This window comes from Camarhynchus parvulus, chromosome 9, assembly GCF_901933205.1.
Source record: "Camarhynchus parvulus chromosome 9, STF_HiC, whole genome shotgun sequence".
NCBI classification, from domain to species: domain Eukaryota; kingdom Metazoa; phylum Chordata; class Aves; order Passeriformes; family Thraupidae; genus Camarhynchus; species Camarhynchus parvulus.
This window is the reverse complement of record NC_044579.1, coordinates 429,043-541,203: the sequence shown is the minus strand read 5'-3', so window position 1 is coordinate 541,203 and position 112,161 is coordinate 429,043. Positions and strand designations below refer to the sequence as shown.

The 112,161-nt window shown below is 52.2% G+C and overlaps 3 protein-coding genes across 11 annotated transcripts; all 3 read right to left on the bottom strand.

Annotated features, from left to right (window-relative positions):
* Positions 1 to 571: 571 nt before the first annotated feature.
* On the bottom strand, positions 572 to 66,318 carry MBNL1 (muscleblind like splicing regulator 1). 9 transcript variants are annotated; one of them, XM_030954191.1, is made up of 11 exons: positions 66,106 to 66,318; positions 46,992 to 47,897; positions 23,769 to 23,939; positions 21,525 to 21,725; positions 15,831 to 16,088; positions 14,898 to 14,951; positions 13,957 to 14,110; positions 8,439 to 8,474; positions 7,656 to 7,750; positions 4,638 to 4,712; positions 572 to 3,863 (listed from the first exon to the last, which is right to left on the bottom strand). In XM_030954191.1, the coding sequence occupies exons 2-10, from the start codon at positions 47,163 to 47,165 to the stop codon at positions 4,656 to 4,658; spliced, it is 1,200 nt and encodes a 399-aa protein (XP_030810051.1). In that variant the 5' UTR covers positions 47,166 to 47,897; positions 66,106 to 66,318; the 3' UTR covers positions 572 to 3,863; positions 4,638 to 4,655. The 9 variants fall into 9 exon arrangements, with proteins under 9 accessions (XP_030810051.1, XP_030810050.1, XP_030810049.1 ...); XM_030954190.1 differs by lacking the exon at positions 66,106 to 66,318 and adding an exon at positions 62,111 to 62,214; XM_030954189.1 differs by lacking the exon at positions 66,106 to 66,318 and adding an exon at positions 61,879 to 61,977.
* Positions 66,319 to 77,063: 10,745 nt separating this feature from the next.
* SUCNR1 (succinate receptor 1) lies at positions 77,064 to 79,492 on the bottom strand. Its single transcript, XM_030954701.1, has 2 exons — positions 79,356 to 79,492; positions 77,064 to 78,014 (listed from the first exon to the last, which is right to left on the bottom strand). Exons 1-2 carry the CDS (start codon positions 79,356 to 79,358, stop codon positions 77,064 to 77,066), a joined length of 954 nt encoding a protein of 317 aa, XP_030810561.1. The 5' UTR covers positions 79,359 to 79,492.
* Positions 79,493 to 81,300: 1,808 nt separating this feature from the next.
* On the bottom strand, positions 81,301 to 90,177 carry AADAC (arylacetamide deacetylase). The gene is given in 6 exon segments (XM_030954446.1): positions 81,301 to 83,463; positions 83,465 to 83,923; positions 84,987 to 85,158; positions 85,493 to 85,562; positions 85,818 to 86,040; positions 89,764 to 90,177. Coding segments are annotated over 6 exon segments (1,215 nt in total). The 5' UTR covers positions 89,902 to 90,177; the 3' UTR covers positions 81,301 to 83,310.
* Positions 90,178 to 112,161: the final 21,984 nt, after the last annotated feature.

The following is a 112,161-nucleotide window of genomic DNA, read 5'->3' as shown; positions in this document are numbered from 1 at the left end:
GTGGCAGCAGAGCTCCCTCTAATGTCAGCCGCTGCCCGGCTGCACCGCACTCCCTGCGGCCCCATTCCCTCACTCCCTTCCCAGTTCCCTTCATTCCCTGCTCCCCCTTTCCCTGCGCCTCCGGGTTTCTGCTCCCCACTCCTTGCCCCCCCATTTCCCCTCACTCCCTTCAGCCTGGATTCCCTGCACCCCCAGCTCCCTGTTCTGCAGTTCCCTGAGGATCCAGCTCCCTGTGCCCCCATTCCCCACTCCCCTCATCCCCTGCAGGGAGGGCCTGGGGGTCCCAGTGTGTCCCTGAACCTCAAAGGTGTTGCCACAGGACGGTAACGACAGCGGGGGCTGATCCAGAGATCCTGGTGCTTTGCATTTACCAGGATCTAACAGGAATATCCTCAACAGGTGGCATTTTAATACACATCCTGTGGATGGAACACGCTGGTGCAGAGAAGCCCCAGTACCAAATAAAATAAATTGTGGGCAGTCCCACAAGTGCTCAGACATGTTCGAGCCTACGTAGCGCAGTGGAGCCGCTTTTAACGTGGTAGAGGAAAAGATAATTAAGAAAGAGAACTTTTATTAGGGCAATTTCACTTTATTTTTTCCATACAGCAAGGTCAACTATAGCAGTAATAATAAAATAAGCATAAACCCAAATTGCAGCCCAGGACAGAGTACGTAACTGGAGCAACTACAAGCAAAGTAAGTCTGTGGTTACGTAAGAGCAAACCCAAGCGCGCCCGTCCTTCCAGCAGATGGCCCGGGGGCTGCAGAGCGCAGCTCGTTAATTCATTAATTACTGATTGGTGTCAGCTCCCAGCCCCACGCCTGCTCCCAGCTTTGGCACGCACAGCATGAGCGGCTCCTGCAAGGCTTCTGTGAAAAGGGAGAAATCTCCCAGGCTGTTCCTCGCCTGCCAGAAGAACAGGAGCACTACGAGAGAAAACAATCCCCTACCCTACAGCTACGGGTGCTGTTCCGTTTGCCTGTCCATGGTTGAACTCTGTGAATGTCAGTACTTGTTTTGAAGAATCTTTTTTTGTGAACAAGAAACCACTGAAATTGTCAGAAACTGGTTTGAATAGCATATATCTTTAATATATTTTGATACTTTAAACATGCAGTAGATTTTGAATAATGTACGGAATATCTGAGCCATGATTCCCTGGATGGGCTGAAGTACCTGCTTTTTTTTTTTTCTTTTTTTTCCTTTTTTTTTTTTCCTTTTTTTTTTGTTTCTTAATGATTTTCAGGCAGATTTGACCCAGTGGAGCTTCTGTCAGTCATGAGATCTCGGAAGGATGGCAGATCTTTCCAGCTGAAAAAATCCTGGCAAACTACAAGCTGTCCACATAAAGCAAAGCAACTTTTTGGAAGGGGGATGGAGTGCTAACTCTGTGCCACTTTTGCAAGCAATTTTGTTCAGCCTGTCATTTTATTTAGCCTTAACAAAACTCCTTGTAATTATAGACATTTTTATTCAAAATAAGATCTTACTATTATACAGGTTTCTCTCTTTTTTGACTATATACAGAAGTGCAAAAAGTCAACCTTCGCTCTCGACGTCCCAACTGCAGCATAATCAACCCTCAAGAGTTTGCACACACACACTAGAATTCTTGTTACGTAAACTTTGAGTATTTGGATTATCAACAAAAAGTCCCTTGATCTATTGATTATGCAGCTTATTTATAACAAGGCCTGATATTCAGGGATTTCAAAAATATTTAAACAATATTTTAACATTTGAAATGGATACAGTAGAAAATAAATTTTATTCTAATATCTAGGAACTAGATTTTTTTTTCTCATAATAACTAATTACAAACAAAATAAATCATCAAAATATTACTCAATTGTCTGCCAGGATTGTTGCCATAGCAACAACTTAACTTCTTACTTAGCAATGATTATATAATTATAAGATATCCATATAAAAGATCTTTGTTCTTTGAATGAAAACTAGACAAGAACTAACAATGACTGACATTCTTACATTGTCGTATTAGATCAGTAAAATAGAAATCATTTAGTTAACAATAATACGAATACTCATAAGACACTACATATAGATTCCAAACTGAGTATGTTATGAAGAAAACTACTTTTTTTTTTTGTATTTTGAAAAAGTCATCAGTAAACTCTAATAAAACAAAATTCTATGAACTGAAATGGTATCAACTGGTAATAGAAAATGAAAACGAGCTAATAAATGTAAGAAATAAAAACTACACTTTTAACAAGAAAAAAATAAGTAAATTCTCTATGGTAAGTCACTACAATAACATGTGAAGTCACCTATACTTTCTTAACACGATTGAAATTACATTGGTATGGGTTTTAACCCGTAATGTAATAATCTAAGGCTTTAATAGATGTACAGTACAATCAGGAAAATCAACACATCATTCTTATCTATAAAGCATCTCTCTCAAGCATAAAAACTCGCAGTAAACTCGGAGTATGGCGAGTTCTAGAACCGAACCCGCGCCTCTCCCTCCCTGCCCGCCCGGGGCCTGGCCCCAGGCAGCCCCTGGCTGAACAGAGCAAAAATATCCTTTACTGGCTGCAACATCCAAACCACAAAAAGGAATTCCTTTGGATGAATCCACTCTTAGAACTTGAATGCACATCTATTTGTTTGTTTTTATTTTGTAAAGGCTTTCTAAGGCTATAAGCAGTTAATCTGAACAAAAAAAAAATCACATATAAAACTCACCCGAGTATTAACCCACCCAATTTCTACACTAATTAACATCTCATTTGTCCTATTTTGGTTTGTCATGCATCTGCTGTCAGTGCTTCTGCGTCTTTGTTTAGAGTCGCCGCGGACGCGGGACTTGATGAATTAAAGTGAAACCCATCTCTGCAAAACATTTATAGTCCTTGTGACTCGAGACAGAGGCTATAAATAGAGCAAAAGAAGTTCCTCAAACATTTGTTACTGTGTCTCAGAAATGGCTTTTCCCTTTGCAGATCACCTTATACAGTAACTATGCATAAATATGACATACAACGCCTTGGGAGAGTTTAGAGATAATATTGTCCATAAGGGTTACGCACAGCTGGAGCATCTCTCTGGTGCTGCCCACTGGCTGTGAGGAGCAATTGGCCATTTCTGAGACAGCTTTGGTTTGAAACAGAATGGTGCCCTTTGACTGATCAGTACTCATCAAGTCAGTGAAAACGTGGTTCTGAAAATAACACTGCGGAAATAATACTCTGATGGATGTACAGTCTATGGCACTTCATGAGAATCCTTAACAACGTGGTACTTAAAGCCATTGATGTGCTTTAAAATATACACAGTTGTGGTTTTGCTTGGCACATTCATCTCTGTCAGATTCCTCTCTTCTCATTTCTTACAATCTATTACATTAAAAATATTACTCTTAAACAAAAAATTACTGTGCATGCACGCTCTCGTCTATAATGGCAATTTTAAATACAAGGTGCACCTTTGTTATTTGTAAACCTTGAAAGAAATAAACTTACTTTAAAAAATTATATCTTGGTCTACAGACGTACCAATACATAATAGATGTCTGGTTACAGCATCGTCGGTCTTTCCAGGCGGCGTGGGCGGGGAGCAGCCCCAGCAGCGCCCGGGCAGCGCGTGGGAAAGGCGGACGATGCTGCGGGCCTGGACAAGAAATCACCTCAGCACAAATACCAATTCAATGTACAAAGTAGATAGGCAACAGTGTGCAGTGGAGTCCCACGGTCTCGCTTCGTCTCGTTAACATGCAATGTGTGATGTCACTGCTGAGGGGTTCCCAGTGCTGCGGGACAGTATTTACATACACTATGGCTAATGAGCTCGGCCTCTTCCCACCCAAATCCGGCCTCTTCGCCGCCGATACCATCTGGGAAGGGAAGAGACAAAGTGTTCTCGGCACAGCCAGCACTCGGGCTCACACACACCTGCCCCAGCTCCACGCACGGGGGCTGTGTCCCTGCAGGGCAGCAGAAGCATCCCATCCCACTCGAGGCATTCCACCCACCCCAGCCCATGCCATCCACCCTCCCTGCAGTGCTCCAGCACTTTAACCATGTTTATGCTCAGCTGAAAGGAGCAGCCATGATTAAAAACCCACTGTGGCCAAAGAGTCAATCCTCACCCTCAGAAATAATTCCATTATGGCCAAGGAATTCAATAAAAACATGGCAGAAATGGAGCACAGGAGAGAGGAAGGTAACACAAAACAGGAGCCATCCTGGGACAGGATGGCTGCAGAGGGGGAATCTCACAACAACAGGAGAATTATGAATTTCCAAACCCAGGAAATGCTGGGGTTCCAAATTTTGAGATTTAAAAGCCATTCTTTCTGAAGAGAACCTGATGGAATCATCTTTCCCCCCTAGTCTGCCCTCAGCTCAGGTCAGCGCTGAGGCCACCACACACAGAACATAAATCTCTGTGAACCCTGATTGGGCTGGGTGGGTGTGTACAAACTAACACATGATGTGGCCACTGGGATCTCCCCTTGGAGAGGAATGGCCCCTCAGGGGGTCAGAGCCTCCGGCCCCAGAGCTTACTGGTTTTATTAGAAAGAAGTTAAAAACATTCTGTCCCTTACAGCAACAAATTGCACACATAAGAGAAAAAAAAATACAGCAACAACACATTGGGAACTTACTGTTTGATGACCAAATGTCTACATCTGTGTAACATACTTGTGGCTAGTCAGATGTTCGGCAGATATTATGGGTATCTACAGGTAAGAAATGTAAACAGTGAGTGACAGATGCAATGAGCCCACCCAGAGGCACAGCATTTGCTACAGAACATCAGTTTGGGAAAGGGAGGATCAGCTGTGAGTCGGTGGATTTTATATTGTAACTATAAGGTTAAAATCAACTGAAGTGCTACAATAGCAACTTATAACTGGAAAACACTGGGTTAAGTACTACATAAATAAGTATTACTGGTTGTTCAGGAAATAGGAGAAGTTAACATCTACGAGTCATGCAGTGCAGTAATTGAAAATAGCCCTTTTTGTTGGCCTACACAAAATTCTGTGCTTTCAGTGTGTCAGATGATGAATTCTACAGTGGCCTCGTTCCAGTGTGATTTTGTGAAGTGTTCACTGCTGTCACTGTCCTGGGGTCTGAATGCCAAGCCTACGATGCCCTGAGCTTGATGTTCATGGCTGGTGAAGATGCCCGGCTGAGAAGGGCTCTGCCCTTCCCGCAGCAGCCGCGGCACCGCGCGCAGCAGCCAGCACGCAAAGCCTCCCCAGCAGGGAAACAACCCCAAAGGGCTCGGCTGCACTAACAGGACTGAGCACGAGGCTCCCCTCACGGGCCCGTGTGCTCAGTGTGCCGTGTAACAAACCAGGATCATACGGAGCCAAGTGCCAGCAGTGCCACTGACAGGTGACACTGCGCCCCGGCCGCGGGTCACGGCAGCACCGCAGCGCCCAGGGGAGCAGACGTGCCCAGGCACAGGGAACTGCACTGGGGCCCAGGACACAACGTGGATTTGCACAATCCCAAATGGCTGTGGCACTTGGAAAGACCCTTTTTGCTGATGGGCACCAAGGCCGGCCTGCGAATCTGCCCAGTAAAGAGAATGGGGGTTTCTTCTCAGCTAACTCATTGGCAGGTCCTGCTGCTGTTTTTGCACCCGTGTGCCCTCTCCTCCCCTGGCAGCTCACACATCACAGCATTGCCAACTCCACAGAAATGGGCTTGGAGCAGAATGAAGCTTCTCATACCATGTTTTCCTGCTGCTGCAGGGCAGGCTGCGGCACCCGACTGGAGCAGCATCAGGGGCAGTGCTGTCGAACAGACCAAGGACCTTCCACACCAGCCCGGGCAGATGAAGGGCCACATCTTTATAAGCCTTTGGCATGCAGGCACACGGCATTGGGTGGCATTAAATATCTTCAGCATTGCTCACAGGGTATATACATATATGGGCATATATGTATATATGGAGGTTTGGCTGCAGAACTGCACTAAGGGTGTTATGAGGCTCTGGGGAGGAAAGGCATGAAATGACCAGATTCTACAGCAGAAGGTTTTCCCTGTGGTGTCCCTGGGAAGTGCATGGTTACTAACAGAGAGAGGATTTAAAAATAATGACTTTTTCTGTGGCTCATCTTGTTCTCACAACCCTCAGGACATGCACAGGATACAGAGACACCCTGAAAATAACTGTCTGGTGCAATAAACTACAATATTGAGAGACTTTGGGCATACAGGACGTTGCTTGCTGAGGTGGCACATATGCAGAGGTAGCCCCACCTATGAACTAGCTTTTCAAAACACAAATTTTTAGGCCAAGTTTAAAGCCCTGAGTGAGCTGTTCATTCAGCAAACATTTCTCAAGAGAAGAACGTGCTAGCTGCTGAGCAGACTAACCTGGGCTGGTTTTGGCATTCTACAATATCCAGGTCCCTTTGGAGGCTCAGGATGTGCATGCCTGGGTGTCACTGCAATGATGCCATTTGGGAATTGTATTTTTGAGAGATGAGGAAGCAGACAGGTTAACGAGGGATGTACAGCTGGGGCAGCACAAAATGGTAGTGCTCAACAGGTAAAGGTGCAAAGGCTCGAAGCCAAAGGCCCTGGGGCTCACTCTGCAGCTCCGGGTGTCCTGAGGAGCCACCTGCCCTGAGCCAGGAGCCAAGTGCATCAGGTAAGCCTGCCTTAACACTGACATTTACCTGCACAGGAGCACACCTGCACAACGCTGAGGAGAACCTGGAGCTCCCTTCTCTAAGGGGCACACACGTGATCCCACTGAGCTGGAACCAAGACCTGTGTATCAGACCAGGACTGACAGCTTCCTGCCACGGACAACTAACTGCCCAGCAAACCTCAAAAAATAATTAGCTTTTAGAAGAGGAACAGGAGGCTCTTTAAAACATTTTTATTGTTTCAGCCAGGTGTTGTACAGAAATCTGCTTTTCTGACAGCGTCCTGTGCTCAGGTGCAGCTCCAGCCGCTCCTCTGGCCCAGACTCATCTTTAGAGCTCTGGTTCTGGCTTTCCTGGCAGGACTTCTAATCACTTACATGGTAAAGCTTTACTCTCATGTTCCTGAAATACATCCAAACACGGCAATGACTGGGGTGCCTATTGAGAAATAAACCCAGACTCTAAGGGGTATTTTCTTATCTGAGCTCTGTTCAAAGCAATGGGCCATTCCAAGGAGAATCACAGGCTGCAACAAAGGCTTCAAGGAAGCCTTTCTGTGTGGCCCATGCTCACAGGGTTTTATTTTATGCTTGGAAGAGGAGAGAACATGTTTGGACTGCTAAGCTCAGACTGTAAGAACCTGCAACCCCTCTGCACAAAGACTCCCCTGGCTTTCCCTGAGTTCTGCACTGAAAGGAGCTGTTGGCTCCACAGAAATGGAAATAAATCATGGGTTTGTGTATTATCCCTTGCTCTTTGCATCCCTGAGAACAGAAATAAGCAGCGTGGCCTATAAATGTCAAGACTGAGTCAGAAACTCTATTGTCAATTATTTTTAGCATCAGAAATGGAACTGCAGCACCTTTGGAGCACAGCTAAGGGCTGATTAAGCTGTGCTGCAGCTCTCTGAGAGAATGTGTAGGCCAACAAGAGGTCAGATCCAAACCCCCATGCTCATTAAAGCACCGATTTCGAGTTGTCTGTAAGGAACAAAGCTGTAAATTAGCAAACCTGGTTGGCTGTGGCTGTTGCAGCGAAGGGAACACTTGTGGCAGATGTTGTTGCTGCAGACACAGTGGCTGGCGTAGCACCGTGCACCATGGGAACTTTCGGAAGGAAAATCAAATAAGCAAACGTACAGAAGAGTGTAGCAGTATGGGACCAGAGCGACACGTGGGAGGGTCATTGAGCATGGTTTACCACAGCAGAAAGCCCGAGACATCATTGCCAGCGCGTGACATGCAACCACAGTGCAAAGCAGGACAGCATTCCAGGAGGGAGGGGAGGGAGATGGAAGAGAAAAAAAAGGGGAAAATGCTTGTTACCATCAAATCAAGAAAATCGACACAAACAAGCTTAACCATTTCAATACGAAAAACAACAGGAGAGTTTTTTCAATGCCCCTACATTTACAAATTTTTGTCCTTTAGAAATTCAACCCAAATATTAACTGCTAACAGAAATTAATCTTGTAGAAGGACAGAATACAGCTACGTGGTTATGGTAAGATACAGTCTTTAGTTAACACAAGATAGGTTCTAAACACTGGAACTCATAGTCCAGTCAAAATCCACCAAGAAACAATGTGCAATTAAAAACTGCTGTACAAAATTAACATCTACGTGTCCATGTCAATTAAATAAAACAATCACATTTAATTGACAGGTGTTAGTGCAGGAGGCTCGGGGAGATGGACTGGCACGAGGGCTGTACATTAAATCTAGCAGTGGATTTTGAGGGTCTGTGAGCTGCACCACAGGTTTAAGATAATCAAGAAACAAAGCTGGCACCTACCAACACTTGTAGCGGGTGTCATGCACAATATTGAGCCTGCTCATCATGCATTGCAACAGGAAGGTGGATTTGGAAAGGGAAAAGAATTAAAACAACCCATCACACGTGTAATTAGAAATTTCATTGAACAAAGAAGAAAAATTGTTATTACGGGCACAGTGGCATGTAACTGTCAGCACAATCCAAACCACACAGTAGCACAGTGATCCGTTAGAACGAGGCCTCAGGGACAGGTGGAGCTGTGCTGGGACCCTGCTGGCCCCTGCACGGCCAGGAAAGCCTTCCTCAGCTTTAACTCACAGCTCCTGAAACCTGCCTGCCTTGGGACACAAGCCTTGTCATGGCCCTTTCCCTGCTCTCCTCAGATCAAAAGAGATGCTTCAAACTCACCCTGCCTGGTGCTGCGGTCCCCAGTGCAGGGACCAGGCACTGCTGTCCTTATTGGAGCCGTCAGATGCACAGTGGGACAGAGAGAGCCTCTCCTCTCCTCTCCTCTCCTCTCCTCTCCTCTCCTCTCCTCTCCTCTCCTCTCCTCTCCTCTCCTCTCCTCTCCTCTCCTCTCCTCTCCTCTCCTCTCCTCTCCTCTCCTCTCCTCTCCTCTCCTCTCCTCTCCTCTCCTCTCCTCTCCTCTCCTCTCCTCTCCTCTCCTCTCCCCTCCCTCCCCTTCCCCTCCCCTCCCTCCCTCCTCCCCTCCCTCCCCTCCCCTCCCTCCCCTCCCTCCCTCCCTCTCCTCTCCTCTCCTCTCCTCTCCTCTCCTCTCCTCTCCTCTCCTCTCCAGCAGTGGCTGAATGGTCCCTGTGCCTGAGCAGCTCCCAGTGACACCCCACAAGCCCTGCTCAGCCTTCTGTTCTACATTGTAGGATGTATTTTAAGCTGCTGGTGCCGGGGCTCACAGCCCCATCTCCCGTCAGGCCACACACCTGCAGAGTTCTGCCCTGCAACCAGAGCCAGAGCAGGAAGGTGTTTTTAGGATCATTCTGGCATCATTTTTAAGTATCACCAAGCTGGCAATTCTCATTAAATTACACAGCAAAATGCCTTCCACCAGACTGATCTCACAATCTTCTATTTCTGCTTCCAAGATGATAAACATATACTGATCTTCCAGAATATCCATTTTAATACATTATTTACTTTTTAATGTAACAAATAACATTTATTAATGCTGTTAATGATGAGCGACACAGCAGAAACAGAAATGAACTCTGAACTCTGGGAATGAGACTGCAGTGGGAATGGAAACACTTCCTAGCAGTCTGGCAGAGGCAGCCAGGCAAGGCTGCCTGTGTGACATCCCGGGCTGTCCTGGGGACGGGAAATGGCTCCGGCCGTGCCCAGCGCTGCAGCGGATGCACAGCCTCAGCAGCATTTCACTGTGCAGGGAAGAAGTCAGGCCAGTTCAGTTGCTGCTGGGGCCAAGGTTATCCTCTGTCCCTGCTCTATCTGTAAGGCAACAAAGGCAAGGGCATCATCCTGTTCCCCAATTACACCTCTGTGTCAAGGAAGAGACTGAGCACACTGACAAGGAAAGGGTAAAGGAAAGGCGCCTCTCCCGACCTCCCCTGGCACAAATCAGGGCTGAAGTCAAGGGGATCACCTGCAAGATTAAAAAATGGAGCAGAATTTGGCTAAAAAGTACAAACAGTAAGCAGAACTGCTTTTTTGGTCCCTCCTGTGGGCTCTCCGTGGCATTAATGGGGTTTCAGAGCAGAAGCTCTGAGCTGTGGCTCTGCAGAAGTGCCCCCTGCACACGGCTGTGCGCCCTGCAGTGGTCCATCACCCCATGCACAAGTAATAATAGTGCAGTACCCACTGCTACACATGGGCTGGCTGTTATACCCACTCTGAAACATCCCTGTAACACTTCTCAGTGAAAAGCTCCAAATTTCAGCCTGAATGATCATCATTAACATTATGACCAGTGCCCACAGTTTTGAAAGGGAATTAAAGCAAATGAACATGAGGCAGAAAGTGGAATGCTTGCTGGGGTGGCATAATTCCCAAATACAGATATTATGCTTTATGATCCTCTTACCAGTAATAAAAATAATTTTTGCTATGATCCTAATATTCAGCTTGACTTCAGAAGCTTTGACTTACTAATGAGAACACATGAATAATGAATGTTCACTTTCAATGTTCCCTGGCTGTTCAGCACAAGGCAGATTTTTAATTTGAGGATGTTCCAACTTAAATGACCACAACTGCATAACAAGATTATTTCTGCAACACAATAAAGCTATTTCTAGAAATATTCTAGGTTTACTCTTGTTTTAATTATTTTTTCTCTTTTCTCCCTTGTATTATTCCCCTCAGTCTATTTCTTCTGCCCAATCTACTAATGCCTAATTAAAAACAACACTCCAGACAGCACAAGCACTCCTGTGGAGGTGAGCAGTGGTGTGTGACCTTTCCCTCCCCAAAGTTTTGGGGAGGAGCAGCGGTTTTGCACAGGCCCAGCAGCCCCAGGGAGGAAAGTCCCTTAAGGAAAGCCTCTGGGCACTGAGTCCCAGGCAGGAGCAAGGGAGTCTCTGGTGCTGAAGCTGCAGTAATTGAACAACTACACAACGAGTTAACACAACGCAGAGGGAGCTGCAGCCTTTCCTCACTGGCTCTGGGGTTCAGCTGCCAGCTGCAATCCTGCCCCTTGCAGCTGCACCACCCAACTCCTGGGAGCATCCTGCCAACACGACCCCTTGCTCTGGAGGCTCTCGCTTCTCAAGGCCAGTCTGGTCACCCGGGGACACACCTGGGGCAGAGCAGCTGCACTCACACCCCGGGGAGAAGGGAGCTGAGGCACAGCACGGTCCCAGGCACCGGGCAGGATGTCACTCAGCTGCCCCAGGAGCACTGCAGCAGCCCCAGCTGCACTGCAGGACACGGAGCAGCTGAAGGTCTGAGGACCTGCAGCTCTGCACATTCACAGAGGGAGGGTCACCTACGTCTGCCAAGGTGTCCCCAGCTGGCAGCCAGGAACCAAACCCAGGCATGCAGAGCCTCCTGACTCGGCACACTAACTGCCCTTATCTCAAGAGCACAAATGTTCCTGGCTCTTTCTCGTCACACCCCTGAGCTCCCCCCTCAGCCTGGGGACAGCTTCCAGCAGCCATGGTTTCGGGGACACCTCAAGAGGCGAGCTGTGCACAGAGGGAGCTTTAGCTGAGAGAGGTGATGTGAATGTCTGAAGAACATTTAATCACTTCAGGTGTGCTGGAGTGCAGTGTCCACTCCCAGGCATGGATGTTCCCTGGATGTGCTTCACATCCCCGGCGCACAGGCAGCCAGAACAATGCCTTACAATTCAGAAGAGGTATCTGAGGTTTCCTGCAGTATCAGTGGGAGGACATGAGGAGTGAAGTGCCCTGCAGAGGGGAGGGTCCTGCCCAGGGCACACCCACCCTGTGTAGGTTCTGCAGGCGTCCTGCCCTCCAGCCCTCCTGCACACTCTGCCTGGAGCAACTAGGAACACAAACGAGCACTTACACCTTGGGTGTCTGAACCTGAAAAATGTCACTTTAATTCAGATGCCACTGAGCTGCCCTGGCCCTGCTCCGTGGCCGTGGAGCTGGGGGCACCCGCGCTCTGCGCTCTCCGCGGCTTCGCAGGGACAGATGGAGAAACTCTGTGTGTCCACGTGACTGTGCCCAAACAGGAACTGATCCCAGCTCGTCTGAAGCGGGAGAAACTAAAAAGGGCAAGGTGCCAAAGACATTTTTCAAACTTTTTGGAAAGTACTGGACTACTGGAAAGCTCAAAGTGCAGCTATCTGAAAAATATAAAGAGAGAATTCATAATAGCTCAGGCTAAAAACTCCCTTACTTTTATTGTGTAACATACACTAAACTCCAGTGGTCAGGAAAGGTCTAATGAAGCTCAAGAACCACTGCCAAGCTCCTGGAGGTTCCACTGTGGATGTGCTGGAGGAAGAGCTGAGGTAAGGTGTGTCAAGAGCCAGTGGGAAAGGCCCCAGTCTGTGATGAGGTGCAAATGGGGTCTGGCACACACAAACCACAACCCCAGCTCCTGAGTTCCAGGGGGAAGTACAAAGGCAGCTCCAGCATTTCCAGAAACCATCCAGCCCCTTGCTGCTTTCATGGAAGCCGGAAAATTGCAGTTTACAGACTCCACTGGTCATGCTGCACCAAAAGAGATCTGTGAATTGTTTAACATTCATAGGAAGGATTCTATCTGGATGGGGCTCTGAGCAACCTGGTCTATTGCTAGGTGTCCCCCCATGGCAGGGGGTCTGCAATGAGGTGGTCTTTAAGGCCCTTCCCAAACCATTCAGTGGTTCCATGAGTCTATGACTGCATATACATTTTTATATGGATTTTAATATGTGGGCTAGGGATCTGACCTGCAGCTTACCCAGCCCATCTTGCTACTGACTCCAGCAAGCTTTGCAACATTTCCTGATACATTTCAGTGGCTGCAATGCATTTTTGCATTATTAAAATGCACAGATCAAGAAACTGATTTTTGTGCCATTTAAAGTACACAAGTTGGTTGCATGCCAGATCATGACAGCATAATAAAGGGCACTGTACTGATCTCCTGGGAACATACTTGCCCAAGATGCCCAGGATAAAATCCTTTAAATTTTTGGGTAGAGACTGATTAGCTGTATTTCTTCCCCTTCCCGGTCCACATGAAGAAGGGCTGTCCTCACAGACTCTATCCCATTTTTGAGTACAGATCTATCAGCTCTGCACATTCCTGGAATGAGGGTGCTGCTTTAGTGTGGGTTCAGGTGTAACAAACTACCTCAGCTGTGTAACTAAGGGCAGAAGCTCCCAGGACATACTGGAGATCATTTCTCATGCAGTGCCATCAGCAGAACCAAAGCACATATTCCAGCTTTATGTCCCATCACTACTCCTCCAAAAGGATTTCTGCTTAGTCCATAGTACAGGCATCAATCTTCACCAATTACACCAGGACTCTTGGCTGAGAACAAGCACTTGGCTTACTCAGTCCAAGACCAGCCCTGAGCCATCAGTGATGGATGCCCAAACTGCGACTGCTTGTGTAGGTCTGTGTTTCTCCACCTGTGAGACTGCCTGTGCTGCCTGGGATCACTGCACCCCATTAAAACCTCATTAAAAAACCCCCTCGTGTGTGTGACTCAGAGCCACCACTGCCAAGGCCAAGGGGTCTTACAGGGAAACAAGCACAACAGCTGAGGGATGTGGAAGGAAGAGCAGTTAATCCAGGAAAAGAGGAAGGAGAGAGGAGATTTCAAATTCTGATTTGGGGTGAGAGAGCAGGATGCTGATTTTGTGTTAGACTGGAAAAGTCCCACCCAGCCTCTGTGAGGAGCAGAGAGAAGGCAGCGTGCCCACAGGCAGCCCCTCCTGCGCCCAGGGGCAGGGGCACTGCTGTGCCCTGCCTGGAGGGGCTGCCTGTGCCTGGCACAGCGGCCCCAGCACACACCGCGTTTGCACCAGCTGCCTCCTAGTGTGCTGCTCCAGAAATGCCCCCGCTCCCGCCCCTGAAAAGGCGCCAGCGATGCACTTACCTGGTGGGAGAAAGGCTGTATGCTGCTGTAACTGCATGTTGGCAAGAGCTTGCTGGTATTGGAAGATACCAGTGTTAAAGACTGCGGTGGCACCATTGGTTTTTTCAAGCGCAGGCCTCTTTGGTAAGGGGGGAAGTACAGCTTGAGGAATTCCCTGAATGGTGGATGGGTATAAAAATAAAGTCCAGTAACAAAAAAGAAAAAAACAAAAAAGGGAGGGGGTGGGTGGGGTATGGAGGAGGATGGGAGGGAAGGAGGGGGGGAGGGAGGGAGGAGAAAAGGAGAGAGAAAAAGGAAAAAAGAAAAATCAGTAGAAGGCAAAATAACCAGGCAGCACCATGTTTCTCCATGAGCAAGCAAGCGGCATAGCAGACTGAACTACCAAATAAAAGGCGAGGGAACAGCTTTCCAGGGAGCACTGTTTGCCTACCACTGCAGCGGCACAGGGACCGGCGGGACAGCCGCTGCGGGCACCGGCATCAGTGCCACGCCAGGGAAAGCTTCGGGTGGGCCAGGAGCGAGGCTCTCGGGGAAGCAGCACTGCTAGCTCCATGAGGATCACACGTAGAAGCCATGTTAATAGTCACCGTCTGGAGTGGATGGCAGGGCCGTGGTGACACCCCAGTCCCCAGGCCCCAGCGCTGCCCGGGCATGCAGAGCGCGCCGCATGCCGGCCCCGGCCGCCTCCGCGCCACCAAGCCATGCCAACGCCCCTGCGCCGGCACCCGGGAGGGACAGGGACAGGGACAGGGGAGGGACGGGAGGGGGCCGGCGGGGCGCGGGGGCGGCAGGGAGGGCACCCAGCCTGGCCTGGCCGCCCGCACGCCCTTTGCCGGGGACGCGGACAGGGAAACCGGGATGTTCCATTGCTACACATTAACCCCAAACTCGACTCTACGATACAGCTACATGCCAAGCTAAAAGGTGAAAGGTCATAGTACCAGGTCAAAGGTTGCCTCGAGGGGTCGCTTCAGTGATTTGACAGCCGACTGAGTCTTAATTAGCAGGCAGCGAGCACATGATGGCAATGGCCAGTGGGGTCAAGCGCATTAACATAAACAGCAAGCAGAGGTGCGTCATGGGGGCAGCAGTGCATTTGGGGAGGTGAGAAAAAACAAATAAAAACAAATCACCGGATGCCGTGTACAACGGTAACAAGACTAGGCATGCACGGGCCGACGGGCAGGGCAGCGGGGCGGCAGGGGGTGCCCGCACAGCCGGGCTCACGGCCACGCACAGCCCACCGCCTCGCCCCGCCGGCCCTGCCGCCCCCATTGTGCTCCGCTTCCCACACCCACGGGCTCAGCACAGGCGGGACCCCCTGCCACCACAGCCCCCCGGTGCTGCCCTCGCCTCGCCAGCACACCAGCTCCTCACGGGGCCCAGGCCTGGCTGCTACAGCTACGGGCCTGCACCGCACCGGGACAGCCACCGCCAGCCCTCAGGGACACGGGACAGGGACAGCAGCAACACGGTCAATCCACTCCAAACTGCACCTCTACAAACACGGACTTACAGAAACTAAACACGGATTTATCTGCCTGTGCAGCTGGACAGATACACATCTGCCCACACACACAGATGTACAGCCAACCAGAGACACAAGGAGCCCACACGCACAGACACGCACACGTGTATGCACGCACAGAGGTACACACAGCTACTCCAGACACCAGCAGGCAAAATTAGTCAAACACCTCAATGGTCTGGAACTACTTCACAGCAGATCTGGCACCACATGCTGAGAAAGCTCATTGCACCGGGTAGTCACCGGGGTCCCCAGGCACACGCACCCTCCTCAGCAAGGACAAACACACATCCACCATTGCCTCTCCTCAACGTACGGCTACGTCCACAAGTGCTCCCACACTCACCATGGCAGCTGCAGTCGCTGCTGCTTGGGCAGCTGCAGCTTGGTTAACCTGGTACTGGGCAGCCTTGATCTTGGCTTGCAGGTGTGCAGGAGGGTGAAAATATTTGCACTTTTCCCGGGAGCACCTCCCTTTGATGTAATCCATGCAGACGGTGACGGTGTTGTCGTTGGTGTCGATCATGGCGCTGTCGGCGGGGTGAGCGAACCGGCAGTCGTTCTCTCCCCGGTTGCAGTTCCCACGCTGGTACTCTCGACACACCTGTGACACCAGGAAAAGAAAGACACTTACTTTTGGTGATGGGTGCTGCAGGCACGGCTTGGAGCAGAGACAAGCTTTCTGAAAATCTGCCAGAGCACCACGAGGAAGGGGCCTGGCCCAGGCGGTGCACTGCAGGGGGATGGAGGGCTCAGGACCTGGCAGCAGAGACTGGCTTCTCCAGAGCCATTTCTGATGTCAAGGAGCATGAAACCCCACCATGATCAGAGCCAAGCACACAGTAGGTGTCACTCTGGCTCCCACTGAGCTGCCCAGGGGGCTGTTTCTGTCTCCTGAAATGTGCTGTGGCCGCTCTTGGGCACCACCCAAGCACCCCAAGGTGCTTGGTCATGCCCTGCTGTGACCTGGCTATGCTCCATGCACTCGTTAGGGTGAGTGAATGGTGTGTGGCCACCCCCAGGGAGCTCCACCGGGTGGGCACTCTGTGTCCATGTGGCCTCATGACCCAGGCACCTGCCAGGAGACACAAGCTGAGCCCACGGAGGTGGCACAGCCCCTGTGCTGCCCAGCCATCACCCTGGGGAAGTGGGGAATAGCAGCAGCCACTGCTCTCGCTGGCACACGCCAGCAGCCAGATGGAGCTGAGGGCTCAGACACTGCAGCTGCGTGGGTGACAGCCCCTGCAGTGTCCCCATGGGCTCCAGCCAGCCCTGAGCCCACACAGACACCCAGCCACCCCAGCACCACAGACACGGACTGCGTCACCAGTGTGACAAACACCGGCCCCCTCTGCACACGTCCGCCCCTGGGTCTGACACACTGACTGACAGACAGATGTGGGCTCCTGTCATGGTTAGTTCCTCCCCAAACTGCCAACAAAACACACTTTGCATTCTAGATTTCCAAAGGCCACAGGAAACAAAGGGACAAAAGCAACCGGGTCTGCATAAAAATAAAACCCTTTAGTAGATGGAATTTCCTGTTCAAGGTGGGTGCCTGTGAGCTTGGATCGTAAGTATTTTCTCAAGGACCTTGGCTTTGATCCCTGCAACAACCCAGATTTGGTGGTGGTTTGGTTTCCCTTCACACCAGTTCTCTGGCTGCTGTTTAACCTTGTGCCACTGCCACCTGCAAATCCTCCATGGGTACGAACTGACCCCCTGCAGGACCAGGACCAGGTCAGCTGTGAAAACATTTGTGCAGGGCCATTCCTGCACAATCCTGTTCATGGGCTTTTTCCACATGGTGACAGGCTCCAGGTGTGTATTGGCACCTGAGCCACGTGAGCCAGGCCCAGCCCCTCCATGGCCCCTGCCCATCCTGTGCCCTCTTGCTCAGGGCTCACAGAACAGATTCTGCAGCACACCAGAAACAGCTCAGGCAAATTCCTGGGCTGGAAAGGATCCACTGGCCTGCCAGGTAATCCTGCAGCCAGATCCCTTCCCTGGTCCAGTCCCCTGCAGTGACACATGCCAGCCAGCACAACAGTCCTGATCACCCAGAGCTGACCAGCTCCAAGAACTTCTAAGCTGCTTCTTTCTGGCAAAGCATGGCATGTAAGAACCAAGCAAGAAAGAGCAGACTGGCTGTGGTCATTCTTGACTTGGGAACACTTCCAATAGAAAATGATGGCATTCCAACAGAAACAGCTGTTTTTGATAAAGTGTTAGGCAATTCCTTTTTCTCTCACTTCCCTGTCCCTCTTGCTTCTTCTCTAGTTCACTGAAGAACCACACTTTGTTCAAGATATTTCCTGCAGGGCAGGAGTGTGAGGAAAGCTGTGGAAAAGCCTGAAGCCATGACATTTCCATCCCGAGATGCAGATTCCTTACAGGAGTGGCTGAAAGCACTGGACACCCAACACCTGCACGCTGTCAGTGTGAAATCCAGATGAAAGCCATCCCACTGCTAGTATCAGTCCCTGACCTCATTTCACCAAGACTCACATTAATTCAGGAGACACAGTGCTGCCCAACAGAGCTGTGGTGTCTGCCTGCATCCCTGAAAACCCCAGGTGTGCTTACTGGGAGCTTTCAGCCTGGGAACAGCCTGGGTCTGTATGCCAGAACGTGTGCTGACTTAATTCCTGCCAGAGTATATCACTCCTGAAAATAAATATTTAAAATTCTAAGCAGAACCAATCATACTCCAAGATTAGATGCTAACATCATTGTGGTTATTTTTCTCCAGGACAGTTCATTCCAAGGGAGAGTGAGTGGAGCCTTATAAAGCTCTGATCATGCCATAACAAATGGCAATGCCACAGCTGCAGCTCCCTGGAAGGGCAGGTAGACACTGCTGGCTCTTCTGGGAGGTAATAGCCAGGTCATGCAGAATCTCCAAAATCCATTCTGCATTTCTGTAGCCTATAAAGTACATTCAAATATTTTGCAGTTCATAAAAACTACATGCTTGTTTAGTGTTTGGATACTAAATTTGGATACTTCAGATCAGATGACCACTGTACTGGAAAGCATTTGCAAATTATGTTCTCACCTACATGTTTCACTGTTTAAACTGAATTTGCAGAAGGGAAAAACAGTATTGTGACCCTGAGAGTGCTACTCTAGCATCTCCCTCTCACGCAGAGGAGTTTGGCTCGGCAGTGCACCACTTCTCTGAACAGCAATATCAAGAGAATGCAGCATCCAGAGGGACAAATCCTGTCCACACTGATGTCCCAGATGACATCAGCTCCCTGTGCACAGCGGTCACAGCCTGTGGAGAGCACCAGGGCTGCCCTGGAGGGGCACACAAAAGGGTGCTCCTGCTTCCCTGGGTGCTTGGGGACAATGGGTACATCCTGCTTATGACCAGGATGCTTTTGAGCCCTCATGTCCCATGCTGACCATCCATGGGCACTGCAGGGCTGGAAGCACAATCAAACACAGCAGCTGATCTTGGCAGCACAACCCAAAGGGTTCCCACCATGGGCGTCCTCCTCTCCATACTCATTTCCAAATCCATTATGATTTATTTATGAATTTACCTAATTGCATTTTGGTTTTAATCCACCTCTGGCAGGTGTCCATCTTTAAACAGAGTCCTCAAGGGAAAATCATCCCTGGGTGATTCCAACCAGCCACCTGTGTGCCAGCTCAGAGCTCGGCACGGCTGCCTCCCTGCAACCTGAGCGTGCTTTGGGGAACGCTTCCCTCGGGAAAACATCTCTAAAAAGGGAAGTGATGTGATCCCACAGGAGGGTGACCTGTGGTGATGTGAGCTCTGGGAATAGTGACAGCAGCAGCGGGAAACGCTGGCTGCCAGATGACCGTCCACACTGCTCCCAGCTCGCCCCTTCTGAGCAGCAGCCTGTCCGCCAGGGATGCAGCTAAGGAAAAGGAACTCATTTCCCTCGGAAGGAGAGCTAAACCCTGTTAGTGCAGATGCACAGGCAGAAAGAACAGAGCTACAAATACAGCAGGCTGCATAAAACAGAGATTCTTCTTGCTCCTCCCAGCGTGCTCCCTGAGCTCAGTGAGCAGACCCACTGCCAGAAGGGAGACCAGCAGCAGCCATGCAGGAGGCAGCAGTCTTGAGCCCTCACCCTGCTGTGTGCAGCACACACCGGGGTGACAGCACACACCCGGGTGACAGCACACACCAGGGTGACAGCACACACCGGGGTGACAGCACACACCGGGGTGACAGCACACACCAGGGTGACAGCACACACCCGGGTGACAGCAGGGCAGCCTGGCTGCTCAGCTTCCCCCCTCGCTGCCTTTTAACCACAGCCAGAGCTGCCAAGCACCTGCTCTCAGGCTGTGCCCAGGGGTTGAGCTCCATGTTCTCAGGCTGTGCTCCCAGGCTGTGCTCTCAGGCTGAGCTCCATGTTCTCAGGCTGAGCTCTCAGGCTGTGCTCTATGCTCTCAGGCTGAGCTCCATGTTCTCAGGCTGTGCTCTATGCTCTCAGGCTGTGCTCTCAGGCTGTGTTCCCAGGCTGTGATCCACACTCTCAGGCTGTGCTCCCAGGCTGTGCTCTGATCCACACTCTCAGGCTGTGCTCCCAGGCTGTGCTCTATGCTCCCAGGCTGTGCTCCCAGGCTGTGCTCTATGCTCCCAGGCTGTGCTCTCAGGCTGTGCTCTCAGGCTGTGCTCCCAGGCTGTGCTCTATGCTCCCAGGCTGTGCTCTCAGGCTGTGCTCTCAGGACGTGCTCTCAGGCTGTGCTCCCAGGCTGTGCTCTATGCTCTCAGGCTGTGCTCCCAGGCTGTGCTCTATGCTCTCAGGCTGTGCTCCCAGGCTGTGCTCTCAGGCTGTGCTCCCAGGCTGTGCTCTATGCTCTCAGGCTGTGCTCTCAGGACGTGCTCTATGCTCTCAGGCTGTGCTCTCAGGCTGTGCTCTCAGGACGTGCTCTATGCTCTCAGGCTGTGCTCTCAGGCTGTGCTCTCAGGACGTGCTCTCAGGACGTGCTCTATGCTCTCAGGCTGTGCTCCCAGGCTGTGCTCTATGCTCTCAGGCTGTGCTCTCAGGACGTGCTCTATGCTCCCAGGCTGTGCTCTCAGGCTGTGCTCTATGCTCCCAGGCTGTGCTCCATGCTCCCAGGCTGTGCTCTATGCTCCCAGGCCGTGCTCTATGCTCTCAGGCTGTGCTCTCAGGATGTGCTCCATGCTCCCAGGCTGTGCTCTCAGGCTGTGCTCTCAGGCCGTGCTCTATGCTCTCAGGCTGTGCTCTCAGGACGTGCTCTATGCTCCCAGGCTGTGCTCTCAGGACGTGCTCTATGCTCTCAGGCTGTGCTCCCAGGCTGTGCTCTATGCTCTCAGGCTGTGCTCTCAGGACGTGCTCCATGCTCCCAGGCTGTGCTCCCAGGCTGTGCTCTCAGGCTGTGCTCTCAGGCCGTGCTCCATGCTCCCAGGCTGTGCTCCCAGGCTGTGCCCACGGGCTGTGCCCCAAGCTCACGGCAGCCTGCAGCCCGTCCCTGGCTCCCCGCCCACGCTGCCGCAGCACCGATAAGGTGCCGAAAACACTGTCAGGCCTTTCAGATAAGACAGATTCAGAGCGAGGGAGAGCAGCAGCTCGAGAGCACCGACACTTGTCAGGGTTGTAGCGGGCGTGATAAGCCAGGTGCGGGAGGCCAGCAGGGGAGCGTGGGCACCGTCTGCCCCGAGCCAGAGAGGCCGAGTCATCTGCACCCAGCAGCTGCAGCTCTGCACCTCTCCCTAGTGCTCAGGGGCTGTGCCCCCACCAAGCCAACGCTTCTGGGCACACACTAACGGCTTTGTGGCACCCTTGCTGCTGCCATGATCATTCCCGAATATTCCCATTTCCTTCTGCAAGCGAGGGTCAGAAGCAGAGTGGCAGCCTGAACTTATTGTACAATCACTCAGTCGCTCCTCGTTCTTACCGTAACAAAGATACCACATTACCAGCCCAAGTGAAACCTGCATTATTTGCTTTCACAAGGAAAGTATTTCCCACCTAGAAGACATAATAAATGATAGCACTTGTTTGAGTAAGTTACAGCAGCCAGCTCCTACCTCCAGCCTGTCTGTCCTCATCAGCTTCTGGGCAGCAGCGGCGGCAGCAGCAGGAACCGGCACGCCGGGGTTCCCTGTCACCAGCATCGGGGCCGTGGGCAGGATCTCAGCAGGGACCAGGCCTGGGGACACGGGCCCCAGGTAGGGGTTGAAGGCGGCTGACGCGTTGGTGGCTAAGCTCGGTGCAACGGAAAACATTGGCTGCAAGCGGAGACAGGGAAACAGACATTTAACATTTGCTGTGCAGCAGCTTGCCATGCTGTCACCAAAACAACTCTTCAGCATCCCCTGGAGCTGAACGAGGTGAGTTTCTGCTGCTAACTGGAAAGGAGCATTTGCTGTGTTTGTGGCTCATGGGGAACACCCGTGCAGTTGTTGCAATGAGCAAGAGCATGGGACAGGGATCCCCACCAGCCCCTGCTGCTTCTCCTGCTCCAGCTTCCCTGCACACTCACAGCACGTGGCAGCTCCTGGAGCAAGCTCACAGAGGATCCACACTCCAGCAATGCCATAATGAATGACAGACACGCTGTGGGGTCACAGAGAGTCTGGGGCTGCCAGGGGGACATGGGCACACCAGTACAACGCTGCCTCTTGGGGAAAAGGCATCTGAGAGGCCTGACAAAGCATCAACTACACTCGACTTCAGGCACAGGCAAAGCTTTTCTGACTCTGGTGCAGCTAGAGCAGGCCCAGGAACTCCTGAGGTTTCACAGCCACAGTCCTCCTGTTTTACAAACAGGCTGGCCATGCAGATAATCAGACACTCACTGCATCAGGGAGATGCTTTAGTTAGGCTAAAACATTAAACCAGTGGAAGAAAGAGCACATGCAAACATGATTTTATTTTGTTTGTTTGCAAGTTTTCAAAAGAGAGTCAAGTACCCTTGTGGGTGTGAAGATAATTGGGTGTAGAGCCCAAATAATGCTGTGAAAACCCAACACAGAGCTGCTACACTGCGGCAAGGATTAAATAACTCTCCTGCCCCCAAATGCAGTGTAACTGCCAAATAAAATTCAGCCAGGAGTGTTTGTCTTTCACTATCTAAATAAGGCAGTTACTCAAGGCATTTAGGTTCTTTTTCCCAACTAATTTTTAGAGGGAAAAACAACTACAGAGTTAACACAACTCTTTCTCTGTTTCATATCAATTTAAGGCAGACAGCAGAGAACAGCACATGTTTCTGTATTCCTGAGGAAATGACTGAATTGTTTGGAAGCAAGAGACATTGGAAATAATGAACAAAACCGTACAGGGATTACTGGAGAAAACAGAATTTTGTAAATTCTGAGAGTTGTGTAAATGGGTATAATTTCTGTAATGCTTATGATTCTTCATCCATGTGAATGAAAAACAACCTGGCAAATATTACAGGAAATTAAATATTACCCTTAAATACACTATTAATTAACTACACTTTTCATTACTGGGTTATCAGCTATGTAATAATGAACTTCAAAATAGAACCAGTCTGTTAGTGTGTAACTTAAGAGATGTTGGTGTTTGATTTCAGCCCCATACACTCAAACAGACACCTGTGTGCCCGCTGTACAGCAAATAAGACTACCCCATGTATTTTCTACTGAGCTTATTTTCTAGCAATATAAATACCCTGCAGCCTTTTGACCATTGCAGAATAACAGCATGTTATCAGAGCCAGCTGGCATTGCTCTGAAGCTCACAGAGACATTGGGATGTGCTGCACTAAGTGGGGACAGCCCCTGTCCTACAGCCCCATCAGCACATGGCCACTGCTGGGCCAGGGCACAGAGCCACCCCAGCTCTCTGCTGCTGGATGGGCTCATACTACTGATGCACTAGCCATGGTCAAGCTCAGCCTAACTCCCCCTAAACTAAAGCTCAATTCCAGCAAGCAATTCTCTGGGACAGTTCCCTTGAGTGAAGGGAAAACACCCAGTGAGCATCTTCTCAAAGCCAGGAGTTTCCTAGAGCACGTAATATTGCAAAGGAAACTAAAATCTCATGCAGATCACTTGCTTACCAAACTCTGAGAATAAAGTTGCAAAAGATAAATTAACCCAAGATTACTGAAATAATTAAAAATATTACTTCAGGCAAGGCAGAATTAAGCAACACAAAGACATACAGAGGGGCATTTCAGTGATTTCAGAGGGGATTTCAGTTGGTTCCTCTCCCATTCCCGACCCCGTGGGATTTCCCTGGTGTGGAAGCTGTGCTGCCTGCACTCAGCCCAGCTCCTGGGGACCCCCAGGGGCACGTACCACGGGCTGCAGCGGGGCTCCGGGCATCATGGCATTGGCCAGCTGCATCTGCTGGGCCAGCATGGCCATGTTCTTCTGCTGGATCAGGTTATTGCGGCCATTGATCTCCAGCTGCGTTTTTAAGTGTGGTGGTGGGTGAAGATATTTGCAGTTTTCCCTTGAACATCGACCCTGAAGAAGAGAATGGACACAGTAGGATTAGAAGCTGCATCTCTGCTCCTTATGCCATGGGCTAAAGCAAACACAAGCAGACACACTTACCAGATACCTGGAAAATGAGACCTTACATGAGCACAATGTAAAAGTCAGAGCAAATTACTGCCAGATGGGTAACATGGAACTACAACATGTGTGGCTGGAATCAGAGGAGCAGTTAACCAACCTGATTCTGAAATCCAGACTAAACTCAATGTCCTCATTTCAGTGCTGGGGTTTAGGCTGTTCCACAACTCTCTGGATGAGATCCAGAGCCCGGCAATACGTGTTGTACACCCCAACCACCTAATGTACTTCACACACTCAAATGCTTTAAGGCCATAAAAAATCATTCCTGTGATCTAATGCAATGTCCTCTGGTTCCCAGGAAACAAGGAGCTTCACTGCTTCCCCACTGAGACCAGCATTTCTATCCACCTAGGAGATGGTCTTTAAGGAAAGCTATTTGCTCAGAGTTAAACACTACCAGAATATACCACAGCCTCAGGTAAATTGTGCTTATGCTTCACTATCACCAGCTATTATCAAAACACTTACATCCTCCTTGTTTGCTTGTAGCTCTGGAGCTCAGGGCACCCTTAACCTTCAATCTCTTTTAATTTACAGATCTTAGCCAATTTCCCAGAAGAAATGCAGACGTGTCTGTCTGGGAGCAGGGTTTCCTGTCTCACTTTTATTGCACAGACCTTTACAAATGGCCCACAGAGCACCCAGGAGCTGGAAGCCACAGGCTGGGAACCAGCGGCACAGATCTCCCCAGAACGGGCAGCATTCATCCCCTGCCCCTGCAGCGAGCAGCTCCCAATTACCCTGTCACTGCATCCTGCCAACTGCATCAGCAGAGGGCAAGGCAGATTTTCATCTCTCTGAACCTTCTCTGAACCCTCCCAATCATTATGAAGGGAATATTATAAGTGAGTAAATTCAGAGGTGGCAGGGGATGCTGCAGTGTCCCGATGGGCCCCACCAGCGCAGTGGGGCATTAACCCAATCCTGCTGGACTAAAATTCAGCACAAATGCTCCTCAGCAGAGGCCCTCAAGGCCAGTGGGGCGAGGGGCAGAGGGCCAGCTGGGAGCCTGGGTGTCCCAGGCGCTCTCAGGTGGTGCTCTGCCCCAGCCCTGGGCTCAGCAGAGTCCGGCAGTGCCCGCTGAGCTCAGCTCAGCCCCTCTGACCAGCCGGACAGCACCGAGTCTGCTGCAGCTGCCACACAAACTCCTCACTCTTACTGGAACTGTGGCTGCAAGAACACATTTGCTCTGCTCTCCTTGCAGCAGTAAGTCTTTTAATCTCCACGCTGCCCTTCCATTTCTTTTTTTGGTGTTTAATACATAGATTTATTTCCTACTCTATAGTTCACTTTCATGGTCAGAAATGAAGAAATGCCATCCACTCCGGATGGGAGCAGGATGTGCCTGACCTTGCTGTGGTCAGCCTCCTGTGACACCTCATCAGGTGCAGCACAGGGCTCAGCACGGTCTGGTGATCAGGACTTGCATTGGGAGGACTTTTCACCTTGCCTTCAGGGGAGCAGGAACTTGTACCTGTCCCCAGGCACCTTCCCACAGGGCAGAAGCATCCCCAGCTACTCACCATGACTTTCCTCCCCAAAGCACAAGGCACTTTGGGCGAACACTTACAGAATTGTGGAAAATGTGGCAAACTCAGACAAAAGAAAATCACCAATCATGCCCTGGAAAAATCACTCCCAAATTCTACATTCAGAAAATCGAGGATATTCCTAGAAGACTTGGATCCTCTGACAGGTGTGTTGGATCATGACAGTACACCTGGGTTTTTCAGACCTGCACACAGGTGAAGAGGAGTGTGCCCATTTCTGTGTGTCACATCAGGCTCTTCCCCACACCACCAGTTTTCTGGGAAGCACAGCACAGCCTGTTTTTAACATCCCACACTGTATGTTAGGAATACAACTGCAACTTTTGCTCTATGATAATAATCTCCTTCCAGAAAACATCCTGGTTGTATATTTAGTAATAGAAAATCTTTCTTGGGATCCCCTTCTGAGACTGCAAGCTCCTTTACTGGCTGAGTCTGTGATTCTGCAATTTGAAGCGGCTATTCATGGTCAGACCTACAGTCCTCTATCATTTAACAGGCCACCTCCTAAAGACAAAAGACAAATCTCCTTGTGGCCAACAGAGACTCCAGTGAGTGCTGCACATCCCACCTGCCCTGCACGAACACGCACCAGCCCATCACTACGGAACAATTCTTAACGACTGACAGAATTTTCAGTACTGAATCACGGCTGGATGTTCTGAGGCTGCTGTGGCACCAATTGCTGCTGCTGGAGCTGTGGTGTTCCCTCAGCCAGGGGCTCTGCCCGGGGCTGCCTGGCCCGGGCTGGGGATGCCAAAGCTGCAGAACCAGCAGCCACAGCTCAACAGTGCAGCTGGAGCACAGGGAATGCCTCTGATCCAAAGCAAACACACAAACACCTCCCTCTGCCAGGGAGCACAGATCCCTGTGACCCGGCGCCTTTGAACCCCAGCAGGAGGATGGCTGCTACGTACCATCAACTATTGCCTGAAAATGGTAAAACTATTTATCCTGATGCCCAGGGGTTTTACAGGAAAACACTGAACTCCATCTAAGCTATGGTTTCCTTTTTAAAAATAAACTGCTTGCAGAAGCCTTGTGTTGAGGCTACCTGCCACATTCAGAGAAACCTTTTTAATATCTGTATTTTAATATTCAGGACCTGCGTGGCTGTCTAGGAGCAGCCACGAGTCAGTGACTGACACCTGTGAGGCCAGGCAGAGGCAGGGCTGCAATCACTGAGCCTCTACACAAGGCTGATGCACGGCCGGCTTGCAGACAAGCCCAACACCTGCTGGAGGGGTCACTGCACCCAGTGGGAGCACGGGTGCCTCTGCCCAGAGCTGGTCCCACACCATACCCAGATGCTGGTTCAGGGCCATACCCAGAGCTGGGGCAGTGCTCGCCCTCCAGACCCTGCAGCTCCCCCAGCTCACAGCCCAGCACGGGGGGCTGTGGGTCTGGACACTCCCAAACAACTCTCAGAGCAAGCAGAATGCCAGCTGGGGGCAAACACACAGCTCTGGGGCAAGGAGGTCAGGGCATCACCCCTGTGAAGCCCCCTCAGCTCCCCCAGGGCTGCTGCTTCGGAGCAGGGATACTGATGGCAGCACTCTGCAGACACTTTTTAAAGTGAATGCTTTCATGTGAAAACACACCAAAGTGACCACTTAATGACGTCTTTGTGTGTGATTCTTGTACATAAAAGCCTCAACCCCTCTAATGGATCATTTGGCTAGCACAGCTAATAGCACTCCTACGGGAGCTGTCCTACTGCCATGAAATACAACAGGATTTAGAAAAAGAAAGAAAAAAGCAAACAGAGCAAGCAGACTGCCAGCACACCAAACAGAAGGAAAGACACCAGCTCAGCAGCAAAACCCTCCCTGCTGCTCCTGCTGTCTGTGGGTGCCTCCTCTCCTCAGCCCCGAGGGAGCACAGAATGATCCCCAGTGCCACAACGGTGGCATGAGGATGGGGATAAGGGGACATTCACACCTGTGCCACTTTTCTTTGCACCCACAGCGATGTCAACTGAGCACCTGTCCAGCCCCAGCCACCCTGACCCGTGTAAGGTGGCTGCTGGGATAGACCCAAGTGACCTCAGTTGTCATTTCATAACAGCATTAGCAAATGCATCAACCACATATGGATGTACAAGTACTTACATAAATTCTTTAACTTTTATAAATTTTATTATATTTATGTATTTAGAAATGTATGTGTTTTTAACAGTTATATAAATATTCAATACAATATGTGGTTGATCTCGGTATTACTACAAATGTTTGTATACACCTATGTACGTATCAATCCATCAGTATTTATACTGACACTCCCAGGACACACAGACTCTGCAGCTCGGGGTTGAGCAACACTTCATTTCCTCCCAAGCCCCCCTCCACGTGCCCCCAGCCAGTGCTGTACCCCAGCACACGAGGGAATTGCGTTTTTCCAGGGGGTGCAGAAGCAGCAGCCTCCCCCAGCCCGAGGGGCTTTGTCCCCCAAGGGGCAGCCCGGGGCTCACAGCACCATGAGCCCTTCCCAGCGAGAGCCCCAGCTGCTCCTTGAACTTCCAGTGCTGCCCAATCCTTTCAGAGCAATCTCTGCTGATCATACGATGCTCACCCAGGCACACAGTGACCCACAGTTTAGAGGAGAATGAACATGACTTTGTGTCCGGACCAAGTACAACACACGGCAGATTTCATCTGTTCGTCAGCGCAGATTCCCGTGGTGCCCAGCTGCAAGTGGCCACAACAGTGGGATGCTGAGCAGGTACTGGGACTGCTGTCACCCAAGCCCTGCTCACAGCTGCAATCCCCTGACACTCACTCGACAGGCACAGAGCACTGCACAGAGCCTTCACCAGAAATGTGCCCGGAACAGACAAAGCAAACAAGCAGCAGCGCAGGGGTGAGGCCCCGTCACTGTGCCAATCCCTCTGCACACAGCTCTGGACTGAGCCCACCACGGGCACCTGCTGCACAGAGACCCCAGCTGGGCACCCTGACAGCTGGAAATCACTGCTGGATTCACTGCTGGGATCCAATCCTGAAATGCCAGCACATCCACATGTCTGGGGTTTTTATTGACAGAGTTTATATAAGAGTTATACCTTTCCCGATTTTCTTGTTGTCCTTTTAGTTGTATTTTTCCCTTATTTTTAGCAAGTACAGTACCTTGACATGCTGTTTTCAATACAATTTAAACATTATTAGAATACCTTTGTCAGGCAAATTTATTATTGACTGAAAAATAATTAATTCCCCAACATTAGTGGGGAAAGTAATTATTAAAATATTACTTTATTAAGGTGAAGTTAAACAATAAATTCTGACTGAAATTTGGGAAGTTTATTAAACTTCATTTCAAAACAGGTTTTGAGGTTACAACTGAGCACAGGTGAAACAAAGCACTCTGAGAGGAAAAGCTCTAAATGTGAAATTTCATAGCATCACAGAGTCACAGACTTGTCAGGGTTGAAAGTGACCTTAAAAATCACCCAGTTCCAATCCTCCTGCCATGGCAGGGACACCTCCCACTGTCCCAGGTGCTCCAAGCCCTGTCCAGCCTGGCCTTGGGCACTGCCAGGGATCCAGGGGCAGCCACAGCTGCTCTGGGCACCCTGTGCCAGGGTCACACCAGACTCACCACCCTCACACAGAAGAATTTCTGCTGAAAGAAGAAATTTGCCTAGACCTATCCTTATAGATAAATAAAACATTTTTTTCTGAAACCAAGGTCAGTCTCAAATGGGAACTGTTCTGGGGATCAATGCCAAAGCCTGGAAATATGATTTCAAATTAATCCCCTGAGCTCTGCTCCAAGATGTCACTTTTCTCAGAATGTGGAAAGCAGACAGTGAACCCTGCCCAGGTGGACAGCAGTGGCAAAGGTACAGGCACAGAGCAGGTTCATGGCACGGGGAGAGCAGGGGCTGCTGGCACCTGGAAAAGCCAACAGCTGCTGTCTCAGCACGAGGAACTTTCCCCCAGAGTGTACAAAGGATCCAGGTTTGAATGAGCAGCACGAGAAATGATCTCGACTCCCTTTCAGCAACGCCACACCAAAAGCTCCGCGGAGCCGGGCGCTCGGCTGGCTCTGTGAGGGCTGCTGGCACCTGACAAAACAAACCCAGCACGTTCCACTGCTGGGAAACCCAGGGGCTGCAGGGCATCCTGTGAAATCCCTGAAAGCAGCATGGAGAGGTGCCCTGATTTTCAGGAATGCAAACAGCTCCAGGTCCCTGACTGACACATGCAAGAGACATTTTGCAACACAATAAACTGCCTAAGAGGGAATCATACTGCTTGCTGACATCCAAACCTTTCTACTTAATTACCACACACCTCCAGGACTGCCAAAATAACCCAGAGTGGCTATGGAGTGGTGGGGAGAGCTGTCAGGGCTGGGACAGAGCTTCCTGGGCATTGCAGAGCCCTCAGCCTTTCAGAGCAGCAGGGACCCCTGTGTGGGTGCCATACCCACTGACAGGCTGCCTTCGGCAGCTGACACCAAGTTCTGCCTCTGGCCACCAAAAATTCAACACTTCTGGCTTTTCTGTACAGTTTGCTTACATGATAAACAAATTAAGGCCATTCAGTCTAATCAGTAACAAAACCAAAGAGAGGCCAACATAGCACACCTGGCACCCAGGACAGGCTGCTGGAGGAGGCAGGGTGCACGCCACCCTCAGGGCTCTGGAGTTCCAGAGCAGTCTAGTCTGATGTCCCTGCACCACTAAACACTAAGCTTGGAGATCAATTTCCACAGGGGGCTGAGGGACCATAAAGTGCATCAGAGCAGGTAAAAGGTGGACACTGAACCTCTTAGAGCAGCATGGGGTGACCCACAGGTTTGACAGCGAAGGTTCATGGCTGTCACCACCACAGTGCCACTGACTGGAGGTGTGTGGGGAACCAGCCAGTGCTGCCCTGCCTTGCAAACCCAAAGGATGAGAGAAGTTCACACAGGAATGGAAGGAAAACCACTCAGAGCTTCCAGTAACAGGGCACATCAGGCCAGTGGATGCCTCTTCCAGCCAGAATCCCACTGTGACTGAAAGCACAAACCCACAAATGCACTTGAGTAAGGCAGAAAGCACTGCCACTGTCCAACAAGAATTTTACGAACTAAACAAAGCTGAAGAATTTCTCTTTTGGGGAAAAAAAAAAAAAAAAAAAAAAAAAACCACCAAAACAAAACCAGGGAATCTTTAACAACTTCTAAGAAAAAATTCCACCTGTTTTCCACAAGAGGGAACTTTTGACAAGACATTGATTTCCTACAAAACACTGTTTAAAATCAGTCAGTGCAGCTTGCCAGGACCAGCAGCAGAAAGGAGACCCTTAATCAGCAATTCAGGAGGAATTCAAGAACCCAGCCACATTCCCCTATGAGGGCAACACACGAGCCTCGTGCCCAAAGGCACCCACAGACCAGCAGCAGCCCCCAGCACCATGGTGCCCACCCCAGGGCACTGCCACATCCCCCTGCCAAGGGCACTGCCACATCCCCCTGCCAAGGGCACTGCCACGTCCCACCCCAGGGCACTGCCACATCCCCCTGCCAATGGCACTGCCATGTCCCACTCCAGGGCACTGCCACATCCCCCTGCCAAGGGCACTGCCACGTCCCCCTGCCAAGGGCACTGCCACATCCCCCTGCCAAGGGCACTGCCACGCCCCACCCCAGGGCACTGCCACATCCCCCTGCCAATGGCACTGCCATGTCCCACTCCAGGGCACTGCCACATCCCCCTGCCAAGGGCACTGCCACGTCCCACCCCAGGGCACTGCCACATCCCCCTGCCAAGGGCACTGCCACGTCCCACCCCAGGGCACTGCCACGTCCTACCCCAGGGCACTGCCACATCCCCCCCCAGGGCACTGCCACGCCCACCCCAGGGCATGCCACGTCCTACCCCAGGGCACTGCCACATCCCCCCCAGGGCACTGCCACATCCCCCCCAGGGCACTGCCACGTCCCACCCCAGGGCACTGCCACATCCCACCCCAGGGCACTGCCACATCACCCCGAGCCACTGCCAAGTTCCCCCATCAAAGGGCACTGCTGCGTGCCCCTGCCAGGGACCACCACCTCCCACCCCACAGCACCCTCCTACCCCACACCTTTCCTCCTCCTTTCTGTTGGCTAGCAATTAAGTACCCCTGGTCACTTGGAATTTTTTTTTAATAGTTCATACTGTCTGGTTCGAAGTGAAAATCAAAGAACCACCATTAAAAGATAAAGATTAGGCTGACAGAAAACTAGCCTTGCATCTTTCCTTAAATGTGCAAGACAGACTGAACACAGCTCTTCTCCCTTTACTCTCCACCATATCATAATTATCACATAAGTAGAATTGTTAGCCTTGGCCTTTGTTTCTGCACGTGTCACAACCATAAAACCCATGGAGCCTAATGGGTACGTCACCCTGGAATTTGGCAATTGACAGAACTCAGCACGTGCAAAGTAAAACAATTAAAATTAGTACTTGTTGTGGTGTTAAAGTGCCATAAAAGAGTAAAACAAAAGAGAGATGCTCTTTCCCTGGCGTACCCAGCCCTGCTGTAGCGTCGGGGTCACGAGTGGTTTAATTCTACGTATGAGAAACTATTTTACATGCTGTGACATTTATGTGTCAGTTTTCACACCCAATCTCTGCCAGGCACTATTCATTTCCTACCAGCTCTGTCCCTATTTGCTTCCAGATAAAGTTTCCCTCCCCACCTGTTGCAATTCCATGTAATTAATTGTACCTGGGCACAAGCACCACCCGAGCCAGCAGCAGCTCCAGCAGGACCCGGCCATGTTGCTGGGGCCCTGAGGAGCTGGCACTGGGGTGTGCCCTGCTCTGTGACACAGCAGCAGTGCCTGGCAGCCAGCAGCCCCTCTCGGGACACGGACACCTCCCAGAGCCCACTGGCACCATCCCACCCTCCCAGCACCCAGGGAAGCTGCCCTAAATGCTCAGCATGTCTGAATAAGCCCTCGGCGGCAGCGCAAGGCAAGGCCCTGAGTCAGCTCTGCATGGCCACCCCTAACACACAAAAATAGCTTGTTTATTCCTCCTGAGGTATTATTTTTACACCAGGAGTACTGGGTGGCCATGGCTGTTTGCTGCTGCTGGTCCCAGGGAGGCACACGGTGGGGCCAGGTGCACGAGTGCTGCAGGGTGCTGGACTGGGGACATGCCCACCCTGCCTGACCCCCTGCCTCGGGGCAGAGGGGCTGGGACAGGCCCATGAGAGACACCTACAGCCACTGCCCCCTGCCAGCCGTGCCCAGCACGCAGGGAGAGGCACTGGCCAATGCCTCCAGGCTGCCCCCGGAGCTCCAGAGGGAAAACCCTCTCCTGAGCAGCTCCTTCGACTTCCCATCATCCAAAGGAAAGCCCTGCTAAATCCAAGTGTGCCCGTGGTTTCCAACGAGGCAGGAACAACTCCTCTGGACACAGGAACACACCCATAAGGCAGGGGTAGCTCAGGACAGCGCTGCAATGCTGCCCTGGCTGCACCCGTGCCAGGTGTGCTCACATCGTGAACCAAAGTGCAGCTCTCCCTCCACAGATCAAACAGTCCACAGTGCATTCCTGCAGCATCCAGGTAACATTCTCCTGGGGTTCACAGTTCTTTATAAATCCTGGCTTTAGTGGAAATAAGTCCAACAGAGTGAAAGTGAACATCCCTGAGGGCCACAAGTAACAAATTAAGAGGCAAGTGGGAGCAGGATGGAGCGGAGTGGGACAGCGGCAGAGGAAGCTGCTGGCAAGTAAATATTGCCCAACACGACAGCAGGATTGGGGAAAAACTGACAGAGTGGAATAACAGGAAGCTTAGTCACTTCTGGACAAAAAAAGCGAGCATGTGAGCGGGGCGGAGGGGAGCGGAACACCGGGATGGATGGGAGGGCCAGGACAGGAGCGGCGCTCCAGAGGCAGGGCAGGCACAGGATACCCTGCCCTGGCCAGGGGAGGCTGTCCTGGGTGCCCTGCTGCACCAAACCCTGCACACACACAGCAGGGTCCTGCACAGGCTCCCCCAGGGGAACTGTGACCCCGTTATCGCACATAGCCAGCTCCTCCTCAGCACAGAGAACACCCCAACTGCTCGGCTTGGAGTGGACAAGAAAGCACCACCAACAGCCCCCGGAGAACAGTGTGCTGGTGATGGAATTACCATGGGTCTGGTGGCTCTCAGGCCAGCTGGTATTCAATCATAGAGGCACTTTGCAGAAGCCTCAGGAGCGGGGAGGAAAGCTGAAAAGAAGATCAGATTTCCCTGATGGCAAGGAAAGTACCCATTACTGTTGAAATATGGTCTGCCCGTCACTGATGAGGGGATAACAGCACTGGGTAAAGGGACTAGAAAAACACAAACCTAAGATTTTACTACATCATCCAGAGAGGCAAGAGAAAAGACAAATTTGAGGTAATGAGAAGCTACATAAAGAAAGCCATCAAACCATGGCCAACTGATGACAAGCTTGAGTAACAGTTTTTTACTGCTTAGGCAAATGAGGGAAGAAAAAGATATAAATAACAAAGGGTACAGCAGAAGAGAAATAAAAAAACTTAAACTAACTTTATAGTTCAAAAATTCATACAGGGAGACTCAATCTAAGTAATTCAGACTTCAGGGACAAAAAAAAATGATACCAAAAAATGCTGATGTATTCAACATCAGAAGGCAAACAGAGAGTTAAAAGTCTTTAACAAAGAACAAATTGAAGCAAGCAAGAGTAGGAAAGGGAAAGTGTCGTGGGTAAACAAAGGCTGACACATCAGGTTTGTTTTACCTTGCAAGTGTGCGACAAGGCCCAGTAAAAGCTTCCTAACCAAATAAACACCCTAGCAGTCCCTGCGGGAACCACTGGGAGCAAGGGTAGGGCTGGAGGCCCCGCTGGGACCTCACATGCAGCACCACCTCCACTGCGCCTCTGGGACACACTTGTCACGTTTCTTTAAAAAAAACAAACCAAGCCCGGCTCTGAAGCATTAACAGCTCCCTGGAAAACCAAGCAGGAGCAGAGGACACCGGCCGGGCTGGGGGCAGGAAGCTCCGTGTCCCGCGGAAGCCAGCAGAGCAGCGGCACAGAGGAGCACGCAGGGCACGAGCACCGTGTGCTGAATTTCTCACCTGCGGCTCAGCCATCCCCACGATAACCAGGCAGTGCAGGCTCCGGCCTCCCTGCCCTCGGGTCAGTGTCCAGCCCCACCCCTGACATGCCCACGACATGATCCAATAATCATTAACGCTGCACATGGAATCATTAACGCTGCACATGGAAGCGCCAACCACAACTGGAAGTTTCAGCCCACACCAACGCTGAACCCCTTGCTCAGCTCTGTGCTGCACTGCTCAGGAGGGGAAGGCAGGACAGAGGGCTCAACAGGCCCTGTATCAGTCACAGGTTCTTTTCTCATACAGCTCAGGAATAATTTCCTGCACTAAGTGCTTTCCAGGCCTCTTAACACTGATATTGCAGATCAATATTTCACAAAGACGAAGCTGTCTGATGGGTGTGTGCACTCATTTAAGCATCTCTAACAGGCAGTGCTGCTGTAACTACACACTCTGCACCCCTGCTACCTTCTACCCCAGAGGTTTGGCCTTGCTCACTTTCCACATGAAACAAAATGACAGCAAAATGACAGAACAAAGACCTACTGTAAGGCAGTGTGCAAATAAAGACAGTATCTATCTGCTCTGTCCGCACCAGCGCAGTGCAAATACAATTACAGCTACCAGGAAACACTGCTTGCTCTCAGGAGCTCTCCAGCCTCCCTCTGTTAAAGCCTCTGCATAGGCTTTGCTTCTAAAAATGCAACTCATTGCTAGAACAAATACTCACACAAAGCAGGACCAGGTGAGAACCTCTGTGTGCTCAGAAATGCGGCTGCAGGGTGAATATTTGATGCAAAAGTCTTGAAAAGCTCAACTCTGTCAGTCACACACTGAGGAGAAAAACGCTCAGAAAAGCTTATGAAATAGGTGACAATGACACCAGAGGAGCAGAAAGCTGTTTTCAGGGTCTGTAAGGCCTCGCAGAGCTCGTGGGCATGCAGGAACACAGAGGTGCAGATCCACCTGCCCTTGCCGCGCTGTGAACAGAGCAGGTCAGTGCACACAGACTAGTGGCAAACACAGGTGGCAGGATTTATCTTGCTGAGGTTAAATAACCACAAAACATGCCGAGCACTGCTCTGTGCTCAGAATTCCCTTTGATAGTTTAGTTTCACAGGGGCACTGACACCTGCCCTGTCCTGCCCCAAAGCAGAGCTGTGCAGTGCTCTGCTCCTCCCAAGGGCAGCTCGGCTCCCAGGCCCATCCCAGCAGGAGGAAGACACAAAACCCCAGCCCAATGGCAAAAAGGAAAGAGGAGTAGTGTTGTTTTACAGATGCAGACTTTCTGTAGGAAGCAGCATTGTCAGGAGGAATTTCTTTACAGAAAGGGTGGTCAGGCATTGGCAGGGGCTGCCCAGGAGGTGACGGAGCCCCCAGCCCTGGAGGTGTCCAAGGAATGACTGCATGTGGCACTCAGCGCTCTGGGCCGGGTGACAAGGTGGCAATCAGGCACAGCTTGGACTCGATGATCCTGGAGGTGTTTTCCACCCTAAATGACTCTGTGGTTTCTGCTCCTGGCAGTCTGATGTCGTCGTAGGACATTTCGGCAGTGTCACTACCTTGGTGCACACACTGAGCTGCAGGAAATGCCACCTCTGCAGATACTGTGTGTGTGTGTGTGTGACCTGAAGACTCACACACTCTCACTTCAAGTGTTCAGCCACATAGCTGGTGGGAAATGAAAAACTTTCCATGTGTGGGAGCCAACTGAGCTGATGAAACAAACAGGAACATTCAGAGGCAGGACTGGCGTATCATGATCTCATTGCAGAAGCACTTTTTCCCCAAGTTCAGCATGTGTGAGGCAGAATCAAAGCTCCAGAGATGAGAGCATCAGCCTCGGGGCTGGGCTGCAGGGCTGCCTTACAGGTGCTTGCTCTTCAAAAACCTAAATTCTCTTTTAATATAGTTCACTTAGATCTGTGAGAGGAAACAACTTGTTTGTGAGTATTGAAAGGAAATAAAACAAATATTGAATTCCTCTCTTTTTCATGACCTTTTTTTACATGAGACTTGACTCACTCTAAAAGTAGTAAAACAGCAAAATAATGAAATAGAAAATGAGAATGTTCTACCCCACAACCTCCCTACAAAGACACAAGCTGACAGTGACAGCTTTGCCCACCATTACGCCCAAGAGCTCAGAATTCCAGCATTCCAGGGAGCTGGAGATGTGCTGTTCCCAGCAGCTGATCCTGCTCTTCCCTGGCACCACAGCCTCAGGGAATCCCTGCCTCTGCAGCTGCCAGGGCTCAGACAGCTTCTACACAACATCAAGGAGCAGAAGCTGAACCAAGTAATTTGTCAGGTCATCAAAACAGAACTTGAGCAGTCACTCAGAAACACTTAATTATTTGTGATTTAAACAGAACAGAGAAGAAAGAATGGAACAACTACAGATGGTGCTGGACAACTGACCCATGGCTGTACTCCAGACAATGATAAAATCCAGCAATGCTTTCCAAATTTTAAATATTAAATACAACTGTATTTTTGGCAACTACAATTTTAAGTTTTTTTAAGCATAAAGTAGCTTCTTAATTCACAAAAGGTCTTTGCAGTTTCTGAATGCTCCTTTTTGCGTACAAACCCAAAGTCAACACACAAAACACACAGCCTGAAAAAAACCTGGAATCATCATATACACACAGACATACATTATATATAAAATACAATGAGCACACACACATACACAGACAGTCTACGGTGTGTGTGTAGCCCAGAGCAGAACAGTTGACAAGTATAACAAATAACTTCAACCTCCCAGTGTTGCTACTTTTTCAGCGCCTAATTCCTTAGGTATCTAAAATTACCAGAAACATCTAAACCATAAATATGTGACAAATGCCGTGTAGAAATATTTTACATTGTTACAAACATTAACAGTGTCTTCAGCCAATGGACTAAACATGGACAGGAGACCTTGCTTCCCTTCTGATTTTCAGCACTGAACTTAATGAAGCCAAGTGCTAAAGGATTCCAACAAGGCAAAACAGAGGTGTGCTTTCCTCCACAGTTAAAAAAAAAATCCATCAGCAAGTGTTATTTTTCTCTTCAGATATATTTAATCATGCCAGTAACCACGTTTGGAACTAGGTGCAAAAGACCTGTTGCAAAAAGCTGGCAGAACCTGGGAACAAACACATTTTGTCAAGGAATCTTGGAGCCTGCCTGCACACTACATCCTCCGATATCTCCTGATCTCCCTGGCTTGTGCTTTGCTCTCGCTTCCCCATCCCCTCCCATCTGCTCACAGAGCTCAGAGCCCTCTCTCCTGTGTTATCTGCCAGGTGCTATAACAGCATCTGACCTCTTCAGCCTTTTGTCTCTCTTCTGTCCCGCCCTTTAATTTCTTTCTCTCTTCTGCCTTTGTCTTCTCTTCTACTTAGAGACTTAATCACCTTTACCACTGTCATAAAAAATCCCATTTCCTCCTGTTCAGTGCAGCCATGGAGAAAAACCCAAGCCCTGTCCTGCCTGCAGTGAGCTCGCTCTGTGCTGCATGTCTGTTTTGCCAGCTGCAGCTCCACACACCGTCACTTGTGCAGCAAATGCCCAGCCTGGGGAGGTGCTCCCTGGACTGACCAGCCCCACCACACCCCTCCAGTATCACCTGGAAATTTAAATCACAAATTAATTTTTTTACTATGAAACAATTCCTTGTGTTCCACTGTCAACAAGAGCTTTGCATTTTAAGGTACTTTACTTGGAATTAAAGCTGCCATATCCATCCATCCATCCATCCATCCATCCATCCATCCATCCATCCATCCATCCATCCATCCATCCATCCATCCGTCCATCCGTCCCTTGCATGCCTAGCCCAAGGGAAGCACCTCACTCTGCTCCACGAGTGCAGACACGAGGTGCAGTCAGCAATCAGCCAACAACAGGAGTAAATAACAACTAGTAGACAGAAAGTACTGACTCTTGTTTCCTCTAAGGAGTGTTTAGTGAGAGGGAACTCTTTAACCCTTCAGTTTGCCCAGGCAGGGGCTTTCCCAGCTCACCTGCACTTTTATCTGGTTACAGCCACTGCAGACATCCAGGCTGTCTCCTGACTCAGCTCACTGCAGGGAACATTTTACCAGGGCACCAGACAAGCAATGGTATGTAAATGCAGATGATTTTCTGAAAAAATCATCCACCCTACAACCAGAAAGCAACCAGAATTGCAGGCACAATTTCCCATCTACAGCAGGCTGTAGACACTGACTGCACTGTAAGAAAGGGGAAGGGACAGCAGAGCCAGCAGCCCGTGCAGCTGCAGCCCAGCCTGTCTCTGATGGCACAATGTGCTCCGAGCTGCTGCCTGCTGAATTCTGCACAAACACACTGCCAAGTGCACTCTTCCTTTCCACTCAGTATTTGCTTCACCAATGTCAGTTTACAGCGAGCCCCAAAGACCCAGAAAACATTTCATTCTGCCTATTCTTTTCAAAAGACTTCAGTTAAGTGTGCACACTTGTTCCTATATAACAGAACCAAGTAAGAAAACCTGTGCTGTTCCTGACTTTGCTGTGATGGCTACTGCACACCTAAAAACCTGCCAGGCTCCTGGAGGGAGTAAGAACCTCTCCCTGACACAGACAAAGCTGGAAAGATGCTCTCAAATTAACAAAACACAACCTCCTCCTCACCCAGTATGAAATACCAGCACTGAACCAGTACAGGATTTTAGACTGAATCCCCGTCTAAAGATAAAGAGCAAGCAGAAAACAATGAGTTTTACTCCTGTAAAGTGGTAGTTACCTACTACACCTGCAGCTACCCTGGCTTTGCTGCCTGCTCCTGGACTGTGGGGTTTTCCAGCATGTCCACACATAAATGACCCTGTCCCCCAGGGACACCACAGACCCCTCGGGCCTGAGCCAACTCCTGCCCATGACTTGCCCCAACCACAAACTGCCCTGCTCCATCCCAGATTCAATGGAATGTTTGCCCCTCCTGGTCCCACAGGTATGTCCCTCAACAGAGGTGGCCCTGCAGCCAGCCACCCTCCATATCCTCACAGCTCCCTGTCTATGTCAGCTGCCTCCTGGTCCAGTGGGCACATGTGGGACAATTTCCATACTGTGCAATTCCTCTCTTTCAAATTTAAATCTCAATCTCACAACCATTTATGTCTCTATGTAAGCCTGGAATTAACCCATGCAAATTCAGTGAAATCGCACCAACAAAAGTAACCAGCTTTTCTCCCTCCCAGAACTGCTCCTCTTTTCAAACAGCACTCTCTCTCTTTTTGCTAACTCTCTGTACTATTTTGCCAAGTTAGGAATGGTCCAGAGAAATCTGGAGCTGAAGCGAGTCTTTCCAGGAACTTGACAGGACTTGAAGTGCTCTGAGATGAAGCTGGATCCAGACCTGTTCCCCCAGCCGGCCCCTTCCCCGTCCCGCTCCTGTCAGCAAACTTGGGAGGCATCATCAGCATTCTCCCATCAGAGCCCACCAGCCCCTTCTGGAAAGACGGAGAACTTCTTGGGATCTCCAGGGCTGAGAGCTGAGAAGTCTATCCAGGGAGTGGAGTATAACGAAAAGGCAATCTGAGGAAGCAGCTTGCTAGTGCCAGGGTGAAGCCCTCCAGAAGCACTACACTGGATTTCTTCTTCTTCTTTAAAAATCCACTTCATCAGATCTATTTTCCTTTATTTGATCAAATATTGCAGTTGCTTTCAACTACCTCAATGTGTGTTCTGCATCAGTTAAATCCTGAGATGTTTCCTAATGAAGAGGATAAGCCATAAGTATTTCAATAAATTCAACCATGAATCCGAAGGTTTTCTTACTAGCATAATCCTGTGTTTCAGGACCTGACAATTCAGTGTTGACTTAAATCTTATTTCAACAGCAGTAATCCTCCTAGTGGCACTGTGAAACGGGGGACAAGACAGCCCTCTGGATCAGGATAAAAGCAGCTCTTGTGATTTCCTGGGGGTGTTTGGAGTGCTGCTGAGCAGCCCTGGTGCAGGAGCAGCTGAGCCCAGCGCGAGGCACTGCCGGGAGCACAGCCCAACACAGGGCACCAGGGAGGGCTGATTCTGGCCAAGCCCAAACCCCAGCTGCTCTCTCTCTGTGGGACGCCTGGGGCTGAGCACTTGGAGGGAGGGCTGTGGCCTCGCCCTGGCTTTGGCTGCCCACCTGCAGAAGAGGCTCCTTCCCAGGCACGGACACGGGAGCAGCTCCTGGCAGGAAGCGCAGACTCCTAAGCAGCACCCGGGGCAGTAGTTCCTAAATAACATCCAGCTGGGCTAACAAGGCTCTGCAGTCCCAACAAAGAAACACCAGCATTTCTCCGAAGTCAAAAAACAGATGTGATCATTCCGTATTGAATGTAATTTGTTGCTTCCAACAAATTTCAGTGAGCCTTGGCAACAAGGCATCTGTATTTGGAAAAACAGACACTTGGGGTCATCCTGGGAAGGAGACAGGCCTCACAGGATGCTCCTGATAACTCAGTTAAGATTTGGGACAAATGTCTGAATGTTCTTGACATGAGGCTTTCTTATTTTTTGCCTCTTTACATCTTCTCTGCAAACCAGTTCAGAATTTTACTGATTTTGACTATGCCCAGCAGAGTTCCTGACTGTAACAGGAGCCCACGCTGGTTTCTATTATGCACAGCCTTTAAGAAACGACAGGGCAAATGCTGCAGTGCAATGTTTTAATTTCTACTTAATCTCTTTCTGCCGAGGCAGAGCTGAAACTGTAAAATGAGCTGCGAAGGCTGGAGTTAGTCGTAACTCCTCTGTCCAAAGGCCTGATAAGATTTCAAAACACCATCTATCTTCCCACAGAGGAACACACGTGCTTTCAATTGTTTGGTTTGCTAATGGACTATTTGCCACTCCACCTAACAATTGCCCCATTTTCTCCATGTGTTTGCCACTTTTCCCTTTGCTTCCTCTTCTGGAGCTCAGCCTGCTGGCAGACGCACAGGCTGGAGAGGAGAAAAATGGCAAATCAGACCTTAGGAATTTGAACATTGTTTATGTTTTCATTTTTTGCCAAGGGTTACTGCTTTACGAGCTTCCTTGAAATCAGCCATGTGTCCATGTGCCTCCCAGCCCTGAGCCTCACCTCATCCCTGCACCAAACTCCTGCCACTGCCCCGTGCCCCAGGGATGCCAGATACCACACAAGGTAAAACTACCCAAGAACCACCTGCTCAAGTGTTCTGGGTTTCTTCTTTTGCCTTCATCGAAGAGGAATCAGACCCATGATCTGCCATTCTCAACATGATTAGTGCAATAGGCTTATGGGATTTTCTTCTCTTTGTATTAAATGAAATAGAGTCCTTACTCTACACCCTTAAGTAAGTGTCACACAAGGGAGAACAACATGTTAAAAATATCAGTATTTTTAAGCAGTGACAAAGTAGAAAGAGTAGTAGAGAGACTTGAACAACTAACAATTACATCTCTGAGGTAGAAGAAATAAGATGCTCGTGAATTTCAGCCAGAATAATAATAATAATAATAATGCTACATTTATGTATTTTTAAGCCTTCTTGGAAAAAGTGGCAGTCACTTTTACAGAATTCAGGTGTTCTATTTAAAAAAAAAACACTTCTACATCAGAAGATAAAATACTATCATACCAAGTGCTGCTGGGTCTCAGACAAAAGGCACCAGAGCTTCAACCTCAGACATCATCACTAAGTGACTTACACTTCTGGTTTCCATCTTTTTCTTAGAATAAAAAAAAAAACAGAGAAATGTGGAAGTTTAAGACTTTCCAGCTGTTGAAGAAAGAGTAGAAAAAGCTTTTACACTTCATTGGGACACCCAGCTTGAACATGAAGGAGCCACCTTAGTGGGAGCATAGCTTAGGAGACCAAAAGCCAGCTTGGAAGTGCAGCACCCGTGGTGCACATTATTTCCAAAGACATGGGCTGGGACCTGTGCTCATCACAGCCACCGAAGCCACGTGAGATCAGATCACCCTGAAGCAGCAGGTTTGGGAACACAGCAGCCCCCACCCTCCAGAGAGCTGCTATGGGTCTGGGCCAAGCACAGTGGGGCAGTGCCAGGGCAGCACTGGGACAGCACTGGGGACAGCACCACAGGCAGCACTGGGACAGCAAGGGGGAAGCACTGGGGCAGCACTGGGACAGCACCAGGACAGCGCTGGGATAACACTGGGACAGCACTGGGACAGCAAGGGGACAGCAAGGGGACAGCACTGGGGACAGCACCACAGGTAGCACTGGGACAGCAAGGGGGAAGCACTGGGGCAGCACTGGGACAGCACCAGGACAGCGCTGGGATAACACTGGGATAGCACTGGGACAGCAAGGGGGGACAGCACTGGGGACAGCACCAGAGGTAGCGCAGGGACACCCGAGCCCCCTGCCCCTCCTGCTGTGTGACACTTTCCCCAGCACAGGGCTGGCAGTGGCCGCATGGCAGCCTGGCCACAGTGGCGGTGGCCTCAGCGCATCTGCAGCTCCCACAGAATTTGCATTTGACATCCATCTCCCCATTGTTCAGACATCTTTATCTCAGCTTTCAGGAAACGCGGATGACTCATCTATCGGAACATCTGACGAAGCTAACGTAATTTCAAAAACGAGTTCTACTTCGGCTTATTTTTCCAAGAAAGAGAAAGAAGAAAAAATGTTTCAAAATTATGGTAAAAATCAAATTTCTGTTGCAAACCAGTTTCCTGATTTAGGAACTCGAGCTTATTTTTGCTGTAGACAGTCTAACAGGCTTTTATGCATCCAAATTTAGGAAAAAAATCCTACGGCATTTAAACAAGGCAGAGCCAGAGCTGGAGCTGACTCAGCCGCTCCAGCGCATAATTTGAATACACTACATAATCATTCTTGGTTTAAAATTATCCTCCTAATATCTGAGGGCCAGATTATCCCACACACGTTCATCTTGATTCACGCGCTCCCCTAGGCCAGCCCTGCAGGTTCCATTAGCGCTAATTAGACAGCAGGATGATAACATCTCGCTGGGGCTGTCCCAGCCCTGACCTCCTGCAGCACCTCAGAGGTCACAGCCAGAGGCCTGGCTGCCTCTTGCTCCCCACGCTCCCAATTACCACGGGCCAGCGGCTGCTCGTTCTGCTCAGGTAAGGAGGAGCTGCCAGGCACACCCACGGGACGTGTTGGCAACCAGAGAGGGTGCCCAGAGCCCAGTGCCACTGCTCCCACACAGCACAGCAGGGCACCTCGGGAGGCAACGCTGCTTTCCTTGCTCTAGCCCTGCACAGAGCTGTGCCTTCATCTCACAGGAGGGGGAAATAGTAATTTAAAAAACCCCGCGCTTTACCCAAGCTGCAAGTTTCATTTCTGGCCTCTATTTTTGCCTCCTCCCGGCAGGGCAGGGCAGCGGAGCCTGGCTGCGGCGGCTGCGCTGTCCCTGCGCCCGCAGAGGACACCTGGGCCAGGGCCAGAGCCGAAGGGCACTGCACTGCACAGGGTCCCTCCGAGGATCTGCTCCGCCTGCTTCTGTTCCAGGAATAGCCCAGCACACAGGCCAGCTCCGGCTCGGAGGAGTCCTGCCCAGGGCTGCAGCTCTGCAGCACTCACACCTGCCTGACGTCAGCTCACACAGCAGTCACTCCTAAGGCACACCAAGCCTTGGAGCGACACATCACAGCATCGCACAGCGGGCTGGGCTGCAAGGGACCTTAAAGGTCACCTCGTTTCAACTCTGCCAAGATGCAGGAGTTTGTAGAGAAAAATTCAGTGACTAAGTATCTGTCTTATGTTCAAGAGATAATGCAAGAATAGCTGTATAATTAATACTAATACTATATACATTAATAAGAAATCAAATATTTTAACATTAAGGTCAATTTTTCAGCGTGCTGCTATTTTAGTAAAGAACAAGGACATTACATCCATATTGAATTACTGAAAAATTAAAAATTACTTCTGAATGTCCTAACCAAAAATCTTTTTTAATCTGCACTAAAGTATTGACTGACCTTATAAGGTCCAGACAGCGCTGGTGCAGCATCTCCCTAAATTGCTTTTGCAGAACATCTAAAGTCTTCGATAGTGCAGACAAGGTAACTCAATGACTAGAGCTGGTTGAAATTGGCGCACACCAAAACTGACAGAGAGCTGAAACAAAACCAAAACTGAGCAATGGCTTCAGCAATGGGGATTGGACTGGCAATTCCCCAGAGGGGGATATTCCATTTGCTGTTTCCCCAAGGTATTCCCGCGCACGGTACAGCTCCTTAACCAGCCACCCTGCCCAGGGGCTGGGAGCGCTGGCAGCCACAGGCGCCGGGCCCACGGCGGGACACCGCGGGATCCTGCCCCGCATCCCCGGGAGCCTCCCAGCACACAGCAGCTCAGCCACTGGCAAACCTTTCAGCATGAGCACAAGTAAACAGCTCTGGTCAGCAGTGTATTTTTAAACAGCAGATTCTTTCCCAGCTCCCAGCTCGGCCCCTGCGCTGACTCCACAGGGCAGCAGCACACTCCTTTCCGAGGATCCGCAGCAACGCTGTAACGTTACCCACGGTTATCACCCACGGACCTTGCAGTGCTTGGCAAAGGTCAGCCTCAGCTCCTGCATTAAAAAGGGAAGCGAAGAGCCCTGCTGACGGCAGCAGAAGGGCCAGTCACACTGCCAGGGCTGGGGAAAGCAGGCCGGGCCGCGCTCCATCCCCTCTTACACAGACACCAGCTCACGCTGCCACCCGGCTCCAGCACCAGCAGCACCCCCGTCCTGCACTGAGATTTTAAGGCACTTCCAGCGACCACTGACATCATGTCCGGGTCACTCTAGTGGCTGCTTTCCAGCCTTTCGGCAGATCCTCGCCACGAGCAGCGAGGCCAGCGGGGTCAGGCCGCGGTGGCCAGACACACGTTGCTGGGAAACCAAGCCGGGGACACTGCGGGCGCTGCTGCACCAGCAAACCCATGGCGGCAGTCACAGCCCCTCGCTCAGGAACGGCTGAGAGGCTCCGGGGCCAGGCCTGGGCTCTGGCAGCTCCGCCATCCCCACGGTGACACCGCGCAGCCACCGACGGCCACGGCGACACGCGCTGGCACCGCGGGGCTGGCACTCCCCACTGGTACCACTGGCTCTGCTCCTGCCTCCAGCACGTGCTTAATGCATAAAAACATCTTATTTCCACATTTTAAAATTAATACCCTGCATGCATTGTAACTGCTGTATTTAAATAAATTGAACAACAGAGAAACAAACCTTTCAGTATCTGCAAGCTAAGCCACAGCTGGGGGTGATGGAGCATTCCAGGCCTGAGAGCACTGTAGAGCTTTACCCCGTCCCCTGACCAAAGACACTGAGGATCACTGAGGATCTACAGAGACCTGCCATAAGCCACTTCCTGCCCCACTCACGCTGCGCCGGGCCCGGCTGAGCCACAAGCTGCACGCACTGCCCAGCTCCAGCTCCCTCCCAGCACAGCCCTGCCAGCAGCCAGCTCCCCTTCCCGGAGTCGGGCCCAGGGAGAGAAAATCACACTGGAGAAAAAAATGGCAGACTAATTTCTGCTTCTCAGGTTTTGATTCTTTCATGACTCCGCTGGATTAATTCTGTACTGTTTGTGCTGTGAGTCTTTTACATGTGAGGTTACTCAAATCATGAAAAACCAAGAGAAGGAGCTGGGACCTGCACATTTAACACTTACCACTGACACGGCAGCTACAGTGAAACAACAGCCCTGTATTTACGATGCCTAGATGGGATGTGCCTCCTGAAAACCCTCTCTGCTCCTGCCATGCTTGCACATCCAGAGGCACCTTGCCTTCTGCTAAGTGCTGTCCTTCCCTTAAGCGAGTGCACTTGGGAGAAAGATGGGATAACCACAGCAGTGCCAACCACAGAAAGGCAAGCAGGGTGCTCACAGACACCCGAATAACCCAGGGAGGAAAACACTCTTCTAAGGTTCACCATCAGCTGTCCAGGGACACCAACAACCCGCTGGTAGTTACGAGATGGAAACAAATCCTCATATTGCTTACGTGGTTTGTGCTATTAAAAACAAAGAATCCTCACAGTGACTTTGCTGTTTCTACGTGAAGTGCCCTTTATTCCAGCTACAGGCAGGGAATAATTTGGAGGCGAAGAATGAGCCCCTGTAGCCATACTGGAGGATTTGAGCCCCGCCAGATGTATTTTCCCTTCGTTCCCTATATCCTTCCCGTTCCCCTGAGGAAAGCAGCAACACAAATCGACAAGCATCAATAAAATAAAAGCAGCAAAACACCCCACTGCTGGCAGCCAGCACTTGCTCCTGTTCAGCTGCAGGATTTCTCTGGCTACAACTGCTTCTTTCATTAACCATTTATCCTTGAAAATAATGTAATATTTACTCACTTTCAATGAGTCAAAGCAGGCGATTACGCGTCCGTTTTCAACTTGGCAGCTTTTCGATGGGTGTGCAAATTTACATTCCGTGTCTGGTCGTGAGCAAGTCCCCCTTTGGAACTCCCTACACACTTCCAGCGTTAGCCATTTTGTGTCCCGGATCGGTGTGACGCTAACAGCCATCTTTAGATTTTACAGGTAGTTAAAATTTCCAATAAAAATGGGCAAACGGGTAGCTGAACTGATAAACTGGAAATCACGAAAGTGTCACCTCCAGAACACTTTTTTCCCCCGCTCCCTATTTTAAAACAAGTGCGTGTAAAACCGGGTGGCTGCAATCCCGAGGAAGAGCTGTGTCACCAGAGTTGGGAGCGTGGCACCGTTAGCGGGGCTGGGGAGGCCGGGCCGGCAGCGGGAGCGCCTGCGGGAGGGAGCGTGGCCGGGACTAGCCCCGCGCAGCGCTCAGCATCCCGTCCTGAGTGCGGCCGCCGCAAGCATGGGCACGTGGCGGCTCCGGCAGCGGTTCCCGAGCTGCTCCCGGGGACGGCGGCGGGCAGGTGCCTCCAGGCAGCGGGCTCGCAGCGGGCTCTGCGGTGCAATCGGGATCGATTAGTTTGGCATAGACAGATGCAGCAGTTTAGAGCAACGACCGACACCGGGTTTAGGCTGGGCTTTTTCTCCTCCTCTCCTTGGCTTTCGGGCAGCAGAGCTCTGACCTTCGCGGCACACTTTAGTGCACAGTGCAGCGGCGGCGGGGGAGCGGCGCCGGACCCTCCTCCCGGCGGGCGCGGGGCTGGCAGCGGCGGAGCGCTGTCGTCGCAGTCTAGCTGGCAGCAAGCAAGGCAAAAGCAGCGGCTGCTCTAGAAGCGGTCCCAAGCAGCAGCGACGTCAGGAAAGGCACTTCTTAGTACCAACCTGTGGAGAGAAGAGACACGTTACGAGCGGGCGGCGCGGGCGCCCCGCGAGCCGCCGCCCCGCGCAGGGCACTCACGGCTGCGGGCGGCGGGGCCGCGTCCCCGCGCGGGGCCGGGCGGCAGCACCGCCGCGGGCCAATCGCGGCGAGCGTTGCAGCGACACTCCGGGCAGGGAGCCAATGGCGGGGGCCGTCTTATGAAAGGTCGCGCCTGTCAGACGCCGGCCGCGCCGCGCTGCCCGAGCGCGCCCGCCGGGGGCCGCGCGTGCGGCCCGGCGGTACCGGCGAGCGAGCCCGGCCGGGAACGGCACCGGGAACGGCACCGGCAGCGCCCGCCGGCCCTCCGAGCGGCTCGGGCCCGGCGCCGCCTGACCGCCCGCCGCGGCTGCCCGGGGCGCGGAACGCGGCGGCCGAACGGGACCGGCACCGCCCCGTCGGCCCGCCCGGCGTGAGCACGGACCGAGACACGCTGAGCCCGGAGCGGCTCGGCCCCGGCGGCGTGGACACGGCCCGCGGCCCCGGGGACAGCGGCCCTGGCCGCCGGGAGCAGCGCTCTGCCCGCACCGCGCCGCGGGAGCGCCGCCGGCCGCCGCCGCAAAGCCGCCGGGCAGCTGGGCAAACATGGCCCGAGGGGGGCTGCCGGGGTTTCCCTTCATGCCGCCGCTCACATGCCCAGCTCTGCCACAGGAGCCAGGTGCCACCTGCAAATGCAAATCCGGTATAATGAACTACAGCTCCTGTCCCACCTGAGGATCGCAGTGCCCAGAGGACGGAGCACAGGGGGGACCCTGGTGGCACTGCCTGGGACACACTGACAGCACCAGCCACGGGGATTCTGCCAGCACTGCAGCCCTAGCAGCATCCTCTGCCTGCACTAAGGGGAAGACTAGCCCCATCCCCATCTTTCTAAAGATGCTGCTTCATCATCTTCCCATTTCCCACCGCCCTCCAATGCAGGTCACTGACACAGCCCCCAGAATCACACCCCGGGAAGCGATGCTGTCAGCGTGCATGCAAACCAACAGATGAGAAAAAGCTACAGTCTTTTTCTAGGGACACAGTGATCAGAACAACCAACTCCAGGGGAAGGAAAACACACCTAACAGAGCTAATGAGATTACAACAGGCACCGTGTGTTCTTTGCCAGGACACTTGAAACCATGCCACGTTTTTAATCCCTGCTAGCAAGAGACAAACAACGACATAATTACTTGCAAGCACAGGTTAACAACTAAGTGTCTTTGTGGTAAACACAGATACTCATTTGCTTCAACTGCCTGAAACTCTGAAGTTTGGGGTCATCCTGCAGCAGCAGTCACTACTCCTCAGTGCTTGGGATATTGAATTCATAGGTCTTGAAAACATGTTCTGTAACAAATGTCCAGGCAAACCAGTTTGGTTCAGCACTTGTCATGCTTCCCAGCCGTGACAGATTAGCACCAAGAGATCTGAAAGCAGAGAATGTGCTGCTGGGGCGGTGTGCCAGCAGGTCCACCAGATCCACCAGGCCTCCCCGCAGTCTCGTGCAGGAATACCAGCACATCAGAGTGTTTCTGGAAGCCTAAACACATCCGCCAGCCTTCAGTCAAGGTGCACTGCAACTTGTCCTCCACAGCCAAGAGCTGGATGTGTCCTCCCACCATCACTCCTGCACTGCACAAAATGACTTGTGTTCTTTTGTTAAGAACTTCTGTTCCCTGTGAGACCCTCAGGACAGGGTGCTGCCAATGCCAGCAAGAAGGGCTCTACCACAAAGCTGTGGAACAGCTCTGAGCAGGGTTTTCTCCTGTTCATCAGCTTGGTAACCAATCCATACCAAGCATTGATTTTTCCAAACACCAAGAAGAGTTAGAGCAGCAAATTGATGCATTTTATATGCTAAAGCCAATGCAAGTTAAAGGCCACCGTTTCCAAACAAGATATTTCACTCTCATTACAGAAGTAGTCACCCCTAACAAGAAAGGAAAGAGAGCACGAAGGCAGCACCCAAAATGAAAACAGATGAAAACAAGCTTTTGTGCTCTCATATACTGACAGGAAAAATATCCCGGGTAAGGCTCCCCAAACTGTGTTTTACTCCCAGGTTTGTAATAAGTCTTCTGTTAGGATTTGGACAATCACCCACTCAGAGAGAAATCCTACTCCTGCTGAGGTCAGTGACATACTTGTGACTGCACTAACTAATTCCACCCTTCCTTCTTCAGGCTGCCACCCACAAAAAGAAAAGCATTACTCCAAGGAGCTGATGCCTCAAAGGTAAATCTTTAGAACACAAAGAAATACTAGGTGTATATATTGTATGAACAGTTGCTTGAAGAAAAAGTGTTCTGTCATAGTTTGTTGTCTACCTGAAAACAGCCAGAAATGTCAGCTTTAAAAATAGCCTTTGAGCAGAAATAAAGCCTGACGTCAGACCAGAGGTTTATCTTCAATATCCACTAAATAAAGGAAGATGTTAGCATAGAATTATCCTTTTTTATCTGCATAAACTATTTTCCCATCACTTGGAAATTCTCTTGTGATACTCGCTCAGTCACTAAGGAGTCCCCAGCAAGCTTCACATGCTAGAAGATACACTGTCTACAAAACCCAGCCGATACATGTGATGTCTCCTTTGGGCTGCCGCTGATAAGTGGGAACGACTGTAACAAATCCAGAGGGAGAACCATAGGGACAGGACAGAAAAGGATTGAACTTCTTATTTTTCGTTCAGTTAAAACTGATTTAGGGGCTGACGGTTTCTAGACCCCACCTAGCAGAGCAGTCAGTACTAAAGACTCTTGTGATCCACAGGTGGGTTTTAAATTTCACCTTTTGAAATCTGGAAGCATTTGCCACTTGTCTTGGGAATACTGCAACATGGGTCTGGCCAAGGCAGAACCTTGCCTTGACTGAATATTGAGCTACAAGGATTGAAAGCAAATTAAAAAGTGATTCTCAGAAGAGACAGAAGAGAGAAATAACACTGAGGAGTCATTTCTTAGGAGGGTAACAGAGATGACTTAGTTGTCTCCTGAGCTGGGTCAATGAAAATGATTAAGAAACAGCCTCACAAATCAATGGAAAGGTTACCTGGAAATGTCCAAGAAAGTGAATCTGACACAGAAGAGACTGCTGATACTTCCCCTTATTGCTATTAAGACATGTGCAGACAGATTAGCAATGCATTTTCCCCCCTCATTACAGTCTTTGACACAAAAATAAAGTAACTCCCTGCATTGAGAATCGCTCCCAAAGAGGCATTGTTTTCACTGTTCCTGTAACTGGGGTTGCTGGACATCCCTGTTTATCTCAATTCACACACGTCTCTCAAAGAAAGATGTAGAAAGCTGGGCAGGCAAGAAGCCCAGCACTGAAGGAGAAGATGGCAGGGAAGAACGCTATTTTTATGCTTAGAGAAAGTGGAAGCTGAAAACACCAGTCTCAATGACATGAGAACTGTCAGCAAGAACAGATAATTACACAACGTGAATTCATCCTCATGACAATGACTCTAATGAGATAGGAAATGGAATAAAATCAATATTCTATTTACACTGACAGGGCAGTCTCAAAGCTTGAAATTGCCAAATGGCTGTCTTTTAAATCAAGGAACACAAAATTACTGACTCCTTACAGTATTTTCAAAACACCTCTGCCAAACTCAAAGTTTACCAATAACATATCTCAATATAAAATTTGGAAGAGATACAGCAATTACTCCATGGCACAATTGAGGGATATAATTATAGCACTGTCACAAAATTAAGCTGAAACAATGAGCTAATTAACATCTTGTCACATAACAGTATAGGATTGGATAAAGGAAAATATTCTTTAGTAAACTGCAGCTGAAGATTGTCTCACACTCTGGGCTGCACCCGCTGCTCCGGTAGGACAGCGCTGAAATGGCAGCTGATTCCTTTTACAATGTTGTACTTTTGTATCTTTCAGGAAAAAACGGGAGTGCAAAGGCAGGAGCAGAGAGCAGCCAGCCCTAGGGCAGGACTGCCAGGGTAGTGTAGCCTGGGCTGATTTCACAGCTCCCAGCCCTGCAGCCTGGGACTGGGAGCTGGTAAAACTGCAGGCACATGTTGGTTTTGAGCTACTATGTGCCACACCAGATTAGTAAAAAACTGCCAACACTGCTTCTGTGACGCAGATATTTTGCATGACATACATAGTTTTAGTACTACTACTACTGCTAGTAGTAGTGTTTTAAAGCTTTTTTCTGTACTGTTTTAGCTCTGACAGACTTTCCTGGTGCAACCTCCCACTGACTTCAGTGGCTCCTCCAGCACATCCCCATCAGATATGGTTTTATCTTGAGTCTATTTCACAGTTTCTGGAACTGTTTTAGCAGAACCACCTAACTGTGACATTCCATCTGAATTTAACACACCCAAGTGTACTCGGTTCATGAAAACTTGATAAATAATGAACAAAGAGGTAACATGTACACTACATGCCCCAGCCACATGCAGAAATCAGGTATTGCCCCAAGATTTCCATCCCTAATCAAACTGAGCCAATTCCCACCAGCAGGGCATGGGCACTGACATACAAATCCCACAGCCCAATCCTCTCTTACTTTAGATTACAGTAATGCTATTTTCAAGTCAGAAAGCTACACTGCAAATTCCATAAACCCTCTTACCTTTAAGGAGCAGACAGTTACGGATTAACTGCTCTTGCTGTAATTTTAAAAATATTAAAGTCAAGAAACATGCCTGCTGATTTTTTTTTAATAACCTGGGGTATATATCAATCTGTTACAAAATTTGAGACTTCAGGGACACATGGGATTCGCAGTTTGACAGCATTAGCTGGAGGTGTATCTATGAGCAAGAACAGGCACAGGCCAGGCCCTGTCTCTGGATGAGGACATGGCACACAAGCTGGTATTCTGTTCTTGCAACTTTAAGTCAGGGACACAAAATGGGCAAGGACTACTCTGCCTTCAATCTACTTTTCATCAATTTATTTATTACAAAGCATTTACATATCCATCCCCACCCACCACTGAAGTCACAAATACTGCTTCTGGTAATAAAAACATATTTGCACTGTAATTCCCTTGCCATAACATTCACATACTGTATTTTAGAAATGGGAAGTTCTGTATTATCCTGGCACAGGGGAATTCCTACCATAAAAGAAGTGACATTGCCCAAGGAAGCTTAAAAAGAAGTTGTTTATCTTTAAAAATAACAGTAATCTAGTGATTTAAGTTAAAATTCCAAGAAGTAACAAACTGAATTGAAAAAAACAAAACCTGCTTTATTAAAGTCAGTTTCATTTTCTTGTTCTAATACTAATTTTAAACATGTTTCTATACAAAGGCTTTTGAGAGGCCAATCAGCTATGCACCCTTCCAAAAACTACAAGCTATTTATTAATCCGACTCTTGCACATTTTGTTTGATTAACTGCAAATGTACACAAGCCAAGCAAGGCAGGAGAGCGCCAGGGTGACCACGGCAGCGGGGTCAGCCCAGGAGCAGCCCCCCAGCCCTGGCACCTCCCCGGGCAGCACAGGGTGCATGAACTGACCACTGCACCTGTAAAACCCTCCCTGCTCTGCACCCTGCAGCTGTGACTCAGGCTCACTAGGAACACAGCATTACCGACTGTAATTTTGCTCACGCCTGTCTCGGTGGCAGCGGCTGCAGGGTGCTGTCCTCAAGAACAGCCACATGGCAAACCCCAGGATGAGTCCCACAGCCCAGATTCAGAGCCAGGAGGCACATGCAGCAGCAGCAAAGAGGCAGAAACTGTCCCATAGGGACAGGTGATTTCCAGCTGCATGCGCGTGTATGAATTTATACAAAACTTGATGATTAGCATCATCCATAAGAAGAATCCCTACAGAAAAAAAAAAAAGCCACATCCATGACTCAGCAAGGGAAGGAACCGCTTCCCTCTGACACCAAATTCAGCTGATGCTGATGGTTTCAGCAGAAGTGACCCAGAGGAACTCTCACTGGTGAGAGGCGCAGCATTCACCAACCCTGGCTTCCCACGGGTCTGATGCCTGAACATCTCCAGCACCGCAAGGGAAAACAGACCAGCACCTCACTCAGGGCTGCTCAGGTCCCACTTCCCTTCCTCATGCAGCTGCCATGTGGCCCTGGTGCAAAGGCTGGCTTTTCGTCCCCCAGAGACAGCTGGATAAAGCAGTGGGGAAAAGGAGTCCTGAGGGACCACTGCAGACAGCACCTGATGGATCAGGACATACACCTGGTCACTACTAACATTATTAATTTATTAATAGTACCACTTCCTCCGGACAATAAGCTCCTCCCCTTGGCCTCACTAACTCATGGCTGGGCCATTCCTCCTACCTTTGCCCACATCAAAAACTCCAGATTTCAAAGTTCTTGCCCATTCACATGACAGCCACTGTTAGGACAATAATTTCGAGTCAGGTGTCTGGATGCAGCAACCACATCCCTGCACACATCAAATTAACTAGCAAGATTAAATCTGAACCTAATTACCAGGAATAGAACAGGCCATTCATGTCACGTGCTCCACGCTGGTGTGTGGTCCTGCTCCTGGTGACAATGCCAGCAGCTCTCCTGGCCCTGAGGACACCTGGAGCACAGTGGGGCACGATTCCATGGGGGACACCTTGCTGCTCTCTGCCTAACAGGCACACTCCCAGGCAGGCCCATCATGGATTGCTTCATCTTGCATCTCACTTGAGGGCAACCGAAAAGGGACGTGAGTGCAGCTCATGAGGAACTCGTTACACCGAGCTCTGCTTGCAGCAGCCCTTAGAACTGGTCACTTCAGCTCAGCCATGGCGAGCTATGGCAATGCGGGGATCCCCAGGAACCAGAAAATTACCTGGGAATGAGGGACAGCAGAGCAATTCAGTTTGGACTGAAGGACTGCTGCCCAAGTGCCTCTGCAGCATGGCCAAGCAGTGCCAGGCATGGCACACCCGATGAAGGACCAGGAGTCCCACAGCCCTGAAACCACGCCAGCATCACAGTGGCAGCACTGCCACACTGGGACACCTGGAGCAGGAGGCACTGCCAGCTCAGTGCGATGACGACACTGCCCGACTCGGTCACCAACATGAATCACGGCAAGGACAGTCCTGAAAACACTCCAGCATCTGCTGCGAGACAGGAGACACAGCCAACTGCATTTGCATTCACAGCTGTCTGTTTCTCAGGGAATCTCAGATCCAAAATAAAGCACTTTCGGCCCTTTGATTCATTCTGGCCTTACATTTAATTTATGTTTATAATCACATCCTTCCAGGATGAGACAAACTTGTATGACTTCTCAGAAAACACAGTGAATCTATATAATTTATTTAATTAGTTACATAAGAATCTAAACCACAGAGAATGGGATTTTTAATTCTCTCTGCCCTGTCACCATCTGAGGTATCAGAGATGACTGTTATACGCCAAATATCAAATGATTTTTCCATACACAGCAAAACTAAACCAGTTTAGGAGATGCTTTCCTTGACTTAATAGAAATCCTTACAAATACAATGCTCAGCAGCACAGACACACTTACTGGTGTGATCAGTTTTGGATGGTGACCAATCTCACGCAAACTAAACAAATACACACGTCTTCGGATATCAAGCAAAAGCTCCAAATTAGTCACTGGTATTAAAAAGAAGTAATAAAAACTGCATTACTTTTATTTTAGGAAATAAGTGGAAAATATCTTTGAGACTTTTTTTAATCAGTATTTGCTTTAGTATACTGTTACGCTTGTTCATTTTGAATTATGAGACGTACACAGCTAACAATAACCATGAGAAACACGGCTCTAAGAGCCCCTGTTCAGAACAGCCTCTCTGCACACAACCCTGGCCAGCAGAGCTTCCACCACACAGGGGACAAGTCACAAAGGGGCTCCTGAGCTGGGCTGGTCCCTGCGCGCCACAGCAGTGCCACTGTCCCTTAGGACTTCTCACACGGGATACTCTACCCTCGGCCTGGGTTCTCCTCCATGTGTCCCTTTTCCATTAACACAGCAAGCTACCCAAGTTAAACCCAATGAAGGCATTTTGGAAAAACCTCAAAAGATCACTGTTTTCCTTGGATTTTCCTTCCTACCTCTAAAAGCCATTTTAAAACACCAAGAATGAAAGTTTAAATTTCTACTCTTACACAAAAAACAAAAATGGGGATATTGGAAAACAGAAATATTTGGAAAACAGCTTCTGAAATAACTTAAGAAAACTTAGCTTTTATAAAAATGGTGATTAAAGGCAGAAGTTGTAGAATGCTCAGAAGTTGTAGAAAACAAACCAAATCCAAAGAAATAATTTTGTCAGTCATGCAGAAAAATTAGTGAAAGAAGTTCAAATGTTTATATTTCTGTTCCACCATTAGCTGTATTTAATTATAAGAATTGAACAGAGCTGTGTCTACTTTTCACAACTAAAATCACATCATTAAAGATTTATTTATGGAACATATTTGCACATAAATACAGGAGCTCAATAAAATGTTGATAAGCAGCAAACAAGACATCTGCCCAGGGACTTCCTCCCCAAGCAGCCTGCAAAGCTCCAGCACCACAGCAAGCACCCGCACTCCCAAAACAGCATTTTTAACTGCTACGCATCAAAAAGCTGAAAAATACATAATTACATTATCAGGATCACGGACTCACTACCTTTGGTTTTTCACTGCTTGAAAGAAGGCTCAAAGTCCACTGAAGTTGTGCCTACGTTTGGAGCATGGAAGGATTCATGACCCAGGTAAAGAGTACCAGACTTCACTGAAAACCAGAGGTGGGCACATGAAGTCAAGAATGCTGCCCAGGCACTAATAAACTCTTCCAGACACTAGAATCAACATTTTTGTTCGGATTTTATTCCAAGCTTTGGAGAGCCACTGAAGAAAAAAGGGCGAGTTTATTTCTGCCCAGAAAGCCCCGCCGCGTTTATCAGGAGCTTCCTTCCATGGGAGCCAGAGGCACAGGCGGCGAGCGCGGCCCTGGGCAGCGGGGAGGAAGAGGAAGGGCAGGTGGCCCTGGCAGCCGCCGACACCTCCTTTATATGGCCAGTCCAGGCCCGCTGCTGTGCCTTCAGCTTGGCGTCCTGCTCGGAAAGCCTGGCCCAGCCCGGCCGCTCCTCCGCGCTGCCCGGGGCGCAAAGGCTCCACACCCCGGGTGCGCGTGGCACGGCAAACTCGGCGGGCTCCCACAGCAGTGCACTCACATCTGAAGGCAAAGCTTATCTCCTCGAGCGCCGGGTACCGTCACTGCAGTGCAGATAGCGCCACTGCAGCGCCACGGCTCCAGCAGCCTCGGGAGCACATGCCGGGGGCTCCGGCCGCCCGCAGCCCATCCCCGCCGGGCCCGGGCAGCCCGGCTCGCACAGCGCACGCACGGCAGCGCCCACGGCCCTGCGGGGCCCAGCCGGGCACTTCTGACTGCTCTCCCTTTTTTAGAAGGCAAAAATTCCAATTAACTTCTCTGGGAGCAGGATTGGGCCGGGAGCCCAAAAATGCTCCGGGTTCCCGAGTCCTTACTCACTGCTCGCAGTTGGACTCGCTGGCGCGGGAGACAGCAAGGCAGCAGGAATGCGCGGAGCTGCTGCGGGAGGGCTGGGAGCCCGCGCCCAGCCCTGCTCCTGCAGCCTGTGCCCAAGGCCCGCCAGGGCTGTACGTGCTGCAGTAAATACCAGCCATGTACGGTACAAACGCTGCCCTCGGCCTCCCGGGCCGTCCGGAGCGGGAATGCAGATGCCAGCAGCCGCCTCCTGTGCAGGCTCTGCAGGCAGACCTGAACCCACAGCCACCCCAGGCAGGACACGCTATTTATAATGGTTTCAACATTTCACTTTTCTCTGCAAATAATACCTGCTCCAAGTTCAAGTCCAAGGCATATTTTGCCTTGCCAGATGATCTGCGACCGTCTCATGACTTATTACATTGTTATCGCTGCTAAGCTGAGCAAACAGGGCTGCTAAGTCTATTAATCTTCTGAAACACGAAGTCTGAAACTGCAGAAACAAAACATCTCACTACAAGATACATAAAATGTGCTATAGAGAGATAAGGGGAGAATTCAGTGCACGCTCTGTTAAGTTTTTTCAGTGCCACTGCAAGCAAGACTGACGCACTTTTGCAAGAGCCGACTCTGGATGTAACACCAACAAGTTACATAAGGGAAAAGAAATTCCTCTTACAAGAGCAGCCTGCCCCAGGGCGGACAGCGAGGTACACTTCCCACAGGAAAACCTGGGCACTCAGCAGGCGCTGGGACTGCCACCTGTACATTCTCAAGAAGGACTGATAAAAGGAGCCCAGCCCAGCCAGGCCAACCACGGCGGGCTGTGCAGGAGCTCTGAAATACATCCAGTCCTTTGGTGTTTAGAGCAACCTATCTAGTACTTATTGCTTTTTCTTCTGTGGAAATCCACTCCATTCAGCTATTCATATACACCTTGCATAATTATGTACCAAAATATCTTTCTGAGAAAACAAGTATTTGGCTATTTGCCCAAAGCAAAGGGAGCACACAGGAGTCATACATTTTATAACAGTGCTCAGATCAGGGCAGCTCCAGGAGGTAGCGGGGCTTTGGAAGGACACACAGAGCCAAGCCGAGCTGGCCCATTCCCCAGGCTGGGCTAATGCTCATCACGCACTTGCCTTATGGGAATTATAATCTGGCTACACAAAACTCAGGCCCAGCTGCATTTTCCTCAGGCCTGGCTGCCTCAGTTTCCCTGTACAACCTGTACATTCAAACCAAAATGAACTCAAGCTGCAGGATTTTGCAACCTTTTGACAGAAGGGCTGTCACCTTACACACCACTGCTGCTCTTACTAATTTGCACCAACAGCAATTTTACCTCCAAAATTTCAAGCTTAATCAAGTTGAATTGTGAGAACTCAAGTCAGATTTTACTGATGACAGATTATACCTCTCACAAACTTTTTTTTCCTTCCCAGCTACTTTGAATAAAGATATTCTGGATAAAAATATTCTTCTATAACAATTACATGCCCATAATCTGAAACATGGACTGTTTCACAGGGTAGAAGTTGACACAAAGTGGACATTTAAAAAATTTAGTTGATCCCTTAGGAAAAGCAATTCTTCTGATAGATAGTGGGACTTCACCCTGAGGTCAGCACACATCAAACCCAGCGCCCAAACTGCCCAATGGGCATAGGAAACCTCATATCTGCCAGCCTGCCCCAGCTCAGGGTGCTGCTGTCACTCTCCTACTGCTGCTGCCTCTGAAACTACTGAGCAGACTTCAGAGCATCCTCAGAACAGCAGAACTTACTGCTGGTTTTGAATGCACAGATCAGGGCAAAGCAACATTTGTCTCTGGCTTTTTACTCTGAGCAAGGTACTGACCAGGCCACTGCCCCTGCACAGACTGCTGAAGGGAGAGTGGGCTCCAGCATCCTCACAGGAGCCACACAAAGCCTTCACCTCACAACTCCGTACATTACCTGTATTTGCTCATCTGAGGATGTACTGAAGTTTCATCACAACCACAACACAGTTTTAATAGTCCCTTCTCTTTCCTTGTTAATTGCTGGGAACTCTCTTTGACACTAATGGAATTGCAATTGCACATATTCACAGCAGAGCAGGCTCCAAATGTCACTGAGGACAGCACTCAAACATATTTTCATGTTTATTCTTTTGGTAAATAACTATGGGGTAGGAGGAAAGAAACATTGTTTACTTTGCTGCATAACTTGGGAAACTAAGTTTACAGTATATAATTGTTAATAAAATTAAATTTAAAAATAATAATCATAGACAACTGCTCTAATCCTTAAAGCACACAAACAGTGGAGACCACAAGTCATGCAAGGGAAAGGAAAGCCCCTGTGTGGGGCTGGGCACAGCAGGGCACACTGAAGTGAAGGAATTCCCAGGGAAGCAATTGAACTCTTGCCAGATCCTCCCTCTCCCTTCCCTCCAGACAGGAGTAGTAGCAGGAATTTGCTGATAAACTCATAGTTGCAAAAATCATCCTTGGCATGAACATAAATCATAAGGAATGGGAACAGAATTTTTCCTGCAGTTATACCTTAAGGAGCTGGCCTTAGCTAACACGCTGTTTACAGCATTCCCATCGAAAATATGCCTAAGGAAAACACCCATTAAGCCTTTGAAAGTAACGGAGTTACCACAAGGCCTTTCACAACCCAACACACATGACTTCCTCAGTGTCACAAAATGATGTCTGCAGATTATCCACCAGCTCCTGAGCAGGAATCATCCACTATTTAAGAATCAAGAGGTGCTGAGGCTCATCCCCCTAATTACAGACATCCCTTTGTCACTACCACCTCCCCACTGATGCTGAAGCAGCAGACTAAAACAAGTACTTGAAGGAAATAAAAACAGGGAGGGAAGCCTATGGTTTAATCTGAGCTGACCAGCAGATCTTCATCTACACCACACATGTAAGAACCTTCCTGTGGCCACAGAAACCCCCCTGGACAGCGAGGTGAAACCATGCGGCTTTGACAGCCCGTCTGCTCCGGGCAGCCAGACCCTGGCCCTGCAGGGCAGCACCCTCCCGCGGCCAGGGCGGGCTCCAGTGTTTGCTAGCGCCCATCTCCATCTCCTGGACATCACCTTTAGACTGCAGGCTTCCAGCACAGGCAGCTCCAAGCACAGTCAGAGCAGCACCTGGGGCAGGGATGGAGCAGGACATGGCTGGGACATCGCACCAAGGCCACGGAATGGGGCATTCACCTGCCCTCCCCAGACCCCTCAGAGGACAGACTGCAGGAGTGCATTACAGATCCTCCTGCCCAGGGGGAACCAGGCTGGAGGCAGCTGTGGGATACATCCCAACTGGCTACTGCCCACGCCTGCTTTCAGCCCAGAGCAGAGACGCCCAGCACCTCTGCTTCCTGCAGTGGCACATCCCAACCTTCCACATTCAGCAGTCCTGCCACCACTGCAGGGAGCACAGGGTTACCAAGCCTTTCATTTCCTCTTTTATCTACTTTGAATTATCATAATACTGCTCTATGCCAGTGGGCCTGCCCAGGGTCAGTGTCACATGCAGCCAGCCCGAGGGAAGCCGGCAACCTCTCCTCAGCTCTCACCCCAAACTTCCCCTGCAGCAACAAGTGCCATCGGTTAATTATTCATTATGCAAAGCATTTCCTTGTCACTTTGGAATATGTTGTCGTTTCATTAGAACCCCTTCTCCGTAGTGCCAAAAAAAAACCAACCCAGTTAAGTTATGCACCATTACTATTCATTACTTCCATCCCTCTTTCCCGTTACATCCCTTCCCTGAACCGGCTCTCCTGCACTTCATTATCTCTGTCACCCCTGTCCTGCTTCTCCCTTTCTCTGGGGCATATATTCCCCACCTCAAAAAAATCACCAAAAGAAATTATTTCTTTCCAAAACAGACAATCACATATTTTCCCAAGACAACCATTTTACACAAACATCCCTGCATTTTCCTCTTCCACTATACCAGCGTCTTAACAAACTGACTTGTTTGCACCTGCAAACCAAAGTTCGGAATTCAAGAACTTTCTCCAAAAATGAAACAAAAAGCTCTCTTTCCGTCACGCTACCGCGGCAGCTGCCGGGGCCAGGCCGTGCGGTGAGTGCGCACGGGGCGCTGCCGCCCGCCCCGCCGTGCGCTGCTCCCGCACTGCCGGCCTCAGACACCGCACCGCAGTACCGGCCCCGCCGGCACCCACCGCCCGCCGGGGTAGCCCCGACCCACGGCCGAGCCCCGGCCCGGCGCTGCGGAGCCGCGGTTCGCCCCGCGGCCGGGCGGCTCCGGGCGGGGGACCCGCGTGGGGAGCCCCGCACCGGGCGCTGCCGCAGGACGCGCGGGCAGCGGGGCCGCGCCCCGGCCCCTGGCGGAGGACGGTCGCTGTCCCCGGCCCGCCGAGCGCAGCGACGCTCCCCCCTGCTCCCCGCGGAGCCCCCTTCCCGCGGAGCCGCCCCGCAGGGCCGCCGCCCGCCTCCCCCGCCGCGGGCCCGGCCTCGCCGCCGCACTCACCCGGGCCTGCCGGCGGGGCCCTGCCGGCGCGGCCCGCCCGGCTCAGCGGCTCATGCTGACGGTGCCGCCGGCGCGGCGGGCGGAGGCAGCGGCGGCCCGGGCTCCCCGCGCCAGCCCCGGGCCCGCTTCCGCCGCCGCCCCCCGCCCCGCCCGGAAGCGCCACCCGGCCCCGGCCCCGCCGGCAGCCCCGGGCCCGGGGGGCCCGGCCCGGCCCCGGCCCGGCCGCGCTCACCTAATCCCGGTGCGGCCTCCGCGCTCCGGGCGCCGCGGGAGCGAGGGGAAGGCGCGGAGCGGGGCGGCGGCGCGGCGGGCTGCCCTCCCCGGGGCCGCCCTCCCTCATCCTCCCCGCGGCGGAGCGGCCGGCGCCTCATGAGTCACCGAGCCCGGGCCCGCACACGTGCCCGGCCCCGCCGCCTCCGGCCGGGGGAGGCACGACAGGGGCGGCCTGGGGGCGGGCGGCGCTGCCCGGGCCCGGCCGTGTCCGCAGAGCGCCCAGCGCGATGGCTGCAGACCCCCCCAGCGCCGTTCCTGAGGACACGATCCTCTAAGGAATTGCTTCCCAAGGCAGGCAGAGGGACCCTGCTTTCCTCCCGGCTCCCGCTCCTCCTTCATCTCAGCGAGAGCAGCCGCGGCAGAGCGGCGGTTCTGCCGGCTGCTGCGGGGGCTGGCGGGGCTCGCCCGGCACCCACCATCAGCAGCTCAGCGCTCCCCGGCCCTCCGCAGCAGCAGCCCACCGCCCCGCCAACAGGTCCGCTCTGCCCTGGCACAGGGCACGTGTCGGTGCTGCCGTGTGGGTGACACCGGCTGCAGAGTGCGGAACAGGACACGCAATAGTCTAGATTAGCCAGAGGTGTATCAATGTGTCCCCTGCCAGGACACGCACACAGGGCCAGGTGCAAAGGGCTCGTCAAACCCGTGAGGTGCTAAGCACAGTTTAGGGAAAACAAACAAACTGAAAAGAGACAAGGAAAGAGACGAGGAAAGAGATAAAGAGCTTCTCTCCAGTGTCACATAGTGTTAAACATCGTTAAACATCTTTTAACACAGACACATAAGCAGAGAGTTATGTTTTGTGAGATGAAGTAATGCCAAATAATTCCTTACTTGACTTTGGGAGACAGATTTTGTTACCTGGTCTCAAGATCTAACTCCAGCTGCTTTCTTCATCAGGCTTTTTGTTCTGTTTGACAGCCTGGAGGGGATATAATTAACTTTGCTTTTCTTGTGCTCTAATCACCCCTGCAACGGAGCAGGCAGCACTTTGGAAACAGAATGGTTTCAGTGAGCATTCCTCCTCAGAGCTGCCCAGCCTGCGGAGCATCCAGGTGTGCCACATGCCTGACGGCCCTGGCTGCAGGAGCTTTCTGATACCTGCTGGTTAGCTCTGACGGCTTTTTGCTAGAAACAGGAGACTGGAAGGACAAAGAAGCATTCCATTTTCTCTCAGAAAAATGTTGTGTTCTTACACTTGCATTTGAATGAAGTTTAATCCAGATCAGAACAAAATCCATGACAACTGGTATGCCATGGTATTTAACATTTACCTGCCTCAGTGTGGGGCAGTGCAGATGTCCCTGCCTGCACAGCCCGATGGGCCCTGGGAGGGAACATTGCACTGGGCCATTTGTGCTCTTCCTGTTCCGTTCGAGCACAAAGAGCTCCCTGGGCCATTTCCTCCCTGAGAACCGACATCACCGCGCTGGGCGTTTTCAAAGCACTTGTTCTGGTCACAAAGTTTCTGTACAAACTCCTCCCTGCCCAAATTCCTCGTAAATAATGGTGTGGGACAGTGTCTTGGTGCTGGGAGACTGGAGCTGTGTCCTGGGCACAGTGATGGCATTTCTCACTGTATCCTGAAAAGCGAATGCATTCCATTCACATCGGTTTATGCAGGTTACAGGGGATCAAACCCTAGGGCGTGGATGTCAGGCACAAGCTCTGTCATAACACAATGTCCAGGCAGGGCAGGGTAAAGAGAAAACCGAGAGGAAATTTCAGATCCGGGGGTCTCCCAAGTCATCATCCAATACCAACAACAATTGCCGCCTGTGATTCCAACAGACTAATTGTCTTACAGCAAAGATAAAGAAATATGTCATTGTACACTCAGCGTGGCGTGCCGTTCAGCCCAGAGGACAAAGAGAAACACTGTGTGCTAAGGAAGTTTTTTGAGGGCTACGTAGTGTTTTAGAGTCCCTTTTTGCTACCACAAGTGGAGCAAGAAAGAGGAGCTCTCCCAGCTGAGTGAGTGCAGCCCTGGTGCTGTTGAAGTGAGAGGCTGGCCTGTGAAATTGGTGCCAAGGTGCCTGCCCTTCCCTCTGAGCCTGGCAGGCAGCAGGACCAGCGGTCACCTGGACGTGGCACTGGGACAGTGTGTCCCAGAGCCTGACACGAGGGTGCCTGTGGGCATCCTCTTCACAGCTGCACCTCGAGCAGAACAAAATCACTTCCTCACTGCAGGGCTCCCAGCCGTCAGGAGCACGGGGGGCTCCGTACCCAGCCTCACACACAGACAGAAACCACCTGAGCTCCAAGTGTGTCCCGTGTCTTCATTTTATCTCACCAAATAGCCGCCATACAGCAGCCACTAAATTACCTACACTCTGATCTTCCTTCCCTCCTTGAGCCTTTATTAAAGGCAGACACATGAGTTGCTTCAAACCCAGCCTGAACACGACTGCAACCCTGGAGAAGCCGTTTGCTTCCTGATGCCCTTATTTGTGCAACACTGGTGAGGCTCAAGTTCCCCAAAAAGGTCTGACACAAGCTCCAGTGCTGCTGCCACAGAAGGCCCTGCTGCCTCCCTGCTCTTCCGGAGCCCGCTCCCGCTGCTGTGCACGGCGCACGCTTCCCGCCAGGCCAGAGCACATTCGTTTCTCTTTTCATGAGCTCATCTGCATCTGCCTTTCTGTAAATATAGCACACAAGTTTATGACTTGGCCCTTACACTGTTTTGTCCTTTTGTTTTAAAGCCTCCTGCAACTACTGTGTGATGTTATTTTTGTTGAAAGCAATAAGATTCTTATAATCTCTCCTGGTCTACAAGCACACAAATGAGAAAAATCCACAGTGCAATTCCCAGCAAATAATTGTGATACACATTATAGTTTTTGCACTTTCTACAAAGGCAATTTCTTTCCTTCCACGCAGCTCATGCTGGAGCCCCTCCAGCAGCACCCGTTCGCTCCCCCAGCCCCACGGGAGCAGTGTGGGTGCTCAGCCCCATGGCTGCTGCGTGCAATCCAACGTGGCGTTTAGTCACGGAAAACTGGCGGGAGGTTTGCCAGCAGCAGCGGATTTCACGGTAGGAACCTGACAGTCGCTCTCAGAGGATTAGTGTCATTTCAGCCTCCCATGTGCTTAACCAACAGCCCCCCCAGAGTGCCAGAGCAGGGCTGAGGAGCTCCAGGGATGGACACCCACACCCATCCTGCCTCATCCAGGGCTGGCAGGACCCCATGGAGGGCCAGCACTCGGCCCTGCTGGGAAATGCACCCAAAGTGGAGCACAGCCATGGCGGGGTGCCTCACCAGCCCTGTGTCCCCTCTACCCCCAGAACAGAACAGATGTTAAACCAGCTCACAGGGCTCCTGTCAGCATGTGAGAACCTCTCTCAACTTTTCCAGCGCAGTAAGCACCGCAGGTGATGAATGGATAAAACTGTAGTAAAAGCAGAAGAAAGAGAAGATGCACATGCCAGCGCCATGGCAGTGGCTCCCGCGCCATGCTTGCTCCACGTGTCCCTGGGAGCAGGCTGCTGCTCACTCAGGGCGCAGCTCCTCCACACCACAGGGGTCCCAGCGGACCCCCAGCACATGCCATGGAGGGTCTACGGTGGGTCTGACTGCAACTTTTAATGCTCTTCAGAACCACAGAGTTTTGTTACTCATGTCTTGCATAAAAGCATTTAGTGTTCATTTCTCTAATAAATTATTCAAAGCTTCACTAACTCAAGATAGCGAAGCGCATATGCAAAAGCAGCGCAATGAAAGACGACAACGAAACCATCCAGCTTCGTGAACAACTCACCGTCCGTCCCCGACAGCCGCAGTGTCCTGCTGTGCTGGGCGGGCTGGCGGCTCGGTCCCACCTGGGCTGCTGCTGGGGCACAGCAGCGCTGCTGGCACTGCCACCGCCCCGGGGCCGCGGGGCCAATGACAGCCAGCAGCTCTCCGCGATGATAGCCTGGCCTGGGGAAGCGGTGACAGGCCGGAGAATGACACTTACCCAATCTAGGGGGCCAAGGAGTGAAGTGAGCCCTTCTTGCAGCGGTAGCCACGGCCACGGGCTGGGCTTTGCACATGTATTTTCTTAAGGAAGCGAAAGTTACTTTCTGCTAGTAGAGAAGGCCACGGCAGAGGAAGTGCTTTGCATGGCGCTGCAGCCCAGCTCGCTGACGGAGCTCACTCACATCGGGGACACGGACACGCGGCTGGAGTCTCCCTGTGCCCCGTTAATCTGCCCGCTGGCAGCTGCTGCGGGAAGCAGGCTTGGGCCGCTGACACGGGCCACGGCCGCGCTCCCTGGAAATGGGGCAATGGCTGGGGCGGTGCCCGGGGCTCCTTCCTGCTGCGAGCCGCAGATAACGGCTGCCTGCCCTCGCCAGCCAGGGGCTTCCAGGCCCATTTTTGCTCGTTCTGCTGGCGTTACCACCAGCTCCAGGCTACCAAAGCCAGCCGCCCTTCCACCCAAAGCCCTGCTGCACTCAGGGCCAGCTGGAAATGTCCCTCGCTCAGCGCAGGGGGAAAACGCCGCGGTGCCCCACCTTCACTGGCCACGCCAGCTTTGGTACACCGTGCAGTGGCTCCCGCCCGGCATGTCCATGGTGGGCATGGCCCAGGACAAGGGGTGTGTGGCAGGGCTGCAGGGGAAGGGCCGTGTGGCTCTGCTCGGCTGTGCCAGCTGTGCCAGCTGTGCCCCGCAGCCGGAGCAGGGGGCTCATACCCACAGCCCCTGTGCCGGGAGCAGAGCCGCCTCTCCGGACCTGGGCCCTGCAGTGCCCGAGCTCAGGGCGTGCTGCAGGTGCAGCTGGAGGTGCAGCACACGGCTGAGCAGCCTGGAAGCGCTGCTGAGGGACCCTGCACCCAGCACAGCCATGCACAGCATTTCCTGTCATTTCTTTCCGCTCCTCCATCGGTGTCCCCCCCACTCCTGCCCTGCGGAGTGCTGCTGGATTCACCATCCCACCCTACGGGGTATTGCAGGAGTGGAGGGAACAGCTCTCCATGAGTCCCTGAGCCTGGCTCGTGGCATGTACCAGCCAGCCACAGCCTGGCACAGCCCAGCTTGGCCCCAGCACTGGCAGCAGAGTGTGGGAAGCAGGTCTCTGTGTCTGCACAGCTTCCTCACTGAGGCTGCCCCAAGAACTGCCCTGTGTGACAAAGACGGGTCCTGAGTCCTGATTTCAATCACTAATAAATAATCAAATCAATTACAATAGTCACCTGAGAAACATCCATTCCTATGACAGAATTTTGTGTGTTTTGGCAGGGATAGGGCTGTCTGCACTAGAGGTCTCTTCCCATCCTGAAGCCTTTTCCAAGCAGAGCGCAGGCACCCCGGTCCCTTCTCTGGGATTCCCAGAGGTTCCGTAGCTTGGTCAGAGTAGAACCCCCAATAAGGGTGAAAGGTACCCAGAAATTTCACCCAGAGAGACACAACAGATAAAATTTCCCGTGGGTGTCAGCTCTCTGCAGAAACCCAACATCCTCACGGCCTCCATCAGAAAAGAGGCCTCCGTGGAGAGGGGCCCAGGGCTAGTCTGAAATTCTTGGCTGAAGTGATGGATTTTCTCCTTTCTCCTGACACAGCCGTGGCACTGCCAGGCACAGTGAGCTAGCAAACAGCCCCATTTAATCTGACATGATCACCTGGGCTGCAAACAGAGAGCAGGGCCCAGCCGCCTTCCCTGTGGTGTCAGACATGCAGCAGGGGGAGTCTTCATGCTCTGCTGCATGAGTGAAACTGCTCACTGAGTACTCATCACAGACACACTTGCTGGCACATTATTGCTCAGGCCATGGTGTGCTCTGCAGCGTTGGTTCTGAATTGAGATAAAATGTGTCACCAGCCCCGGACTGCACAGGGTGAGCACTGGTGGTGGCACAGATGACAGAACTGCCCAGCTTTGTTCCTTTTTTTTTTTTTTTTTGGTTATTATTCTTGAAGAGTCCAAAGCCTGAAGTTTTTCTTAGGCTGCAATTATTAAAATAATGAGTTCCTTCAGAAAGGCAGCAAGGCCAGCCCATGCCATGGTGCTGCTAAAGGGGTTTCTGTTCCAAACATTTCAGGAGCTTTAATTCTTTCTCATTAAAGCTGACAGTGTCTGACCAATTGCCCCACTCCATCCTTCTTATTATTTTTCCAAATTTTGGTCACATCTTTGTTTTGAAAAATAATGACTATAAAAGTTTGCAGGAGCAGGAGCATTTTGTTTTGTTTGCAAAGAATAAGAAGTCTCTGGTTAATCTGTAAAAGATTATCTGAATCTGAGGAAGTGTGGGAAACATATGGACAATCTCATCTCTCCCTCATTAGGAGATAAAGTGTCTATGCTCCTCATTTCCATCCCAGCACTGGAGATAACAGCTTTGCCTTCCTGCTGGATATCGTGTCAAACAGATCCAGATTGGAAGCAAAGGTCTCTTCCCTCATATGGGAACCAGGAGCAGGATCCTCATGTTTTTATATTAAACCCCTGTGTGAAATAACAATAAACTGACCCTTTTGTACCTTGTGTTGTTTAGGCAGCTTTTGCATTTTCCGTGAGGAATGGTGTCACCAAGGCAGACCTGCCATGGGCACACTGGCCTGGCTGGCACTGGGCAGCAGTGGGAGCATCTCAGCATCCCTGAGCTCCATCCCAGGAAGGGTTGCTTGAGTCCAGCCGTACAGGAGGAGGAGGTTGGCTCAAAAAATAAAACATGTAAGTCCCAAAAGTGAAATTCACATGTAAATGCAAAGTGCATCAGGTGAAACAACAGACAGTTATTTGCTTTGTTTGGCATTTTTTCCCTTTCAAAAGGTAGATCCCAAACAAGTGATGCTACTAAAGACACTCCCGCTGTATTCTTTACCTTTTTTTTGTCTTTTTGGTTTTTTGCCAAATGTATCCAGGTATAAAATAAAAGATAGTTTTAAGAAGTTTGCAGATTTTCAGGCCTAGGACTTTATTTAATTTTCTTTTTCAATCCTACTTGTTATCATCCCAGTGCCCGGCACAGATCCAGTGGAACTCCCCTGCTTCCCTGCCTTTCACAGCCTCCCTGGGCTTCCAGAGCAATGGCGCATTCCTGCCCGCAGCGATGCAGCCAAATCAAATATTAGCTCCTGGGAACGTTCCTGGTTTCTCTCACATGCCCTGGGTGAGGCTCTGGGGCTGGCCGTGCGTGGTGCCCGTGGTGCTGCGGCACGCTCGGGGCGCTGCCCGCAGCTCTCCCAGCCCAGAGCGGGGGGCTGCACCTCCTGCACTCCTCCTGCCTCCCTCAGCACACAGGTGGCATCTCCAAACGCCGTGTACAACCAGGATTTGGGCACCTTGATCCCATCTCCAAACCTGCCATCTCAGATCTGAGCTGCCCAGCTGCGGGGGGCACTGCCTCTCCCCTAAATGACAGAGGCATCAACAGCTCACAGCCACATTTAGAAACAAAGAAATTCTTCAGGGAAAAACCACAGCCAACTACCTACTAGTTACTCTCAATATTTAACTCAAAGCACAGCTACTGCTGGGCAGGAAACGCTGCTCTGGTGAAAGCTGCGGAGTTTTACCAAAGTATCCCTTTTGCTTCCAGAGGATTTGTGCATCTTTGACCCAACACAGCCACGTTTAAAAGTATTCTGCTGTGAAACTGCCACGGGGCACAAGTGGAAGCACAAGGTGAGTCTGCTTTCACACAGAACACAGTAATTCCAAGCATGGTGATGTTTCCAAAGGACGGCAATAATGCACAGCCTTTCGTACAGCCCCACACTGTATAACCAGCCATGCTCCAGCATGGGCACAGACCAGCAGGCAGTGACAGGGAGCAACAGTCCCTTCCTGACATGAAAATTACATTTCAAAGTCTGGCTTCATTCCTGAGTGGCCATGGAGGGTTGTTGTTACTCGGCCTATGCCCACACTGAAATATCACATATAAGGAGTGAGGCAGATGTGACTTAGTGACCCCCATATTTTTAGCCAAATAACAAGGACGGGATATTCTCCCATGTTTTGGCAAGCCCCAGCAGTGCCCAGCTCCAGCCTGGCACCGTTTGGCAGCAGCCTGTGTGTACTTGCACGGCGGTATGGGTGTCACAGCCCTTCACCGGCTCCGGCGAAGCCGAATCCGTGCCGCTCCCCTCCAAGAACGCCGGGCTCGGGTGCCGGGAGGGAAGGGCCGCTCCTGCTGTGCCAGGGGCCCGGCGCGGAGCGGGCACGGCGGGCAGCGGGACACGGCGCGGAGGCAAAGCACGGCCGCGGCTCTCGGCACCTGCACGGAGGGACGCGGCGCCGCCAGGCTGCCCGCAGACAGCGGCGCCGGGAACGCCCTGCCCAGGCGCGCCGCGGGCCGGCCCGGGCACCCAGCGCGTCCCTGCCGTGCCTGCCGCGGCTTCCACAGCCAGGGGCGCTGCCGGCAGTGCCGGGGCCCCGCGGCCCCGAGCTCTGCTCCGAGGCTCGGCACGAACACTCGCACCAAGCAGGGTCCGGGCTGGGAGCGGCCGCAGGACCTGGCCCGGCTCGGGGCACAGCCTGGCCGGGAGCCGGGCAGCGCCCCGCAGCCCTGGCGGCTCCCCTGGCCCCGGGCAGCCCGGGCATGTGCTCAAACCCCGAGCTGCCGGTGTGCTCCGTGACAGCCGCGACCGCAGCCATCCCAGCGGCTCGGCCTGGCCCGGCCCGGCCCGGCTCGGGGGATGCTGGGCACAAAGAGGATGCTCATGCGCGTGGGACAGCCAAGAGCCTCCATGTCCCTACCTGGGTGAAGGCACTGCCTTTTTGACACATTTTGAAGGGATGCCTAAAGGTTTCCTCCGGCCTTGCAAACACTCCAATCAATCTATCTGTCTCTTCAGGAAACTGCAGTCCCTATTTTCTTGAGAAGACACTGCTAATTCACACGGGTCTAGTTGAGACCTACTTTCAGACACATCCTCTGCTGTGAGACACCCTCCAAACAAGCATTTTATTGCACGTTTTCCCAGCCTGAGGAATTAGCCAACACAGATAAAGTATTTTGGAGAGGGCACTGGGTTCACAGCACATGAGAGGCCACATAACTTCGCTGGAGCAACTTCTCTGGCTGACAGCCCTCATCTGGAGGCACCAGCCCCATCCTGTCAGGCCCAAAGCAAAATAATCTGAATAAAAATATAGGAAGGTGACAAGAGTGTTGTTTCTGTCTTGCTCTCATCAAGGCCAAGTCAAAGAAGACAATTTCAGGATTTTCTCCTGTAATCACACATTGCTCAAGAACTGCCAGCAGGATGATGGGCCCCCAGTTAACCAGAGCACGGTGACAAGTACAGACCTCACACAGGGCAGACAGATCACATCACCCACTTCACTGTGACACAAACCAGGAACTTCCACGATCTCCTTTTCTATGACACAGCTGTTCACAGAGCACCGTCCCCTTTGGCAGTGTCCAGGCTCCTGGCCCTATTCCAGGGGGGCACAGCCCCTCCACGAGCTGCTATGCCACAGACAGAAAACCTGAGCAGTGCTTGCCCAGTACAGACCAATTGGTGCACTGGGCATACTGGGATGCAGGGTGACACCCCCAGGGCCAGGGTTAATGATCAGCTCATTCTGTAAACACCAGCTGGTTTCTCGAACTTGGTATTTGGAGTTGTACTCTTTCTAATTAAGTAGTGACTATAGCTAGGTGTCATAAAAATCAGATTGCAAGTAATTAATCATTAGGTCATATTTTAATTGTTTGGGGTTTTTTTAGTGAAAAAGGCATTCTTTGTCTCTTGTGCTTTTGAAAAGTATATAAAGAAAAATATGAAAGATACTATTACAGCAGGAGAGAAAAATAAATAAGAAGTGGCACATCCAGACAGTGAGTGCATTCAACAGATTTACAGTCTGCATGTTACAGGCATGAACCAAAAACTTGCTTTAAAATAAGATTTAAGGAGCCCAAGGAATGAAAACCAAGTCTGTCATGCTAAGAAATACTGTTGGAGAAACTTACATTCAATGCTGTCAGTACAACAGGCTGAATCACTGTAATGATAGGCAGCAGCTTTAAGAAAAACTGATTTCTCTGATATAATTCAGTATGGGAATAAAGTAGCTAAGAGGAACCATTTAACTCTGTTTATCTTTATCTGTGTAAAGCAATACTGGGTACTATACTTTATCTGTGTAAAGCAATACTGGGTACTATATAGAGTGGTCTGAAAAGCATTTTAGGAGGTAAGCAGGCTTATTTTTCCTCACACAGGTAGCAGATCTGGAAAAGCTGCTTTCATAAATATGGCAAAAGTCACACCAAACCCCTTGGAAGTTTGTATGTCACAGCAAGCAGAGGAACTGTTAATGAGAACAGGATAATTGTAACTAAACATTAATTCCTCTGTATTTATTTTGGTACAAGGTCAATTCTGATGTTATTTTTTCCCTTGCCAAGTTATACCAAACACTCTGCCCAAAGGTGTTGCAGGCAGGAGAAAACAAAGACTGAATTAAGCTCTGATGGGAACAGGAAAAGTCGTTTCGGGATCCTTTGGGGTTACTACTGAAATCCTTCTAGGAAATAACAGAAATCAAAGCAGAGGAGAGAGCGTCTGCTCATCAACTCCAGCTCCATGCCCGGGATGAGGATGGAGGAGGTGCACTGGTCCCGAGGGAAGGCAGGGGTGGGGCTGGGACAGGCACTGAGGGTCACAGCCTCCTCCTAAACACAACCAAACCCTCAATCCAAAGGGACTTCATGGACATCAAGCCATCTAAAGCGTCCTGTGACACTGGCCTCAATGAAGCAAAATGAACAGCATGAAGCACCACCATTTTGTAACCATCGCCCTGAAATGCACAACAACTAATTAAAAGGAAATAAGAAAAAACACCCTGAAAGACAAATGGGCACTGAAAGTAATTTGCTCCCAGGGATCAGTGAAAGCTTATTTCTCTGTGACAGAACTATAGACGCAAACCTCAGAGAAGCCAGCATTTCTTAGGGCACTCAATAGCTAAAACATTCCCTGCAAAAATATTGGGTTGAAATACACAGAAACTAGAATATCCCCATACACCATAAAGAAAAATAAACATTAGGGTGATAAAGTACTTCCTCTCCTGTCAAAAACGTATTGCTAGATATAAAATCATGGCAATTGAAGCTCATACATGAGGTTTTTAAATTCAGGCCTCTGTAGAAATGTGCTCTAACAGGATGATGTTTGTTTTCCCTGGCTGCTGCTCACCCTGGAGAGCCCCCAGCCATTGTGCTCCTGCAGGAGGAGGATTTCCGCTAGTAAACCTGCCAGGGGAGCACAACCAGGCATCCCAGGAGCTGCGTTTCTTTAGGAGAATGGAAAACCCCTCGAGTGCCAGGAGCTGTTCAATGACAAAGGAGATGTGAGCAGCCCAAGGCCCACCAGGTGAAGTCATGTTTGTTTTGAGCCTCTCCATAGGCCGATCAGGGGAAAGGAGATGTGGGACTGTCTAAAGAAAAAATGAGAAAGTCCCAATTGCTTTTAAAGCTACCATTCCAGGGATGGAGGGAGCCCATGAGAGTACTCACACAGCCCCAGCCGTTTGCCAGGCCAGCTGAAGACACAAGTGCTGTGTGTCCCTGCAGGGACACAAGTGCTGTGTGTCCCTGCTGTGTGTCCCTGTAGAGGCAGAAGTGCTGTGTGTCCTGGCTGTGTGTCTCTGCAGGGACACAAGTGCTGTGTGTCCCTGCTGTGTGTCCCTGCTGTGTGTCCCTGCAGAGGCAGAAGTCCTGTGCCCCGGCTGTGTGTCCCTGCTGTGTGTCCCTGCAAAGCCCGGGGGCAGCTCCAGGCAGGTTCCTGGGCTTACAGCTGCTCCTCGTACCTCCATTTACAGGGACATTTCCCAGTGGTTTCACTTGTAACCCAGCTCAAAGGATAGTTTTTTGCACATTGCCTCTCAGTTACGGCACCTGCAGACGCCTCCCTTTGCCCCTCCTGCCTCAGTGCAGAGCAGTTCCCCTCACGCTGCTGCTCATTGCCCATAAACCAAACTGGGCCACTTCATTTCTCTACAGGAACTCCTGATTCCATCTGACTGCCCCACCACAGCCCCACACCACAATGCACATACAAGCTCTCTCTCCAGCAGATCACCCAAGCAGGCTTCCCCAAGAAGTGCCACGTTCTGCAGTAAATTTTTCTGCCGTAACTTCAGTTCTAAAAGAGACTTTTGAGAACTGTCACCTCATTCTTACCTGTTCAGCTGGCTCCTTCCTTGTGGCCCCCGCCAGCACAGCACAGAGGCAGCACAGGATCCTTGTGCAGGCAGGAAAGCAGCACCACGGCCCCTATTTAACCCTTTGGGCCCCACATCCTGTCTGATGGGGCTCCTGGGGCAGGTGGGACCCATCAGCGCTGCCTGCTGCTCCAGCCCCTCACCTGGGCAGAGGACACTGCCCAGCCCGTGCCCGGCCCTGCAGCACCTGGCTGAGTGGGTAACAGCTCCCTGTTCCCCCCAGGGGGTTTGGACAGCTGGGCTGTGCCAGGCTCGGCCCCCACCCTTGCCATCAGAAAGAAGGAATTGGGCCAGCAGCACGTGGGCTGTGTCTGCCCTGAACAGCATTCACCAGACAGGGCAGGCCTCTGGGAAGGAAAAAGAATTCCTAAGACCAAGCCTTGGAGCAGCTGAGAGCACAGGATTTATTTCAAAAGGCAGCAGGCAAACTGCTGGATTGCTTTATTTATAAAATAACTTAATTGCTTCATCTGGACGGTTACTTGTGAGACCTTCCATCCTGTGACTCTTCTGTGGCTGTGTCAGGAAGTGAGGCAAGAGTGCAAGAATGAACAAAGCAGCACTTAAATGTTCCACTTCACTTGTGTGGGTCAAAATCTCGATAAGACACAGAAAACTGAAAGGAAAATGAGTCTTGCAGGCACCTTGCCCTGGCATCAGATCCCTGCAGCGCTCTGCCCCCAGGTGTTGGTGTGCTCTGCTCAGAGCCCGATGCTGCTGACCCAAAAGCTGCCTGAACAAACAGGTGAAGCCCTAGGTGTTCCCGTGAGTGTGCCTGCACACCTGGGTGCTGCCCAGAGACCTCGGGGGCTGCAGAGCTGCCCTCACCTCACCAGCCAAAGGACAGACTGCCCAGAGGGTGAAGCTCCTCCTGGGCTCCAGGAAGACTATTTTTAGCTCATGTATTTTTAGAAAGTGAAAACCAAATTGAAACCAAGCAGAAGTCAGCTGAATTAGTATCTTCATTACTGTCAACATGAGCAGTTAAACTCTGAATTGCCGGTGTGGCAGTGACATGGCAGGACCCCTCTGCTGGAGTCAGCTCCTTGCAGGTGTCCAGGGCAGGCAGGCAGCCACCCCTCACACAGCACTGCTCTGAATCCACAGCCCCTGTGCGGGCAGCCTTGCTCCTCTCTTATAAATCATTATTAAAACACTGCAGAGCAGCAGCTGCTGTGGCACAGAGCACTGCAGAGAGCTGGGGCAAGGAGCAGAGGCAGCTGACCACAGAGCAGCACTGCCTGGGCAGTGGCAGGGCAAAAGGTGATGGGAACAAAGGCAAGCCCGGGAAATTCCCTCTAAATGTCAGGAAAAACATGGTAGGCCATGTTACACATTCCAAGCTGCAGAGGACCTGAGGTTTGGTTGGGTTTGGCATAAGAAATAGATCCATGTGTTTTCTCGAGGGTGTGGAGCTGGTTGTGAATTCCCTCCAAGGACAGGCTCCTGCAGCTCACTCCTAAAGGGGAGGCTGAGCACAGCCCTGTGTGTGCCTGGCAAAGTGGCTGTGGGGCTGGGAGCGCCAGGGCAGCCCCAGCCCCTGCGCTGCCCTCACCCCTCTTCCCAGGAACAGTTATTTTTAGGTCACGTACCGCCACTAAAACATACTTGGACTGTTTTCAGGCTGACTCACAGCTGAATTCCTGTTCTGGAGGCATTTTCAGTCCACGCCCAAAATAAGGAAAGACAAAACAAAATGAAACCAAAAAAGCCCTGTCTGAATCAGAACCAAAGCCTGTGCCCAGCTGTGCTGATGCCAGTGCCTGCAGCCCAAGTGTGGCTCTGCCTGGGGGAACCTGCACCCACCTTGGTCCTGCTTAGCCCAGCTCAGGGAACCACATAGTGCTTTGGAGCTTTATTAATTGAAATTTCTCCATGTACCACTCAGGAGTAGAAGGATTAGGCAGAGAGGAACACGCATGTGAAGCTTGAACATAGTGGTTTATATTCTCCTTTTTATCACATTTTTAATTGCAAAACCAGCAGCATCACAGTTAATTGTGTAATGATCAGAAGTTTCACTCATTAGTTTAGGGAAATGGAAGTCATGGAGACTTTAGAGATTGTCACTAAATCAAAGGTACAAGCCAGGGCTGTCCCAGAAGGGGGAAGGGCCAGGGCCCAGCAGGTTTTTGAGCCCCTCTGAGGTGCTGGGGCTCTGTGTGGAGCAGGGATCAGGCAGGGACTGGCTCCCCATTAGCTCCTGGTTCATTAGTGCAACTGCTAATGAAGTTTGAACTCTGAGGTCTGAATTCTGCTTCAGGCTATAGATTCCACAGGCACTTAGAGACAGCTATAATGAGGGTAGGTAGCTCCATACCCTGGAAAGTGGCTGTGTGAGGGCCCACGTGAGCGTGCCCGGCTGTCCTGGTGACATATGAAGGCACTTTTTGTCCCAGCCCAGGCCCACGTTTGCTCACAAAGCAGCTGTCTGAGAGCAGCGTGCTTTCCCTCAGAGAGCTGGCTCGATGGCCTTTTGGTGACAGCATCAATGGGCTGTGGGGTGTCCCACTGCTGTCCTGCTGGGAGCCAGCACAGCATCCCTCCTGGCTTGCTGGAGGCAGCTCAGCAGAATTCTCCTGTACAACAAGGTCACAGGTGCATTTAGAGGAACACAATCAGCTCATACCTATTCTATTGCATAAATAAAGTTATCTAAAACAATGGCACATCATTGCTGAACGTTCTCCCTAAGAGAGCTTCCTCCCAGACCTCTCCCACCACAAGGGGACTGCTTCCTCATTCACTTCCCAGTGCTTGTCAGCCTGCCCAGGAGCTGTCTTGTTTTGGCCATCAGCATCTCTCTGAAGTGGTCACCCATCAGGAAATAAAAAACAGGATTAATGGCACTATTTAGAAAGGCAAAGGGTCTGGTGATGATGTAAATGGTGCTGATGACTCCCTGCGTGCACTCAGAGACGTTGAGGGCCGGAATTCGGGAGGCGATCCGGACGTTGCGCATGACGTGGTAGGGAGTAAAGAGCAGGGAGAAGATCACCACGGTGAGGATCACCAGGGTCTGGGGCTTCTCCAGGGTCAGGGCAGAGCGGATCTGCTCACTCCTGTTTTGGAGAAAGCGAACCATCTTCACGTAGAAGTAGCACATGGTCAGGAGGGGAATGAGGAAGCCGAAGACGGTCAGGAACATGCTGTAGACGAGGCTTGCCACGGGCTCTCCGGAGCTTGCGTAGTCAAGACATTTGTAGTTATTGTCAGGTGCTATAGGCTCCAGGAAATGCAGCAGTGGCAGCAGCTCCAGGATCACCCCGATCCATATGGCAACAGACACCATAACAGCTGTGTTCCTCTTCTGCAGGATGTGCTCCCTGAAGGGGTGTTTCATCAGCATGTACCGGTCAATGCTGATTGCCATGAGGAAGAGGATGCTGCTGTACAGGTTGGCATGCAGCAGGAATCTGTTGCTGTGGCACAGGATGCTCTCCTTTGCCCACTGATCTTTGGAGTAGCTGTTCACAAGTATTGGCAGAGTGCACAGAAATAGCAAATCTGATATCGATAAATTGAACAGGTAGATGTTGCTGCTTTTCCATTTTTTCAGGCAGAAAATATAGCCAAACACCACGATGGTGTTTCCAATGGCACCTATAATGAACTCAAGGCTGTACATGGTGGAGAGATAATACTTTTCCAGTACTCTGTTTGTCAGAAAATAGTCACTGGTCTCGTTCACAGCCTGGAAAAAAAAAAAAAAAAATAAACACCAAAGCCAAGTAAAAGATCATAGCACAGTTATTGCTATATCATAGCTGTAATCAGCGAATGCAGCCTGCAATTTCCTTCCAGCCTACAGGGTAAGTAGATATGTGACCTCAAATATCTCTCACACATGGGACTGGTACTTGCAGATGCTGATCAGAGTTACAGAAGGTGATGAAAACTCGCCTGAGCAAAGACCTGTGTGAGGGACTCAAAGTGGGAGCATCACCTGAATGAAGATGTCAGTCACAGCATGCCAGCTTGGCCAAAGCCAGGGCAGTGCCAGGGGCCAGGAAAGTGAAACCAGCCCGTGGGTGCCCTGTCAGAGCCTCGTGGAGTCATCTGCCCCTGTTACCCAACACCAGCCCCATGGGTCCTGCCTCGCCACCGAGGCAGAGGTTTGCTGACAAGGCTGGGGAGGGATGAAGGCAGCAGCGCTGCTCAGAACTGGCTGGGGAGCCAGGAGAGATGTGTTTGTTAAATTAACCCAGCCATTAATTGAGCACTTTGTGAGCTGTGCTGGAAACTGGGTACCAGAATTGCACGGAGGATGGAGCACATCTCCTGTGCATTCTGCCAAAGCTTCCTTCAGAGCTGCACCACACATGAGCTTGCTTTCCTTCTAAAGGCTGGTTAAAAAAATGCTTTCGTCTCCAGGGAAGGAAATAGAGCAGCAGGATCTCAAGTGTTTACTCCTCTCCCTCCTCAGCAAAGCCACCTGTCCCTGCCACAGGACACAGACAGCTTTTGGTGAGAGCCTTGGATAAAGTGTCAGCAAACAACTGGAAAGCAGGGAAAACCAAACGCCAGAAATTGGGATATAGATCAAAACTGAACTCAAGCTAAGGTTAAGCATTTGCAAAGGTGTTTTGGCGTCAAGAACTTGTCCACAGGTCTCTGTCCTCAAAGCAGAGGTCAGCTGTATTTCATTTTGAAGAGAGATCATGAAGCAGAGCAAAATCTCCATAGAACTATTTCTGTCAATTCTCAACACTTACTCTGTGGTCCCCAGGAGAGAGAAATGCTACAGAGAGCCCTTGCTCTGCTCAGATCTCACCTGCTGCACCTGCTGAGCCCTGTCTGCTCGGTTCTTGAGGAGAAACTCAACACCTTAGTGAGATTCTAAATCGAGAAAGCACATCACAGACATCAGCAATTTAAATAGTGATAATAATTGAAAGCTCGGTATGGACAGATGCATTAATTTAGCAAGTTGTTAGGAAAAGGCTGATGGATCAGTTTTAAGGTGAGCAGGAAGAGCAGTTCGAAGGCCACTCAGAAACGTGGGACAGCAGAGTGCCCATGGCTGGAGCCTTACCATGGCCGGGCCGGTGCTGCCTCGCCGCAGGTCCGGCGAGCTCTGCGATCCGGGCCAGCCCGCCGCCTCTCATTCAATCATTAACGAGCCAGGGCAAGGCGGGATCTGTTTGGCTGAGCTGCCGAGATGCGAACAGCACTTCCCCTTCACAGGAACCCGCGGGGAACCAGCCGAGGAGAGGGCACCCCTGCTCCGGTGCCGTGCCTTGGGTCAGCCAGGGGCTGCAGGAGGGCAGAGCCGGGGGAAGAGGAGCACCAACTCCTCATGCAGCAGAGCATCACCACTCCACAGCTCCCTGCTTTATTAGCACTGCTATGGAAATTATTGGCAAAGATAAAAAATACAATAACGCTGCTAATGCAGAGTGACCGCACCCCACAGTGAATAATTCCAACCCCTCTGCCATGGGCAGGGACACTTCCACTAGACCAGGCTGCTTCAAGCCCCATTCCACCTGGCCTTGAGCATCCTCAGGTATGGGGCAGCCACAGCTTCTCTACCTTTCCCTCCCCTTTATTGTGATGTACTTCACAGTTAGCAAATATTAACCCTATTAATATATATAAAAGGTTATTGTAGCTTTTCTCTGTGGACAAGGCAAATAAATCAGCTCATATTTAGGCATTACAGAAGCTGATTTAAAATTTCCCCCATGGTTAATAACCGACACGGGCTTCTCATTTACCAGCTTTTAAATATCTTGTTCATTCGGGCAACTGCTGTTGCGCTGAAGGATAAAATAGGGCTGAAGAAATGGAGCATTTCTTCCTCCCTGCTGCAGTAACTCCTCAGAAAACTGGTGAGGGAGCAAGAAATGTTCATTTCAGTAGCTTTAGATTGGTCCCTGCTTTACAGCTCTGTGACCATTGCCTCTGTTGGTTGTACTTCTAAGCAGTTTTCTACCCCCGGGTTATTCTGAGGCTGTCGCAGTCACACATGCTGGCACTCCACTGCCTTTCAGCAGCCCTGTCCATAAGGAGCACCTGAGCGGGGCTCTCAGCACAGGCTCTGTGGTGGCTGGCACTGCAGGCTGCAGCTCCCAGTGCTCCTGGCAGGGCAGGCTGGGTCCTGCTGGCCTCTGCTGGGGCTCCAGCCCAGAAACCAGCCCAGGCTCCAGCCCAGGCTCCAGCAGGGACCGAGACTTCGGGGGGTGAGCGGTGGTGGCAGCCTTGGGGCCCTCCCCGAGCCCTCCTCAGGAACAAGGGCCCGGCTGAGCACGCCAGGAGCAATCAACCAACGCTGCCAAAAATACCAGAAACCCAAGAGCACTGTCCAGTTCTGGGATTTGGGGTTTTGGTGGTGGTTTGTTGGGGATTTTTGGGTTTTTTAACCAGTGTAGTACTGCAACAAAAAGTTAAGGATTCTTAAGAAATGGGTGATGGGGAAGCCCAGATTGGTGGGGATATTTCAAGCATGCTTCATTTCCTCCTTGACCCACCTGCAAGCACGAACCCCCCTCTTCATACAGCTCCCACTGCACCCTGTGGTAGGAGAGTCTGTGATCAGTGTCCCTGTGCTTGGGCATCCTTGGAGGGTTTGATCTCTGCACCCCGAGCTGGCTCCTAACGGGCTTCTCAACCCACCATGGCAAGGCTGAGCTTTGTCCTTGACTGTCAACCACCAAACCGCATCCTTCCTTCAAGGGAAGGCTTGTGGAGATGTACCAAAGTCTTCCCTTGTGGGGTTTGTCTTGTTTTTGGTGTGGATAAACGGGTTGCTTACTGCAGCTCCAGCCTCTCCTGCCAGCAACATCAATAGTGCAGCTTTCACTGTCTCATTTTGTCCCTCACCAGGCATTTCCAATCCCAAAAGTCTATTTTAGGAACCTAAACAAAAACATACAGCACAATCAATCACGAGTCCATATTTAGGTGCTGGTGCTTAAAAGCCATTTACTTCTGGTCCAAGAGCATCCTATAAAAACACAGAAGGGAAGGTTGGCAGTTTTTGACTGGCATTGTTTCTTAGGACATAAATTTTTCTCCTGCCTTACAGGCAGGCATTCAGCATCCCTGACACGATGGAGGAAGCACAGTATTGGTGGCAGCATGGACAGGGGGATGGCCCAGGTTTGCTCCAGCTGGGCTGGCACGGGCTCCTCCAGCAGCCCTGAAGGGAGGCAAAGCCCCCTGAGGCCAAGGCTTCAGGCCAGTGCTGCCCTAACAGCAACATCCCAGTGCTGCGGGGCAGGAGAACCACCAAAGCCCCTCTGGCTCGCAGCAGGGCAACCTGCTGAGGGATGTAATGTGGGCACGGCCCCTCCAAATCAAAACCACAGCCATCCTCCCCGAGCAGTCTCTTAAGCAAGGCTGTCTCCTGGAAAGCCCAGCTGGGCTCATTCCATTAGTATTTACAACCCAGAAATGCCCATCTCAGGGAACATTCTTGTGGATGTGACCCTAAAACTGTACAGAAAATCAGACCAAAGGTGTTAATGAGCAAAACTCGCAAGCCCAACTGCCTCAGGAACACTAAGAGGCTGTTAATTAATCCCAGATGTGGGAGGAATAAAACGGCACTGGAGCTGTCTCAGGCTGCGGTGAGCACTGGGCTGTGCAGGCAGTGCTGCAGGGAGACCCAAGGAGTAACTCCCAAACCCTCTGGGACTGAGCACACCAGCACAGGTGTGCACCCAGAGGGTGTGCAAAGGGACAAGGAGAGACCTAGCCGAGCACTGCTGCTTCCCTCGTGCACAGCCCAGCCCAGCAGCTCCCCGTCCCCAGCAGGAGCGAGGGCAGAGCTGCCACTGCTCCCCATGCATGGCACACCCGAGGGACAGAGCACTGCACTGGAATCAAAAACGAGTTTAATGTTTCTATCTGAATGAAGATGCAAAGCAGCAATCATCCCGTACACATGCCATCTGAACAGGCCGCACACACTCAGGAAGGTAACCCAGAATTATTGAAGATTCTGTACCTTTTATGCAAAAGAAAAGCAGGATACATGAAGTACCTGCCCAGTGGTTGATTTACTTAAACCAACAGCCAACCCTTGTATTCATGCTTCAGTCAAAATTTTAGGGTTTATATTTAACACACGAAACATTTACACAGAGGTTATTTGTTCCACACAGCCAGCTGATCTATATTTCTTTTCTAAGCCGATAAAATTTCTAAGCTAATTCTGCTTTTAAGAAATCATATGTGAAATCTGATAAAAAATTTCAAGGACAATTAGAACACCTAGTACATGACTTAACAGATAAGTAGAGCACAGACCATGCAGCAGTGTTATCCTAAGTCTGGGACCTTCACAGCTTCCTTTTTCCAGTGAATATCCAGTGCTGGTTTGATTCACTAATTCCTGCTAGTGCAAGGATTACAGAAAGGAAGTAGGAGTAAGATACGTGCTTTAAAAAAAAAAACAAACCAACACAACAAAAACCCCAAATAAGCAAACCCCCCAAAAGAAACAAACAAGCAAAGCCCCAAACACCTGCATGATTTTTTAGCCATCCCACTGGGTTTCCAAGCGCTTCCCTCAAGCTGTGCAGGGCAGGAGCAGCAGCCCCAGCCCCGGTCCCTGCAGCTCCCGGGGTTTCCCTTCGCCCCATCCGCCCTGGCAGCAGTGGGGCCCTGCTGCCACATCCCACGGAGCCAAAGGGACAGGAGGAAACAGCCAGGAGCACGTCCCGTGTGCCCACAGCCACCCGGCCCTCGGACACGCACCCCGCGCGGAAGATGCGATAGGAAGAGAGAAGCAGCAACAAGACCAGACCCCAGAGCCCGGAGGGCCAGAGGAGGAGCCCGGGGCAGTCCCGGCACTCTGGGGGTTTGAGGTTCGGATGGCAGCACTGGAGGAACGCTGGGTCGGGATCAGAGTGATTTCCTGCCGGACAAGGTGGGAAACGCTCCAGCCCCAGCACCGCGGGGATCGCAAGGGGGACGGCGATCACGGCCGAAATCCAGGCCAGCTCCAGTCGCACCTGGGCACGCGAGGGGCTGACTCGGGCTCACAGGTTCTCCTTCAGCCACTCCACGCAGGTGTTGAAGAGCCGGTGGCCCACGGCCAGCTCCAGCGGCCAGGCCAGGAAGGTCATGGCGCCGTGGAAGGCGTCGCCGGCGTGGTGGTGCGTGACGGGCACGCCGGCGGCGCGCAGCCGGGGCCGCTGCGTACATGGCGCCGTCGTCGCGCAGCACGTCGTGCTCGCAGGTGAGCACGGAACGGCGCGGGCGGCAGCGCAGCGCGCCTGCTGCGCCAGCAGCGGCACGCACGCGGTCCAGCAGCGCCGGAGCGCCGCCAGCGCCGCGCCAGCGCGCGCAGGGCCGGGCCCTCGTAGGCGTGCGCGCGCCCCGCATGGCGGCGGGCAGCCAGCGGCTCCAGTTGACCAGCGGCAGCAGGCGGCCCGCCTCGGGCGGCGCGTGGCGGTTGGCGGCCATGGCCGCGCGCAGGGCGGGCTCGGGGCTCAGGTACTCGCTCCAGAAGCGCACCATCAGCGAGCGCGGCAGCAGCGGCTTGTGCGCGTTGTCCCGGTACGACGGCAGGTCCAGGTCCAGCGCCTGCAGGGCTGGGTAGATCAGAACCTGGGCTCTGAGCTTGGTTTTGACTTCAGGGTCCTCCGACAGCTGCAGAAAAACAGAAACCATTGCAAAGAATCAGTAAAGGTGTCGATTCTCTCACGCTGACAGATCATCTGAGGTGAAGAATGAAGACGCTCATTTTGCAACGTGAGCAAAATAAGATTATCAATAAAACCAGGATAAAGAAATTCTGAATCTATGGCCAGGTTACCTAAAACAGTATACTGTAATAAAAATTCTCAAATATCAAATATAATTTCATTTTATTTCTTATATTGAAGGATAATGATTTTTGGGAAATACTCTTTCTGAAATTTTGATGCTTTCTGAAGTATTGACAGAAGATTTTCTGTAGCTACTGAAAATTTCTATTCTTACATCATGAAACTTTCAAGTTTCTTATCGTTTCAGGGTCTCCTTATTGTTTCACACAATTTAGAGCATGTTCATCTGTTTGGTTTTTAACCCTGAGATGTTACAACTCAAGCAATCACAATTCTGTGCATTTTAGAGATGTAAAAAATAAAATGTGACAAATTGAACATTGACATTTCTTGTATGTCAACCTTTTCCCCTCTTCACTAATAAATTTTCCATTTTCTCCCTCCTTTTCTGCCTTCAGCATCCACAACAAATTCACCACCATTCCCAGGGTTTTGTTACAGCCCAAACAGCTTCTCAAGAGAGCAACAACATCGTGCTGACTTTATTTAATAAAGCTGAAGGAGAAGTGCAAAAGGCACCAGACTGTATGCTCAGACACCGCAAAATTTAGTGAGGGTTTTTTTGTTTGCTTGTTTTCCCTGCTATTTGCATCTTTATGAGTCACACAGTTAAAATTCCCTTTGCAAACATCATACCTAAAGCAGACAACACGAGCTTAAGGTTAGAGTGATCTAAGGCCCGACTAGAGGGCAGAGAGCCTTTTTAAGGGGCAGATGTCTGGATGGCGTAAAGCTCCTGTGATGGCACTGACCCTGTGACAGTCCCACGGGCTGTGACACCCTGACAGCCCACGAGAGCAGCGTGTGCTGCGAGCTGAGCTTTTCTCAGTGCCGGTGAGACTGCACAAGCGCTGATTGTGAGCTGCAGCCCGTTGGTGGTGTACCTGCTGTGCCACGGCTGCAGCCAGGTTGCCCCCGGCGCTGTCCCCGGCCACGCAGACCCGCGCAGGGTCCACCCCGTACTGGGACAGCACTTTGCTCTGCAGGAAGAACTTGGTCACCACGTACACGTCCTCAAACTGGGCAGGGAAACGGTGCAGAGGGGCCAACCTGTAGCTGGGGGAGGCACGAGCAGTGTGTTAGTACCTGCTGTTAATAAAGAGAAGGGCTTGCTCACATCTCCCTCTTGGGGGATGCTTGTTTCTGTGCCCAGAGAAGTGGGATTTGTCTGTCCTAGGATATCCACTTTATTACCCACCCATCTCCATAAAGCCAAAGCAGCCACCAACCACAATTCTCCTCTGTCACCCTGGCAGCCTCTGTTCACAAATGTGTATAAATCAGCAGGAAAGCACACGACCAAACACAGGAACATTGAAAAATCAGATTAATTGAAACAGATTAATTTACTCCAAGCCCTCATCCCATCTGGAAGGAGAATATCTCTTACTTGACTGACACCACGACAGCGTTCAGCTCATTTGAAATCCGCCGTGACATGAGATCGTAGCCGTGCATGCCTGGAATGGAAGCCCGGTGCGTGTGAGAATGGGCGCGCACACACACACACACACACACACACACACACACACACACACAGCAGCCTGTTCCCCTTGGCAGCACTTTGAGCTGACTTTCCCAAGCCTCGCCCTGCTTTCAGCTGGTGAGACCCCAGTGCCCTGCCCCTCCCTGGGGCAAGTCCCACAAAGCAAAGGCAGCGCCCGACAGGGCTGTGGGACCTGTGGGCAGACCCGGCAGCGATGTGCAGGGCTCACCTGCGTCTCCCAGGCACCAGCCGCCGCCGTGGAAGAAGAGCACGGCCCTCCTGAGCCCTCCAGGCGGCCTCTTGGGCAGGTACAGGCGCACGGGGACCCCGCCGAGCTCCGTGTCTGTCACGGTGACATTCTCATCGGACGTGGGAGCCACCAGCTCCACAGTCGTGATCAGCCTCAGGCCCTCCATGTAGTGCATCAGCCCCAGCAGCTCCGCCACCTCCGACTGCAGCGCAAGACAGGGCAAGCTGATTGCAGGGCAGCCTATTCCCTCTCAGATTAAACTCCCCTGCAGCTGTTTGGTGCTCTGTGCAGATGTGTGAAGTTGCTGTGGGAGTCACACGAACAGGCCAGAGCAGAGTGCCTCCACCTGAGCCTGGCAGTGTGAGGAGTGCTCGTGGCACGCACCCACACTGCCACCAGCTGCCCAGCAAGGCCAGAGCCAGGGCTGCTGCTTCGTGCCACGCTCAGACTCCTGCTTGGTATCCGTGTGGGTCATCTCCAGAGCCAGTGTCCAGCTCAGTGAGCCACCAGCATCAGCACGGGCATTGTCCCACAGAGAGACACTGCTGCACTGCTGCTGGCACCAGTGTGGTGTGGGCACAGCCCAGGGAGCACACTGCAGAGCCACCCACAGCCCCTGCACTGCTGCTGGCACTGGCATGGCATGGGCACAGCCCAGGGAGCACACTGCAGAGCCACCCACGGCCCCTGCACTGCTGCTGGCACCAGTGTGGTGTGGGCACAGCCCAGGGAGCACACTGCAGAGCCACCCACAGCCACCCACGGCCCCTGCACTGCTGCTGGCACTGGCATGGCATGGGCACAGCCCAGGGAGCACACTGCAGAGCCACCCACGGCCACCCACGGCCCCTGCACTGCTGCTGGCACTGGTATGGCGTGGGCACAGCCCAGGGAGCACACTGCAGAGCCACCCACGGCCCCTGCACTGCTGCCAGCACCAGCACCTGGGCTCCTCCACCAGCACCCAAGCAATGGGATGTGCCCCTCTTCCCACCCCAGCCGCACCACACCACAACTGAAACAATGAGAAATAAAGCCAAGCTCTTACATGTTATCTGAAGGTGAAAACAGATGAAATTCAGAGCAGGTTTGAGTTTTTAAAAGGAAGAGAATAGCCAAGCCTGGTGCAGAGCCTGTTTGGGGTTTGGCTTCCCAGAGAAGCTTTATAGTCCCCAGGGAGAATGTGAGATCCCCACACTGACAGGTCATCTGCTGACAGGTGTAACCTCTGGCCTTCCCACTCTGATACTGGAAGTCATACATGCAGTCTGACCCTGCCTGGTGTATTTTTTTCCTTCAAATTTAATGTAAATCAACTGTTTAATCATCATCTACATATAACCAGGTTTTAAGCAACCTGGTTATATGTAGATGATGATTAAACAGTTGATTTAAATACAATTTGAGCAACCTGGTCTAGTGGAAGGTGTCCCTGACCTTGGCAGGAGGGTGGAACGAGATGAAATTTAAGATCTTTTCCGACCCAAACCAGTGTGGGATTCTGGGATTCCATGATATAACCTTCTTTTTCAGGAGCTGGAATGGCACAGAGCTCAGCCCTTGCTGGCAGCCCTCGGCAGGGATTGTCAGCACATTTTTGAGGCGCCTCTCTCCGAAGGCTTGGAGCGGGTGATGCCGGGGGAGCCCTGCCAATCCCAGAGTGCTGGAGCTGGGAGGAGATGAGTGGGCAGGCCCTGGCACACTGCAAAGGGAAGCACAGGTCCTTGCCATCAGCTCCATGAAAGCAAACAAACACACGTGCCCGTGCCAGAATTGCCTTTTTAGCCACCACATTGACACAGTTTACATAAACATGTCTCAGTCGTTGCTTTTCCCCCAAGGATTAACATCTTGAAAAAACAAATATCTCAGTCAAAGTGAGTCCTGCTGTGACTCCAATGAGCTTGTGAAAGCCTCGTGGTGGGAGGACTTCCCTGAGCCCCAGCACTGAGGGTTTCCAGAGCTCTCAGAGCTGTTTTCCACAAGTGGAAAATTTACATTGTGGAAAACCACTGGGCTGCTGCCTGCGGTTTCCAGGCCATATCAATAAAAGGAAATGGTGCCCTCATCTGAAAATCCTCATTGTGCCAGTGTGAGATCATTGGGCGTTATGGAGCAACAGGAAAGCCAACCACTTTGGGGCTGGGATCCTTGTGCTTTGGAAAGCATTTTCCTTGTGTGCAAGCACGTTCCTTGTGCTTTGGAAAGCATTTTCCCAGTCCCTAGGGCAAGGACAGACCCAAAGCCTGTGCAGGGGGCAGGGAGCCTGGCTGAGCCCGGGCAGGGCAGTGCCCACAGGGCTCCCAGCAGGTCAGGGCTCCAGAGGGGCAGTGGTTGGGATGAGGCACCCTCGGGGGATGCTCCCCATCACCCCGACAGGGCAGGGCCCAGTCTGGGTCTCTGCTTCCACAGAGCTGGGCTGAGGAGGGGGGAGCTCTGGGGGATGTCACACAACGACAGCAAAACCATCCTGCAGTGTTTTGTACCTTCTCCAGGCGTCTCAGACCAAGGACACTTCTGAAATACCTGAGGGATTTTCGGCTCCAACACCACAGCAAGTGGCAGGTTTGTTCTCAGAGGCTGTTCCCCAGCCTGGCAGCACATGCACACAGGACACAAGCACCACCAGGCCAGGGAGAATTCCCAGCCTCCCTGCTGCAAACAGGGGGCACCGAGGGCCCCTGAGCTCACCCAGCAGGGCTGGGGGCTCCCCAGGAGCCCCCACAACAGGGCATGGAGATGTGCCATGGCATGGGGCTCTCGGCACACCCTTTTGGGAGCTCGGAGAGGATTCTACTGCCCAGGAATGCTCGAGGGTGGCACTGTGTCCCCTTTGTTCAAACCAGCATCAGGGAGCCAGAGAGACAGCACCAGGTCTCCTCTGAAACACAGCCCTGCCCCAGGTGAGCTCGAGTCACTGCCCGCTAACTGCACGGCCATTCAGGATACACCTGGGACAATTTAGGGACACCTAACTCTAATTTGCACCAGTGCAGCTCCAGGGGGGCTGTGGCTGTGCCCATCCCTTGGGATTATGGATCCACAGGAGATGAGAGCCCGGTTACAAAACGCCTGCCCACAGCCCCGCTGTGCCCAGGCAGGCAGGACAGCCCCACCCTGCAGTGAGATCTCACCGCTCCTGCGGCCAGCAGGGCCCTGCAGAGGGACAGTGTGACCGGGCAGGCACCGGGCGTGCCTGGGCAATGGGCTGCCCGTGCCTGCAGGCTCCCTCCAGCAGGGGATGCAGCAGGGGGAGCAGCAAGGCAGCACACCGACACTGCTGAGCACAGCTGCCTTCCTTCTCACCACTCTCATCTTCCACCACTCAGCCCCCAAAATCAAAGCAGGAATCCCTGACACGCACCAGAAAACCCCTCATCTTCCCTCCGCCTGCAGACTGGACGGCCCTGAAAAGTACCCCCTGCCAACAAGGGCTGTCTCACACAGAGATGTTGTTTTGTGCGGTTTTTTGTGTGGTTTTGCCAGTGGATTTCCATGACAGCACAGAAATCAATAGAATGTGAGAGCTGCTGCAGTGTTCGCTCCGCGGCCAGCCCGCGCTGCCGGGGGAGCTGGGCGCAGGAGCCAGGCATGATTCAGGCAGCAGGGCTGGAGCTGCACAGCCCTGCCAAGCAGGAGAAGCCTGTCTGTGCCTGTCGATCCGGTCCCATCCCACATCCCATTCGCTACTCTGAACGGCCCTTTCCCAAGGCTGCAAACCTTTCCTACGTTTCTTTCTATCGCAGTCACTTCAGTGTTCCATTCAGCGACTCAGCCCTTGGGTCCGTGTGACACCGTCCCCGTGTTGTGACACACACACACACACACACACACACACACACACACACAACACACACACACACACACACACCCCCTGCCGTGTCCCCGAGCCCACAGAACCCCCCTGCCCCGCCCCACAGCTCACCAGGTGCCCCAGGGCCCTGAGGGCAGCCGAGGCGAGCATCACGGTGCCGGGCTGGGCCAGCTCCGGGGGCAGCGGGCTGTAGATGTAGTAGCCCAGGAGGGCGGTGAGGAGGCACAGGCACAGCAGCCGGGCCCCCATCCTCGCAGGATCCTCTCTGCCGCTGCCGGAGCCGCTCTCACCCTCTCCCCGCCTCCCAGCGAGCCAGCACAGGGCAAAGTTAATCCCGTGTTTTGCTTGGGTCCCGGCCAGGAGGTGATTTCTTGTCGTATCAGCCGGGGCAGAGGTTGCTCCACTGTGCAGCTTCCAAAACAACAGGTTTCACCAGCAGGGCGTGCAGCCGCCGGGAGCAACCGAGCCGGCCAGTCCTGCTCCGAGCCCCGAACCGAACCCCGCACCGAGCCCCGCACGGAACCTCTCCCCGAGCCCCGCTGCACGGCCCTGCCCCGGCCCCGCGCCCCCGGGACAGGCGGCGGACGGAGCGGGACGGGAGCGGGACGGGAGCGGGACGGGGGACGGCGGGACGGGGGCCGGACGGAGACAGGGACTGGGGCCGGACGGGAGCGGGACGGGGGCCGGACGGGAGCGGGACGGGAGCGGGACGGGAGCGGGACGGGAGCGGGACGGGGGCCGGACGGGAGCCGGACGGGAGCGGGACGGGAGCGGACGGGAGCGGACGGGAGCGGGACGGGAGCCGGACGGGAGCCGGACGGGAGCGGGACGGGAGCGGGACGGGAGCGGGACGGGAGCGGACGGGAGCGGGACGGGGGCCGGACGGGAGCGGACGGGAGAGGGACGGGAGCCGGACGGGAGCGGGACGGGGGCCGGACGGGAGCGGGACGGGAGCGGGACGGGAGCCGGACGGGAGCGGACGGGAGCGGGACGGGAGCCGGACGGGAGCCGGACGGGAGCGGGACGGGAGCGGGACGGGGCGGACGGGAGCGGGACGGGAGCACGGGGCGCGGCCGCACGGTGACTCCCAGGCGCCGACAGCCCTGCCGGGTGTCCCGGGGCACCGAGCTGCCGCGCTGCAAGGCAGGAGCTCGAGCAGAGCCTGCGACACAGCGGTTTTATCCTTTCAGATTAAAATGCAGATTTCTTTGGCTAAATTCTACCAGCAGAAATCGGCACAGCCTCCTGCTCTCCGGCTGAGCAGCCTGTGGGTGCAGCACCCTTTGGAGGAGCAGAGCAGGAAAATCACAGGAGGCTGAGGGCTGAACCACGTGCCACCTGCCCAAACACAGATGAAGATTGGCCCTTAGTCAGACTTTCAGACATTTAAGTTCTGCCACCTCCAAACTATTCAAGTATTTAAAAAATCCATCCCTGCTCTCTCTCCTCGGTCCTCCTGCAGCACAGCCAGGGAAAGCCCAATGTTCGTGACCCCACTCCCACAAAACCGAGAGAGAACACAGCTCCATGGCCACCCCACCTGCCCCGCAGTGACAGGTGCTGGGCAGGGCACAGGTGAGCCCACTGTGGCACAGGTGAGGGTGGCCTGGCCCTGGGTCCCAGCAGTGACACGTGTACGCACAGGGCTGCACAGAGCAGCAAACCCATCTCTGCTTTTGCGCAGCTCAGGTGTTTTGTCAGAGGCTGAGAGGTAAAACGTAGATAAAGAAGCCAGATTCAGGTGGCGTGGGAAGATAAGGCACGGCTGATGATGGGGAATGCAGGACAAAGCCCTCTCCTGGCCTGGCCCTCCCAGGAGAATAGGAGCTCCCAGGACAGCTCTGGCACGGGCAAACAGCAAGGAGGAAGAGGAGGCCAGACTGGAACCACCACAAAATGGGTGTTTCATTTGCTGCACTTAAGGAAGGTTTCCCACTCTCCTTCCACGCTGGTCTCCAGATGGAAGCGTGGCTGTGCAGCGACAGCCGGGGCTCTGCTTCTGCCCGAGGTCACCCTCGGCTTAGGGCAGGAGCTCACAGTGCTTAACCTTGAAAGACCAACGTCTCATCTCATGCCAGAGCCACTCCCCTGGCCTCCAGTGAACCACCCCAGCAACCTCCCTGAACCCACAGCACTCCCAGATAGAAGAAATCATAAACTGATTTACCCAAAGGAACCGTACAGCATCAGCTGCAATACAGAAATGCTCCAATGCTAATTTTGTCAGAGCCCTTTCCGTCAAAGGGACCAGTTGGGAATGGAACAATTCTGTAGTTATACAAGGGTGAAATTGCTGCTTTTCCTGCACGCAGTGTACCAAGAGCCACACAGCATGCCCTGCTTCCCACCCTCTGCATTCCCATGCAGTCCAGGCTGCTGCTGTTTCAGAAAAAAATGAGTGCAAGGTCAAGCAGGCTAAATTCAGGGTTGAAACTGCAATGGGAAGAGCAGCAGGCAGCGTGTCCCCCTGCTCAGAGGCAGCATTCCCTGCATCCCTGTGCTCCACACCAGGACAATCAGAGCCAGGATTGCCTGGGCGTGCTCAGCTGTGCAGAGTGGCAGGGACTCAGCGCTGACCTGCCACCCCAGTAAGTCAGCCCAGCAAAAATAAAAGTGTTGCAACATCAAACTGAGTTTTCAAACTGTGGTTTGGAAAGGAGATATGTGTAAGTTTATAACCTTACACCTTGTTTGTAACAGCAATCCAGGCTTACAGCCTTACATCTGTTTGTAAAGCAGTCCCTCTTCACCCCCTCCCACACCGCTGCATCTGCACTGCCTGCACCCTCACAGCATTACAGGCCCTTGCTTTGTCTGTCAGTCACAGAGTTGTTCAGGCTGGAAAATCCCTCCAAGACCATCAAGTGCAGCCAGCCCTCAGCGCTGCCCAGGCCACCACCAGCCCATGTCCCCAAGTGCCACATCCACACGGCCTCTCCAGGCTGGGGGCTCCAGCACAGCCACGTGCAGCCTGTGGACATCAATTCCACTGTGCAACCTCATCCTGCCCTGGGGTGCAGGTGCCAGCACTGCCTCATGTGCTGGCACATCACTGCTGTGGCCCTGGCTGAGCCCAGGGCTGCTCCTGCCAGTGGTGGCACCCCGGGCTGCCGGGGTGGCCCTGCTGCCTCAGAGACCCCGTGTGACCATGGTGACCGCAGTGCTGCGGTACACCCACGCTGAGGAGGGTCACGTCTCCTCTGGGCTGCGGGGTGACAGCTGCCCAGAGTGGCACCGAGGGATGGCAGGGCCCCGGGTACCCCCTGGGTGATGGGGCAGCACAGCCCCACTCCTGCTGGGGACAGCGGGGTCAGCTGGGGACAGCCAGCCCCCCTCTCTTGCTGGGGACAGCTGGGGACAGCCAGCCCCCCACTCCTGCTGGGGACAGCGGGGTCAGCTGGGGACAGCCAGCCCCGGTGGCCAATGGCCCTGCTCGGGGGGGGAGGCACGGACACAGGGGTGCTGAATGGGTGTGGGGAAACGACACCACAGCCCCGGCACCGCGGCAGGACCTTCAGCAGGAGGGGCACAGGTGTGCCCGCACAGGTGTGCCCGCACTGCCCGGGCTCACACAGGTGTGCCCGCACAGGTGTGCCCGCACTGCCCAGGCCCGCACAGGTGTGCCCGCACTGCCCGGGCTCACACAGGTGTGCCCGCACAGGTGTGCCCGCACAGGTGAAGGGGAGGCACTAACGCTGCAGGTGTGAGCGCTGCCGCTGCCCACCGCAGCGCTGCGCTCCCGTGCGCAGGAAGCTTTTAGGAAGGAGAGGAAGGCAGAGGCCGCCGGGCGGCAGTGCAGCCCCGCAGACCGCCTGCCTTCCCCCGAGCGCCGCAAGGCCCCAGCAGCAGCAGCGGCAGCGCCGTTCCGGGCGCTTCTTCCCCGGCGGGGCGGGCACGGGCACCTGGGGGGCTCCAGGAGGGGAGAGGGACACACACACAGCGCCGGAGCCACGGGGCGCTGCCTCATCTGCCTGCACGCAATTGTGGTGCAACCTTGCAGTAAAAACCAAAAATTACTTTCTCTGCCCTCCAATGCCTCTGATGGACACCCCCGGACCGGTCAGTACAGTCAGAGCAGCACGGGGCTGAAAACACCCCTTGAGTCTGGGGTACCCAACCCCACACAGCTTTTGGGTTGATATTCAGAAGCCAGTGCTAGATTTCATACCACCTCACTAAGCTCCAGTTATTTCTGCTTTCTTTCTTTTTTATTGGTACCCGTACTTTTAATGCTACTCACAGGACTGAAAACTGACCTGTTTCTCTGAAATGAAGGGATGGCATCCACAAGAAATTTTATACAAGAGAATTTGGACACTGCTTTTTCATCTGTTGCTTATTACCAAATTGCAAGTTGTGTAAATGGAAACAAATGTCTTATTAGACAATACATTCATACCTTGAACTGGAAAAAGCAATTCTCTGAAACTTCAGTAAGCAGAAGTATGGCACATGCAGTATTTCTGAACACAAGACAAAGCAGCAGCTCCAGAAACACACTGTGCTCATGAAGGCATTAAAGCAGCCAATAAAACATCTTGCAACTCTGTCTAAAAAGAACATTATTATCAGGATAAGACCACAGGGGTTCTCAAATAAGTCAGTGCTTTGCTTTGATGCTTTCAGACTCGAATCTTGCTTTTAAACATGCAGCTTTTTACTGTTTGGCAGGAAGGCAGCAGCCCTTTTGCTTTTCACTCTTTCTGCTCCAGGTGAAGCAGCAGCTCAGAGCTGCTCCCTGGGCGGGCAGAGATCCGGCTCTGAACCAGCACAGCAGCTGCTCAGGCAGGCCAGGAGAGCAGCCCCCAGTGAGCACACACAGAGCCAGCATCCACACACTCCCAAACACCTTGCTCAGCTTCTCCTCACATTAAAGTTTGTGGTTCAAAGTCATTTAAGGAACCTGAACGTATAACAAGGATTTCGTCTAGCTCACACCTCCCACTGCCACCTTCTCCCTGTCCATCTAGTTCTAGTTCTCATACAGTTTCCCAGTTTTACAAAAACAAGCACAATTCCTGAACTCTGGATCCAGCAGCAGCTCGCTGGAGTTGGCTTTGCCATCCTGGGGGAACAGAGAATGCAGGGAAGGAACCTGAGGGACAATCAGCAGGAATCTGACACACAGTTAAAGCAGTAAATTTTAAAAAATAATTTATAAAATTGAAGCCCAAGGCAGTCACTTGGGAAGGGGAATGACCACCTGAAAGACCACGACCAAGAAAGAGACCATTTGGGAAATGTTTGCAGCAAGAGGGGGCTTGGATTTCTTTGCTCAAACGTGTCTCTGGCTTTGTGAATGCACAGATGTGCACCAGCAGGAGCACATGTTGGAGGCTGAATTCTGAAATTAGTGACACTTTGGAACTGCAAGGCCACCAGGCATGCCAAGGATGAGGAACAGGAGGGACATTATCCAAACCAGAGGCTCACAGCTTCTCCAGCTGAGCTGCCATGGCACTGGGGGATTAAGCTCTGAAATGGAATTGCAATAGCAAATGAGAAAAAAGCACGATGAAGCCCAGGATTTGGTTACTTTTGCTGTTTATCTCACCAAACGAACACTTTGGGATGTTTCTGAAGGGTATATATAAGGCTATCCAGAGCTCCACCTGCTGTGGGTGCAGTTCCACCCCTCTGCTCCTGGCCAGCCCCACGCTCCCTGGGCTCAGGGCAGTCACTGCAGGTTTGTGCCCGGGAGCAAGGGCTGCAGCCTGAGGAGGGCAGCTGCTCGCTCTCACAGCCCCCAGGGCCAGGAGGGCTGTGCATGCTGAGACCCCCCTGGGCTGGGATGGGTGGGTGGGTGGATGGATGGATGGATGGGTGGATGGATGGATGGATGGATGTGGGTGGATGGGTGGATGGATGGATGGTGGATGGATGGATGGACGGATGGATGGATGGATGGATGGATGGATGGATGGATGGATGGATGGGTGGATGGGTGGGTGGATGGATGGATGGGTGGATGGATGGATGGGTGGATGGATGGATGGATGGGTGGATGGATGGATGGATGGATGGATGGATGGGTGGATGGATGGATGGATGGATGGATGGATGGATGGATGGATGGATGGATGGGTGGATGGATGGGTGGATGGATGGATGGATGATGGGTGGAGGTAGGTGAAGATGGATGGATGGATGGATGGATGGATGATGGATGGATGGATGGATGGATGGATGGATGGATGATGGATGGATGGATGGATGGATGGATGGATGGATGGATGGATGGATGGATGGATGGATGGATGGATGGATGGATGGATGGATGGATGGATGGATGGATGGATGGATGGATGGATGGATGGATGGATGGATGGATGGATGGATGGATGGATGGATGGATGGATGGATGGATGGATGGATGGATGGATGGGTGGATGGGTGGGTGGATGGGTGGGTGGATGGATGGGTGGGTGGATGGGTGGGTGGCTGGATGGATGGATGGCTGGATGGATGTGGGACTGCCCAGACACAGCTGGGCTGCCAGGGGTGCTGGGCACAGCCCGGCTCCTCTGCTGCCCTGCTGGGCTGGCCCTGCTCACACTCCCTCCTCCAAAATCAGGAAAAAAGGAAAGCAGGGATGGGGATTCCCATGTGCTGGGAACACTCTGATACTGCTGCTGAGCAGATAAAGCCACAGGACTAGCAGAAAGTACCCATTTGCACTGGATCTAACACGTAATAAACCACATATGCAGCAGTACTGGGACTTCCATTGGCTAGGAGATAACCACATGGCTTGTGCTGAAAGAGTTCAGTGTCCTGGGGAAAGTGTGGGCTCCTGGGACACAGCGTGCCCCCCAGGTCCATTTCATGTTTCCCCCTCCACAGATCTCTCTTCTGCTGGTTGTTTCTCCCAAAGCTGCCCCAGGCCCACCTCCCTGCAGGGCCCTGCCAAAGGCTCTCCCTTGCATAAGCAGGTCCTGCTGCACAAAACAAAGACCCCACTGCTGCCCAGACCTCATTTCCACAAAGCTTTTTCTTTCATTTTGTAAGCAGAAAATCTTGACTTTCCTAATTTGTTCCTTTTGTGAATAGGAGAGGGAAAGGACACAACCAGAGTAATTCCCACCAGCTGCTGGAAACACCAACACAAAAGAGCCCAGGGATGTTTCTTTATGCAAGAGGAGGTTTGGCCAAAGTGCCACAGACACTTGGCCTGTGTATTTGTGAGAGAAAGGTTAAGCTAAAACCCTTGTGAGACCAGGTGCCATCCCCTGGGGCCCTCCCTGCAGCAGGGCCAGGCAGATGGATTTTAACTGCTCCTATTCCCACTGGAAACTGGGGGCTCAGCAGGGTGAGTTACACAGCTCAGATGGGTCTAAAATCACCTCAGTGACCTTGGGGAGATCCCAGTGCTCTAGAGGAGCACAGGGCCACGCCACGTGTGCCAGCACAAAGCCCGTTGGGGCAGCACCCAGGCGGGCACTGCCCTTGTGCAGGGATGGAAATGCTTGGGGCTGTTTCCCTGCCTGTGGGGCTGGCTCAGCAGCAGCCCTGTGCTGTGGGGCTGTTCCTGCTGGCTGCTGCTGCCCTGCAGTGACAACTGCACTCAGAAGCACTGGAGCAGCAGCCACGTGTCCAGTGCATCCCACACGTGCAGAGCAGTCAGAACTGGAAACCTGCAGGTTTCATCTTGTTCCCACACAGACCAGAGGGAAAGGCTACCTCTCAGTCAGTAAATGCATTTTTAAAGGCAGCCTCACACTCACATTCTAGTTTTCATTCTCTCAATGTGTAACAAAATCAGTCATTTGGCTAAAATCAAACACAAACCTGAAAACTGGAACTCCCAGTATTCTCATTTGGGGTCACATTTTCTCCCCCTGCTCCTGTTTCTCACGCCCATCCTCAGGCAGACCCAGCCATCCTGAACCAGCGTTCTCCAGCCCCTGTGGCCAGGCTGGAGCTGAGGAGCACTGGGACCCTCAGGGAGATCAGGCCAGAGGGTTTGGGCTGGGCTGCAATGCCCAGAGGGCTCTGGCTGCTCCAAGCAGCCAGGTGCCACCCCACAGGATGGGCATGCAGGGACACCAGGGGACATGGGATGGGGCTGAACTGCTCCTCGGGGGAGCTGGACATCCGTGGTCACACCAGGTACCACCAGTGTGTTCTCAAATCACCCTGCAGAGCATTTGGGGCACCCCTGGCTCAGAGCTGAGCAGCAGAAATCCTCCTGGAGCAGCCTCCCTGTGCAAGGTCCGGGAACGGGGAGTCAAGCCAGCACCACGTGCAGTGCCTCCATCTTTCAATCCACCAAAGCTGTACAAAACTGGAGGAAAACACTGCAGAAAGTATTTGGTTGCTGTTAAAATTGGAACTGTTTCAAACTAAAGCAGAAAATCCATGACTGCAGTAGGTGCACTGTGAGGGGAAAACCTCTCTGTGCAAGCAGAGTCCTGTCCATAAACCCTCTCCTTCCTTAGCAGGAGCAGGTGAGCAACACCTGTGCTCATGCAGGGCTTGTTCTCCTCTCTCAGGGAGTTCCTAGGATGGACACACAGGGCTTGGCCTCACAACAGTTCTGGGAAGTGTTGCAATGTCAAATACTTCTAATAAGCATCAAGGACATGAATTTGCAACAACTGATTGTTAGCATTTATTAACTGAAGGCTCATTACAGAGGCTTTTATTAAGCTTTAAAGCACCTGCAGTGCCCAGTGGGTTGCAGTGCTGCTGCAGGGTCCTGCTCAGACTCCAGCAAAAGACCCAAAATTATCAGTTGCCGCTGATATTTCTGCCTGACAGGAGGTTGTGGCCAGGTGGGGTCAGCACAAGAGGCAGGACAAGGGGAAATGGCCTCAGGCTGTGCTGAGAGGCTCAGGCTGGACAGCAGGGAGGATTTCTGCCCTGGATGGGGCGTTGGGCATTGGCTGCCCAGGGAGGGGTCCAAGGAGAGGCTGGATGTGGCACTCGGTGCTCTGGGCTGGGGACCAGCTGGGCATTGCCCAAAGGCTGCACTTCGTGATCTTGGAGCTCTCTCCCAGCCCCAGAGGCCCTGTGGCTCTGAAGCAGCTGCAGTGGCTCTGCAGGGAAGCATCCACGTCCCCGAGGCCCATCACTGCTGCTGCTCAGGTTCCCCATTCTGCAGAGCAAGGCCCAGGGCTCCCGCTGCGTGATTTGAAGTGAAAACCATCTACACTTATAACTCACTAAAACCTTTAACAACCCATTTCTGTCTTTAATAATAATAGTGCAAGCTAAGCAAATAGCTCTCAAACCACTTCTCCAAACATTAAATCAGCTCCAAGACCGTGTTTTGCCTGTGGGAAGGTGAAGCAGGGATGGAAAGTGACTCATGGCTTTGCACAGCCCAGGGACAGAGGCAAACCTGACTGCTGGTGCCTGCAGCTCCCGGGCAAGCCTCCCTTTGTGGCCCCATCACTTACAAAAGCGCTTTGGAAAGTGCATCCCATCATTTTCTCATGTGTAAAACCATTAAAATGCTGCAAGAGGATCCACAGCCTTTGCCAATAACCAACAGAGCCGAGGAAAACAATTAGAATATTAACAGGACTGAGATTTCTGCTGGGATTTTACCAAGGACTGGCCAAAAGGGTTGACCAAAATTCATAGAACCAGCCTCAGGATGTGAATGGTGTCAGACTAAACCCCCACAGCCCCTGCTTTTTAAACAATCCCAGCAATCAGCGTTTCTTGCCCCAGCCCCTGAGAGCCTTGGCACCCTTCCTGTGCCATTAACTGAGTGCAGCTATCCCCAGGCTGCTGCAGGCGCTGCACGCCCACCCAGGCCACAGGACACAAGGAGGGGGGACAATTTCACAACCAAAAGGATATTTTAAAAGTTATAAAATGCATTACAGAAGATTTAGCTTTTACAAAACAGAAAAGTCAACTTAAGGAGGAGGTTGACTTCAAGCCACAAAGAGGCAAATATAAAATTATCAATGTCTGTATTTGAGTGGAAACTCTGAGTTCCTGAGAAATTTCATTCCTGCTGTAATCCTGCTCCAAGCAGGAACTTTCACTGTCAGCCCTGCTGTCATCCTGCCACAACCAGAAACTTTCATGGTTTTTCCATGGGCTGCATTCTTTCTGGCTAGAAACAAACTGTGGCTCTCGCTGCCAGAGCCAGCTCATCCCTGAGGTGCTCCCAGGCTGACACCCCAGGAGCAGCCTGGCTGCTCAGCCTGGGGGAAAAGGGGCAGAATTGCAGAACTCCCCAGGCAGAGCAGCTCGGGGAAAAGGGGCAGAATTGCAGAACTCCCCAGGCAGAGCAGCTCGGGGAAAAGGGGCAGAATTGCAGAACTCCCCAGGCAGAGCAGCCTCGGGGAAAAGGGGCAGAATTGCAGAACTCCCCAGGCAGAGCAGCCTCGGGGAAAAGGGGCAGAACTGCAGAACTCCCCAGGCAGAGCAGCCTGGGGGAAAAGGGGCAGAATTGCAGAACTCCCCAGGCAGAGCAGCCTGGGGGAAAAGGGGCAGAATTGCAGAACTCCCCAGGCAGAGCAGCCTCGGGGAAAAGGGGCGCAGAATTCAGGCAGAACTCCCCAGGCAGAGCAGCCTGGGGAAAAGGGGCAGAATTGCAGAACTCCCCAGGCAGAGCAGCTCCCCAGGCAGAGCAGCTCGGGGAAAAGGGGCAGAATTGCAGAACTCCCCAGGCAGAGCAGCCTCGGGGAAAAGGGGCAGAATTGCAGAACTCCCCAGGCAGAGCAGCCTCGGGGGAAAAGGGGCAGAATTGCAGAACTCCCCAGGCAGAGCAGCCTGGGGAAAGGGGCAGAATTGCAGAACTCCCCAGGCAGAGCAGCCCCCCTGCCCCAGGCAGGGACAGGCCTCAGCTGGTCGCAGCCCTGGGTGCCTGAGCCTCCCTCACCCCTCAGCAAGGTCAGCACTTGCCTTGGGCAGAGCCCCACGAGTCAGCAATGGCAGCTGGATCCCACCCAGCTCTCAGAGCCAGGGAAATCTCTATCTCTGGCAAGGAGCCCATGAGTCAGGCGTGTCATCCACTTATTCAGGCTCTCTGGCTTGTCTTGGGCTTGAAATAAAATTATTTCAAAAACTACACCTGGAAGTGTATCACAGCCTCCTAATGACACAGATGAACAATTTAAACACAATCTGCTGCTGCAGGTGGAAAAGGCTCCCTCCTTCCATCCAGTCCCAGCAGCTCAGGAAGGAAAATCTTCCTGATACTCTGGGCTTTCCTCCAGAGCACAAGGAGAGGGCAGCGGGGCAGGGACAGAGCCCCAGGAGATGCCCGTGCCAGGGGCACCTGATGCCCACTGGCACTCCCAGAATGCTGCACGTGTGGCAGGGACCACAGGAGGGAACTGCAGCTAAAAAACCCCAGGAAACTACAAATCAAAACCAGAATAGCATTTGATAGCCAAGGAAGCAGAGAGGAGGAAGCACCAACGAGTCAAACTGCTCAGTGCAATGGCTCAGCAACTGTGGAAGTTGTTACATGCAGCATTCCTCGACTCCCTGCTGACTGCTGTTTCCATGCAGTGCTTTGGTTTTAACACAGAATCACAGCTCATAATGCTGGTGAATAAAATAGCCAAGAACAGTGTGTCCATCCAGAAGGACAGAGAAAATCTGCTCATGCCCTGTGCAGCCAGGCCAGGAAGGAGAGGAAGGCAGTAACGGAGGCAAAGCTCTCCCTCGCTGCGTGCAGCCGCAGAGCTGCTGAGCGCACAGCTGCAGGGGAGCTCGGGGTGCAGAGCCCTCCCAGCCCTGCCCACGCCAGGGCTGCCGTGGCACACACGGCCTCAGGACGCTGCACGCCCTGCCCTGGGGAAGGTGTTTGTGCTCAGTTTTATGTTCTCCACCACGTGTCCCTCCTACACTCCTGCTGCTGAAAGCACATGTCACTGAGGGGACTGCTCCTCTCGTGGCCATGCAGGTAAAATTTATTGTCTTCTTAATACATGGAATAAAATGGTAAAAACTGTCACACACACACACTGCTGTGCTGGCTGTGGCTGGGGCTGAAACCACAGCAGTTGCTTATCTCAGAATCAGGATAAACAAATCACACTGGCTCAATGCTGCCCTGCAGGAAAGGTTCTGGCCCCAGACTTGTTCTGCTTATTACAGACATGTGCCACTAATATCAGTACTTCTCATGCTGCAGAAAATCATCTATCCATCTGACATAAGAGGGGTTTGTCTCTGGGCATTTCTGCCCACCACAATTTCAGTGCCATCCCCACAGCCTGGTTGGCATTCAGGCTCCCCTGGGACACCAGGCCGGGGGGAGAAGCCCTTGTGCAGATCTGTGGGAACTCCTGCATGAAACCTGCATCCTCGCAGCCAGGAGAAACCAGAGGAGCAGAGCTGGGACAAGGGTGCCAGGGCCCTGCAGGGCAGCTGAGCAGCGCTGGTGGCATTTGCCAGATATGTTTAGTTTCATTTATCCCCTCAAATATAAGCAGACACACTCAGCCTCTCGAGCCAGCAAGCACTCACAGAAACATCTGAGCTGGGGAAAAACGAATGGAGCGCTGGCAGAAAGGGAGCCAAATGTGTTTGTCAGAGGCACTTGGATTTGCAAAGCCAGCCCTCTACAGCCAACTCAGTCTTTGGAAATCAGTGGGAGTTTACCCATGTCATCACTGGATCAGAATTTGGCCCCTCATCCCTGCTTACCACGACGCAGAGATGAAATCCAGCTCATGCACAGCCAAGCAGGTATTTTCTGCACGGGGTCACGAGGGAAAGCTTGCCAGCAGGACAGAGTGAGCCCTGTGCCACCCTGGCTTGGTCTGTACTTGAACCAGCACTACCAGGGAAAGGGGAAGCCAGCAGGAGAGCAGGAGAATGCCAGGCACAGCAGAGGCTCAGCACAGGGAAAGTGTCAGAGGTTCCAGCAGCAAGGAAAACCCAAGCTCCATGTTTGTACACAACTCTCCCCAGCATCTGCACTTCAAAGATTCCAGCTACGTGGCCTCTCTGCCAGATGTTTCTTGTTCTTCTGAGAGCAGAGATGGATGGAGGGAGCAGAGTGCAGCTCCTGGGCCAGAGCAGCCCTTTGGACCTGCCTGGGCACAGCCTGGCACAGCCTGGCACAGCCTGGACCTCCAGCACCCCCAGAGCTCCTCCCAGCCCCCAGAGGCGCTGTCCCAGTGCCTGGAAAGCAGCACCAGGGGCCCAGGGGCGCTCCTGGTAAGGCACTGCAGGGATGTGCCACCATGCAGCCCCACGAGCACACACAGGCGCGGTGTGAGGAGGGAGCCTGGCACCCCAGGGCTGCCTGCGCCAGCAGCACGAGCCCTCCCGAGGGCTGGGCTCTGCAGCAGCTCCCCCCCCTGTCCCTGCTCCCCCCACCCTGTCCCTGCTCCCCCATCCTGTCCCTGCTCCCCCTGCCTTGTCCCTGCTCCCCCTGCCTTGTCCCTGCTCCCCCACCCTGTCCCTGTTCCCCCGCCCTGTCCCTGCTCCCCCCACCCTGTCCCTGGTCCCCCCACCCTGTCCCTGCTCCCCCTGCCTTGTCCCTGCTCCCCCTGCCTTGTCCCTGCTCCCCCACCCTGTCCCTGCTCCCCCATCCTGTCCCTGCTCCCCCTGCCTTGTCCCTGCTCCCCCCTGCCTTGTCCCTGCTCCCCCGCCCTGTCCCTGTTCTCCCTGCCTTGTCCCTGCTCCCCCCACCCTGTCCCTGGTCCCCCCACCCTGTCCCTGCTCCCCCCTGCCTTGTCCCTGCTCCCCCCTGCCTTGTCCCTGCTCCCCCACCCTGTCCCTGCTCCCCCACCCTGTCCCTGCTCCCCCATCCTGTCCCTGCTCCCCCTGCCTTGTCCCTGCTCCCCCACCCTGTCCCTGCTCCCCCCACCCTGTCCCTGCTCCCCCTGCCTTGTCCCTGCTCCCCCCACCCTGTCCCTGCTCCCCCGCCCTGTCCCTGCTCCCCCTCTGCAGGAATTGCAGCTCCCAGAGGGAATCTCACAGACCCTTGGTGGGACGGACACAAGGACTAAACTGGAATCAAATGCTATTTTCATGCCATCCCATGGTCAGCGGGGCACAGAGGCTCCCAGTTTTGCCCAGCACACACGATGTTGATCTCAGGAGTGTAACACCCTCCTGGGGCAGTCGCTTTGGACCTCACATTGTCAGCAAAACCAGAACAAAGCCAAAGGCTCTCTGCTAAACACAAGGAGATAAAGCAAACCAGAGGCCAAGAGCATGTGAATTTACAGCTAACTACTCCCAGGCAGCAACTCTGGTCTTGGCTAGTTTCAACATCAGAAAATGTTTTTCCAGGAAGGACTCAGAAATGAGCTGAGTCTTTCAGAAAGGGAAAGAATCCAAGCTGTCCTTTTTCATTCTTATACTGAAAAGGAACTCTGAAAGTCCTTTTCTAGAAAAGGAAAGACTACATTTCGTTCAAATGCTAGAGAACCAGTGATGTTGCCCAGGCAAGCTTTGGGCTCTCCCGTGTGCGGGCGCTGCCTGGGGCAGCCCTTCCTCCTGCCCTGGGGGCACAGCCCTGCTAGAGGAGAGGAGGGGTCGGGGTGGCTGTGGGGCGCTGCCAGCCCTGCCCCGGGTGCTCCTCAGGGAGTGCCAGGCACGGGGAGCACAGGCGGAGGGCAGGGAGCAGCTGCAGAGCCGCCCACCCACCCCTTCCAGCAGCGAACCAGGCCCTGATGCTGGGCTGCGAAACAGCAAAAATGGCCATCGTGTTTGCAAATGCAGAAAACCTTCTGTGATTAAGTCCAGCATTTACTGCAAATAAATCCAGTGTTTAGAGTTGTTTTCCAAGTGCTTTGCACGTAAACAAGGCTTTATTAACACGCTGGCAGACGTTTAAAAGCTGTTTAATTGCACAAGTCCCCGCTGGCAGGGACAGCTCAGCAGGACAAACCTCGGGACTTGGAGCCAGAGCAGCTCCTGGCCACGGGGCTGGGGCTCAGCCTCAGCACCAGCCCGGCTGCAGCACCTTGCAGGGCTGAGCTTCCCTGGGAAACCATTGCTGCACACACACTGACAGCTGCCTCAGCCCCGAGACAGCCCTGAGGAGAGAGGCGCTTTCTCTTCAACTCAAAAAATGCTGGAAAACAGGAAATTGAGGCAAATGTTGTAGAAAGAAGAACAACATTGCTGGGGCTTGTGAACAGAGCTGCTGAACATGTGGCTCAAGAACTGCTGAAAGAATTAAGGACACATTCCTTTCAGCTTGATTCAACAATTTTCTTTACGTAAAAAAATGCAGCATTAAGCTGACTGTTGTGGAAAATTTACCAGTTTTTAGCAGCGACATACCAGCTTTAAACAGAAATCTCTCAGCCTGCATTCACAACTTGCTGTAGTTTTACCAAGACCAGCATTAAAGTCTTTCTTGATCTGACTATTTCCTATTTCCTATTGTGAGATTCAGCCATTCCAAACCAGAGTCATTGCCATGTCCTGATCGAAGCAAAGGTTTCTTGTACAGCAGTGATGTGTTGTACCTACAGCAGCAATGCCTTGCACCCACAGCCTCTCCAAAATCAGTGATTTGTCCTAGTGCAGCTGCAGAAGTCAGTCATGCTCTTGGGCTTGACCTGTCTTCAATTAAAGACTCAGGAAGACAGTCAGAGTTTGAGACTCCTAATGCAGCACATTTAATTTCCAGATGGAAGCCAAGGAATAAACAGAAGAGAACATTTATTTTAGTGGCTGTCGAGTTGCTTCCAAGTGCTCTGTATCCCACATCCCTGACAGGATAAATAAAACCAGATCACGCTGGGCTGAGCGCAAGGGGTCCCAAGCCCCAGAGCCCGCAGGATCCCTGCTTGCCCAGGTGTCCCGGGGACCCTGCAGCACCTCCTGCCCTGGAAACGCCCGGGCAGCAGCACAGTGCCCCCCAGCCTGGCACCAGGGCCTGCCCCACGCTCTGCCCCCTCCCCGAGCCCCCAGTGATGGAATTTGCACTCAGGGCTGTGCCAACAGCAACAGGGAGGCGAGAAACCAGAGCGAGCTGCAGGGTGAAGGAATGGAGGCTTGCTGCACTTCGATATGTACAAAAGCATCGGATTTCCTGACTCCAGCACAGCAGCTGGATATTCCATAGGAGGCTTCTGGAAGAAAACAGTGCTCTGGGATAGCTTGCAGCATTCATCCCCGGAGAGTTTCAGTAATGGAAAGGACATTCGATCCAACCGACAGCTCCGACACAAACAGCACACAGAGGAGTCTGAGACCCACTCCGAACCAAAGGGAACACAAGAGCAGCCCCCAGGGAGCCAGGCAGGAAACGCTCTGCCCCACCAGCCCCTTCTTGCTTACACTGCCCCTGACAGTGAGAGAGAGCTTTGTTCCACCCAGCACTGCTGAGGGGTGCCCAGCGCCACCAGGGACGTGCCAGCAGGGCAGGGCAGGGCTGGCACCTCCTGCCAGGGAGCTCCCACACCTGGAGCCAGGTGCCAGGGCACAGCTGGCAGCCCAGGGCCAGGCAAGGCCCTGCTCCACACCTGGCACTGCAATGGCACCAAAAGGCATCCCACAGGCAAATAAATGCTCTCACAAATAGACATCTATAAACGTCTTTGGTGTGTCAGATTGGGCCCTGGTTTCCTGGAATTGGAGTGGAATTCACTGATAACAGCAAGTTTGCTTGAGCCTCTGGGCCCAGGGGACCTGGATCTGTGCCACTACCAACACATCCATTGCTCAGGGCTACCACAACAAGATAAAGCCCAAAATGCTCTAGATCCCTTTAGTGGTATAATTAATTCAGAATTGCCCCTTTCCTTGCAATGAGCGAGGCAGTAGCCCAGGCCCCCAGGCAGCACCCAGCACCTTTGCTGGGTTACTGGGAATGGCACAGGGGGCCATTCCAGCCCAGCAGGGCTGCTCCTGCTCATGCCCCTCGCCCGAGGAGCGAAGCCTTCAAATGTGGCACCTGTCCCACTGAACGCCTTCCTGGGCTCCAGCAGGCTCCAGACATTTTCAGCATTACATTTAAAAACACCCATTTTAAAACACCGAGTCACATTGCTCTGTGTGACAGTTCAGAGACTTCTCTGCACGGGTAGGAGGTCAAACACAGCCTGGGGAACCAGCGTGCAGAGCACAGAGACAGACACTGCACAGCCTCACCCACTGCTGCAGCAGATCTGGCCAACACAGATTCAGAAACCTCACCTGCAGACGTTTGTGAAGTGGTTTTTTGACCAGATCCTGATTTTGCCTGTGGTGATCCACTTTAAACCACAACACAAATAAACTTATTAAGTCTAATAAGTGACACCACAGCTCCAGCATGGTTTAAATGTTGAACCACCCCACATCCACAGCTCAAAGCAGAGCAGCTCATGAGCATTTAGCTTGCCATGGGGCACAGCCACTTGCAGAGCTTTGGGAAGCCAACAGCCACACAGAGTCCCTGTGAGCCATTCAGGAAGCCATAGGAAAATATTGTTAAGACTAAAGCAGCAGAAGAGGCAGTGGGAGATCATTGTCCAGCTATGACCTCATTGTTTCAATTAGGAGAACTACAATTTAAAAAGGATTTTAAATTAGGTATTCTCAACTACTTGAAAGTGGTGGAGAACTACTGTGCTGAGCATACAAATGGAGAAAAAGGAGAAAGTGACAAGCCACTTTTCACTTTTTAATCTATATCACACTTTCCCATGCCTTCTCCTCCCAAACAATTCCTCACATTCTATTCCAGAGAAAAATTATTCCATCACTTAGAACCAAGGGTTTTTAAATGGCCCAGCAAGGTGAGCATCCCCTCTGCCCTCACCAGCTTGTCAGTTCTCCACCAGCCCAGCCCTGCTCGTTTGGCACACACAGCCCCAGAGCCCACACATTGACTCTTTGCTGGCACAGCAGGAAAGCTTTCTAGTGCAAGTTAAACTTACTCAGGAGAGTAAACCCAACTCTGTGTGACCCATCACGGGGAGCTCAGCAAGTAAACCACATTCCCTGGGTAAAAACCACTCTTCCTCCCTGTGCTGCCAGCATGAAGACCCCAGGGTGGCTTTGAGGCTTCCTTACCTGCAGAACAGGCGCCTTTGCTCTCCCCAGAGTTCAGCACACAAGAGCTCTCGTTTTCTAGTCTTGACCTTGACTTTCACAGACTCATGGAGCAACTCCTGCATCCATGAGGCTTCTCACACCGTGCTGTTGCTGGTTTTCAGTCCCAAGCCTCACACCAGGGACCCAGGCCCAGCAGAGAGCCCCTGCCCCAGCCAAGCAGGCACTGCCCCTGTGCCTGCCCTAAAGAGTGCCAGGTTGTGCCTGCAGGAGGCACCTGAGCCTCACCCTTCTGGCACCTGAGAGCAATGCAGCTCCCTGCCTGAGCAGAGCTGCTGGCAAACTGATGGGCAGGGGAAGGGCTGCAGCTGACACCTGGGCTCTGCTTTGAAACTGTTTATTTAATTGTCGCTGGGAAATAAAGCATTATTCAGAAACACCCTCTGACCCGTAACTTGGGAGTAAACAGCCATAAAGCATAATTCAGAAACACACTGTAACCTCTAACTTGGGAGTAAACAGCCATAAAGCATAATTCAGAAACACACTGTAACTTGGGAGTAAACAGATATGCCTCATCTCCCTCCCCAGAGGTTTCTGTTGGCTTCTTTGGGCGAGGGCAGGGGTTGGTTGGGTTTTTGGTGGGGGTTCTCTTTGTTCTTTCAACAATTTAAAAGCTGAATTAAAGACCAATGTGCAGGGCTATCTTCAGCAGATGACAAATTGTTATTCCAGGACAAGCAAAACTTGTGCAGCAAAGATCAGCTTTTGGTTTGCTTTCAGTTCAGGTTCTTGTTAATGAACTGCAGAACATTTTCCTTTAATTACTGCATTAGACCTACAGGTTATGGGGGCTGTGGATTTGTAGGCTTGCTGCCTTATCCTGTGGATGTAAATCCATGATGTATAGTGGCCATCAAGAACCAGGAACATGCCTGATTAATCACCCTCACAAAACAACTGCAAAGAGCAAGACAGAGACCTCCAAAATCTGGTTCAGTGCTGCTTTTGCAATTCAAACCGTGAAAAAACCACTCCAGCTAATGTAATGGATGAGTGTTGAAACCATCCAGCCTGCACCTGCAGAAGTGCTTTAGCAGGAGTGCCTGGAGTGGATCTGCAGGTGCCTGACAGGAGATTAAAGATCTCCTCGAGAGCACAGGAACCCCGGGGGGAGCAGATCAAACATGGAATTACCCCGGCTGAGGACCTGCTCCAGTAATGAGGAGAGCAGACCTTCCCCGGGCACCCCGGGTGTTGAACAGGCTTTTCCTCTAGCTGCAGCGGCAGACAGCCCCTCCCTGGCTGCCCACCTCCGGCAGCTGCCCGGGAAACAGGGAGGCGGCACAGCTTCCCCGACAAGAAAATGCAGAAAACCCTTCTCCCCTCAGCAGGTGCTGCCCATGTGGGTGAGAGGCAGCCCGCAGGAGCTGCTGCTGTGGCTGCCCACCCCGGGGATGATTTACCCTGCCCCAGGTCCTCTCTGCTGCATGGAGCTCAAAAGCAGCAGCCACGGGGGTCCCTGGCCCCTCACACCCGGTGTGGACATCAGGGACAGCCCATCCCTCCCAGAGAGCATGGATTGTCTCCAGCCCGGGGGGCTGAGGGAGCACAGGGGGACACGAGGAACCTGGAGCACAGGGGGACAGGAGGAACCTGGGGCACAGGGACACGGGGGGACAGGAGGAACCTGGGACACAGGGGGACAGGAGGAACCTGGGGACACGAGGGGGACAGGAGGAACCTGGGACACAGGAGGGGGGACAGGAGGAACCTGGGGCACATGGGGACAGGAGGAACCTGGAGCACAGGGGGGACAGGAGGAACCTGGAGCACAGGGGGACAGGAGGAACCTGGGACACATGGGGACAGGAGGAACCTGGAGCACACGGGGGGACAGGAGGAACCTGGGCACACAGGGGGGACAGGAGGAACCTGGAGCACACGGGGGGACAGGAGGAACCTGGAGCACAGGAGGGGGGGACAGGAGGAACCTGGAGCACACAGGGGGGACAGGAGGAACCTGGAGCACAGAGCTGCTGGGGACAGGAGGGGACAGGAAGGCAGCCATGGCCCAGCCCCCTAGAGCATGCATTCCTCTGAGGTGCTGCTTGGCTTCCTGGAGGGCAGCACTGGTGCCCTGAGCTCAGCACCACGCTGCCCGTGCAGACAGACAGCCCTGCCTGTCCCAAAGCAATGTTAGCACAAACACACCAGCAGCTCCAAGCACTGACTCTGCTTCCAGAGCCACTGGCTGCTTTGCTGGGAGCTCGTCCAGCTCATTTCAGTGGAGCTGGAATGTCTGACTGTGCCCTTGAGCCCCAGGAGAGCTGTACCTGAGTGTGTTATTGTGAAAATCCCCAGCACGGCGCTCATGCCATCCTTTCCAAGGCACCAAGCCGCCCACCAGGCACTGGGAGAATTGTGCCAGCAAGAAGCTGTGAAGGAAAAGAACAACACGCAAACACTGCACAGGGCCTTTGAGGAGAATTGGCACAATGTAGAGAGAAGAGAGAACATGAGGAGGGACAGCCTGAGGCACAGTGGGAGTGCTGTGCTGCAGGAACAGAGGCACCTGCAGGGCTGCCTGGGAAACAGCATCACAAGGGAACAGGGGGATGAGAGAGGGACCAGCCCATGTCCGCAATGGAGGAGCAAATTTAAAACCAAACATCATCAAACAAAACCCAGATACATAATTCAAGTACCTAATTAAGATTAGAATTGCATAAAAAACCCGTTTGTCCACACTGATGCATGAAACAATCAGGGTGGTGCTCTCCAAAGCTGCCTCCTTAACAGAATTTCTATTGACTTGGCCCCTGTACCTGCCCACAGTGAGCTGCCCGTGCCCCAGGAGCACACAAACCACAGAGATGAGCTGTGGAGCAGCTCTGCCTTCCCTCCTGGCCTGGACAAAGCCAGGTTATTGCACAGAAAGGTACGTTAGGAACTGAACTGCTGAAAAATGAGCTGAAATGGTGAAATTCCATTTTTGATAGGTACAATTTGCTATGCAGATCCAGTTCACAAACACCTCCTTCACTCAGCTTTCCCCTTCCCAGCACTCCTGAGCTCACACTCAGTCACACTTCCTTGACAAAATGTAGTTTCACTTCACAAAAAGCTCCCTTCATTCTCCCTTGTAATGAATTCCAGCGAAACCAATGTCTCAAAGTCAGCCATGGGCCAGGATTGCCAGCAGAGCAGCGAGCTCAGCCGGGGTTTGTACAGCCATTGTGCTCCCTGTAAGGCTGCCCCGGGAGATCCCAGCCACAGCGTAATAAAATATTCCACATGCTCCTCAGCCACCTTCCGGAGGGAGAACTTTGTATCGCTTGTAATTTAACGCTCTGCCTCTCAGCAGTGAGAGAGAGCTGCAGCTTAATGGCAACAGACAGCACATCCTGAGATGAAACCCCTGTTCTTAAAATATTGACAAGGTCCACGTACATTTAAAACATTTGTTTTTATTTTAATGCAGATTTTCAGATATGTGATTTTGGAAAACGTTCTCAGAAGTGACTTCAGTTCCTTGTCTACAAATTATGGACACTGGTACGAATAATTTCAAAATATCTTTTACCTGCTGTTTAAACTCACAGAAGCACAGCATTGGAATGTGTCGCTCCAGAAGCCTTGACCTCAGTCTTCCAGAAGAAAAAAATTGATGAACTGAAAGAGAGCAACTGATGCTTTGCTTTTCAGACAGTAATTAAGATGGAGAAAAGGCACCTAACAACAGCCTTCTCACCCTCTAGCACCCAGGGGAACAGAATTCAGCGTGAGCTGTTAACATTTTCCCTGTTCTTAGGGTAGCAGCTAAAGATGCCACCTCAGGACTTGGTGCAGGGCTCAGCTGAGGTGTTGTTCTTTCTTCTGAGACCCCCAGTGCCAGTGACACGAGTGGGGCAGTGTTTCTTGGCCCCAGCTCCCGTGCTGGATCCAGGTGAGACCATCCAACCCCTGAGATGACAAACACCAGCCAGTGAATCCCACTAGTGAAGTTCTCACTGGCTTACCCAGAACACCCCATCCCTGCCAACCCTCCTAACTCCCACAGCTCACATTTGATTCTGAATTCATCTGAACAATTTCAGAACCTTAAAAATATATTTGAGCCTTTATCTTATCTTTAAAGCTTTGTGTTACCTTTACATCTCCAGTTGAACTCCTCCTAGAAGGAGATTTGCCCTAGGATGACACAATCTCAGCAGAAAGGTGCTGTCAGTCGAGTTTGTGGCTGTGACCTCTGAGCCGAGAAAAGCACCTGAAGCACCGACAGACGCCTCTACAACGAGAGGAAACGTCCTCCAAACAGAACTGAGGGTGGCACCGGCCGGTCTCGGGAGGGGTCGGGCACGAATCCCCCTGGACAGTGAACGCTCCTCGAGTGCGGGGCAGCGAGCCCCGGTGGGTGGGCCGGGACATGCGGGGTTCGGGGGATGCGGGGTTCGGGGATGCGGGGTTTGGGGATGTGGGATTCCCGTGCGGGGTTCCGGGATGCGGGGTTCGGGGATGCGGGGTTCCCGTGCGGGGTTCCGGCGGCGTGCGGGGTTCGGGGATGCGGGGTTCGGGGATGCGGGG

Bases quoted from the DNA above. Each gene is read 5' to 3' on its own strand.
- MBNL1 (XM_030954191.1), bottom strand. From the start codon at position 47,165: ATGGCTGTTAGCGTCACACCGATCCGGGACACAAAATGGCTAACGCTG. The intron at 14,952-15,830 runs GTGAGTGTGGGA...CTGCTAATTAAG, and splicing joins CAGCGACTGCAGCTGCCATG to ACTCAGTCGGCTGTCAAATC. The intron at 8,475-13,956 runs GTAAGTGCATCG...CATGATGAGCAG, and splicing joins TACAGCCTTTCTCCCACCAG to GCTCAATATTGTGCATGACA.